The sequence below is a fragment of the Strongylocentrotus purpuratus genome, unplaced genomic scaffold (genome assembly GCF_000002235.5).
Source record: "Strongylocentrotus purpuratus isolate Spur 01 unplaced genomic scaffold, Spur_5.0 spur5_scaffold_1, whole genome shotgun sequence".
NCBI classification, from domain to species: Eukaryota; Metazoa; Echinodermata; class Echinoidea; order Camarodonta; family Strongylocentrotidae; genus Strongylocentrotus; species Strongylocentrotus purpuratus.
Genome location: NW_022145594.1, coordinates 25,382,943 through 25,527,121, shown reverse-complemented (window position 1 = coordinate 25,527,121; position 144,179 = coordinate 25,382,943). Strand labels below are relative to the sequence as shown.

General features: G+C 37.3%; 6 protein-coding genes and 2 long non-coding RNA genes across 24 annotated transcripts; 5 read left to right on the top strand and 3 right to left on the bottom strand.

Moving 5' to 3' along the window:
* The first annotated feature begins 10,707 nt into the window (after positions 1 to 10,707).
* Positions 10,708 to 16,926, top strand: LOC105437457 (CUB and sushi domain-containing protein 2-like). Its single transcript, XM_030978646.1, has 6 exons — positions 10,708 to 10,867; positions 12,156 to 12,431; positions 14,088 to 14,273; positions 15,412 to 15,591; positions 16,197 to 16,310; positions 16,802 to 16,926. The coding sequence occupies exons 1-6, from the start codon at positions 10,708 to 10,710 to the stop codon at positions 16,924 to 16,926; spliced, it is 1,041 nt and encodes a 346-aa protein (XP_030834506.1).
* An 11,967-nt stretch (positions 16,927 to 28,893) lies between these two features.
* Positions 28,894 to 32,151, bottom strand: LOC100887835. Its single transcript, XR_004062667.1, has 3 exons — positions 31,990 to 32,151; positions 30,610 to 30,666; positions 28,894 to 28,975 (listed from the first exon to the last, which is right to left on the bottom strand). It is a non-coding gene; the product is annotated as an uncharacterized LOC100887835 (long non-coding RNA).
* Positions 32,152 to 40,226: 8,075 nt separating this feature from the next.
* On the bottom strand, positions 40,227 to 42,784 carry LOC115921005. Its single transcript, XR_004062666.1, has 3 exons — positions 42,670 to 42,784; positions 41,115 to 41,239; positions 40,227 to 40,596 (listed from the first exon to the last, which is right to left on the bottom strand). It is a non-coding gene; the product is annotated as an uncharacterized LOC115921005 (long non-coding RNA).
* A 6,417-nt stretch (positions 42,785 to 49,201) lies between these two features.
* LOC100893271 (zinc finger protein with KRAB and SCAN domains 3) lies at positions 49,202 to 59,719 on the top strand. Its single transcript, XM_030978645.1, has 9 exons — positions 49,202 to 49,379; positions 50,723 to 50,816; positions 51,542 to 51,751; positions 52,045 to 52,095; positions 54,640 to 54,729; positions 56,335 to 56,409; positions 57,791 to 57,901; positions 58,219 to 58,962; positions 59,655 to 59,719. Exons 2-9 carry the CDS (start codon positions 50,807 to 50,809, stop codon positions 59,717 to 59,719), a joined length of 1,356 nt encoding a protein of 451 aa, XP_030834505.1. The 5' UTR covers positions 49,202 to 49,379; positions 50,723 to 50,806.
* A 5,021-nt stretch (positions 59,720 to 64,740) lies between these two features.
* Positions 64,741 to 104,907, top strand: LOC756989 (glucose-6-phosphate exchanger SLC37A2). Of its 17 annotated transcripts, none has more exons than XM_030977894.1 (18): positions 64,741 to 64,886; positions 71,671 to 71,752; positions 72,710 to 72,833; positions 77,274 to 77,352; positions 78,767 to 78,979; positions 81,335 to 81,501; positions 82,630 to 82,688; positions 83,923 to 84,027; positions 85,194 to 85,284; positions 87,108 to 87,256; positions 88,533 to 88,581; positions 89,294 to 89,367; positions 90,214 to 90,402; positions 91,062 to 91,156; positions 91,865 to 91,899; positions 95,066 to 95,088; positions 97,038 to 97,121; positions 104,494 to 104,907. In XM_030977894.1, the coding sequence occupies exons 1-17, from the start codon at positions 64,819 to 64,821 to the stop codon at positions 97,077 to 97,079; spliced, it is 1,644 nt and encodes a 547-aa protein (XP_030833754.1). In that variant the 5' UTR covers positions 64,741 to 64,818; the 3' UTR covers positions 97,080 to 97,121; positions 104,494 to 104,907. The 17 variants fall into 17 exon arrangements, 14 of the variants coding, with proteins under 14 accessions (XP_030833754.1, XP_030833752.1, XP_030833756.1 ...); XM_030977892.1 differs by having other exon boundaries at positions 96,991 to 97,121; XR_004062662.1 differs by lacking the exon at positions 95,066 to 95,088 and having other exon boundaries at positions 91,873 to 91,899; positions 96,991 to 97,121.
* Positions 104,908 to 111,659: 6,752 nt separating this feature from the next.
* LOC100893042 lies at positions 111,660 to 118,937 on the top strand. Its single transcript, XM_030977891.1, has 3 exons — positions 111,660 to 112,098; positions 113,350 to 113,420; positions 113,865 to 118,937. Exons 2-3 carry the CDS (start codon positions 113,406 to 113,408, stop codon positions 117,624 to 117,626), a joined length of 3,777 nt encoding a protein of 1,258 aa, XP_030833751.1. The 5' UTR covers positions 111,660 to 112,098; positions 113,350 to 113,405; the 3' UTR covers positions 117,627 to 118,937.
* A 690-nt stretch (positions 118,938 to 119,627) lies between these two features.
* LOC115921003 (zinc finger protein 91-like) lies at positions 119,628 to 124,996 on the top strand. Its single transcript, XM_030977890.1, has 2 exons — positions 119,628 to 119,717; positions 121,460 to 124,996. Exon 2 carries the CDS (start codon positions 121,532 to 121,534, stop codon positions 123,902 to 123,904), a length of 2,373 nt encoding a protein of 790 aa, XP_030833750.1. The 5' UTR covers positions 119,628 to 119,717; positions 121,460 to 121,531; the 3' UTR covers positions 123,905 to 124,996.
* A 2,890-nt stretch (positions 124,997 to 127,886) lies between these two features.
* Positions 127,887 to 142,104, bottom strand: LOC590756 (intraflagellar transport protein 46 homolog). The gene is made up of 9 exons (XM_030977889.1): positions 141,993 to 142,104; positions 140,837 to 140,957; positions 139,526 to 139,599; positions 133,673 to 133,833; positions 131,630 to 131,798; positions 130,266 to 130,403; positions 129,513 to 129,622; positions 128,722 to 128,935; positions 127,887 to 128,088 (listed from the first exon to the last, which is right to left on the bottom strand). Exons 1-9 carry the CDS (start codon positions 142,023 to 142,025, stop codon positions 127,996 to 127,998), a joined length of 1,113 nt encoding a protein of 370 aa, XP_030833749.1. The 5' UTR covers positions 142,026 to 142,104; the 3' UTR covers positions 127,887 to 127,995.
* Positions 142,105 to 144,179: the final 2,075 nt, after the last annotated feature.

Sequence of the window (144,179 nt, the reverse complement as noted above, 5' to 3'; positions counted from 1 at the left end):
TGATTCACTTTTGCATATGCCAGTTTGCTGTAAGGAAGAAAGAATTTTCTTGAAAAAGCTGGAGTAAGAATTGCTTATATTTGCATAGGCCTACTTAAATCGTTAAATCTATTTTTGTGACTTAATGAAGGCTCAGTTATCTTCAATAATTTTATGTGGTGGAGACAAAACAGATTTGGAAATGTTATGAAATGTTCGAAATTTAATGGTTGCATTTTTCATTCAATTTCATTAACAGGAAACATTAGTTGGCCGAATACTACAGAACAACTTCCTTTACGACTTAACACGATGGGTAAGCTACAGGGTTTCATAAACCTTCCACCAATCATTTAAATTCAGTAATTTTGGAGGCCAACTACATGTATAAAAACATAGTCCTTATTTTGTACAAATACAAGTAAATCTGATATATGGTTTTAAAAAAAAATCATTTAGATATAATTACAGAAGAGCTACAGATTGTCAGAAAGCAAAAGAGAAACATTGATATACCTTATAGTAACAGATTTGCTTGTCGACTAAAATAAAAGTACAGTATTGTTCTATTAGATGCTCTTCTGCTCAAAGAAATATAAATACTTACATGTGCAGGGATGATTCTATTTTCGTTAACAAATCTTAACCTAAACGTCGTATTACTATTTCCATTAAAAAAACGCCAATATAGAGCTCAAGACCGAGGAATTTGGAGAGACACTTAATATAAAATTTTGTTGGGCCACTGTACCTGTCATAAACTGACAAAGCATTATTGATTGAATATATTATCAGTGAAAACCTAACGACCCAAGAAGGTGTTAAGGGGAGTATTCAATTATATATCGACTCTCATTATCATATCCACTTTCAATACTTAAAGGGATTGGTATCCTAAAATATGAAAAGGACCAAACTTTCATAAAGTAGATAGTTCGGGTACTATAACCATGTCTAGGCTATTTCTTTTTTTTTTAATTGGTTTGATGTCACTGGTTGAATTTCATTAAATGGTCAAAGAAACTAATTTTAATCCCTTTAAAACATGCTCAGATCAGTTACGTGGTGGGGCAGTGGTCTCGTAGACAAGAGGTTCCGGGATCGAAACTCATTTGATGAGCTAGCGCCCTATGCTGTATCATTAACTTAATATTTACCTTAATCAATTGGATTGCTGATTGCAAACTTAGAAACATGTGTTTGCTTCTTTTTAAACTGTCTGGTATAATAATCGATCGGCCTAAGCAAGGACTAATTTAATTAAATTGTCATTTTCTTCTTTTGCAATTTACAGATTTTATGATACCAACTGGATCTATTTTTGCAGTCGTCATTATTGCCATCGCAGTTACCATCTGTATAGTAGTATGGAGGTAAGGAAAATATGCCTTTATATAATTTCATAACCAGAATCACCTACCACACAGTTATACTGTTCCGTATTATACAAATATACACTGTCTTCAGAGGTTCTGGTTAAAACTATGCGCAAGAGGTGACTCCAATAGTGCTATTTGTTGAGGGGCGCAGCCCCGAAGCAAATGGTACTTTTGGAGTCATCGAGGCCCATAGTTTTAACCAGTACCTCGAATAGAGGCATTGTATATTTGTTTTATATCCTGCATCAAAAAAATATTTTATTTAAAAAATATATATATATATATATATATATTTGGGAAGAAAAAATTTAGAACAATAACAATTTAAATTTTTATCTTAAAAGATTAAAAATATTTTGTTTTCATTAAATTTAGATTTTTTAAAAAATCAATTCCAAAAAAAATCACATTATTTTTTTCAACTCCCAAATTGTACTCTCATATAGTACTATCTAAAAATAGTTCAAACATTTCTGGTCATGTGACGAGCTCTCAAACAATCAAAAGCCAACAAATTTTTGATGCAGGGTATAATATAGAATAGTCACAGTTTTAGCTGTACATAGATTATAAACCCTTAGCCAGCTTATGGATATGACACAATTTGAAAAGATGTACATTCCTCATATGAGATGGGGTATACACGCAGCAGCTAAGATCAGTAACATCACATATCACCACAAACCATCACATTTTATTACATCACTACATCATCTTACATAATATAACATCCCAGGTCCAAGCATTGCGCATTTGAGACTAAATTCATAAATTTACATTTGTATTAGTGCTGTAATAATTGTGGAAATTTGTAAGTGACTTGAGCGATAGCATTGTCACTTAAGCTTGCATTCTCTTATATCGGCTTTCAGTTCATTCTTGCTGATGAGTGCAAAAGGGAAAGCAATTGTATATTGGCTACTATTTCTCAAAAGGACGGATATTCATTTTGCTCTTTTCATACGATATCGAAGAGTTTGCCCTTTTTATGCTATGTTTAAGGTAGTTAAGGCATTTGTTATGTTAATTTTGTATCAGTTCTTCGTCGTCGATAGAGAGATACGGAATCATCCATATGTTATTATATATTTGCATTGTTCATTCTGTCAACAGAAGAAGACAATTGAGGAAGTCCCGTGATACATCAACGATTGACACACCAACCTACGACTGCATTGGCAACGATTATAAGATATGCTTTACAAATGACACCAGGGGCACAGTCGGGAACAACAACGATTCCTACATCGGACTCGACCTAGGTAGCATGCAATCCGTTGAAACGGACGAATCACGTTATCTGGCTCTGGGCGAAGGCATAACAGGACGTCCAAGAGCAGCTACAGGATCAAGTAGCCCTAGAGGGCGCTCAAATACAGGCAGCAGTACCGCAGCACTTGTAGCTGTCGACGACGAAGGTTATGCTTCGCTAAGGATTGGGGAAGTTCGGAGTACTCAACAGTTACCTTACACGCCTCTTTCACGCTGGGGGAATTCTGAACAAAGGAGAGGGCAGAATGTTTCAGAAGGAGACGTGGGTGGTAGGGAGGGTGCAGATTTCGATCAGTTTCGATCTGCTTTTGAAGCGCACCATCGGAGTTCGATAGACACGAACAGCAATCTGTATGAAACCTTGGATACCCCGCGGCCATCCATAGACATAGGAGTCCTTCGAAAGCAGGGTAGTCTTGGTGAGAACGATTATGAAGAACTTGAAAACATGAACATCAACCCTAATAATGCTGTTGACCCATTGACAAGCCATGGCGCCACACCTTCCCCTAACACAGCTCTAAGGGACAATAACAAAGATGACTCATCATACAGTAAAGTTGATGACCCTAACATGATATTCAATGACCTCTATCAGCCCTCCGGGAGTGACGTTGTTCATAGGACCGCTTCAAAGTCGCATTCGCTTGATCAAAGTGACGAACGACGAACATCGACATACGATAAGGTAGATGATACCACCTTGATGTTTAACAACCTTTACGAACCTTCAACTATGACAGAAGAACAGATGCATTTGCATCAAGCCAATGGAAATCTCCAGGCGAGAGAGATGGCTATGAAGCATTACAGAGACAACAGAACGAGACACGTCGACGACAACGACGTTCGCGATCTGCAAGCCCATGTCAGAGGAGACGCTAAAGGTCAAGTCAGTTGTAATAGTATTGGACAGTCAGGTATGCCAATGGCGAACCTACGGAATGACGGCACACAAGAGGAAGCCTCATCTGAACCAACAGCAGACTGTCCAATGTCTCCTAATCCGTATTATTTTTGCCTCAACACTTCCGAAAACAAAGATGCAACAGACCTAGACATTACAAATATGACAAACGGTGTCACTCCTGCAGGAACATATCCACAAACTACTTGTGTGGAACCGTGTGCCAAGATAAAAGAAGAAAACGATAAAGAACAAGTCGGTAGAAATGTTGAGGATGTTGAAGGACGACAATACTTTACCCTGGAACCCTCCAGTTAGACATTTTTTAAATTGCTGATACTGAAGGGTAGTTTCGCATTAGGTTCATCAAACAGAATCATACTCGCTAATTGACATTTATTATTTCATTTGCATTTCAGATAATCAAGACACATTAGTATAAGTTCATGATAAAATAACAATAAAAAGCAATATTTATATTTCTAGTATATATCTGGCGCAGCTAGTATACTGATGTACTCTACTGCGTTTGATACTAAGTAGCATGTTATTACCCAGGCTATAGCTGAGCCGCCGTGATGAGGCCCTAAAGTATTAAAGCCCCACTGCACTACGTATAGCTACTTGCGCCCTCTATATAGCAAACAATGCCTAATCGGTGCCTGTTGGTCCCTCATGATCTCCTTTTTCTTATGTTAATTGAGAGCTGATTTAATGGGATAACCGCCTGTCAGTCACCTTGCAAGGAAATCTAACGTCCCCTGGCCAAACTAGTGCAGGCGGGCCTTAAAGGAATTTCCACCTACCGCGCACCCAATTACTTTACTTTACTTTACATTATTGCCCGGTGCGAATCGGACTGCGAGCCATGTTACCTACTGTCCGTTGACGTATCCCCTGAACCACGATATCACTTCCTCTGACTTTATAAATTATACATAGTGACAGGGAAATACACTCTATAATATTATGATATAAACGAAAGAACGAATATGTTAACAATTTACAATTCATGCGCCAAGATCACTTTAACAAATGTGTATCACAAATGAAATTTCATTAGATGACTGCGTTTTCACAACTGTTCATAATATTAAGTAATGGTCATGCAATTTCATTGTGAAAGACACAGTCTAGAATTTGTTCTGAATGTTTCTTTGTGTAAGGAATAGGAAGGTTTTTGAAGTATCTAAAGTATTCAACTACTGACTAAAACATCGCTGTAAGGCACAGCAATGACCGGTATTTAGTTTGGTTTTAAGTTATTGACTAATTTTAGTCATATTTGAAATACAGAACCATTTCAAGACCCATTCGACTATTGGTCATTATTTCTGTAATACCATTTCACAAAGGAATGAAAATGAGAAAGTATACGATTCATATTTTGTCAACTAGAACTCAACCTCGGTTTTAAATTTTCTATACGGTAAAGTTTTATTGGAGAATAAAGTGTCATGCTTGTTTTCTCTTTTATTTTGTACTGCGAAAGATTATAAATCATGTGAATCGTAAATTGTATATTGACGTGTGCCATATTTCTGCAAAGCTGCAATACATTTCCTGGAACCAATTTTAAAATATTCGAGCGTTTCTCTCTGTGAGAACTACAATCAGCTCATTTTTAGTCAACTACTGTTAGTGGTCAAAGGTTTTGTTTGCTTAAGTGACACGAGGTTTCAGATGTTTGTGATTAATGTGTTTAATGATTAAATCTACTAGTGACCAAAACACCGTTTGGTAAACAATCGAAGAGCCTTTTCTGTTTGTCTTCAAATATCTATTCCACATGATACCCTAGTTGATTTCAAATAACAAGAAATCTGCAAACTGAGTTTGAATATTCATATATATATATATACATATATATATATATATAGGTAGTGTGAGTGGGGTGTGTGTGTATGTGTGTGTGCGTGTTTTTTTTATGTGTGAATTAGCGTGCCTATGTGTGTACATGTAGGACCGTGGGTATGGTTGTGTGTCTAAACAAACAAAAAAACCATTTCAAGTGTCATGGTTTCAATTCCCCACTTTTTATTCATCAAGCACACGAATTTTTGGAAGTCGTCTTCCTCAAGTGAAGAAGGAAGAGATCTTATGAGATGTAATTATATTTATATATCGTTTGTGTTTATGACCTACATCATTTCAAATATCAACTATCTTTACAATTATCATAAGAATTTGAACCAGAAAAGATCTCATGTTTACCTACGGCGATAAGGAAATGGTGTTTAGTCCGAGGTGCACAAAAAGACAGAGAAGAATAAATTGCTCAAGTTCCTTCATCTTGTTGCCTAACTGAAGCCAATAACTGTATGCCCAGTTCTTCCTCTTTCGAATTGGGAGAAAATGTCTATAGACACGTGCGACGATATTAGTAAAGATGATCATAGCAATACTTAATCAGTTTAATGGCTCTAAACCCACTTGTCCCATATTCAGAACCCTAACGACAAAAACAAATAACCCCTTTTTGCAATTATGGCGTATTAAGTCACCTACAATAATGATCCTAGGATCTATTGTACGATAATCAGGACCAAGAGCTTTCATCAATATACCACAGCGCTCCCATATATTTAGGATATGGACGTATATTAGCTGCGAGAATGATTAATTCAAGTAGCCATGTATAACATGAACCCAGGGACTCTAGAATAATCCAAACCGAGGGCAAATTCAACACCTATACTTGTAAATGAAAATCCAAGAATTTATATTCAGATTACGAAATGCGTAATTTCAATGTTCACACATTTCAATGGGGATGTAGAGTGATACTAAAATTGTCTCAGGTTCATTTTCGATTGTCTTTGCGATCTTGCTGGTTAAGAAGAGGATTGAGCTTAAAATATAAGTTTGAGGAAAATAACTTGATCAAAATAATTCAATTGATTAAGAAACTTAACAGACAAAAGGATAAAAATATAACTAAACACATGAATTATTTTTAAATGCAATTTTACCGCCCCTCTTCAGCATTTTGTTGAATGTGATTTTCAGAAAGGGATATTTGAAGGAAAAAAAGCTTGGACAGGCTTTGGAAATCCCCTTTTCGTAATGCTTATTTACCCGGACAGTCCAAAGGTTCTGACTTGGTAAATCTGTCAGAGATCGACTCTTACATAATCATGATCGTGGAAGTTGTGGTGGTACTGGTATAGTGGTGGTGGTTGTTGTAATGTGACTGACTGCATTTGAGGAGCCTTTGCATTTTTTAAATGATTTCAAACAGAAAATGGCTCCATGTATTCTAAATGAACAATTCTTCAAATGATATAAACATGTTGATTCAGGTGAAAGTGACGGTGGTGGTTTTGTTGTAATAGTGGAATTGGTGGTGATGGTTGTACTGGTAGTGTACTTTTGTGGTAGTTAGGTAATTGTGACATGGATTCAATTTGTAGGTAAGGTATGGTGGAGCTTTTATAAACAAACAATTTCGGCAGCCCATGTGATATGAAGTTACCGCATCATTGAAATAATTGAACATTTAAGGACGCTCTAATGAGTAAGTAAACATACTCATACTGATCTTAATCAATACAGTCCCTAGCAAACAATATCTAAATCTTGCGTGTTAAGTCAACATGTAAAACAAGAACAGGGCGATTAAACATTGGACTCTTGAATTATTCTTCTCGGTTCCTTCTTGCCGATTAGTAAAAAAATTGGACGCAGTTTGTCCTGCTCATTGAGCGTACACTTTTCAGAAAGAAATGGATTTAGGTTTTCGGTTGCTTACAGGTCTTCCCTGCATGATATTACGATGCTATTGAAATAGATGATGTTTGAATTACATTGAAGCTTTCACGAGGACTAGGTTTGAATGATGGCAATAAGCAATGTCCTCATTTATTAAGGCATAAACGGATTATGCCGAATCATCATTTGAAAGTTTTATTCACCTATAAAACAATTGTGTGATACTTTGAAGAGATCTGAAATGCCTGTCAACTTTTGTATAGACTTATGTTAGTTGCTCTTTCACGAATTCTTCCGGATGATAAAAATATGGACAATTACAAGTGGCTCATCGTTGTGCTCATAACCATCGGACGGAGTTTTGGTAGGTATACATTACTCAGTGGCGGATCCAGGGGGGCCGGGCGCCCCCCCCCCCCCCCCCTGGGAAAAAACCGTGTAAAAACATGTGATTTTTTAGCTACTATTCGGCCGGCGCGATTTTCAAATTTGTGGGAGCAACCCCCCCCCCCCCTGAGAAATCCTGGATCCGCTCCTGACATTACTGTTACTACTACTACTACTACTACTACTACTACTATTTCTGCTTCCAATAATACTAATAAAAATAATCATTGCCATAGTAAAACTATTAATAATGATGATAATTTTAGATTCGTTGTGAAATTATTTAGGTCTTTCAATTTTTTTTTAATCTAGACAACTGGTCTATTTTCTGAACGCATTACTTCATGTTAATAGAACTGAATAGATGTTACAAGTAGAACAATTACAAGAGTAACTATCGAAGACGAATCACGTGCAGCTTAATTCTTTTTGTATGTCTTGTCATACATATTAGTACAAACTATATTTCCAATGTATGTTTAAGTTATTATCATTTATCTAAGTTGCAATAATAACATACCTAGGCTAGTTCATTCTTAACTAAATAGGAGGGTACTTCCCTAGCCTCCAATAAGAATGAATGAACCAACAAGTAATAAACTGTGGAATCCTTCATACCATTTACAGAGCGCGTTGTGTCTTTAATGAAATAGATCATAAAGGATTTTGTTAATCCCTTTGCTATAACACTTAAACTATTGTTTTAAATAACTATTTGTGAAATCATACTATTTACTATGGAGCGAAGAAAGACAAAACAATGTTTGGATATGCATGGCTACATGGGTTGCCATGATGCTTCTCCTTCCTCTAAAAATGCACAAAGATCCTTTTCGCAGTCACTTATTGTTGTATACTTTTCAAATAGATGACGCAAAATCGGACTGCGTTTCCCCGGACCCTACCTGTTCCAACTGTACCACAGACCATCAGCTGGGAAGTGAAGACTCTTTTCCTGTCGGCTCGTACCTAACATGGAAATGCAATGATGGATTCACTATGGAGGGTGATGCTGACGCCGTCGTTTGGGTTTGCGGAATAGATGGAAAGTGGCTGGGTGACAAGCCTAATTGTACAGGTAAAGTTTCGTAAACAATAACTGTTATTCGTAACACCCATGGCGAATTAAAGGAGGCACATTAGACCTGCAGTCTGCCTCCCCCTCCATTTTGTTAACCGTTCGACATACCTATAAAGAACACAACTCCAAAACTGTGCCGCCCTCCCCCTTTCGAGGTGATGCATTTGCTTTTTTCTCTCTCTTGTTCTTGTTAGTCAGTGAATTTTGGAGAAAAAGACAAGAAATACGATTATTTTGTTTTGCTTGTCCAAAAATTTACTCAAATTTGACCTCCATAATTTACTTCTTGATCCGCCCTTTCGCACTCTTTTCAGTCCGGGTTTAGAATTTCGTCTTACTATTATGGAGCGCCAAATGTCGACCTCACAGTTCTGTCCTGAAAAATATTTTAAAAATATATAAACATACTTCTATGTTATAACTGAATGAAAGACAAAATAATATCCGCCTATATGAAATTGGTTTATGTCATTTTACATTATGTCATACATTTGATTCAAATCATATTGTTACGTAATTACAGATTTGTTAGGAATAAAGAGCTCTACAATTTGCAATTCATAAGAAAGTGGACTTAAATGAATTAGCCTAAACTTAGTCCATCTTCATAGAAATACACCAGTGCATATCATTTTCATAATAATCCTAACAGTTCTAAATCTTTCAACCCCTCTAAAGGGAATTTTGTCATGGGACATAGGCACAGAGGCCATGTTTTCCCTGTTTCAAGAAAACTGTATGACAAAGATAATCTGTAATTATATCTTCGAAATGCAGTAATCACGTGTTCCAGTCCTCCTATTCCAGCGAATGGTCTGGTAGAGAATAAAACTCTCGGGAACTGTTACACACCTGGTGATGCCATCCAATATACCTGCGGTGCGGGCTATAACTTAAACAACACAGAGACAATCAGCACTTGTCTGTCAAATGGTACATGGACCTATATGGACCCGTTTTGTAAAAGTAAGCGTTTATATTACTACAATATCTTGCATTTCAATATACATAATACCTTTTATAGAGCTCAGTTATACCCTAGCAGTTTAGTGTTTTGTGGCAGTGATTTTCTAGCCTCTTTACTCTTCAACCCTTTTCCATTTCTTTCCTTTTCTTCGCCTTTCTTCGTATTTCATTCACTTTCGTTCTTATACAATATATTTATAGTGTATTATTTTATCAGGTCTATTAAGAAACAAACGTATACTTTTTAGGATATACGCTTTCGTCCTATTCTTTAAGATGATAGTATGTTTGTACAATTTTTTTTACTAGACAGTAGACTATTTTGTTGATATGACAAATAAACCAAAAATGGAAAAAGAATTAATGACAAACTGTATGTAGTGGTAAAGTCATGATGTTGAATAAGTCATCGGGCTTTTCGTATGACCCTGTTCGAGTCCAGCGTAGGCATTAGAGTCCTCTGGCAAAGCATAGTGCTAATTTTACTATAGGATATAACACACGAAATAGGGCACTGTTGGGATTGGAAATGGAATATTGTAATTTTCTTTTTCATTGCCGTACTTACAAAATATTCAACATTTAAAAGAGAAGGTCAATGTCAATGTATCCTGCGCTGATCAAGGAAATGTTTCATTGGCAATTCTTTTTCATGGGAGTAAGCCTTATAAAATATATCAAAACTTTTAACCAGAGTAACATATCTATACTTTCGGAATCTCTTGGTTTATAGGATAGAAACTGAAACCATTTTCCCCCTTTTCTCTTCTTTCGCTTTCCCAGATATGGGACGAAATATCAACTTCCCCGTACTTTGCTAGTTGATGTGAAATGGTCCTATGGCATAAGTTAAAGATCAGACACAATTTTCATGTACGATGGTAGAACAGAAATGTGATATTTTTATGTTTCTGCTTTGTTTGTTTGTTTGTTTGGTATCCAATTTTACTTCTAAAGTCCAGTGCCTGGATAGTCAAGAATCTTTTCCGGAACAAAATTCATGCTTTGATGTACCTGCCGATAAAATGAAATGGGACGAGGCCAGGGATTCCTGCAAGAACAAAGGAGGCTTTCTAGCTCTTGTAAAAAATGACGAAACCCAACATTTTCTCAGAGACAATTTAGTGATCGGTGAAGGACTCTGGATCGGTGGAAAGGCAGGCAGACATTGGAAGTGGAGTAGTGGTAATAATATATTCCTTACCTTTTATCACAATTGTTACTCTTTATTGTTACTATTCTAAATATCCCATATAAATCAAATCCATAGCATTTATTGTTTTATTGTAATGTTTGCCCATTCCAAAATTAGTCGGAGAGGGCTATTGAATAAATGCTATATGTTGATGATGGTATTAGTCCAAATGTTATGTTCATCAACCGAAAGATGATTCACACACGATTCTATAATTTAGGAATTAGAGAACAAATTGCTTTTACATAATATAAACTTTTCTGTACAGAAAATCTTTAATGGCATTATGAGGGGGAGAATGTTGAAATAATTTATCAAACCCTTATTCAGGTGTTGGACCTTATTATGTATTCCTAACGATTACCTACCATTTACTTTGTTTCATTGGTTTAACACACATTATGACATACCAAAAAAACAAAAAAAAAAGGGAATTTCGTAATGTCTAGATTGCAGTGCGGCTTTTGTCTGTTATTTGTTTGTTTTATCAATTTGTTGTTTTAGACAATAATTTTGTTTATTGTACAGACGGGAGAAACATAACTCGACTGTTTTGGGACGAGGATGAGCCAAACAATGACGATGAAGGCTGCATCGAAATCAGACATACATCCTCACAGAATGATTGGAATGATGAAGACTGTGAAAGCTTAAGGGGATTCATATGCCAATTTGGTGAGTCATACCCAACATAGAAAAAATGTTTTATTTTCGTATTCCAGATAAATGATGTTGATGATTAGGGCAGTACCGACACGAGACACAGGAGCCTCTATCACAAGGGTAACGTTGCGTTTTCAAACGGCACTCAAAAAGAAAGAAGTAAAGTCCTAACTTTTCGAAGGTAACTTGTTGAGAATTCAGTTTGCATTGACTTTTTGAGTTCTGAATACGATACTAATAATAATCTATTTTAATTACTGTTTTGCTGTCGTTTAAAAAAGCCTACCGATATTTTTTTTGATTTTTCTGATAAGGACAATTTCATCTCATTCATCACTTTCCTTTGGATATGCATGTATATGAGATATAAGGCCATTTGTATAACCCCGAGTATCACTTTTGAGATATGTGCGAACATTTCGATGACGTATGACGTAATCCGAACGTGCATTGCATAGCTATTACGAAATGGTATTACAATTACCCCGAGATGACTTTTCGAAAAAAATTGTCACATTATGTTCAGATGGAGAAAACATCTGGAAATATTTTATATGTATCTGTCTTCCCATTGACCCTATCTCATTTGTGTTCTCTCATCGTTTCTATACATAGATAGTTCAGCATGCTCGGGGAAATATTTGAATACACACATCCACCGGGTTCTGTACCGTGGAGACTGTTACCAATTCTTTGATGACAGCTCTAAATGGGATGTTGGGAGGACTTATTGCGAAGACATGGGTGGATACCTGGCTGAAATCCTGGATAGGAGCGCCCAAGATTTCATATCGGACGAGGTGAGGATAGTTTTCGGAGATGGCAAGCAGTGGTGGATAGGCGGACATGAGGATAGTCCGGAAGAGCCACGATCATGGTTCTGGGTAGACAGTGAGTAGAAATTCTGAATTGATTCAAGCACCATTTCATTTTCCATACACAAAAACGATAATTGCATTAAATTGCTCTGATTGAAAACATTCTGTACGAGACTTTGTGTGTGTGTCTGAGTGTGCCTGTTTGTTGTGTTTGTATGTGTGTGTGTGCTCATTTTAAATTCTCACACACTATTTTCTGATAAATAGAATTTGTAGATGTAGAAATAATTTCGGACATACCACCGTAGGTTATTGAGGACCAACCGAGTAAAAACACTTTACTGCTACCCGAACATCTGTACCAATATGACGTTGGAATCACCAGAATTATGGGATGGAAAGTAATAAAGAATTTACTAGCAAACCGTCTGGGAAGCCCCTCTTTTTTGTGACCAATTAAACCATTTGAAAATTGGGAGATTTTGCTTTTATTAGTTATTTAATTTTAGTGGTTTTCCTGGTAGGGCATAATGATCGACTCTGGCTACGGGCTGTATTCTTTTGGCTGAAAAGGAAAACAATATGTGTGGTATAGTTCACTGAACCAAGTAATGCAAGAGATTTTACCATGACCATATTGACTTGAGAGTACAAAGAAGTAAATGAATACAACATTGGAGATAATTGCAGTGACTATCCAAGTAACACATGGTACATTTTTTATCATTTTCTATTTTTCCGCAGACACAAGAATTTTAATCGACCAATGGGCAGATGGTGAACCGAACGACTACTTGGGAAACGAAAATTGCATTGAACTCTCAAACTCTATCAATTTAAAATGGAATGACGAGAAGTGTAACAAAGATAGGCGCCATGTCTGCCAGTTTGGTAAAAAAAAAGTACTTTTTTTTATTTAATACAGAAACCACTTGAAACTGTATCTAAATATTAACAATTTGAACTGTTCAGTGGCGGCACAATCACGACAATGACGATAAGAGTATTTGCTTCACCAAAACTGCCCCCTCTCATTAACAACAATAAAGACTTCATGTTTACTTCCTTCCTCCATTTCAATTCTCAAATGCATTATTAAATTAGATGAAAAAAATAGAACACAATTTCGACGATGAAATGGGATTTTTTTTAAATTCCGACATAAACCGCAATTTAATGCTTTGAATCCCACTCAGTTTGTTAGTGATAATAGACCATATCATATTATCAGAATTGCAAACCATATTCCTATAAATAATAATGTGTTCTTTGAAAAACGATCATGGATTAATTTGATTAGTTTAAATGTCATGACCTTTTACGATAGGGTAACATTTAGCCTATAATCTAGGCGGAGTGCCGAGCTTTTTTCTTTGCTGCTAGACAAACCCTAAGCAGAACGTCTGATACGGCGAGACTACGAACCGTGAGTCGCATAGTGAGAAATCCTATTACCGCAACTTCATTTTTTTTTGGGGGGGGCGATTATAAATCATTGGTTTATGTAATTTCTGTGAGAAAAATTTCGTAAGACTGTTTATTAATACAAAATATGCGTAGGAACTTTTATGCCCACAATTGAGATTTATTACATAGTTTGAAATCAAAACGCAGCAGTCTTTCATGTTTGTTTATTTGTGTGTTTGTTTTTAATTAGTCTACCACGTCAAATCTAAACAAGCTTTAATAAGACCCAAATTTACGTAACGGTATCCACTTACCCTCCTAGGTTTGCCGTCTTGTGGAGATCCCGGTGAGCCGCTTCACGGATCGAGGACCCCTTCTGACACCTCAACCTTTCTAGATGGAGCCACCATAGAGTACCAGTGTTACCTGGGGTACGAGGTCAAAGGTAGCACATCCGCTACGTGCATGCTGAACGGCAGATGGGATACAGAAAGACCCGTATGTAAAGGTAGGCTTTGGGATGAATCATCGTTCTTATTATCGACAAAAATGAAGATAGGACGAGTGAAAATTCGTTCGAAGTATTGAACTTACACAAGTTCAGAAAAGAACAAAAATTGCGTATGGTTCTTAACGAATTTTATTCGGGTGGTTCAAGAAAAAAACTCAGGGCAATATCATTAGGCCTACCCATATTGCCTTGATTTAAATGTGCAACCATGATTTCCAAAGGAAATACAAAATGATACAAGTGCCCTTACTTCTTTAAAGTCTTTGAAATCATGTTCTAGAAGTTTTGTCAAATGTAAAATGAGAAGGCGTGTTGTGAAAGAAAAAACCTATAGCTACGACGGGAACTTCATTTAACTAGCAATACATGCTTCTCAAGTTTATGTTTTGTATTATGACAGGTGAGAATCAATTCTGGTCAATCAAATTGTATAGCCTATGTATTTGATTACTACCTAAACAACTTAACAACTTTCGCCTGCGGTGCACATATTTCTTATGTTACATGTGTTAGAAAAAAAGTTGCGATAAGTTATATTAATAGATTAGTGATACATCACCATCAACAGAGCAGAAGCGAAACAATAATAATAATAATAATACAAATATTCTGCTTTTATAGAGCTTAATACATAATGTCTCTAAGCGCTTAATTGACATATCATTACCTTGGGCCCCGTCTTACAAAGGGATGCTATCAATCGCAACTTATTTGAATCAATCGCAACTATGTACATAAGAGATTGATCTGAGGACTTTCGATCGATTTGGATCAATCGCAACTCTTTGTAAGACGGGGCCCTGGTCATTGGATTCAAGCTTGCCCACACACAATGTAAGCACATTCTGCACTCCCTGGGGAGCATTCCAGCCAGGCGTCATCAGGCGTGATCTCAATGCGATTGGACTATTTGGGACTCTCTGCTTGCAGGGACTGATGATGTGACCAGATAACAAAAACTTTCTGTTGATACCTGACTGGCTATTATTTACAATCGCGCAATACGTTTTTATGTTAATTTATTTTTTCATTCCCTTTTCTTTAAGCCGCCACATGTCGAAAGAATACCTTTGAAGTAGACAATATTGCCAACTATGTGTATTTTTAAAACATTTTTCATCCCTTTTATTTTAAGCCGTCATGTGTCCAAATAACACCTCTGAAGTGGACAATGTTGCCAATGTGACCGTTACATCAGAGGAGTATCGAGGAGTAGCTGTCTATACCTGCTCACCGGGATACCTCCCCGATGCTTCCCCTGTCAGTTACTGCCAGGCCGATGGGACATGGAGCAATCCGAATTTTACATGCATGTGTACGTATCGCCCTGTCCTTTTAGTTCCCAAAATGACCCTTACTCCAAAAGAAGTCATGTACGGCTCATTCAGATATAAAGCGGTAAAGCACGACGTTTTCATTGCAAACATTAGTTGTCGCTAGGTAGGGCAGACATTTAATTGCTGGCCCTACCTAAAAGCATGTCTCACATGTACATATAATTTTCATTCTGACTTTTTAGATACAATAATTCGTAAAAGACGTACGTGTATCCATTACAATTGGTTACATTACGAAAAAGGCCGATTCAAATATTTCCTTTTTATGTCTCTCCGCTTAAATTTCGTTATCATTTTTTTGTATTAAGGACTTCAATAGAGTTGCTTAGCCTTTTACTCTCTCTCTCGCTCTCTCTCTCTCTCTCTCTCTTCTTTCCTGTAATACTCACTCTTCCTTTTTTCTCTTCCTCTTCTTTCTCCTCCTCTTCCTTTCCATAATTATGTTCTTCTACCATTCGACTAGCTCGTCCACTTCATCGAAAAAATGCTCCCTCCCTCTTCCTATAATAAATACGATTAACAAATCATATTTATGCATATAATACCCTTTCTTCTCTATCTCTTTCTTTGAACATTCGACTAGCTCTCCCACCTTGCTACGTGGAACCCTGCTATAATGGAGCGACCTGCTCTAATCATAACAGTACCTTTACATGTGAATGCGCCGGTGGATTCACCGGCTTGCGGTGTGATACGGGTAGGTAGAATATTATCAGTGAGCATCTTATTGTTTTAATCATTAATTCCTATTATCTCTAACGAAAATTTTCAATTATCATATTCATACCACAAAAAAAAGGCCAAATCAATCACCTTTCAGATGCAGCATATAGCCAAATAAATGTAGAAACTGTATGTTTCTGACTAGAAATAAAAAGGTTATGGGTCAATCTCCGACGTGGCGCAAATATCCGTTTGCAATACAGACATATTTGCCCCTCCATACCCAGGATAGGTATGGAGCTCAGAGACGATGTTCCGTATTAAACGGTTTATAAATCCAGATTTATTATCATTAGCATTACACGGGGATGCAGATTACAATACGCTGGTTTAATTTTCAACGTTTCAGTGCAGTTTATTTTAGACAAGATAACACTTATTATGATAGGAGAGAGTCTTTTGAAAATCGTATAACAAAATGGTGTTCATGGACTTCATATGTGCGTCACCTTCAACTTCTTGCAGCTATGACAACACCACCTACAGAGCCAGAGACTAACCCCTTGAGTACGTCTTCTAAACCTGATACTGTGTCTTTTACTTCTCCTTCAACTGCAGCAGGTAAATATCAAATCGGGACCTGTTCCTGAGTATGAATTTTGTCTCACTATGAATATTGAGCAAAATCATTTACGTCGAGCTAAACAACTTTGTGTTTATAGGAGTCATGAGGTCTCACCTATAGAGATGACAGATAAGGACTAGATACACAAATATATTTTTAAAAAGAGACTCCGAGAAAAGCTCGATCGAAAAAGAGTTTCGTAAAGCCCACCCAAGGCGATTTCAATAGCATTGTCCCTCACCTTTATGACATGAGTGAACATTACATTTGACAATTTACATGACATATGACGATCTCCGAACATGATATATTTTGTATATACAGAAGGGTTTTAAACTTATTTTACTCCAGCCTTTTACAATCATGTTGCAAAGTACAGGGCCAATCTGTTCATGGTGCTTGAAATATCTGTTGTGGTTTCGAAATAAATGATGCAAATATTTGTACTGAATATATTTACTGTTAACAATCTTTCACATTTTCTATTATCCTTTTAGTGATCGTAATTTATTGCGTAATATTCCCCTAAGTTTTGTTTTGTTTTCGACTCCTACTTTAATAGCTATTCGGCCGTTAAATCTTATTTTGGCATGACTGTATTTTGGCATGTTTTTGTTTCTTTGTTTGCCTAAATGTGGGAGCATTATTGTACTATATAGGAGCACAGTGGTACGTTAGTGGAACGCTTCACTCTCATATGAAAAGCCACGGGTTCGATCCTTCCTCAGTGCTGACATGCTTGGAAGGTGTTTTACCCACATTCGCCCCCTCCAGACCAAGGTGTATTTGAAGGGCTACCTGGCGGTCCTGGGGTAGTGTAAGGGCCCATACATTTTCTGTACAATCCTAAGAAAGCACTTAATATATTAACAAATTGAAATTCTCTTTACTTAATTTCTTGGGATAGGTGAAACATCTACACAGCCTTCTGGAGGTGAGCCGCAGCCCAAGCCAAATGTTGGTAAGTGTGATGAAAGCATTATCAGGATTATGGTCAGAGTTGGATTATTACATCAGGAGGGGGGGGGGGGGGTGTTTTACAAAGACTAAGATATACTGTAAGTTAGACTTAACTATGGCAGGCTACTGTTTGCTCTCGCCATTTACTGGCATTGGTTGCTCAAGGGACGTACAAATCATGGTCCAAAATCTACAGAATTTTACCTTTTTTGATACATCATTATTGAAGGAAAAAATATTATTTAAAGATCATAGTTGAGAGACCAACGTTGAGAGCGACCAGTGGTATGACAGGCCTCCCATAGTTAAGTCCAACTTGAAGTCGATCTAATGGAGCTCTCACACTCTGCCGTGTAGGCCTACCGTCCACCTGCCGGGCTATTAAAAAAAAAATCAGAGTCCTGAACGTTGGGTTTTGAGCGAACTTGTCCCCGGCCGCAAAAAAAAATTCATAAAATTAATCTTTTCACCGTTTCGTTGCCATCTTCTGACCGTTCTCATCGGGCGCATACCGGGTGTCAAACGTGCTTCTACCGTCTTCACCGCCCAGATTGACTTTTGTTGAAAATTTTGGCCGTTTCCATACCGGGCCCATACCGGGTCTCGAACGTGTGCATCGGGTTTGTAGCAGCCACCTACCAGTCACTTAGCGTCCCCTCACCGCTCGGAGCGTCCTGTGAGCGAGTCCCCGGACTGCTGACGTTCATGACACGTTCACAACCCGCTTGCAACCCGTTGCAGACGGTAGATTTTTTTTTTGCCCGTTCATCACCGTTCTGTAACGGGTTATGAGCGTGTTGGGAACGTGTTCATACAGTGTGACCGTTTTCATAACGTATTCATACCGTCCTCATACCGTTCAACACCGTCCTCTTGCCGCTTACTTGCGGCCGGTGCCAGCCGGCCAAAGTTTTGAACATGCCCAAAACTTTCGCCGGGTCCCACCTGGTGTAAATAAGCGCCAACGCCCTATTAACGTGTTGCCCGCTTTGATAACGAACCACCGTGTGCCCTCGCCGTTCTCCACCGTCCGTAGACATTTTCGCGCACGGTGGCACACGGTAGGCCTACACGGCAGAGTGTGAGAGTCACTTTAGTCTTCGTGAAACACTCCCCAACACAGTTTGTTTAGTTTGCAAGCACAAAAGCCTTGTCAGTCGGTGTGTGTAACAGAGTGTATGCGCTGTGAGACTATACAGAATGTAGGTTCTAGGAGTGCACACCATAGGCTCTGTACTTTACTTGCTCCATGTTTCGTATGTTCGACACGCATAGACATGCATTCATCCTTTTATTTTCAAAAGTCACGTCATAATCTTAAGGACGTAGGTCCCCTAGTTGATAAGCATAGTAGCACACATATGCTTTAGCAGTCACGCAAAACAAACACTCGCAAATTATTATTCAATAAAATCTGAGAATGTATACTATTATTTAGATCTATTTGGAATAAATCATTGTCAAAATCATTCCATAAATTGGGGTAAAAATAATTATTCCACCCGTATGGCCAACAGTGTATAATTGGTCTTCAGACGCTAAATATTATAGGGCCAAGGGCACATATCAATGATGATTTTTCTCTCTTCTATATCCTTTTCTCTCCCTTTCTTCGATTATCAAGCTGCCATTGCTGGAGGTATTTCAGCGACTCTGATTGTCATTATATTGCTCATCTTAGCTGTTGCTCTTGTCAGAAAAAGGTATTAAAATAGCCAAAACTCGAAACACCGTGATTTCTTTTCTATTTCTATTAATTTGCTATTTTTCTTCTCATTCTGAATCGCATCAGACTTTTTTTAATGTACTCTTATCTACTGAGAAAATGACCGCTCTTATGTTGGATTAGTTGGATTGCAATTTGGTAGCCATGTATTATTTTCTTCTTTTGGGGAGAGTGGGTTCATTCCGTTTATACTTAACAACTTATTATCTTAACCACGGAGGAAAACTCGTCTTATCCAAATATCGTTCGACACGTCTTCATCTGAGACAAACATAATGAAAGATCTTCATGATAATATCTTTCGTGGAGAAAAATTCGAATTTCGATAATTTGTTGAAGGATGCTAAGAATTGGGTTTTTTCTTAGATAGGTTGTAAAGGACTTATGTTCTTCATTCTGATTCGGTGTAGCATTATTTCCTATGAGAAATTAGGACTAGCTTACTTGTCAACCCCTTGAGCATTATTCTCATGTAGATGGCGCAAAGACCCCTCACTGTCGACGAAAAAAATACTTCATGTCATTTTTTTTCCACTTAATTTCGATTTTTCTGTATAGATTTGCTTGCACATGAATCTCATTTGATATAGCAATATTTCCAATCTTATTCAATCCCTCTTACTCACAATTTAATCTTTGTTTCGTTAATCTGGATAAAGTTTAATGAATAATTGCCAAATATGCACTAACCTTCTATCTCGATAGCCATTGTAACGAAAGGAACCATGATGGCTTTCTCATTGCTGAACAATATGTCTATGTTTCTCTTTTATTCTTTCGTTAGAAAAAGGCCTAGTTCAAAAAATGGCCAAGAGATGATTTTAGGGAAAGAACGGGATTTAAAGTCAGAGGAAAACAATTATTCCATAGACGACAATAGAAAGCCTGCGATAACAGCAGGAACAGACAACAGGGCCTTTGTAGGAGACACCACAGGGAACGGTCACGTGACTGTGATTGTCCAATCAGGACAAGAATCAAGAACCGCGCCATTTGAAGATGAGACTCAATTTGTTGGTGCAGACATGGTGGAAAACGCTCTCTATGAAGCAAATGACTCGGCGCCAGGGCACGGGTCTCGAGATGGCACGCCGAAGGTGCAGTTGTTTGGGGTTGCTGCAAGGTTTGACCTCACTGATGATGAGCCGATCCCGAATGCACAACTTAAAGGAGTTTTATCCAAGTCCATTCCGACTCATGAGGGTGTCGATAAATCTCAAAGCCAAATGGTGGAGAACGAACTGTACGGAGAAACCGACGAAAGTGAAAGACAACAAGTGTATGAAGTAACTGGCATGGACTTCACAGACTCCCCTACTTTGCAGACTAAAATGAATAGCGCCCCTAACGATGGTATGGTTGATAACGAGTTGTATGCCCTTTCTCCTAACGATGCAACGTACCAAGAGGTCGAGGAAAATGACCAGGAGGTAATCTTTGAGGATGGCAATGACAGCATGGTCGATAATGCTTTGTACTCTGCCTCTGACGTCATGGATCACGTGGACCGTGAAGGCGGAACGGTCTACCAGAACGCCGAATATCATGACGTGCCATGACATCACCTCGCTGATAATGAGTTATATAACATGAAGTAACTTCGCAACCCTCCGTTGCCATGACAATATACATGTATATAAGTGATTTTATAAATACTAATAAAAAAGCTTTTAGTTCAATGAAATTAACTGAGAATTTGGTTAAATACACAAATATATAAATGATTCTGTAATCAAACCAAGTCAGTGTACGTGTCGATTACACACATGGTAATCAAATATATTCGTCACCTACATTTCCAATACATTCATTAAGCGATATAAACGAGATATAGGAATATATTCTTTTGCATGCATCGGACTTAAACATATGTACAGTGTGCCTGAAAAAATACTATACTTATTGAGTACGACCGGTATAGATCAACATATACAGATAACACAGAAATATATAATCTTTACAATCTGTATTTTCAATGTTTAAATGTTATGCCCTGCTTTGGTCAATCCCTTGTCATGGGCCATGTATGCTTTATTGTGATATATGTCTGTATGGTTATGATGTATTTGTACCACTTTCCCTTTGATTTTGGAATAAAGACTTCAGTGTAAATAAAGTGTAAATACGTCTGTCTACTGTCATTGTCAATACATTGATACATGTATAGATTTATACACTCAGCATTGAAAAGGGGGGATTTTCAAATAAATGTTTAATATAAAATTATCTTGCATACATCAAAATAAACATAAATTAATCATTTTAGGATGATACGCATTTATAATCATACGATTTATGCACAATTGAGGATACCCAGTTAACAATAAGCGAGTCTCTGCATAGTTACACAAAATGAGGCATCTGGCCATTCAAATATATGATGAGCATTGCAAGTATCCTATGGCTCGTCCACGATCTTGGGTGGAAATGAGAGGCATCTCGACTGTGCTTGTCAAAACTAAGCAGTCCCGAGACTATAGTTGACCTCCAGAACTAAATCCTTCATTGTCTCTTTGTTTTTATCGTTAAGCACTTTGTTTTACACATGCACACGTTCTTTTAAATTTGAATTGTTACTTGGTCTATTTTTGCAATTTTCTTAATCAGACATTCTAACTGTTTAAATGAATGTGCCCATATAAGCGTGAAAGTTCTAAACTTGATCATACACTGTCGCTCATATAGTTTGAATTTTTTTGTTTTACCCCAATTTATGGAATTATTTTAAAAATAATTTATACCTGTTAGATCTAGATAATAGTATACATTCTCAGATTGTATTGAATAATAATTTGCCAATGTGTGTTTTGCGTGCTGGCTAAAGCATGTGTATGCTACTATGTTTATCAACTAGGGGACCTACGCCCTTAATCATAAATGACAGTAATGAGGACAGTACGCCTCACAAAAGGGCACTAATATAGCACATCGACACGGTTTTGATCCTGGGGCCTCACAGTTAGGAGGCCATTGCTTTGTCACTGAACCATGACTGTACCCAGCGGGGGCTAGAGTAGGGGGCAGTTCCCACAAATATTTTTTTTTTAAATAAGAAAATGCAATAAATTTTCAATAATTCGTTCAATTTTACGTTCATTATGAAAAACTTTATGCAATTAAGAGTGTCCACTTTTTTAATGAGTTCAACTATTTTTTTCATCTAACTAATTAAGTGTGTTTCGTAGTCTCGGAGTCCTGACAAGGATCACGAAAGCGTCCCAAATAAAGGAAAAAACCAAGAAGTACGACCGCGTCATATGTTATCGTTTCTTTCATGATGACGGGGGATAAACGCCTTCCCCCAAACATAAGAATATCTTTAATGTAATAATATTATTCAGGAAAATTCCATTGAATTACCCTGAAATAAGACTAAAAGAGCTAAAATGAGACCCTCAGATTATAGCCCAGTAACTTAAAAAAATAATAAGTTGGACCTATATTCTTATTCAATTTATCCATTAAAGTCGTAGACGGTTATGTGTGTCAAATATTTGTGCATCATTCCCACATAGATGGCCCAAAGCAAATTGATTCATACTCCCCGAAAAAGAAAATGATCATGGTCAGTTTCCCCCTAAATTTCGTATTTTAAGGATTTTGATCGTGAAAAAATGTTTGCTTGAAGTTCAAGTGTGGGTGAGCCACTGTATTGTATTACTAACTTGGGAATAAAAAGACGTTGTTTTTTAAAAATGAACTCCTGCTTTTGTATTCCTTTGTTGCCCCAACCCCTACATCTCTGTGTAAATTTGCATCTATTTGCAAACACTTATCGACATTTTGTCTAGATTATTCAACTATTTTATTCAACCCAAATGTAAATAGTGTTATATAAATGTATTCTTTAGAAATCTAGCCATCTGATTGGTCAAAAACCGGCAGCATGTTCAAATCTGTTTACAACAAGAAAATTACCACGAATCCAAAGGAATGTTTAACATTGGTATTATAAATATAGAATGTAAAAAAAACACATTAAGTATGAACAAAATGAAGAAATTAAAATCTAAAATGTCACAATGCATAAGTGAACATACTTACGTGATATCTAAGTGATAATAGGGACATTTAGATTCGCACGAAGACAATGGGGATTGCTATGATCGACGTCCTTTTAATGCACTGCCTTGAATGTACGTCACACGTATCAGTCCACGCAAATCTAAAAGTCCTTAATGAAGGAGAGATAATCGTAAAGAAAGAGATACCTGAGGCAGGCGATTCAATCCGCGTTCCTAATGTGCAATGTGCATTTTTCCGCTTTTACCTAATCCTTATCTAAATCTTACCTAAAGTGTGTTATGAAGTTTCTCAATACCATTGAGACGTATTTTATAAATATTGCCAATTCGATGTGAATGTCGTATTTATGTTTTCTAATATCGATACATATTTTGAATGTCGGACCCCTTTAAAAATAAATACTCCTTAAAAGCATGTATTATTAGTTTCAGAATATTTTATTAGAATTGTATAGATATTTTGCTCTTTTACAACCATCAATGTACACTTTTTAATGTTTCTAGAATTAGCCAAATTTTGTATTAAAAGTGGTATACCTTAATGATGACGTATATCTAATTACATAACTTTTTCTGCAGCAACCAGGCCTAGTTGCCAATTTGAAGTGCTCATCCAGGAATGAATGGAATTTCTTTTGGGGAGATATTGTTTGAAATTAGTCTAGTCTTCTTAGATATTGTATAATGAGGAAACATAGGATATATTAGAAATAGGAATAGTAGGTCCATCTCACTATTATTACTCGTTCCTGTTAGCCATAATTCGTATATTACCATTCCATTTATTCATTTTGTTCAGTAACAATTTTATTTTCCACCCTTAATCCATACCAACAGGTATCGACGTTCCCAACGCTGTTGCAATAGACTAAGAAACGGACCAAATCTATTTTCCATAAGGTGTGATAATCATCTGATGATTATCATTATTTATGATTAATATATGAGAAAAAAGTAATGCAATTGAAGAGTACAGAGCTAAAAAAAAAAAAAAAAAAAAGAAGACTAAAAAAAAAAGCCTTTTAATTTAGGAATTCTGAAACATTTTGTTTAGTTTTCTTAAATGAATTTACTTTACAGCCCTGGCACCACCTGACCAAATATATATACAGTGCGTCCCATGAAAAACGAAACCGAGAACGATGTTTTATCATAACTTAATCATAATCAAAATTGATAAATGACACATATTTGTAAAGTTTAGATCCTCCCCTTTAGTTTGATGCAACTCATATGATGCATTTTCATATCACGCATGAGTGATGAAAAACAATTTAAAGAGGGGAAGAAAAAAAATGGCGGGTAGTGTCTGAATTTCAGAACAGAAAAAACACATTTCTAAACAGTTCATTTTCTGCCCTTTTATATGACACCTCAATCAGGAAAAATGAGCCAGGAATAACAAAGTTTGCTTTGTTTAAAGTAATGCTTGCATATGCCGTAGCAACAAACAGAGTTGACGCAATCGAATCTTTCGTCTTCTTTGTCTCCTCTTGATTAACTCTTCATAATGCCTGAACTTCAGGGTTAATCCAAATTAATCAGAAGGGACTGTTCCTATTATTATCATAATTATTATAATGCTCTTTATTATTATTATTATATATTCACTATTACTATTTCATAATTCTCATTATACTCTTCGCGTGTCTCATCTGAAACTCCTCATATTTTAGGCCTGCTCATGCAAGTGCTGGATATTTCAATGTTATTTTGTGTGTGTATGTGATTGGGTTTGCAATGAAACATGCACGAGTCTGTTCTTGTAATTTGTATGCATATAATGTGAAGGTGATTCACGTTTTTGTATGCCCTACCAATGTAAGTTTGCTGTAACCTTAGTGACATGGACTGATCAAGTAAATAATGTTTACCCGGTCGTCGTGACAATTTTTTTGCCATGCCCTGCCCGTTTTAAACACACATTAATTTTAGCTAATATAAACTCGATAGCATTTTGTGTATGCACAAGAGAAATAGCAAATGCTAAGTTACATGGAACCGTCTTCTTAAACACTGGCAAATTATTATTCAATAAAATCTGAGAATGTATACTATTATCTAGATCTATTAGTAATAAATCATTGTCAAAATAATTCCATAAATCGGGGTAAAAAAAATATTCCAACTATATGAGCGACAGTGTATATCACATTGATATCATGTTCGGATTACCTAATACGTCTTGGCAAATTTTCGCACATTTCAAAAGGTGAAGGATTTGCCTGAGGTGGATTTTTGTATTGGTACAGTAAAAACAGTTATGTTTTCATTTTGAAATTCACTATTTGCCTGAGGTGGATTTGGAGAAGGAATAACAACAGATTTGACTATTATCATTTTAATGTGTAGGGTTTTCCTTTTTATTCAATAAAATTCGGGGAAAAATTCATACAAAATTAATTAGTATACGATTCAGCCAGTCAAAAGTTTATAGTCATAAAATACGAAAGACAAGTATTTTAAAGACATAATACACTACACTTAGCTACAGTTTTACGGGAATGTCTACTTTACATGACTTGAACATTTGTTTACTGTCACTGCAATTCACACTTTACTCATTTAAGCAATTTATTGCGCGACGTCCAAACATAATATCTTAAGTCCAGATAAGATTCTGTCCTTCATATAGCCGCACATATAAAATCAAATATTTGTGCTTTGTCAAAAGGTCACTCTATAGAATTATGTCCGTGCATGTCAATAATAACTTAAATTTCTCATGGAGAACAATCGTACTGATTTAACACTTACAAATTATTTAACACTTTAACACATTAAGAACATATCGAAACAGTACAAAATCATATAATGAAAATAATAATGATGATCGCATTACTATAGTGCTTATTACTACACTTTCTAACCTCTTTACATGTAATCATTGTTACCCATATGATTGCATCAAGGAGGATATTATCTCTTTAATTGGATTCAATCTCTATTTCCTACACTATATATAGTGCGCGTTCTACACTGTTCTGGCGAATATCCTCCTTTGTTCTGGGGAGCATTACGGCAAGATTTCGGGTTTTATTGATATAAACCATATAGATATAAAAGATAATACATTAATGTTGTCCGAAACCTGATATATCATGTTTAAAATAATGGATAAAATAAAGAAATAAACTTTAACATTTAATATTTTGTTGACTGTAGAAAATAATGAGAAGAATAACGAAACAATTTGGGCAAAGCAAGCATAAAAATAGGCCCCCAAAAAGCATATAACAATAAAATTGGTATAAAATTGGAGTGTTTGGTGATTAAAAGGGGAAACTTTGCAAAAATCATATCAGAAAGCGCTTTAGTGCTTTTGAATAAATTGGGTTTGACAGGAATAAGTCAAATCAAAGTTTCTTTTGCTTAATTGGTAAGATAGTTTGAGGACCAAGCTAGCTTTGGAATGGAAAAAAACTTTAAAAACTTAAAATAAAAAAAACCCTTAAAATTTGTCATAATATTACAGATTTGGGAGTGATATTAGGAACCAAAGGGTGGATGTCCACTCGTCTGCATGAATACAGCGGTGATCGTACTTTATTTAAGCTCATTCAGCCAGAAATCTGATGATTTGGTGGGAGTTTAGATGATTTTAGCGAAGACCGCCATTACAAGAGACACACAGATAACTACAAAGCTCGCCTGAAGGCCCCCTGCACTATTACAGAGCTCATCAGTACAGGTGCAGGCAGCCACGCTGGAATACGTGGGCGTGGTTCCAATGGCCGACTTGAAGGCCAAGTAACTAGCTTCGCTGTAACCTACCACACCAACATCATCCACAATTTCATCGGCTTTGGCGGACTCTTCGGAACATCCATCCATGCTGGAGGTGGCCTCAACGTCCGTACAACCTCGAAGGGTGAACGTAAAGGTCTCAGAACTCAGGTCCCCAGCCAAATTGCCTACATTTAAGGGATTGGGAAGAAGATTGTAATATAATGGTAATGATCATGATATCCGTATAAATAACAATAATAGTAATAATGATAATGATGTCAATAATAATAATTAAAGTAATACAAGTATGAGTAATAGCAGTATTGGTAGTAGTAGTAGTAGTAGTAGTAGTAGTAGAAGTAGTATAAGTAGCAATAGTACTAGTAGTAGTAGTTGAAGTAATAATAGCAGTAGCAATAGCAGTAGTTGTAGTAGTAATAATAACAACATTTATATTACATGTAATATCTTTGTTGATAATACTTTTAGCGATAATAGTAACAGAAATACAAACATTGTGACAATTATATTTTGCAGCAACGTTGATGATATGCAATAACTAATAATGATACAAAAAATAATGGTATTAGTAGTAAAAGTAATAATGATGATAATAATTTTAATGATTATAATAATAACATCAAAATGAATTAAGATAATTACAATGAGGAAAGTAGTTGTAAGAGAAGTAGTGGCTTTACTAATATTTATATGAACATTAAGGATAATACTATTGCTGATAATAAAAATAGTTATTAAAAATGATGACAATTATATTATTGAGGTCATGATACTGATGATTGAAAATGTAAAAAGGATTATAGCGACGGATAATGACGGTATTATGGTATTACGATAATATAAGGTTTTAAACCTTTCCGGCAGGCAAAATCAACAGAAGAAAAACGCTTTCCAGCGTATGATTAACCCCGTCGTTATGGATAATATTGTATTTTAAAAATGTTTAATGCTCCACAGTTTAATATCATACAATTTACAGTTTTAGGGACACGGTTAAAACCATTGCCCAAGGTGGTCTCGAAACATAATATGTACCCCAAGGGGCAAAGTACAGTATCCACATCATCGGATCCCTCAATGACTCTTTACATTGATCAACAAAGTTCTGAGAAGATAAACACTTTTTCTATTAAGAATAAATCATATTTTCACGATTTATAGTGGGAGGTGAGAAAGAGTTAGGAGACCAGGGGGTGTTTCACAAAGATCCTAAGTTGAACTTATCTCTAAGTTGGACTTAAGAATTATGGAAATATTTTGATTCAAATCATTCATGATTTCTATTATCGAGGAGATTTCATGTTCTTGATGTGGAATTTATAAAAAGTCTAAAGTACTTGAATTTGAACATATTTCATTATAAGGCTACAAATGCCTCACTATGATATTTAAGTCCAACTTAGAGCTAAGTGTGTCTTAAAATCTTTGTGAAACACCCCCCAGTGTTTTTCTGTGAAAATTCTTTTACGTCGATTTACCTGCAAACTCTACCTTTGCACATCTGGTTTTATTGGTTTCACAAGTTATTTTCGCAAGGGTATCGGCTCCACAAGTGCCAAGGTCGATAGTTTGGTATTTAAAAGAGCCACAAGAGTAGCACTCGAGGGAATGGCCTGATTGGAAGAAAACATACAACAAGAACAAACAATGAATACTTAAGCAACAAGTATTCGGTATACATTTTGTATAGATGCATAATTTGTCTTCAGATTATATGAAGAGGTAAATCGCGGCGGATTTTTTTTTTTAATAATCATTTGTTCTCCTTCAAATGATGACATAAGTGTCATGCGCTTTACTTTTATGTATCTCATATAACATAGAGCTCTCTAAATAGGAGTTTTGTTTGTACGCAGGTGCCATTCATTTACATGTTCGTTTTTTTAAACGCGGTGGTTTTCTTTTCCTGTTTACCGTGCAAGTCTAAGCAATCCTTAATTCTTAAATTGAATATTACAATGTTGGTTATGCACAAACAATAAAAAAGAAAAGAAAATTGGAATCAAATTATTGATCTATATACTTCCTTTTAATAAATCTAATAAACATCCTGTCAGTAGAATCACAAAAGAGAATACATCATTACGCACGCACACACACTCCCCCCTCCACACATAAGGGACTATATAGGGACTCATTTCTTAATATTTTACGGCTGGGAATTTATTATACATCTAGACTATATAGGCCTACATCTCTTATAATACACCATCTTATACACCATCTTATAATATCAGCTTTATTATGTTACTTCTTTTATTGCAGTAATTCTTACCTGAGAACTACATGTATGAACATCACAGCAATTCTTAAGCTGATATTATTAAAGCGTTTTAGAGGTGTAGATCTATAATTAATTTCTCAATCGTAAAATCTTTAGAAATGAGTCCCTATATATAGCGGCCTTGATGACGATAAGGCCTACATCATTGATTGCCAGAATAGTTTTAACTTAGTGCTAAGTAATAACTTTTCACAGCAAGTGAAGGTCGATGTAATTCATTCGAGCTCCACACAATTATGTTAAGTGGATGGTACTTTTTAAATTACTGTTCTGATGTACACTGAGTACAAAGGAATATGTCGAATTTATCGATCAATTTTATTATTTGCTGTGAAGGATATCCTTTTTCTTTTTTCTACTACCATTGTTAAAAGGATGAAAAGTGATCTTTATCACTGATTGATAAATGTTTTTATAAGCTGGATATAAATAAATGATTCCGTGAAACGTCTGAAACTTCGAATTTTCAACCGCACGGCTTCATCACGATTTCCTTTCTCTTTTTGTAATGATAATCATCCAACATAGTAACTCAATGCAGTGCACTTAGCGCAAAAGCGATACTAACGCAACAACGCATTAGATACACAATAGTGTTTAGTAAAGATCAAAGAAAGAGAGAATACGAAGAGGGGAGACAAATATCGAGTGGAAAAGGGAAAATTGAAAGGATATAAAAAAAAACAAGAGAATGGAGAGGGGGAAAGGGAGACCAATGGAAGGGTAAAAAGAGAAAGAAAGAGAAACTGAATATAACCAAAGAAGCTATAGGGAAAAGGTAACAAGAGAGCGGATGAGGGTAATAGAAAGGGGTAGAGAGAAAGGAAGAGATAAAGAGAAAAATAACCACAACAATTATTATATTTATCATACAGTCATTAAAACCACAGTAGGCCTATATACACATTATATACATACATGTATATATCATATATTATATATTATTAATTTACGATAACTTACCAATTTCAAAAGAAAGGCAGGCGAGAAGACATACTCCGATGATGAAGGACTTCATAGCTGAAAGACAAAAAGGAAAGGATTTAGATTGTAAATATAATATTGCAATGAAGAGAAATTTTTCACATTCCACTTAAAGCTTATCTGCCATAGTTTACAGGAGGGATTAGAGCGCCCTGCAAGGTCACTGGACAGGTGGTTATCTCATCAACTCAGCTCTCAGTTAACATAAGAAAAAGAGGATCATGGGGGACCAATGGTCACCGATTAGGCATTGTTTGTTGTAAGAGGGCGCAAGTAGCTACGATTAGTGCAGTGGGCCTTTAAGCAATAGGTTTCTCGCTACAAGGTAACAAATTACTATTATTAAGGTAACAGTAGGGTTTTTAACAAAAGCAAAGTCAGCTTTTCATATTACTAATAATGATAGCAGGCATTTATAGCGCCGTCTATCTAGAAATTCTATTCCGAGGCGCATTTATTATAACCCCGGCTTTAGCCTAGCTGCCATTACAGCGCTCCATCATTTCAAGGAATTAATTCCTGCCAGGTACCCATTTACATCACCTGGGTTGAGTGTTGCAAACGTAGATCAATGTCTTGCCAAGGCACATGAGTGCCGCGGCGGGACTCGAACCACGGACCTTGTGACCTTATCTGGCGACGTATCCACTCGACCACAACACCTCCACATAATTCTTTAATACCGGAGACGTCGATTATTAAACTTGAGGTGTGTAGATTGAGTATTTTGTATTGTTTATTAAACCTTTGGAATTACGATTTTTGAAACGACAAGGTAATTGTTTACCACAAAAATGTTTGTACTACGGCATTATAACAAATGAAAATGCGTGAGAAACACCCTATATATAAATATATAAATAGTTATAGGTTAACTTGTACACTTCTTTTTTTGTTGTAAACAGAACCTGATTAATCATGAAATAAAAGTGCCAAGTACACGATCTGTCTGTAACAGCTTAAAATAATTTTTAATGAAGTCCGATGAAGGACGAAAGCTTGAACAGAAATACCATGCGTCATCTTTTGCTCGCATACATGCATATATGTATATATAATATAATTAAACATTTATAACAACATGTATATATGTTTATATAATAATAATATACATGTATATCCATCTCTCATTGCATTTAATCTATTTCCCTCTTCCTCCGACTTTATTTCTACATTTTTTTCTCTGTTTCTTTTTTTCGAAAACAAAGTCATTGCCTCATGGCAATGATACTTTCCTCTTTTTTTATTGAGGACAAAGGCTTTTTGAAATACATCATTTCTCAAATTTCACGTAGTTATTCGTGCGTTTACTCTCATCCAGGCTTGCCTATTGTAATACGAAGAAAGTACATTTCTTACCGACAAATTGTTGATATCAAATGACAGTCGTAAGAACGAGAAGACGTGCGGGAACAAATGTAGTTGTTTTAATACGATGCTGCTAACACAAGTGACGCGTCGATCAGTATACTACCGATTTAAATACTTAACGCTGCGCGATGAAAACGCCCTTAACGAAAGCATGAAATTTCAACCAATGGTCTTGCACGTTACATAAATCACGTACCTCGGGAATGCTGACAGTTGTCATCGCTATTTTTAGAATTTATGTAATTTATCTGTGCTAATATAACCAAAATTGTTTTCCTCCTTAATTTTTGAAGAAAAAATCTATTCAGAAAGGTGTTCGTTACCAGACTTACGTACACGTCTCAGATGTTGCTAGGTACCATCTGTATATTCCCAAGGATAATGTTGTCGGATGAAGCTGCTGATTGTTTGTTTATTTTGCTTTTTGTTAATGATAACATGTACGTGCTGTATATTTTGAAACTGTATAGTACTTTGTCGTTTTTATGATGTAATCGTAGATACATGCACAGCCGAAGACAGCAGGAGTGCTCGGAATATGAAATTGAGTTAACTTTCTCTTTATAAGTGAATAAGCGTTCCTATACTTAATTCTCTTCAACGATCTGTTATACAATATGTAATTTTCATAATAATATCTAAAATTTTCTCTCAGTAACTGTGTTAACTTATTATGGGCGTTCCCAACTTAAGCTATACTTTTCGGGTTTTCGCCTCCTTCTGTTATTTGAATTATTTACTGTATACTCAATGAAATGTTGAAATCATTGTTACGTATATATTATATATATATATATATATATATATATATATATATATATATTGTGTTTCATATTGTACCGTTGAGAAGGAAATACATGTTAATAAATACAATACAACATAATACAGATTACCAAATCGAGATAAACATAGTCAACTCTTCATAACTGACAAAATATTGCACTAGTATAGAAGTTTTCATTTTTCACATATAGGGCCTAAAGTTAATATGCCCGAAATTTAAAAAGGAGGAAAAAGACTACGATTTCCGTCGTCGTTTCATGTATTCAGCAAAAGGTGTGCAAATTATGTCAAATTTGTGAATAGGAATCTGAGCGCCATGCAAGTTATAGCTTTGGTTATCCAATGTTTACGCACAATTCTCGTGAGTGGACATCCTCGTTTCACTAATTAACGCAATGCTTAAAAAAAAGTGGTTTGTTTGTCGATTTAAAATCGGCAAACAAACGCTGGCAGTTGGTCATCGCTATCTTTAGAATTTTGGGTGCCATAAATTATATTATCCATTAGTTATAAGTTACTATGAAATTTCGGTAGAAGAGTGTATGTTGTCGTATTTTTAACTCACGTTGCGCGGGTTCAATTATAGGGCGGGGGGGGGGGGGACTTTATCATTGTTTTTCACCCCTTTTGTTTTTACCACGGCGCCCCTATAATAAGCTTCGGTTCACCCCAATCCCAAATTCACCACAGAAGATTCACTTTGCATTACGTACTGTACTACAGGCATATTTGATTCTAAGTTTTGCGAGGGGGCGAAGCAAGTGAGCCAACAAAATTATATTCGTTATTTTGTTCTTATTTCTTTTTTCTTTAATAAAATCATTTATATTCAATATTGCTTTCGACTTTGCAAAACATAACAAAACATATATGATTATACAAACATAATATAACCAATAGAATCAACAATAAGAATATAGCTGATTATACAAGACATGGTGGTACATTTTTAAATATTTTTTGTAAAGCAACACAATGTTTTTTTCCACCTATTATCAAATGATACAAATTTGTTATTTTTAACATAATTGTATTGTTCAAGAGAACGATAATACCTTAACATGCATTTAAAAAGAATTTAGTGAGAGTACGCTATTTTTGCATTTGTTGGAAAATAGTATTTGGCATATAAAATAATAAAATAAAATTGAACTCCAACGTTTCCATAAAACCCAAATAAGAAATTAATTTGTTATTCAAAGTAACTTTATCCTCTAAAAGGAATTGTCGGACATCCGCAATAAACCTTCTAATGATTGGGCACTCCCAAAATAAATGTTCTATAATGAGCTATAACAAAATGAACATAATTACGTCTGACTGCGAAATATTTAATAATTTAAGATATTTATTAACATTCGTTATTATAGTTAAACCTAATTTGTATTACACACACTATGTTACCGATAGTCAAAGTTGTTTGAATCACTGACTGAAATGTTTTTCAGTCAAACCTGGGGTTTAAAGGGTGTGGTCGATATAATACCTGTAGCTTCACTGCGCAGACCAGGCCCCCGTCTTATAAAGAGTTGCGATTGGTCCGATTCAATCGCAAGTCCTCTAATTAATCGTAAGTTTGCAGTCCCCTGTCTCTTATGTACTCAGTTGCGATTGATATCAGTCGCAAATACTTTGCGATTAATCGCAACTGTTTATGAGACGGGGCCATGAAGGGTATCGTAATACAAAAAGTTTACTGTCAGGGTGATATTTTGACACGATCCATTTTTCGAAACACTATCACCCAAAGTCACTTTGAAAACAAAAAGGCCACATTAGAAATAAAATATCGATGCATGTACACAATAAACAAAATAGACCTATAATAATGTTGCTGTTTTTTTAATGAAATTTTTATTAAAAATGATATCATGACGGTATTTACAGTATCTACAGTTTCCATCCATTGATATGAACTTTTCATTTTAACAAGCACAATTTGTTTGAAAGATCGTGAAATTCTGTTTTCCTGACGGTTGAAGTAATTTCGAAATCGAGATGATTTAACAATTCGCTTTTGCTATATAGCCCTCGCAAGTTGGCTTTATAATTTTTTTTTATGACGCATCATGTATAGGTCAGGATTTTAATTAGTCTACGAGTGTTATTTGTCTATGTATTAAATTAATAAATGGTCTAATTATTAAAAGCAAGGAAAACTGTTGCCTAACCCGTCCAACTATATTTGCGCATCACACCCACACTTTAATAGTTGTTTTGTTTAATTTAAATTAAACTCATTTCAAAGAAAAATAACACGGTTTATATACAAACAGCAAACATGTATCATGTATATCGACAAAATGAGCCTCTGCAAAAGGGGAAACATTTCTTCCCTAGGGCACACGCTTCGCATCGTAATCAGACCGCCATCCCCCAAATGAAATTATTGCTACGCAGGTCCCTCCCCTCCCCTTTCTCCAGCTCTGCAAGACTTAATAATAATGAAAGGGATTTTTTTTTCACAGTCAATTTTGCTTATACTGTACTGGTATCAGGGTTGCCAGATGGGGATCTCCGTCACACACAAAAATAATCAAACATAATATATATATATATATATATATTTTGTTTTTTGAAAGTGCCTTCTCCCCAATCCCATTTTTTAATATTTGGTGATTTGTGGGCGATATAAAGGAAGGAAATAAAAATACTATATGAAATAAATGAAAAATTAAGTAATTAACGAGGGAAATCCTAAATTTTTGACTCGCTGTTATCCGATGGGGAGTTCACACGGGCATTTGGCACACAATATATCCTAAAGTAGGCTCCTTCACAGGCGCGGATCCAGGATTTTCCAATAGGGGGGGGGGGGGCCGGAAATTTGAAAATTGCGCAGACAGTTTTTCAAATCAACATACCAATACTGACAAGGTCATATTAGAAGCACCATACCGGTAATTTTTTTGACATTTTCATCGGGGGGGGGGGGGGGGGGGCTGAAGCTTCTTGCCCGAAAAAGTAATTTTCTGGTTTCACAATTCGGCTAGTGAGCGAAGCGAGCGAGCAAAAATTTCAGGATAATATGTATTTTGTGAAAGTGTTATTTATCACCAAAATATACGAGAAAAGATATAACAAACTCATATTCAGGCAGCTCGCTGTCCCCTCCCCCCCCCCCTTTACGCGCGAAGCGCAGAAGCTTTAATGTTCATGAAATTATAAGGGGAAGAAGAGGATTCGTTGTACCGTTCTCGGTTGTTAATCATTGTCTGAATTCAGTTTCCATATCCCCTCCCGCGCGAAGCGCGGAAGCTTTTACATTTCATTAAATTATTAGAGAAAGAAGACGATTCGTTGTACCGTTCTCGGTTGTAAATCATTGTCTGAATTCAGTTTCCATACCCCCTCCCGCGCGAAGCGCGGAAGCTTTGACGATTCAATAAATCATTAGAGAAAGAGTACCGTTCTCGACTCTTAATCCTTGTCTGAATTGAGTCCCCCCCCCCCCCCCTCCAGCGCGACGCGCGGAAGCTTTGACGTTTCATTAAATCATTAAAGAAGAGTACCGTTCTCGACTCTTAATCCTTGTCTGAATTGAGTTCCCCCCTCTCCCGCGTGAAGCGCAAAAGCTTAACGTTTCATTAAATTATTAGAGAAAGAAGACGATTCGTTGTACCGTTCTCGGTTGTAAATCATTGTCTGAATTCAGTTTCCATACCCCCTCCCACGCGAAGCGCGGAAGCTTTGACGTTTCATTAAATCATTAGAGAAACAGTACCGTTCTCGACTCTTAATCCTTGTCTGAATTGAGTCCCCCCCCCCCCCTTCCCTCTCCCGCGCGAAGCACGGAAGCTTTGACGTTTCATTAAATTATTAGAGAAAGAAGACGATTCGTTGTACCGTTCTCGATTCTTAATCATATGTCTGAATTCAGTTTCTATACCCCCTCCTTTTTGTGTTATCGGGCGAGGGCCGGAGCGGAGACACCAAGCGAGATTTTGCAATGTAGAATGCTGAAAATATGCATTCTAGAAAATCCTTTTGTCCAATATGTACGTTCTTTCCGCTACATGTATATTTCTTTCTAGCTATATATCTAAATTTCCGGGGGACGTGTCTCTCTATCGGGCCCAGGATCGCCGCCGCTGTCCATTATCACTACCTACATTAGATCAAATAAAAGCACAAGCGAGTTGGTATGAGCTGAATCCAAATGAAGGGCAAAATAAGAATTGTAAAGCGGCCCTACCGTTAATTTAAAATTTGACTGTTTAGTATATAGCTTCTATTTGAAAGACATCCAAAACATTGTGCCCTTTTCAATTTTTTTCAAAAAGCAGGGGCTGTTTGTAACGTTTAACTTTGAATCCGTGGCTCGAGATTTTATGCGGCCGGCCCGGCCCCCTCTATTCAATAACGTTTCCTAAGCCTTCTGGAAAGACCCCAAATCTCCCGATTACAGTTTTTCCCTTATTCGTCGTTACTGTCACTTAGCGCCTTTTCCTTGTCTTTCCCCCTTTCTCACCCGACTTTTCTCTTCCCCTTCCCACCCCCTCCCCACCCACTCAGTGTTATCTAGGGTATGCGCATGTATGTTCCCTCTCTTAGTTTGAAAGCACCCCTTTATCTTCGGTGTGTAGAGTCATAGTGCGGGCCGGATTTGTGTGTATTACAGGCCGGACTTTAATTGTTGCGTGAAAAGTAACCCTTTATCGGAATTTTTGGGAACACAAAATCGGTCCCTCCGACCCCGGAATGGGAGTGAGGTGGGGGGGGGGGGGATCTTCTTCTTCTTTTCTCTCTCTCTCTCTCTCTCTCTTCTTTCTTTTCTCTTCTTTTCGGCCCCCCCCCCCTGGATCCGCCACTGCCTTCATTTGGCCGGGGGCGGGGACAAAAATCTAAAAGCCGAAAGTCTAAAGTGGAAGAAGGAAAAAATAAAAAAATAATAATAAAAAAAATGTTTCTTATATATACATTTGAAGCGCTTTCCATTAAAGTCTCTAAGCGCTATAACAAACAAAAAATGCAATTTCAATGACAAACGATTATTAACCAAAACAAAAGAAATACAAATACAAAAAAGTACAACTTTTACAAAATAGGCCGACATATGAATTATACATCAATGTGAACAAAATAAATTAATCACCAAAAGCAATTTTGAATAAATGTGTCCTTAGATGTGTCATTGGCATTGATATGGGGCGTTTTTGTGTTCGGTGATTTTGGGGTGTTTTTTGTAAACATTTTTTTTTTTTTTTTTTCCGGGGGGGGGGGGATGATATTTCAAATACCATTCGGTGCCTCGTTTTGCTGGTAGTCCAGCCTCTGTACCGTTTCCGTGTGGCGCGCCCAATCAAGCTGATCAGGGGGGTTCAACTCCGCTTCTGCATCCGTCTAGCCATGGGGAAATTTTGGAGGGTCAAAAGTGCACACTGCTTCCACTTTTCATGTATTAGCCTATGAAGATGACAAATGTTTAGTGCACCAGCGAAATGGGGATTTTGGACTGCGCGCAGCGCGTAAAATATGTAAATTAAAATTTGGAATATTCATGAGCTCATTTCCACTTATTAGCATATTATCGTAATGAAAAAAAGACAATGCGCATGCGTTACTCTTGACAGAATCCTTGGGCCGAATAATGTAGAACAAAGGTCAGAGTTGGGGAGGTGTGTGTGTGTTGGGGGGGGGGGGGGAGGGGTAATAAACTTTTAAATGGTTGACTTAGTTGGGGCCACAAACTTCACTGTCACCAGGATGGAAAGTAAATTTTTTTTAAATTCAGTTCAGTTAAAAGGCAAAAATAATGACCCCATTTCACTGTGGTACCCCAATTCATTGTTTACCTTTTTTGTTTTGTTCGTTTATTAACTTAAATATTTTTTTAATCAGAAAAATTGCACTGATCCTTTAGCCCACTCAACAAGTGATATATTCATATTTTTAGTGTCCAAATAATGAATCATTCTCACCTCGACTTCAATGATCTTCATATTGTGCCCCATCCCAAATGAAATTTCTATTTTGTCTCGTTCTTTTCATTCTTGCATTCGTCGCCACTGATATTTTTTAGATTTGCCCCCCCCCCCATCAGTAACATTTTCAATACAGGGACCCCTTCCAATATTGACATTTCCATAGGCTCTATTACCCTCCCTCCCCCATCCACACCCCAATTACCTATGCTTTCATCATTTTGGCATTGACTTATTCTTTATTTAACCCCCCCCCCCTCATCTTTATTGTAAACCATTTTTTATGTTATATTTATACATTAGTCTTGTCCACTCTCTTGTTACATTTCCGCTTTCTCTCTCATTAGGAAAGATGGTTAAATCTATCTCGCTGATGCCAGATATAAACAAACATCAAATGGTCGAACACCATACTCAATTCTACACAAGACTGCATCAGCCCTCATCTCACCTCAGTCATAGAGCATTATCATTACAGAGAGCCTACATCATCATAATCACCAGCATCATCACATATATTTCACAAAATAAGAAAATGAAAAGAACAGAATAAAGCAGTATTAACTAATTTATTAACATCTATGAACTCATTTATCAACATATTTTGTTTCTATAAAGATCTTTTTAAATCCAACATGACATCAACAAAAGGATGACAAAAGGATGGGGGAGGGGGGGGGTGCTGTCTCTTGAATTCAAATTTTTCAGTTGTTAAAGTTTACTGTAGATTTTGAGAAAAAAAAAAATCAATAATATCAACATGCTATTTTATTACGTAAAGCACAGGTATATACTGAGTTTTATGAGTACTTTATCTTACATTGGACATTATTGTTGTTTTTACTACTACCTGTATTATCATTATTATTACTGCTAGTATTATCATGACGATTGTCATTATTGTTACTATTTGTAATATTGTTATTATTATTTGTATTAATTATATTACTACAGTATTACTATCGAACTACATCATTTTATTCCCCCCCCCTTCAATTTACTATCCAGTTCAGCATCCCTAATATATTTGTCAGAACTTGACTTAAGATTAAATGTAAAAAAACTATGTTTCATGTACACGCATTTAAAAGAACAAACGATTACTTTCATGATCCTCGATATATCTTCTTCTTCTTCTTCTGGTAATCTTCAAAAGGCGTTGTAGCCTATCACGAAGATGAATTAATACTAAAGATTACAAGTGGTGTGAGGAAGATAGATTGTTTCTAAGTGGGATAGGGAGAGTAGATGCCTCAGAAGTAGTCCCTGGCAGTTCTCTGGACTGTCAGCATGCACTATATTTGCTGGAAGTAAGTTCCATTAACTTTGGGACAGAGTGTTGGGCAAATACAAACTTGTCTATGTCGCTTCTGGCTTGGTGCAACTGGAGGGTCATGTCATGGTACTTCCTGCTCGTGATTTGTTAAAGCCCGTCTGTACTAGTTTGGTCTGGGGGATTAGACCACCCTGCAAGGTCACTTACAGGTGGTTATCTCATCAAATCAGCTCTCAATTAATATTAAAAAAAAGGATCAGGGGGGACCAACAGGCACCGATTAGGCATTGTTTGCTATATAGAGGGAGCAAGTAGCTATAAGTAGTGCAGTGGGAAAATTTTCAAGGGAGAGCGGAGAGACCATCGACTATCTTGTGCACCATTCCCAGTCTTCTTGCAGAGTGCCTTGTAGTTGTACATATAGTAGGCAACTAAAGGTGCTGATCATCTCAGTCAAACTGCTGGTTCACTTGTGGTCCCCATTGTGAAGTAGCGTCCTGGACATCTGAGATGTTGTAGGGATCCCAGACACAGGAACAGTTCTCAAGATGAGGGTGGACTAGGGACTCGTACAAAAGAAGCCTGGGTATCAAACCTTCTGCAAGGGACAGCCTGCATAATAAAAACAAAAAGAGAGGAGAAATCAAATAAGATTAAAACTGCTGCATTACATTGGATTTTCAAAAATAGATCTAGTACCTTCCCACTTTGTTTAGGTCTTGCATTTTAATTTTATTAAAAAATGATAAACTTATGTCTATCTGATAGGGCCTTTTTTGAAAAGAAGAGTAAAGGTTTAGATGTATTTCCAATTATTTTAAAAGTAATTTCCAATTTATTTTAAGTTATTATTTGCTAGACTTTTGTGAACAAAAGTTTGTTAGATATAATGTAATATTTAGGAAAAAATGCCTTTGAGTACATCTTTTAATATGCTGAGAGAATAAACTGTAGCAACACCATAGTTTGTCACCTAAATAAAAAGCTAGAGAATAAATGAGAATTACAAGATATAATGCAACACAAGATGACAGTTCCCCAAATCTTTGTATATAGTCCAAGTCAAGTGCGGTGTTCGCATGGGCTTAGATTATACAGCCTGAATATTTTCGAACTTCATACAAACATACCTTGCCAGAGTTTAACTTAGGTGTCCTGTTCTTGATTAGATCTACACCATAACATTTGATGATCAGGTCCTGGTGCTCTTTGCCGCACTTCTGTGATCATTATCTGCTTCTTTATTCCATAGGATCTACAATTTAAAGAAAACATAAACTTAGTAAGGTTCCTGCTAATATCAAATGCATGCATTAGTTATCAGTTTATAACTTTGTTCATGTCCTTTGATAAAGAAAGAAATATCCATATCATATGTAGGGTTGGATCCAGAATTCTCACCAACTTAAAACTAAAAGGGATGGCATAAAATCCTGAAAATAAACTAATTATTTCAAACAAGGCACAATGACATGAGTAAGAGCAAAATCAGGGAAATAGGGGGGGGGGGGGGGAGACACCTTTTTTCTTTTGTTTTTGTTGTTGATGGTAGATCTAGCCTAGTAGTAGATCTAGATCTACATTCAAACTAAGCTGAATCTGGACCTGGATCACAATAATGACACATGTGCACGACTAGTCTAGTCTAGTGGAGCAAAAACGAGACTAGACCCATGGCTAGGGAATTCTTTGCTATGGCATAACACAAGCTATAGATCTAGATCTAATTGCCTATTTTTAGTAGACCTATTATTAGTAGGTGGCTCTAGACCTAGATCTAGACCCGTCCCTATATACCTATGCCACATCTGAAAAGGGGGGCACAGAATGATTGTGCATCCCCCCCCCCTCTCCATAACTTCCACATCATTTATTTAATCCACCTACACCAGGCATTTATTTAGTCTTTCTTTATTAGAATGCATTAGGCCTAGAATCTAGCCCTAGATCTAGGCCTATACTAGATGCGGGGTTAAATGCTGTTTATATTTAAGTGCTAGATCTAGACTAGACCTAACTTAGATCTAGGCCTAGCCCTAGGCTCTGCTTAGGCTTTGCTTAGCCCGAATGTTTCTGTCTCTTTCGTTCGTTAGCCTCTGATTTGGGTAGGGTCGGCTGAAGAGAGGAGCCGACCCTACCCAAATCAAGGGCTAACGAACAAAAGAGACAGAAAATTCAGGCCAGACTATGCTATGAATACTAGCCTCGCCCTAGGCTTTACAGTAACACACTGTAAGTTATAGCCGCGCCAGCTCAGGAAACGCAGTCGCTTCTTGGTGGAGTGTTACAGCCGGCTAGAACCGGCGGATTGAAGATCATAAACCGCTCGACGAGATCTCGTCGGCTTGGACTAGCAATGAGCCATTTGCGCAGTCTCCAACAGGTCCACATCTACGACCGATTACTATCGGAAATCAAGCTATGAACTGAACTTAAAATTATGAGATGTGCTCTAATGAAATAACCTACGGTAAAATCCTGATTGTTTCTGAAAATACTACCGTCGATGACTTAAATTAGAGTTCATTCAATCAGTTAATATTCTTTGGTCAGAAGAAAGAAAAGAGGATGGGGTAGGGGGTTAACCGGGTAATACGTTGTGACAATGCGGAGAGCCGCTCACTGCAATGACGAACACATCACAATCATTTCAGAGACCTTCACACAAAATGGATCTTTACTTACTTTTCTTGATATCATAGGCTATCACTTCGATGCCAATGTTCGCCTGAAGATTTTCTGCTTCACTGAGATGTACTTGACAAACTTCTATTATAATCAAAATTCACTTAAAAGAAAAATGTTTCATTGTTCGTAATTGAATAACTTGAAAGTTGCAGTTCATACAACCGCCATTTTCGTGCTCAAATCGTAGGGAATTCTGGGAATGCAAAAAATGTTTTATGCATAACCTAATACATAAAACATTTTGTCGATGGCCAATCAACAAACAGTAGTTGGCGTATTTTTTACGTCATTGCTCATGAATATTCATTGACCCTCCAAAACCGTCGTTCAAATCGGACAAAACCCCCATAATGCATCCAATGCAAAACCTATGAAATGTCAAAGGTCACGATTTTAGTTGGCCCTCTAGTCCTCCTACGGAGGACATACTGTGTATGATCGAATCTCTTTGAAGCTGATAAAATAACACACCCTCAACGTTGAAAGTAGACCTAGCCTAGTTCCAATCCTCTCATCCTATCACTGAGGTCAGTGCATCCCACCCCGATCGTGTGGACGGAACTTAATTGGGGATCGCATCCAAGACCCGCCCCCCCCCCCCCCAACTCCGGGGTCGGAATGACCGCATGCGTGTTACCAAAATGTCCGGTAAAGGGGTATTTTTCGTGCGACAAAGTCCGGTCCGAGAATTGTAAAAAAAAAAGGGGTGTATTTGACTTTTCACCTGGAGATTTCTTTAAAAAGTGGGTGTTTTTCTTTTTTTTTCTCATCTCTTTGGACTCCTGAGAAATTATTCCGAATTTAGGGGGGGGGGGTACATTGAGCATTTTCCGGTATTTAGGGGGGTCTCCAAGGCAGGGAAAGCCTGCGAAAGGGGGGTTCGGAAATGTTCGCAGTCCTCAGATAGTAGTCCAGGCTAGGCCCCATAGGAAAGGGACTGAACCATGTTTTTTTATATATACAATGTTTTTTGAGTGATTCTTGTCAATTCGAGGGTGCTGAATCCAAATCCGATGAGTGCCAGACGCAAAACCTTGAGCATTTTTCGTAAAACGCAAAAATTCAAAATGGCCGCCAAAATGGCCGCCAAATCATGAAAACGCTTATTATATGGCCATTTAAAAGGTTATTTGATGTTTTCTTGTCAATTCGAGGGTGCTGAATCCGAATCCGATGAGTGCCAGACGCAAAACCTTGAGCATTTCTTGTAATATGCGAAAAAATTCAAAATGGCCGCCAAAATGGCCGCCAAATCATGAAAACGCTTATTATATGGCCATTTAAAAGATTATTTGATGTTTTCTTGTCAATTCCAGGGTGCTGAATCCGAATCCGATGAGTGCCAGACGTGAAACCTTGAGCATTTCTCGTAAAATGCGAAAAAAAATCAAAATGGCCGCCAAAATGGCCGCCAAATCATGAAAAAGCTTATTATGGCCATTTAAAAGATTTTTTGATGTTTTCTTGTCAAATCGAGAGTGCTGAATCCGAATCCGATGAGGGCCAGACGCGAAACCTAGAGCATTTTTTGTAAAACGCGAAAATTCAAAATGGCCGCCAATATGGCCGCCAAAAAAATTTAATTACACATTTAATAAAACCATTAATGAGCACGATTTAAGACCTCAGAGGTTTTTTTCTAAATGTGCAATTATCACCCGCAAACAATTATACAAACACCCACACACACACACTCACCCACACACACACCCACCCCACCCTGGCACACACCCACATCCACACCCACCCCACCCCTCACACACACCCAACCCCTCACACACACACAAACATCTACCACAAACATCACATAAAGTACACTGCCACATTTGTATAATGCATGACCCAAACACAAATTTGAGACTTTTCATTCTAGTTGGAGTCAGGTGACTTGTCACATGACTAGTGCCATGTCCTTCATATTCACCATGGAAACAAGCATCTGAGAGCTAGACCCATGGTTAACTGGCTACCACATCATGTAATTGATATATACAACAGGTAAGATGAAAGTATGCAAGTCTCCAAGAACAGAGCAGCAGCAAAAGATCTTGCTTTCCTACAGGCCGTGACAAGAAACGAGGATTGCCCAGAATTTAGCGGTTTCAATACAAAGCATGCACGGGACAGTGGACAGCAACTGAGGCCCAAGACTACAGTAGTGTACACTCCATTCTTGGATATGACACCAGCAGAACCTGACACAATGATGACGGCAATGGTACAGGCACAGTTCCTGACATCACTTACAGGCCAAGAATGGACAATTCTTACGTGTGATCAGCAACTCTACCAAGTGATGGTAAACATAGTCTGGGCTAACCAAGACAGATTTGCCAAGTTTGTACCCAGACTAGGCGGCATGCACATGATAATTAGTTTTCTAGGAAGTATCGGCTATTTGATGTCAGGAAGTGGGCTCGAAGACATACTGAAGTCACGATTTGCTGGAATTCCAAAACTTCTGTCTGGGGAGAAGTTCCCACAGAATTTCAGGGCGCTTCGACTTGTCATTAAGGAGATATTAAGATCAGTACTGGAAGACCAACAATTCACTGACTTTGACGAGTTGATTGAAGTAGCCAGCAAGCAAAGGAGTCGAACTACAAAGTTGTGGATGAACTGTCTTTTTAAATCCCATGCTCATCTGTATGGCTTTTGTTAGAGCTGAGAGGGAGGGTGACTGGTCTCTCCATCTGCAAGCTGTCGAAGAAATGCTTCCCTATTTCTTTGCTTCAGGGCATACCAATTATGCACGCTATGGGCTGTACTATCTCCGCTCCATGCAACGTCTGCCACCAGCATTACTCAAGCAGTTCTTAGATGGAGAACATGTGATGCACCATCAGGATGGCATTTGGAACGGCATCTGGTCCGATATGTACATTAAAACGACATACATGCGCTATGGAAACGGACCTTCTCCTACATCCACTCTACCCCTCATCCATCCACCTACCCCCCTCCTCCTACCCTACCCCTCCTCAATCCACCCTACCCCTCCTCCTTCCACCCTACCTCTTCTCAAACCACCCTACCCCTCCTCAATCCACCCTACCCCTCCTCAATCCACCCTACTTCTATCACACCTCCATCCACCCTACCTCTCCTCAATCCACCCTTCCTCTTCTCAATTCACCCTACCTCTCCTCCATCTACCCTATCTCTCCTCAATCGACCCTACCTCTCCTCCATCCACCCTACCACTCCTCCATCCACCCTACCCCTCCTCCATCCACCCTACCCCTCCTCCATCCACCCTACCCCTCCTCCTTCCATCCTACCTCTCCTCAATCAACCCTACCTCTCCTCCATCCACCCTACCCCTCCTCCTTCCACGCTACCTCTCCTCCATCCACCCTACCCCTCCTCCTTCCACTCTACCCCTCCTCCTTCCACCCTTCCCCTCCTCCATCCACCCTATCTCTCCTGAATCCACCCTACCCCTCCTCCATCCACCCTACCACTCCTCAATCCACCCTACTTCTATCACACCTCCATCCACCCTACCCCTCCATCCACCCATCCACTTTGAACGAGTCTACCCTTGCTATCTGGGCTTTGTCTCTCAGCCTCTTTGGACAACTGAAGAATGACTTGGAAGCCATGCAAGAAGGGGAAGATCAGAAAGTTGTCACTTGTCACAAAGAAGAGAGTCTCAAAAGAATCAAATAAGATGCGGCTGACAGAAAGGGAATTCGAGAGGCGCTATCGACATGATTGTATAGATGTATTTGACAGTGAGAAGCATCCTCCTTCAAACCTGGTGAACATCTACACTGGACAGGTTGTGGATGATCCAGCAGTAAATGCTGATGATGCAATCAAGATTGGAACTGATCAGATGAACGAGTACGAAAGAAAGTTGCCGAATGGGTTCCATGACACAATAAAGAGGAGAGTCAAAGGAATGGCAAAGGCTTCTGATATGTCATCAAGAGGTGAGGTATCTATAGTTACCAATACAGAGATGATCTACGCCTGGGTAATCGGGATCATGGCATCATCAAGGGAAGCGATTTCAACCAAAACCTTATTCTCTTATGAATTGGCTCCCTATGCACCCGCACTGTTCGACAATAATGGTGATGCACGTTCCACAAGTAAGTCCGTCTTGAAGTCAAGGATCAAGGTTGAGTGTAGTCAACGAAGTGCAGAGGTGCCAGATATTATCATTCTTGATGGATGTGCTCTTCTTTGGACCGTTCCTTGGCCTGCGTCTCCAGCAAAGGTGTGTACCTTTGTAGATGTTGCTGTAGCAACGTTCATGAAATATGTAGACAGTTGTCCAGTTCTGCATGTGGTTTTTGACAGATACTACGAGAGCAGCATCAAGTCCTGTTGCCGAACAGCACGTGCAAAAGGTTGCAGCCTTGTATACAAGCTGAACAGTGAGTCACCACTGCCAAAGCAGAACGTCATCCTAAATGTAACTGCAAACAAGCAACAAGTCATCAAGATGATCATAGATCAGTTGTGTTCCATGCAAGTACCAGAGGGCAAACGATTGATCGTAACTGGACCTGATCCGCATCCAATTGCTGTTGGTGTTGGTGCACTTGATGTTGGTGTTGGTGTTGGTGCTCTTGCACACCATCTACATTTCCAAACCAATGGAATACCACACACAACAAAGGTGGTATTGGAATCAACGTCTCGCACTTGAGAAGTCATAGATGTCAATGAGGTTATCAAGAAACACACGAAGATCATGCCCAATCTACTTGGAGCCCATGCATTGACTGGATGCGATACCGTTCATGCCGTTTCCTGTTTCTATAGAGTAGGAAAGGCATCTGCACTCAAGACTTTGGAGCCCTATCCTGATTCTCTACTCCTTGGTAATACTGAAACGCCTCTCGATGAAGTAATAGAATCCTGCTTGAGATACTGGCATCCCTGTACCAAGAAGAACCAAATGACTCTCTTGACACAATGCGAAGAAACATTTTCACAAGGAAGGCTGGTGGCAAGCGCCTAGTACCTCCCAAATTAATGAGTCTTACACCAACTATGGCCGCTTTTTGGCCACATTGCCAGCGTGCCCATTATCAAGTAGCGTTGTGGGTGGCTGCTGGCAAGCCAGTACCCCCAGCCCTAGACCAAATTAATGAGTCTTACACCAACTATGGCCGCTTTTTGGCCACATTGCCAGCGTGCCCATTATCAAGTAGCGTTGTGGGTGGCTGCTGGCAAGCCAGTACCCCCAGCCCTAGACCCATTGAAGAATGGATGGAGGATGAAGTCTTCTACGATTCAACCCGTCTATCTCGAAAATGATCAGCCAGTCGACCGGAAGAAGTCCTCAATATCATTAAGTGTGGGTGTAAGAGCGACTGCAGAACAGCCCAGTGCAGCTGCACCAAACCGTCATTGGCATGCTTGGAATTCTGCCGCTGTAAGGGCGATGTCCGCTGCCAAAATCCAATGAACAAGACATCAGAAGAGAGTGACAGTGACATGAGCAGTTGTGAAGACTAATAATATTTGACATTGTTCGGCACTGCTATTATGGAGGTGGTAAGACTAGAAAGACTTCAATATTATTATGGTAAATGTTTGTCTATAATGGACAAAAATATGGTTTACAATGAATATCTATATCATCTATATGCTCATTTATTCATTATTTTATTTATACGTGTATATAACTTTCCCATTACACAAAGTAAACTTTGTTAGTTAGCCTGCTGGGTTCACTATATCGGTATCGACTACAAAAATAATAATCATATTTTGCGTAAAATGCTCAAGGTTTCGCGTCTGGCACTCATCGAATTTGGAATCAGCACCCTCGAATTGACAAGAAAACATCAAAGAACCTTTTAAATGGACATAGAATAAGCATTTTCATGATTCGGCGGCCATTTTGGCAGCCATTTTGATTTTTTGTTTCCGCGTTTTACGAAAAATGCTCAAGGTTTCACGTCTGGCACTCATCGGATTCGGATTCAGCACCCTTGATTTGACAAGAAAACATCAAAAAATCTTTTAAATGGCCATAATAAGCTTTTTCATGATTTGGCGGCCATTTTGGCGGCCATTTTGAATTTTTTCGCATATTACAAGAAATGCTCAAGGTTTTGCGTCTGGCACTCATCAGATTCGGATTCAGCACCCTCGAATTGACAAGAAAACATCAAATAACCTTTTAAATGGCCATATAATAAGCGTTTTCATGATTTGGCGGCCATTTTGGCGGCCATTTTGAATTTTCGCGTTTTACGCAAAATGCTCAAGGTTTCGCGTCTGGCACTCATCGGATTTGGAATCAGCACCCTCAAATTGATAAGAAACCATCAAAAAACATTGTATATATAAAAAAACAAGGTTCCTTGCTCTCTAGCCTGGACTATAGGGGGTGCTTTCAAAAAGAGGGAACGAGCATACGCGTACCCTAAATAACACTGAGTTGGGGGGGGGGGGGCGGGGCGGGATCCAAGATCGCATCAGTGGAAAAACCACTGACCGCAGTGTAGTGGGAGAGAACGCGCGCTTGCTGTGCATGTGTGTATACGTGTGGGAACGATGCGTACAATCTAGTGTGATAGAAGAAAAATAAAAACAAAGGACGTAGTGAATCTGGCACCATAAGTTACCAGGCCATCTGCCGATTTTTTTTTTCTTCGAGGGTACACCACCATTACACCGATCCACAGACAGGCATGGTAGAATGTTAAAAATCGGTGAAAATAGGGACAACAATCGAGGTGAGATTACATTTACAACAAAAGACAAGTTCACTTTATTATGGCAGCTGGCAGCGGCAGCGAGCGGTGACCCGGCCCTGGATTTTTCCTTCAGCGGCCTAGAGCTCGGCTGTGCTCGGTGTGCAAGCGCTTCTCTCGAAAGGGTTGCACCTGTCTTCTCGGGCGCAGGCTTGCAACCATGCTCCATAGCTCAACAAAAACACCACTGCAATCGTTTCATTTCCCGTTAGAATGTGTACATGTATGTACATCATGTGTGTAAATATTATCATATGCCCTTACCCTTAATTATCATTAAGATCGATCTTTTTGAGAATATAAAATTATATCGAATTTGTTGTTTTTATGTATTAAATTTATATTTTTGTAATATCTTCATTGTTATTGTTCACGTTTGAATATTTCACAGTTATAATTTTTTTGTTTGTTGGTAAAATGAATTTGTTGATAAATATATAGTTGAACCAGCTAGTGTTTTTACGGAAGCGTTAAAGTGCCATTCTACTTGACGACATGACGAGATATTTCATCTTGTCAAGTCGACTTAATATCCACATAATATCCACATGAACTTTTTGTGAAGTCGACTTGGCAAGATAATTTATTTCGCCATGTCGACATTACTTTTTGGGTAGTCGACTTGGTAAGATAATATATGTCGCCATGACGACATGTATGTTTTAGAAGTCGACTTGGTAAGATAACTTATGTCGCCATGACGACATGAACTTTTTGTGAAGTCGACTTGGCAAGATAATTTATTTCGCCATGTCGACTAATAAAAGTTGATAAGTCGACATGGTAGGTTAAATATCTTTACATGTCGACATGATATGGATATTAAGTCGACTTGACAAGATGAAATATCTCGTCATGTCCTCAAGTAGAATGGCACTTTAACGCTTCCTTATGTTTTCTCCCTGATTGCACGAATCAAACAATCTTAACATGGTAGCAGAAGCGGATCCAGGATTTCTTAGGGGAGGGGGGGCCAAATTTCAAATTTTGGGGTAGTGAGCACTAATTATTTTTTCTTGACCCTTGAAAATTTCAAAAAATCGCACCCCCCCCCCCCCCCATCCCTTGAGCGCCAGGGGGGGGGGCATCTCCAAAAAAAGGTAAAATTAACGCTTGTTTTTACACATTTTTTCCAGGGGGGTGCCTGGATCCGCCACTGCATGGTAGCATCCGTAAATAACAGTTATTTACAATTTTACCATATGACATGTGATAGAAATATAAATTCTTTGAATTAAGCTGCAGGATTGATTGAAAATGTGACTGACCTTTGCAAGCATGCTCATGTCATTTCTAACTATATATTTCTTTTCAATTTTTTTCAGTTGGATTGACGCATTTGACCGAGTGACGTCGATGCTGAGGGCAGGATAATTTATAGAAGAATTTTCACCCATATTTTTATCAGCATGTCTGCAGGTATATCGTGCATGACATTTTCCACTTGAAATAGTTTTCATTTTAGTTTTCATATATATTGATATTTTAATGATGATGATGATGATTCTGAAAGTTAAAGCACCTTCACACAAACTTTATTTATGGAGGTGAAAATACAGAAAACAATCTCGCCATGTAAACCCACATGATGGTGATGATGATTGTTATTATTATTATAGTTATCATCATCATCATCATCATCATCATCATCATCATCATCATTATCAATTCATCATCATCATCATCACGTACCACCACCACCACCATCATCATCATCATCATCATCATCATCATCATCATCATCATCATCACCACCACCACCACACCACCACCACCACCACCATCACCACCACCATCATCATCATCATCATCATCGTCGTCATCATCATCATCATCATCATCGTCATCATCATCATCATCATCATTATCATCATCATCATCATCATCATTTGTATTGCTATTATTATTAATTATCATCATAATTTGTAATTATATTTGTGAAGAACAAGCTATCAAATTTGATGACAAATCGTATTTGCGAAATCTGTTAGTCAGCATGATCTTTGTAAATTGTAGTTGGTTCTTGAAGAATGCCTTTTGTTGCCTTCAGAAAAACCTACCGGTACAGCATATTCATTTAAAGACGAAAGTGAATTGTGCTTTTATTGTAACACACTTTCTGTGATATTCTTTAATCTATGTAGGGAAGAAAAAAGGTCGTCAGAGTTGGACATCAGAAGACTGGGATGCAGAATTCAAAGCAGCAAGCCAGAAACTTGCTCAAGACCTAGGACTCGATCAACCCAAGCAAAAACGCAAAAAGGATTCAGTGTGGGTCTATAATAGACCAGATCCTGAAACTGGGCTTATCAAAAAAAGGTCAAAAGAGAGAAAAAGAAAAGCCCCAAAGAAAAGTAAGTAGTTATTATTATATTTATATTTAGAGCTTTGACATGAATTCACATGCTAAAAGAAACAAATCAAAATTATCCAACCACCTGCCGTTATGAACGTCAAGTGCAGGTGATGTGTTTTTTTTTCGTACACATCTTATGGTGTCTCACAAGTTTTGATTGCAGTATATAACAGAGGAAAACTCCTGATGGTATTTTTTTTCCTTTTTTCCACATTACAATTGGCTCAGTTATTGCGACTCAGTTTGTAACATGCCGTCATAAATCGTAATACTGTCTTACTTTTCCACCAGAAGGGGAATCAAAGGCTCGACTTCAAGTACCACAGAGGGAAACTCTGCATGGTATTTATTTTCCTTTTTTCCCCATGACAATTAATATTCTAGTAATCACCTTCTGTTGGCATTATAGCAATATTGTAGGAGATGATTGATACTCATTTATGTCCTGCAACTCCAGGGACCCGTTTCACAAAGCCCTTTTTTCAATGACAAATGACAAAAATCAGTGCCAAATCTGCAGATAACCAATCAGAAGCAAAGATTTCACTAGCTCATGAAAACAAATCTTACAGTTCATATTAGATCACAAATTTTCGACGTAAATTATGTCTTTATCATGTGGTTTTGTTGTATTTGAAACTTGGAACTTCTCCTCTTGGTATATATATATATATATATTAGGATATGATTTTATTTCATTCTCCATTGATCTCTGTGCTCATCGTTTCCTTAATTTTTTGATAAATTATGCATCTGGAATTGCAGCTTTCATCTCCTTGTTTACAATACACTACTTTGAGGGGTCAGTGACACAAAGACCTAACTCTATTTTGGCCATTTTGAGAAAAAGTGTTTTATGTTGTCGCTGAGCACTTGGGCCCTAAGGAGATAAGTCTATGTTTCACTAGGACATTTTTCAGAACATTTTGATATCAAATACTCATTTTGGCAAAATATGGAGTTACGTCTTTGTGTCACTGAACCCTGGACTTGTATAATTATCTTACCATTCGTGTCTGTATACCTTAACAAGCAAAAATATAAATGTTCATTTTGTTCAGGTCATGTACTGGAGGACGCACCATATTACCACCAGGGGGATGAAGTGTTTCTAGAAAGTTCTTGGCAATCAGGTATGTGTCATGCACCATGAGTGTTCCATTGTTTGTCAGTTTGTCTATTACTTTAGGACTTAGTTATGACTGTCTTGTTGTTGGTTTTCGAGAAACGAGTACAAGGCCTGTACATTAAGCCTCTCGATTTTCTCGCAATGGCTGGCAGCGAGTAAGTAGGGGGAGGTCGCATTGCCTTGTTGTGGTACGGTGGAGATCAAAATTAGATCGGCTAGATTCTGGACTACTACCAAACCAGACACCAGTTGATCAGAAAAACTGATATGTTGCCATATTTTCATGTTTACATTGATTTGTGAATATACTTTTAATATAATATCATACTGAAAACCCTCCTCTTGTTCTCCAACTGATGCAATTATGGGAGAATACTGAAATTCAATGAAAATAAAGACTACAATTGAAGTGAGATTACATTTACAACAAATACAACTTTACAAGTTCACTTTCTCGTGGCAGTGACCCGAGCTTGAATTTTCCTTCAGCGGCCTAATTTAGAGCTCGGCTATCTGTGCTCACCGCACCGCTTCTCTCAAAAGGGTGATGACTTACGCCATGGGCATCGGGGAAATAAAGGGAGCAGCTAGTGCCAATTAAGATTAGAAGTTACATCACCTGTATTCGGCACCTGCCTTCTCAGGCACCTTATTAATACAGTGTCTTGTAATGCCTACCTCCATGTATATGTAAAAAAAACATTAAACATTCAATCGTGATATTTTTAGTATATGATCGTATTTTAGGGCAAAGAAAATATCAGGTAAGCCAATTATCAGACCCGATGTGATAATTTTTTAACCGGAATTGGATATTTTTGGTCCAAAATTTTCAAAATAATCAAAATTGACCACATTTTAGTGTTGCAATTTGGACCTCTGGATGTAACTGACAGGACACTAATGTGTTTGCTGCCATCTATTGGCCTAGTAGTAGGGTCAGGGCATTTGTGTACAGATGGCTGCCTGCATGGAGTCACTCTAGTGCAACTGATCAAACTGGCAATTGCAGGTCAATTTATCCCACTTTGGATCAAATTTATTGTTGGAACCTGTGTTTGAAGTAACAAATATGCCCAGAAACGGAAATCACCACTTTTAAATATTTCCTTTATAATATGCTAATTATCTCTGAATTAGAAATTTGTGACAAAAATTGCTATAACTTGAAAAATATTCATTAGAATTACTTCAAAATTGGCAGTACCGGTAACCGTTAACACTCGTTTTCATACAACAAATGATCCTAATTCCTATGATGTCTTTTGCACATACAGTAAATACCTCACAAGCAAAATTGTTAACAAAAATCATTCTAATTTCTATTTTTCATTTAAATATTATAGTTTGATGTAAATGATGAAAATTATTCAAACAGTGTCATAGGACTGTTGTGCATTCCATGTACTATCAAAATCACATAAAAGTGCCTTGATATTGTAATTACAATTACAGTAGTGGTACAGAGATCAAGCACCACAATATTTTCTGAATATTCATGTCCTTGAAAAATTTGCATATAATTTGCATATTTAATGAGATACATAAATTTCTCCAAAAGATTTAGATTCTCCATTGTCTCACTCTCAGCTTTCCCAAAATATATGCTTAATAAGAGTTTACTTAATAAAATGAATGATTTATTCAGAATTCTTTATCAACTTGCATTTCACTGTATTTTACCAGACTGGCCCCCTTAAAGAGATGTCTAGAGTTCAATTAATACTGTGAATGATTTTCTTTGTTTGTTTTTCCAGATAAAATCAAAGAAGAAAAGATGGACAGTGCAATGGACAATGGTCTCTGTTTCAAGCCTCCCATGGCTGTGAAAATTTGTAAACAAGAAGGTAAGACTGTTTTGTCATGATGTATGAGTTTATTGCTGTTTGGTCTACAACCAGTTGGTCTACTACCCAATTGGTCTATTCCCATATGTTCTACACCTACTTATCATTTGGTCTAATGACCATTTAAAGGTAAAGATCCAGTTATGGTCATGCGATTGCATTGTGAAAGAAACGTTGTGGAATCGATCAGAAAAGGTTGATCATATCTAGCATCTAGCATCTGCAAGGTTCTGGAATCATCAAAATGATAAGAAATTTGGCCCATTCTTCGTAAAGTTACAAGCACTATACACAGAAAGATGTATATGGGACTACCCTATATCTCTCACAGACCATGAGAGAAACAAATTTATCAAATATATGAATTAGTTGGCGGTTTCCCGGCAAATCATTTTATCATCATGTATTAGTCAAAACATATTCTTTCACATGACTGGTAATGAGAGCTTCCATTTCATTTTTTTAAATTGTGGCGTTTCCAATACTGGTCTTTACCTTTAAGCTTAAAGACATTTGGTTTAATCACCATTTGGTCTAATCTCCAATAAGTCTACTACCCATTTTGGTCTATTGTTCATTCAGTCTAATTTCCAGTTATAGCCCAATGCCTATTTTGTATACTATCCATATGGTTAATAATCGTGTAATCATAAATATTGATAATCCTCAATTCGAAGAAGAAGTAGGCCTAGTAGCCTAAAGCCCACCACATACTATACGATCCTCCTTCGATCCGATATTTGAATGAATGGCAATTATATTAGATCTGGGAATCTAAATCAACGTCATCCTTTTGATTTAAGTTCTAAGTAATGATAGGAATACTAACAACTGGAATTTTAGTGCATTTAAGCCTTCAAGTCAGAATAAAAGCTGAATCAGCTTCAAATCCCTAGATCCCCTGGGGGGCGTTTCATGAAACAATTAGTCGGTGGTTTTCAGCCACTAATATCATGTTCACCGACAATTCTTTTGTCACCGACTATTTTCCAGGCCTGTGATTGGTCAAATTTAGTCAGCGCTGACTAAATTGTCGGTGAACATGATATTACCGGTAGTCAGTGAAAACCACCAACTAATTGTTTCATTAAACGACTCCCAGATGTCACTACGATTCTGAGCCGATTTTGTGTTTCCTTCTTTAAGGAAGCTTGATCGAAATCCATTGGATTTCAGAGATTACTAATCATATGATTATCCAGATCCTTGATCATTAAAGTAATCACCCAAAGAAAATTGACGACAACTGACAATTATGGACAAATTATATACAGTTGGAAAGATTTTCTCTTGAAAAACATGAAGAATTTGCTGAAAAATCATATACATGTGGAGATATCATGGAAAGGTGTAATATGCCATTTTGTGGCTAGCTGTTTCTCACATGGGACGTCACAAATTTTGGCGCTCTACAGAGGACCGTTAAAGACAGAAAATATGGATCTCAAAATTAACATTTTTGAGAGTTGATTACTGCGGATTGTAGTCAGATATAGTACATAGGGTGCTGAAAGGGGAGTTTTGCAGATAAGTAGAAATTCGATTCTCAACCGAGATTAAAAGTAATCGTATGTTATTATGTTTAAATTGATTTTTATTTTTCAGTTGTCATCAAAATCGAGAAAGATGACTATGTGGATGGTGACAGCCAGTGTCCAACGCTACAAAGTGGACAAGAAGGTAATCATTGTCCCAAAGTTCTCATCATTTCCTGGTTCCTCACTGACACTATGAACATGACAGACAAAGAAAGAGAACAAAATTTACAGTTCCTCATTCTGTGTTGCTGTGGTAGACAAAGGAACATCCCTTCACTGCTATTATGTAAAAATGTGTAGAACAGGTGTCACATGCATATTCACCTGTTCTACACATTTTTACATAAAAGCAGTGAAGGGATGTTCATTTGTCTACAACAGCAATTGTGGAGGGTAGAATGAGGAACTGTATATTTTGTCCTCTTTCTTTGTCCGTCATGCTCATAGTGTCAGATATGATGCAGTAAACCATGATGGTTTTTGTTTATATATATAATGCCATTAATGTGCAATGGGCTTCATATTTCTGTATCTTCCTACAGAGCCTATGAAAAGAGCTCAAGTTAATTATATTAATTATTTATTTATTTATTTATTATATTAAACATATGTTACAAAACAACAACCATGGTTTATCACTTTATATCTTATCTTATCATAACTAACAGCCCCACTGCACTACTTACAGGGATGCCAGTTTTCAGGCAATAGCTTGAATTCAGGCCCTGGCGAGGTATTTTCAGACCATAGTTTAGGCTTTTTCAGTGTGTACAAAATAGCTCATTCTAGGTGATTTACAGGCCCTCTCATAAATTCTAACTGGCATCCCTGTACTTATACATGTAGCTACTTGCGCCCTCTATATATATAGCAAACAATACCCAAGCGGTACCCATGGTTCCCCCATGATCCCCTTTTGCTTATGTTAATTGAGAGCTGATTTGATGAGATACCACCTGTCAGTGACCATGCAGGGAGGTCTAATCCCTCCTGGCCAGTGTGTGTGTGTATTGGGTTTTTACAGACGTGTATCAATCAGATATGATTATTTACGTCTGGGACCGACCTTTAAACGTCACAATCCAAAAGACGTGTCTCAGTTTCGAACCTGCGTCCTCGGCTGAATCAGTTTGTAACTTCCACTTTATAGCTGGATTACAGGCGCACGCCACAACGCCTAGTTTATCCTGGCCAAACTAGTGCAGATAGGCTTTAAGATGGTGTTCGTAGGTTGGGACCCAGAGAGAATAGACCAGTTTGTAGTTAGTTCGGGGTACCAATGGCCCCAAATACCCATTGATCTGTTACACGTGGAGAAGTCCCACTTTGTGTATTTTAGAATAATCTCTGCCAAAGTAATGGACGTGCTTCATGAATACCATGATGTGAAATATGCCAAGTATGGGATTCTATGAAATACTATTTAGGTTTGTACACAATGCAGTCTTTCTTGATAATATATATTATATATATTTTCCAAATGTTTTAATGCATTTCTTTTTTTTGATGTGCTTTTGCCATAGGAAGCCTTATGATCGACAAAGAAGAGAAGGTGGTGTTCCAGAGAAGTGATGGATTCAAGATTTACTTCATCAAACAAGAACTCAAGGAAGAGGTTTGCCAACAAGAGACTGGTAATAATTAACTACTACTTCGTCTTCTTCTACTTTGAATTATTATTATTATTTTTGTTGTTGTTACAGGCATGATATTCTGATCTTTTGTAAATTTATTTGAGCATTTAAATCCAATAGAAATTTAACATTTAAGTCCATCAGAAGGCAGAAACTTCAGGAGACGTTGTTCTCCTGAACCCCTTTCCGGGGCTCTGCCCCTGGATGCTGGCCAATGATGTTTATTTGGGGGGCCTATGTAAATATCATCCCTGTTACTATTATTTCCCTGTATAAAAAAAATGCCATCTTGTCAACGATTTGTGCATTTTCACCAGGTCCCTGTTCCAAAGGAGACATGGCCTTGGAACAAAGTAGTTTGCAGCAATGGACTTTGGAAGCTCAACCAAAGGAGAAGACTTTTGTTGGAGATACCAAACAAGATTCTGTCGAAGAAGCAGAGGGAGTACAGGCTGCATCTCAAGTCTCTTCAGGGGGCTGCAGAAATGTCATCAAGGAATCGAGGCATGTTCTCTTAGATACCAAACAAGATTCTGTTGAAGAAGAGGGAGTAGGCCTACAGGCAACATCTCGAGTTTCTTCAGGGGGCTGTAGAAATGTCTTCGAGGAATCGAGGCAAAGGAACTCGGAACACGGTAGAAGTAAGCATGCTAAGCTGCCCAGTAATGTTGGGATGGGACATATCAAGGCAGAGGAAATAACTGAGAGTGAAGACGGCAGTGAAGCAAATGTGGCTCTATCTTCAAAAGCTGACAAAGCTATAGTTAAGGTTGAAGCCCCAGTTCCTAGGACATACGCTTGTCCGACGTGCAGTCAAAGGTTTTCTAAGCGATATCACCTGAAAGAACACAAGTATAGGATACATTCAGGAGAGAGCCCTTACGAATGCCCTCAATGTCGGAAAGGTTTCGTAAGACTGAGGGATCTGGAGTACCACTTCAAAATACGCCACAGGAGCATTTACAAAACGACCTGTGAATGCGGAGATATATTAACTGATAAGCAACTCGACGGCCATAAGAGAACATGCAGGGGAAAGAAGTTGAATCAGTGTGCTCAATGTGAGAGCCAAATTCCTGGAGGGATAGATCTGACCCAACTGAAGACGGTACACGATGCAGAAAGGCCGTATTGCTCTGGATATGTGAAGATTTTACCTCTAAATGCTGCTCTATCAATTAAATGTGAGACAAAACAACCCAATGTTAACCCACATGATTGTTTGAATAGCCCAAGGCAGGGACTTAGCAATGCAGAAAATGGCATAAAGAATAGCCTTGAACAAGGGTTGTCTTCAAGTGTTCCTGTAGGAGGAATTGATAGAGAGGAACTGAATGAAAATCGACAGAAGAGTGTACCGGTAAATGACAAAAGACTTAGCAAATCTGAGAATGGTGCAAGTTGTACAGAAAATGCAAAGTTGATCAATGATGATGTACCCGAGTCAAACCTCACTGCAAGAGAATGTGAGGCAGAAGAGGGCAAAGAATCAAGTATTATTCTACCTTCAGGGTCTAACACGATTAGACTTGGGAAAGGAGTTTTTAAACCGTTTGCATGTTCTGAATGTAACCAAGGCTTTTATCATCAAAGTTGGCTTGTTGATCATTTAAGGAGGCATCATGCTGGTATTTACAATCGGCTAGGTTTGTGAATGTGGAGAGGGAGTTTGTTCAGAGGAAGCATTCACCATCCATTAGACATACCTGCCATTTTTATTTTAGTTTTTATTTTTTTGTTGTTGCCAAATTAGGCTTGTTTGATCATGTCCCGCGGTTTGGGAGATCACATATTGATTGCGTTGAAAAAGCTGCATGATCGAGCAGCGAATTGGGATTCGCTTTTTGGTACAGATTTACCGCGTATTTCCAGTTACACTGCCACTGCAAATGGGATTTCTTATTTTCGAAGGCATACCGTGCTAAAAATTCCTAATTCTTTTTTCAAATGTTGGCCCTGAAGACAGAAAGATGTGCTCTAAAATAAATAAGAAGTTTGGATAGTTTGGTCACCTGAAAGATCATATGTACATGTATACACATACTGGTAAAAAAATACTTTTGAATGATCTACAATCTAAAAGCCCCCCGCCCCCCCCCCCCAAAAAAAAAAAAAAAATAATAATCCAATGAAGGCCACTTGTGCACCATTAGGTAAAACATCATAGGGTTGGTTTCGACAAGGTGTTTGAATGTGGAAAGTGGTTTTCTTCCGAATCTGAAGTCATTGCTCACAAGAAAACACATGACACAGGTCACAAGCAAGCACACAGACTTTGTTGTGGCATCAACATCAAGATTTTGAATTGTTATCATACTGGTAATTTCAAAAGTATTTGTTCAAATTCCATGAAACTTGTATTGTACCCAAGGGTTATCAAGTATCACAAATCATATAACACCATGTCAGGGTCACAAAGTCAAGGTCAAAGGCAATTTTAGGTCAGTAGACTTGGATTATGTTTTTACAACTTTATGTGACAATGAATAAATCATTGTTTGTTATTTGCTCATATTTCATTAAAGTTATCAATCTTGGTACAAATAATAGTAAATAATTCTTCTTCTGATTCTTAGTCAATAGTCACTTCAAAATACTAATTATATAATATTCAGAGGATTTTTTTTAATTTTTTTTTTTTTTTTTTTTTTTTTGGGGGGGGAGGGGTAGTGCCCTGCTTATGGGCCACCCTGCCTATAAATAATGTCACAACCTCAATTTTTCATCATATCGAATCGCGTAATGCAGGCGAGACCGCCGAGAGGTTTCCCTTGTTTCATATTTGCAAATTCTCAAATTATACTTGCGTTTGCCTTTCATTTTTGAACTCCAATACAAGCAATTGTACATGTTCATAATTATCTTAGGAAACTAGATGTACAAGATCCCTATACAGTGTGAGTCCAAAAAAAAATTACACCTAGAAGATTTTTGCATTCTCGCAAACAATGCCACCTGTTCATCCAAGCGTGAACACATACCACACAAAAATGGTACCAAATGATTAGGGATCAAACACTCTTTCATAATATGTATAATAATTTACTGTTCATAGATGATTTTAAAAATAATTAGCAATTTTCTAGGTGTAAACTTTTTTTGACTCACACGGTATAGTTGTTTATGAAATTATTTTGACACAGTATTTGACATTTCAGTGACAGTGAGCGCATTTGCACATGAAGCTGGAGTGTGCTGCAAACATGGCTCTTTATATTTGTGTATTACTCTACTGTTCACTTTATTCTAAAAAAAGAATGAAGAATTATCACTCTGTGTATTTTTATCTATACAAGTTCTTTTTTATGTTGGGAAAGAACATAGCAAATGTTTCTATGATCTAGTATGAGTCTGTATCTAGTCTGTATGCAATGTACTTAACCGTGCACTTGACTGCTATTGGCTTAAAACGCGCGGCATACCCCCTGTGCTACAGCATTTTTGTACCGTTCAAAAAGTGTACACTGTACACGAAAAGGCCAGATTTTTTTGAAAGAGCGCCATCTACTGTTCAAGACCTGTATAACATCATTGCAGTACTAATTACACAGTATGTTATCGGTTTATGTGATATGGTGTAATATTGAAGCTCTACAAAAATTGCGCTTCTAAATGATCATGAAGTGCCTCAAAAAAGTAAAAATATTTGAGTGACCGGTTTTATTTATACCATACTCATTTTCCCCAATATACTGTAGTGTTATAAAAACCATAAGGAAAATGAAAAATGAATTTTCGATTTCCAATCCTAAATATCTTGATAGTCAGACAGGCGATCGGCTTGTAAAAGTCATGGGATTCCTGACTGACCTAAAGGTTTATAATTATGATTGCAGCATGGGAAAAATCCAGGATTTTATTACAGAATCCGAGGCAATATTAGCGAGTCATTTTAAGGGTGTTAGGTAAGTTTGCCTCTGATTCTAAACAATATCCTTGATTTAGTTCGTGCTGCAATCATTATTATAAACCTTTATGTCAGAAATAAATCCCATGACTTTTACAAGCCAATCGCATCTTTGATTGTCAAGATATTTATGATTGGAATTTAAAATTTCAGAAACGGTTTTAAACAGTTTTGTTATAACACTACAGTCTATTGGGGAAAATGAGTATGGTAATCGATCGCTCAAAAATTTCTACTTTTTTGAAGCACTTCATGATCATTTTGAAGAGCAATTTTTGTTAGGGCTTCGATATTACAGCGTATCACAGACATCACATGATTTTGACTGATTAAGAAAGATAAAAAAAATATGTAAAAGTACTTTTGAATCGATGTATTACAGTGACAATGAATAGATAAATATATAGATTGCCACCAGCTCACCACTGATATGTCCCGTTTTAAAACAACATTACTCTTAAATGTATCAAATCGAAGACAGAAAATCAGATACAATGTTCTTGTACATGTAAGTTTTTTTTTCTGGATAACGTTGCATTCCTCTTGCCTTTTGTAATGTATTTTTGCCATCGCAGACAACCTTGCCTCAGGAGTGAACTCAATAAAAATTACTTCTTTTTGTTATTGAAATGTGCTGAATGGTCCTGTTAAATATATTTCGTGAAACAATGCCTTTAAAAGCAAATTTGCTCTCAGATTCTGACAAATAATTTATGATTTTGACTGATTAAGGAAGATAACAAAATATTTAAAAGTAGCCTTGAATAAATGTATTACAGTTGCACTGAATAGATATAAAATATCTAGAATGCCACCACTGACTCGATATGTCCCGTTTTAAACCAACATTACATTTAAATGTATTAAATCAAAGTAACACAATTAGATACAATGTTCTCGTACATGTAAGTTTTTTTTTCTGGATAACATTGCATTCCTCTTGCCTTTTTAATGTATTTTTGCCATCGCAGACACCCTTGCCTCAGGAGTGAACTCAATAAAAATTCTTTCTTTGCAATTGAAATTTGCTGAATTGTCTTGTTTAAATATTTTCTGTGCCCAGTGTTTCTTCTTATACAGTCAAACCTCTTTATAAAGAACACAGATGTAAGACACACTTGTAAAAAGAACGTACATTTATCTGCTCCAAATTTGGAGTTGTTTATATATTTCTAGCCCTGAATGCGATTGCAACGTCCTTTTTCCTTTTTTTAAATCGAGCTAAAGCAATTTTAGCAGCATTTTTTGTCACCCATTTAATTGTTTATACATGTACCTGGTAATGACATATTTTGCAATCCAAACATGATTTCTATAGGGCAGTAGGGTATTGAAATTGCGCTTAAAAGCTTATTTTTGAAGTTTTTTGTACCAAGTTCCTGATATACATCAAGGTTCATTGAAACGAGGTAGTTTCATTGGTCCCAAAGAGGTTGTTTCATTGGTCCCAAAGAGGTTGTTATCACGAGGTTGTAGTAATTATAACAAACGGGTGCCCTCTCACTTTTTCAAGTACAATTGTACCCCCAAATTGCCCATTTTCCTTTCTTATTCCCCCTCCTTATAAGTGCCCCTTTCACTTTGATAAGAGCCCCATTTCCTCTCTAATGATTGCCCTATTCCAATCTACTAACGACCCCTTTTTACTTTGACTACCGTAATGCCACTTTGTATAAGTGTCCCTTTTCTCTTTTATAATCTATAAGTGCCCCTTTCCCTTATTATAAGAGCCCCTTTACATCTCTGATAGGTGCCCCTAATACTTAAACAAGTGCATAATTTCTTTCTAATTAATGATTGCCCTTATTCGAATCTTGACGCTTTGCCCCATTTACTCTGACAAGTGCTCCTTTTCCTTGTGCCCTTTAATTCCCCTCCTTATATGGGCCCTCTTTTCCTTCCCAAATTAAAGTGCTGGATTCTCCTTCTTATAATTCAATTCAATTCAATTTTATTCAATGACATGGAAATACAATCTGGGATTTTACATATTGCGTTTACATTAAAATCATGAATAAAAAAAGACATCAAAAGCATGACATTGAAATAGAAAATAATTACATTCAAAATCGGTGAGAAATTGGAAAAACATAACATGACATCGACACGTTAGTACACAATACCCCGATCCCTGCACCCCCCCCCCCCCCCCCCTACCTACACTCTTTGGATTTGATGTACGTAAACGAACGGCGGTTTCGGATACATGTGTGAAATCCGTATCCGATCGACGCGTCGCGACGGCTACTACTGACAAGCTGTTTGTTGGAGCAGATTACGAGAGAGAGAGGCAACTAGCCTCAAGAAAATTCGTCGGAAAATCTGACGAATCTATCTATAATCTATAAGTGCCCCTTTCCCTTATTATAAGAGCCCCTTTACATCTCTGATAGGTGCCCCTAATACTTAAACAAGTGCATAATTTCTTTTCTAATTAATGATTGCCCTTATTCGAATCTTGACGCTTTGCCCCATTTACTCTGACAAGTGCTCCTTTTCCTTGTGCCCTTTAATTCCCCTCCTTATATGGGCCCTCTTTTCCTTCCCAAATTAAAGTGCTGGATTCTCCTTCTTATAATTCAATTCAATTCAATTTTATTTAATGACATGGAAATACAATCTGGGATTTTACATATTGCGTTTACATTAAAATCATGAATAAAAAAAGACATCAAAAGCATGACGTTGAAATAGAAAATAATTACATTCAAAATCGGTGAGAAATTGGAAAAACATAACATGACATCGACACGTTAGTACACAATACCCCGATCCCTGCACCCCCCCCCCCCCCCCCCCCCCCCCCCCCCCCCCCCCCTACACTCTTTGGATTTGATGTACGTAAACGAACGGCGGTTTCGGATACATGTGTGAAATCCGTATCCGATCGACGCGTCGCGACGGCTACTACTACTGACAAGCTGTTTGTTGGAGCAGATTACGAGAGAGAGAGGCAACTAGCCTCAAGAAAATTCGTCGGAAAATCTGACGAATCGCTTCCTGAGGTGAAATGGCTCGTATTCCATTGGGTTATCATCTTGTGAAGCATTTTCCTAAATGTGGGAACAGAGATCTCTGGTAAGAAATTTGTCCGTATGGTTTATTTTCCTGACCCTTTCTACAGCTACATCAGGAACGTTACGTAAACTAACCTGCTCTAATTTTATCCAACCATTGCTCGCTGCACTGACGGCGCGCGGCCGGGTCGGTCAGCTGTGGAGTACTGGGCACTTCATTAGATCGGGAGCCATATCGTTACGTACAGATCTAGGCCTACGTGTCGTGTAGACCCTATGTCTGCGCAACTTGAAGTTGAGATTCGTTTTTTAAATCAAACAAGAATGTCTTTTATACTCCTTATCTTATCCTTAATTAAATGCTTAATTTTGTAATATTCCTGATAGGCTAGATCTAGACTCTAGACCCCTACCAGCCTACTGATTAATTTTTTTCAACTGCTCAAACAAATCGGAGCAAGAATAACATCATTTTCATAATCATAATGTTTAAGTTTTTCCTGTGACTGTCATTCTTTTTGACATGTTTCAAAAGTTAACTTGCCCCTTGTTTGTCTGTTCCCTCTTTAATTTTACATGCAATGTAGTAGACAATGTTAGAATGTAGCTTCTTCTTTTTTAAACAATAATAAAAATATCTGGGAACTTCCAAATATATTTAGTGAAGGCCACGGTCGATGTGTGGCTTTCTCAATATTTTTTACAATTTTGTTCCTTCATGGTTTTGGAATGACTAGACTATGGTATGTAGACCCTGTACAGATATGGGGATGTGATCATAATTCCTGTGTGTAACCTTAATTCACAGACAGTTCCATATCTCTCAAACAAGTTGGTAAGATTTAGAAAAATCTGATATCACCAGTGGATCAAATAAAGAATTTGGTGATTTTCCTCTTTCCCACAAGGAAGAGGAACATAATAAAGTAATACCTAGTGACAGTGTTTGTTTTGACCTTATTGATACTACTTGTTATAGTTTGGTTACGGTCTACACATACAGTACAACAACAACAACAAGAGTGATGATGATAAATTAATAATGATGATAATAAAATATACATTGTAGACTGTAATAATGAATTTATATTGATATGATAATAAGAATGTATGAATAGATCGCTACAATGCAATACATTTACGACATGAAACAACTTCTTGAAGTTTCCCTCTACTTTGACTTCCTTTAGGCTTTACTCTGGCTGCCTTCATGTGACATCCACACCCCCCCCCCCCCCACACACACAATCTCCTGCCCTAATCCCCATCGTAAGGCCAAGGCCAAGCCCCCTATTAATCCTATTACAGACCCCCTGTTATCTGGATGGGCGTGTCAGACTTGAAATGCAGACTCTAGGCGCGTCTTCATCATCTCAAGATTGCCTAATAGCCCGCTATTTCTGATTTGGGAAAAAATCCAGAGGTTACTAATGGCGTCTTCATCAGCTCGAGATTCGACCTTAAAACTTGAAACTCGACCTTGAGAAATTAGCTTGAGATATTTGCTCAGCGTTCGCGCATAGTGCGAGTCTTCGGTCTGGTGAGGACGCACCGGACAAATATATTATGCTAAATAGTGGGATATTTTGCAAACTATCCCAAGATTTCTTGGGAGACAATCATGACCAAATATCCTGCTAATTGCAACATCTCGCTGATGAAGACGCAAATTAGCTGGATAGTTTGCGATCAGGTTAGCAGGATATTTGGCTATCCCGAGCTAGTGAGGACAGGCCTAATGTTACGTTTAGAGCATTGGCTCTTACTGTAAGTAAACAAACAGACATGGATGAGAACTTGAGAAGGCTGCATGATTTTTGAAAGAAACAACCCTTTGCTACAGATTCCAGACCTCATAAACAGAATAGAGTGGTGAAGTGTGACATCATCAAAAATCAATTTTTAGAATTTCTCAATTTTGTCTTCATTTTCCAAAAGAACATACAAAATAATGTCTGATTGTCGAAAACCAATTGAATATATTGGCTGAGAACTATATGTGACCCGGCACCACAAAACCACCAACAAGTTGCAAAAAATTATTTTCCTGATTTCATCTGATTATGAAAGAAGAAGTTCTCCTCATTAAAATGGTATATTACTTGTCCAAATTGAAGCTTCCTAACCCTTTCAATTTAGTGAATGAAAAGAGCAGGTGGGGGAGGTTACTGGTATTAAATTGTGAGAAAGAGAGCTTTAACGACCCGTTAGCAACGACCGACCATTTCCGGACTACGATAATTTCGCTCGGGAAAAGTGATCAAAATTTGGAAGAGACCGAAGGCTGTGCGAAAAAAACTGGTCTAGAAAAACCGTTTAAAACACATCTTCTACTATGTTTTAGACTTCCAAATTTTGATACTAGGTACAGAAAAGACCACTCTTTCAGAAAATGCAAAAAAACAAAAATCTATTTTTTTCACCTAAATTGACATTTTAGCTGATTACGGAGAATCGCTGGTTGCGACTTTTTGTTGGTTTTGTGGTGCCGGGTCACATATGACCATTTGAATAAATAGTCCTACATGTATGTGAACTCGGTGTTATAAGTGCTCTGGTTCCCAGCCTAGGTTATGATCTCAGTGAATATATTGCAATCATTTCATTCCTGAATGTTGTTTGCTTTCCATCTAACTTTCATCTAACTACCAGTACTGCATAAGGCTACATGTACATGTACAAGTGCCATATGAACTTGAAAAAGGAATACAATGTACCATGACCTTTTGTGTTAATGAGGCTTGGCATTGTCTTAGTGTTTGCCACTGGCTTTGGGCCTAATCTCTCATTTCTATTAAACGTACAGTACTTTAGCGTGATAGCTCATTCACTGACGGACAATTTGAAAGGAAGCCAATTTAATGCCATTTCCCTTTTCAATCAATTTGTGAAATGATCATGAAATGATGAAATGAAAATGAATGAATTACTTGTAGGCTTGTACATGTACATTGTACATGTATGTTTTCTTGAGCCCCTTTGGAAATGATCTAATGTCTAAAAACTGTACAGATCATGCCTTTAATAGCCCTCGGCTATATTGTGTAATCTGTTACAATATGTTAATATGTTATATTTTGCATTGATATTTTCTTTAGATACCGGTAGTGTATTGGATTTAATAATTACCGGTAATCATCTTTTTCTTAAGAAACGATACTGATATTGATAACAAGACTACTTTATTCTGTATCACTTTCTGACTTTGATCTAAAGACTATTAAATAACTATTGAAATGACTGATTTGCAAAGACTACTGTACCAGTAATTTCCTGTATACCACTTTCTTCTAATTCCACTTTCGTCCTTAGTCACAAACCCTTAAAGCCATAGACCAGTCTGTTTTTTATCTGGAATTCAGCAGACAATGGTTGAATTGACCCTAGCAAGACAATAGCATTAGTAGTAACCATAGCCACGTCTTTAAGCTCAGAGTCCTCCTCATGATGATCACATGATGATCACATGTCAACACTATCACATGATCATATCTAATACCAAGCTTCCAGAGAAAGTGGGTTTCCCCTGTGGTCAAGGTTTCCGATGACAAAATCTATGCATACATGTACATGTAGACTACCGGTATGAATGTGAAAAATGAATTGGTCCAGCAGTATATAATGTCCATGGTTTGGTCAGCTCTCTATGTATGAACACTAATGTAAAGTATGGAGCATTGCACTGTTCTTTAATACAAACTTGTGACCCACCCAAAGAAATATCACCAAGAGAATGTGGGGAAGTCCCCACAGTAAGTGTAGGTACATTGTTTACAACCAGAACTGTCATATGACGTTGTTGAAATATCCTGAAATATGAACCGTCACATGATAACGTTGACAGATTTCAGGGGTTGAAAGTGCAGAAGCACAATCTCGGAACAATGGCTGATCAAGTGACACTGTCCTTGTTCCATGCCCACAGTATTAATACAATGGCCGGTGTACAGAATACCATTTCTTGTCAGAGGGAGTTTGATTTTTTTTTTCAGCATAAAATTTGTTTTTGTCAATAATTTAATTTCCCCCCCCCCAAAAAAAAAAAAAAAACAACAACAAAAAATCACTCAATTTGGTAGAGTTCTACTTCTTCAAATTTGCCCTTTTTTGTGTTTACCTTTTGTGCATTTTTTCATCTTTCTGTATTTTTTAACTGATACTGGTTGACGAGGGATTCTGGCAGGCTAATTTTCCTAGTTGTAGGATGCGTTATTATTTTGGTACTCTCTACATGTAAAAAAAAAAAAAAATCCTGTATCAATCCGGTATTCAATATGCTTGGGAAATAAGTGAGAGTGGAACACTGAAGAGGAAAAATGCGAACAAATATACATGATTGCAATAGGATGAAATTAGTCTGCACTCTGCAGGCACAGTCTCTGATTTGACACTTAAAGACAATTCTATCAAGTCTTGAGCAGAGCCTAGTTCTGTCAGTTTCTGGCAGTGTCAAATAAAACTGTGCAAAGCCTATGGGGTGCATTTAAAAAGACAGTACAATCGGCATATATTCTCTTAGTTCATACAATCTGTTGCGCAAGGTGGGACCCGTTACACAAAGCCTTTTTTCAATAACAAATAATAAAAAATCAGTGATAAATCTGGTGAGACTGAGAACCAATCAGAAGCAAAGATTTCAGTAGCTGATAACAAAACAAAAATGTTTTGTGAAATGTGGCCCTGGATTCGTGTCTGCAAACTGGGAAAAAGTAGGATTCCATGAAAAGTAGCCAGCTAGGGCTCATCTATCTTCTTAACAGACTTTTTTGGCCCATTGAACATATGCAATCAACTGAATAAAGAGTATTAAAGATAAAGACCAGTTATCGTGAAAGTGAAAGAAACGTTGTGGAATCGATCAGAAAAGGTTGATCATCTACAATGTAGCATATATTAAGTATTTGTGTGTACTGCAAGGTTCTGGTTCTGCAAAGAAATTTGGCCCAGTCTTCGTAAAGTTACAAGCACTGTACACAGAAAGATGTACATGTATATGGGACTACGCACACGTGCACGACACGTGCGTTTATCTCTCACACACCAATAGATAAACTAATTTACCAAATACATCAATTAGTAGGCGGTTTCCCGGCAAATTTTTTATCATCATGTATTAGTCAAAACATACCCTTTCACATGATTGGTAATAAGAGCTTCCATTTCATTTTTTGAAATTGGGGCGTTTCCAATACTGGTCTTTACCTTTAAACATAAGAATTTGTTAAACTGACTCTGGAAGCCCCTTTCATTATATAACACATGAGTGTTTGATTTTTCTTTGGTGTAGTATTGTTATAGGAGGTAAACAGAAGTTCTGATCAGATACTCTCACTTGTTTGATCTACACTGTACATGCAGATCCCACCAAAGTAAATAAATCCTGCTGAAGCCAATCATTATTACTTGCAACTTGTACATGTACTATGTAGATGATACTTGATGATAATAAATTACATTTTAATACATTTTGTGCATTACTAAAAAAGTTTCATGTACATGTAATAATGAAATCTTTTTATACAGTACCTAATACCGGTAAACAGAAAAAACTTCTACAATACTAAATTACTGAATAATGTATACGGTAAGCTTCATTTTGAGAAAACTGATTTAAAGAGTGTTCTGAATTAATTGTGATGGTTTTAATGCTGTCTATAGCTTTAAGGCTACAGTATTCAGTTAAGAAACAATTAAAATAGTGAAAACATGGATAATGTACATGTACATGAACATGAGACAGCGTTAAAGTTAGGTTTATGGTTCGCCAATGAACATTGCCTTGCATTGACAATAGTCCTGAAAATTTAGGGAATGTCTATTTACACACATGTACTCAGCAAATACACATTTTCTTTCAGAATCATTTGGCACTCCTTGCAGATCAATCATTCAAACAAATGAAAGATCTACTATTGACAAGAAAAAAGTGTTTTCAACATTTTCTCTTGACTTAGCCCCATAGTCATTTGAACTGCACGTTATATACTGTACATGTACATGTACCGGTACATGCAATGGTTACAAATAAGCACTAAATATTGTAAAGGGGAATAAACGGTACTTGTAATGTTAGAATACCAAGTTGAATTATGATATTAGTAGTACATGTATATTAAAACAAGTGATGTAAATAATAAAGCTTGAATTACAGTTTCTTTCTATTATTGTTCATTTTGTTATTGTGTTAGATCATTGTGTATGATACTGTTATTATTTATCATAGGGCCTTACAAAAAGAGATGTTGTATTGCCCTTTGCGATCGACTCAAAAATCTTTACATGGTCGGCTTTAAAAAAATAAATAAAAAAATCTTTTTTTTGTCTTCTGTTTTTTAGAGAAAAAAAATATTCACGCCTTCAAAGCTGAGAAATATGGAGAAAAAAACAGAAGAAAAAAACGGAAGAAAAAAGATTTAAAAAAAATTCTGACCGACTGACCTATGTTTTGGCACCTAAAGGGTAATTCAACATGTTTTTTTTTTAGGTCTAGAGGTGTCACAGTCTAGTGGATATCTAACAGGGCTTCGGATCACATTTTTTGTGTGGTTCAAGTCCCAATGCAGCACTTACATGTATGTCCTTTGGCAAGACATTAATCTACATTTGCCACTCTCCACCCGGATAACAGGTACCCGGTAGGAAGAAATTCCTTGAATGCTCTAGGCTCTAGCGCCTTATTATGGCAGCTCAGCTACCGCCAGGGTAATAATTATACTCTGTATTAAGCGCAGTAGAGTATACAGGTACAGTATATACATGTAGTAGCTCTACTTCAGATATTAATGGACCTATTACTATTATTGATCGTTACTAGAACTGAAGATTTTCTGTAATTTCCTTTGCAGGTACAAAGGGTACATCCTGGTTCTGACATTCCTAGCTTACACCACATACCATCTATCAAGAAAACCTATTGGGGTTGTAAAGGTGAGTGTATTAAACAGACATTCTACATGTATGTTTATCTTTATTTCTTATACTAAATACATTGTTGAAGCCTGCAGGATGTTAGGAAACCATCAACATCCTGTAGGTTCGCTTGTCCTGTGCTGTGAGATTGGGAGTTTCATTTCCCTTCATGTACTACATTTAGAAAAATAACATTCTTACCCTGCCTCACTGTAGATGTTATGTTGGATTTTGTTATTTTATTCTCTCTGACTCACTTACATCCTCTCAAGCTGTTTGTCTGTCCGTCTCTCTTTCTCTCCTCATCCCCTCTATCCTCTCTCTCTGTCCCCCACTCCCCTCTTTTTTTATTCTCTCTCTTCCTCTCTCTCTCTCTTCCTCTCTCTCCTCCTGCCCCCTACATTGTACCTCTCTTTCTCTCGCCCATCCCCCTCTTTTTTCACTCTCTCTCCTCCTCTCTCTCTCATCCTTCTCTCTCTCTCTCTCTCTCTCTCAATTGTTTATTGATGCAATATAAGTAACATGCTGACAACATGTTTGTATTGATGGACATAGTAGCAAGTTACTGGTAACCAGTAACATTGGAATTCATCAATCTCAACATAAATACAATTTCATAAGAGGGAGTTAGGAATGCTGATTACTTTATACAGGTCTGATAATTACCTGATTATTTTTTTTATTTTTCCAGATTTTTTTTCCCCTGATTTTTGTTGTTGTTGTTGTTGTTTTCTTCCCTATTTTATCCTGATTTTACTGATTTTCCCTTATTTTTTCTATTTTCCCCCAATTTTCTTACCTACCCAAAAGAGGGGGAATGTTTTTGGATGCCATTCCCCCCCCCCCCCCCCCGAATCCTCCTTCTTCTTTTTTTTACTTAAAAGGGGGGCGTGGTTGAGGGGGAATTTAAAAAAAAAAAATAATTTAGTGCCCACTATCACCCCTGTTTATAACACATTTTCATTCATCTTTCAGGGTGTTCTGCACTCAAACTGCTCCAAGTACGATGACGATGATGCTAGCATCCCATTCTTTCCCGTCTTTGAGAGCAACAGCAGCAATGTTAACGATAGCTGCTGGTGCTGCTGGGCCCCCTTTGGTAAGTGTACACATACTAGGGCCCATTTACACTGACAAACAAAACAATTTAAAGCATTGTTTTCTTTTCTAAACTACCATTTCTTTTAATTTAACCCTTAAATATCAGTATTTGTTTGCCAATTCTTTTTTTGTTTTAGTAGTGCCCGTTCATGGCTCGGCTTTGCTCTGCATGTGAAAGTGCAGAAGTGGTGAGAGTCACATGCTGCAAAATCAGAATAATTCACCTGTGTTTTGAAAGTAAGCATTTACCCTGCAAAAAACTGATGGAGTTTTCAATTTGAAAATGAAAATAAAGTCCCAGAGGTGAGTTTTTCTATTCAGTTGTTTGTGGTTAGTTGCCTAGAAACTTCAGAGAAAGCTGCTGGATGTGAGAAAAGCCCATGGTTTTTGCTTACAGTATGAATGCCCCTACTGTATAGGCTGACAGTATGAATGACCCTACTCTATAGGCTTACACACTAGAACAAGTCTAGAGTGCTGGTACATGTACACTGTATTTCCAGGAAGTCACACCAAAGTCACCGGTATTCAAAACCTTAGTAAACTCATTTGCATGTGATGCAGTAAAAAACTGATTTTTTTTATAATTCACTTCACGTATCTGTATCTTTAAACATGCTTGTAAGGCAAGTTGGAATGGAAAAAAGGAGCTGCATGCAACTAAAGGCCTATTCATATGTACCATATGTTTATTATTAGATCTACAGTATATAGAAACTTGGAGTGTCATCACGCCTAGATGTCATTATATACAAAACAGCTAGAGCACAAAAAAACAAACACAGTTGCTAATATGAACGAGCCTTTCAAAACTATTCTATAGACTGAAAGTCATTTTGACGGGTAGATACAGTACGATACAGATCACCCCCTACTAACTTTGAGCTTTAAAATTCTTTTCAGAGCTCATTCAAGACACAATACTTCATAGCTTTGTAATAATTTCATTAGCATTTCTTATTCTTCCCTTTATTTTGCCCCCCTTTTGAACCTTAACAAAAAACAAAAAAACACCAACAGTCCATTTATGGACTATTAAACTTACGTCTATGTGTTTGCCATACAACTGAAGTGCACTTATGATAGTCCCATCATGAAAACCTACAAAACTCAGCTGAACGTAAACATATTACTATTTTGCTAACAAATTGCTGTGTTCCGGAACATGGCCATTTGAAATTGAATATAGGGGTACTTGAAAAAACGTATTACTAGTGGTCATATCAAGTGATTACTCATCCTTGGAATACAATAAAAGGGCAAATGCTTTTACATGTATATCCTACAGGGCATTGTTTGAAGTATGGGTTTCGATATGGATTTGATATGAAGCTGACAAGAGATTAAGATTTCTTAATTGCTTTTTATTGTAATATATTCTAGAGGCATCTCTCCCCCCCCCCCCCCCCCATGTACAGGTCAAGGTTAAGCCAATTGTTTTCCTGCCGATTTTGCTAGCCAAAGTGGACTGCCACCCAAATTCCTTTTGAAGAGATATTGTCTGTTCAGAGCCATAAGTAAAGGGTGTTAAAGGTACTACAGTATGTCCCATTTGCAGGCCCAAAAAATGAAAAAGTTAAATTCCAACTGCATTTGAAAGATAATACCAATTTAGAACTTCCCTAAAAAAGGTAGGGCTTGAAAATGTCTTCAAGTGGGAAAATAATGACTATTAGTTGTCAAATCGACTTTAGGGCTATAGAGCCCAAAAGTAATAGTCTTGATTTTCAGACAATTGTACCAAATGGTCATACGTTTCATGCTGCGCAAAGATTCAATCAGTTTAATCTTGGCCATCACAAGAAGTGGGTTATTGATGTAGACAAATGCTCATGTACACTTTACAACTCTTTTCATGTGTGTTATTACCAAAGAAGAAAAAAGGCCAGTCAGTCATTCAACAGTGTCTGACAGTGAAGTCTAGCAAGTAAACAGGTTTCCTTGCATAATTTGAATATGAGGACACTGCTAACGTTTAAATTTTCACAGATAGAACATACATGACATATTCATAATTCCTGCGAAGTTCTACAGAATTTGAGGTTGGCTGCAAAAGGGACATAGTACCTTTAAACTCTGTATGAACTACATGTAACATCCTTCTTTCTCCATACAGACACAACATCTTAGGTCTAAGAAATAGTTAGGAGACAAAGTTTCAAAGCTTCAAAGTTTTGTTGCAGACCCACTGTTTCAGGACCTTTTTGAATAGTTCGAAGAAAAAATCTGATTAAATGTGTGTTTGTAAAGTAGCACCGTTATAGGAGTTTTGTTTTCATAACAGCACAGTAGAGTATAGCATGTCCCTGGGTATACTTACAATACACTGTAGTAGCTGCACTATATAAATCAATCTAATTATTAAAAGGCTAGCTTTCTAAAGTTTGCCAACTACGTGTACAATGTAGGACAGTACCTGCATTGTCTACAAACAAAGTCATCACCAAAAGCATTTAGCAAAAGCTTTTATCCTCTGTGCCATATATCTATCATACAAGTAGGCCTACAGTACTGTACAGTACATGTCCTGTAGGCTACCAGTAATTTTAGTACACAGAGGCCAAAACTAGACAGTTCAGGCTCGCATGCAAATTAGGCCAATGTGTCAGCATTAATTCTAAGGCCCATCGTACAGTCGGTCACCGTTTGTACTTGTAAACAAATGTGCAAATTGTACATAAATGTATGCAAATCATTTTTTCACAGGCTAATAGTAATAGCGCCAGGTTTGTGTAAAATCACCATGTAACTTTTTGTCTTGCTTAATTTGTCATAACTGTTGACTACATACCCGAATACTAGAAAATGTGTTTATGTTGTTATATTGTAAACATGAAATAGGCTTGTAGTGATCCATACATGCCAACTGTTCAGATTAAAGAGGAACATTCCTCTTTTTGGGAGAAGATAATTATCATTTTAATGCAGGTGTTCCTCTTCCTGTACAAATTTGTCTGTAGTATTGAATAGGAGAGTTAGGATTGTTCCTCTTTTTTTTTTAAATAGCATAATTTGTACAGATTTCTGATTTTCAAATGTTGGCATGTATGGTGATCTATTGATCGACAACTACACAAAGACTATCCAGTCTAATTAATTTGTACTGTATGTATGTACATGTATGTAACTGCACACAAACTGGTCTACATGTATGACAAGTGGAAAGGGTTTAATGACTGCAGACTAGCGCAACACTTAGCACGATAAAATCTGAATGGCTGTCATAGTTGGCTCATGTGATTAGCATTGACCTTGTTCCAATTATTTTAGGAAACTCTTCTCTCACATTACTCTGTTTTTGACACTAAATTGGGCCTTGCAGGAGATCACACGCACTGCACACTGAAATGTGTACATCTATGTGACTTGAAGCTATATTATGTTTGGTTGCAACTTTTCAGCAATTTCTTATCATTTTGATTATCAAGTCACTCGAAATCCTATATTCAAATCAAAGGACATTTCTGCTATGAAATTCCAAACTAACATATGAGAAATTTTTAAGGCTGTGAAGGGTAGTCGAATGCTCGAGTACCCGCACGGTTGACAACTACTCGGGTACGATTTCTCGTACCCGAATATTCGGCCGCAAAAAAAATGTCCAGGCCGACGCTTACCCGTGCCTGGGTGAGCGGCGGCCGCTGGCATGGTGCCGTCGGTAAAAATGTTTCCCAACACAAGCACTGTCAAACTCACCACTCAGAAACTGGGACCAAATGTCTGGATTTCTGCTTGGACTTGGAGGAAAATGGATTATTCTGCCATCCTTGGTTTTTAAAACAGCATTGTTCACTGTTATTATTATTATTAAATCGGCGCCTTCAACTGCAACTCAAAGTAAAATTGCATGCGTTTTCGGCGACAGAACTGGGATACTGCTCCAGTTGTATGTATGGTGGTGGCAAAAAAAAAAAATAATAATAATAATAATAATAAAAAAAAATTAAAAAAAAATTAAAAAAAATTAAAAAAACAAAAAAAACAAAAAAAAAACATGGCGTCCGAATACTCGAGTATTCGCTTGTAAACATAGGAGTGTACTCGGGTACCTCATTACACTGTTGTGCACAGCCTTAGAAATTTTTCTTTTCTTATTTACCAGAACTCAACTTCCTCTTTTATTAAATGGCCTTTGATAATGGATACATTAAAGGCCATCTGTACTAGTTTGGCTAGGAGAGATTAGACCACACAGGAAGGTCACTGACATGTGGCTATATCTCATCAACTCAGCTCTCAATTAACATACGAAAAAGAGGATCATGGGGAAACAATGGTCACCGATTAGGCATTGTTTCTATATAGAGGGAGCAAGTACACTGTAGCTACAAGTGGTACAGTGGGCCTTTAAATACAATGAATTTCATTTACCATAATACATGTAGTACGTACAGTACATACTGTAAACACCTGTTTGTTATCATTTGTTGTTTTTCAGGTGGTGGAAATGCCAACATACTCTTAGGGAGTCTGGACTATGCCTACCTGTTTGCCTACGCTGTTGGAATGTTTGTAAGGTACACACCTCGTAGATTACGTGTACTTTTAAAAGGTCATTGGAAAGCCAACCCTTTTCGTTCGGTTAGCAGTTAAATGATGTTTTTTTTCTGCATTGTGAAGTTATTTCCCAAATATTATGACCTACATGTATATCGACAATGAAAACAGAGTTAATCCAAAATTTATTTACGTTTTTAATGATAATTCTATGTAAAATGTTTCAATGATGTATATCATTTATTTACTGGTAATAGTTTTCATTTAAATAATATACTTCAAAGAAATTGGCATTATCAATTAAAGGTAAAGGCCAGTATTGGAAACGCCCCAATTTCAAAAATGAAATGCAAGCTCTTATTACCAATCATGTGAAAGAATGTGTTTTGAATAATACATGATAAAAATGTTGACGGGAAACCACCTACTAATTGATATATTTGGTAAATCTCTCACCTGTTGAGAGATACAAATGCATGTGTCGCGCACGTGTGTGTACTGTGTAGTCCCATATACATCTTTCTGTGTACAGTGATTCTAACTTTATGAAGACTTGGGCAAATTTCTTATCATTTGGATGATTCCAGAACCTTGCAGTACATCTATGCTAGATGATCAACCTTTTCTGATCGATTTTACAATGAGGGGGGGGGGGGGGGGGGGGCTTCTATGCCCCCCCCCCCCCCCATGATCTCGGCCGTGAAATGACTTATATTATTTAGATCATTTGGGATAATAATACAGCCAACAAAATTGGAAGAGCCAGGTTATTCCTTATGTTATCTATTGTTTTGATAATTTCTTATGTATTTCTTTGTTTTTGTTGTTTCATTTCCAACTATAATTCAACTATTTTGACCCCAAAATAAACACCTAAACTATAATAGCCAATGTTTTTTATCTCTTTATTTGAAAAATGAGATTTCCATATGTTTTGTACACAAATCACAAAAATGAGCGATTTTCGGGCTGACATGCAAAGACAAAAGGACACGTGACTTTGTAATGGTTGTACAGTAGGTCCGATTTTCAAAAAAAATTCTTTCAAAAGATGCGCATGACTCGAAAGAAAAAAGTCACAAAATTTCAGTACAATAATTTTTTTGTTAAAAAAATTTTCGCGAAAAATGTCGAGGAGGGGGGGCTTTTAAAGGCCCCCCCCCCCCCCCGGGCTAGATAGGGTTAACATGATCAAGGCCCTGTAACATAAAAATTGACCTACAACGATAGTAAGAAAATGTAACGTAACTCCAATCTTGCAGCAAGTAATTGCATCTCTACTTTAAATGGACTTTTTAGTTGCCATTGATGTAAAGTTGCGATTGAATAATGAGATGCTATCAATTTGAGAACATGCAATTAATCACTTTTTTAAAGATGTTACAGGGCCCAGAACTTCTAATGTATCCATCTTTCTCTTGATATTCCATATAGTGGTCACATCGGTGAGCGCGTGGATTTGCGGTACTTCCTGTCGTTCGGGATGATCGCTTCCGGGTTCTGGACGGCGATGGTCGGCATGGCTTACTTCTGGAATATCCATAGCTTCTACTACTTCATCATCATGCAGATCATAGGCGGTCTATTCCAGGCTACCGGATGGCCGAGCGTGGTGGCGATAGTCGCCAACTGGTTTGGAAAAGGAAGGTAAGGTACTTTGTGGATTGTTTGTATCACTATCATCATCATTATTATTATCACTACCATCACCATCATCATTGTCATGCAGATCATAGGTGGTCTATTTCAGGCTACCGGATGGCCGAGCGTGGTGGCGATAGTTGCCAACTGGTTTGGAAAAGGAAGGTAAGTGCTCATGCAGAACGTGACTAGTAATGTATAAGAAAGAATATAATAATGACGATAATGATAATAATAATGATAATGATAATGATTAATGATGATAATAATAATGATAATAATAAGAATAACAATAAGAATAAAAATAATGATGAGGATGATGATGATGATCATAATAACGATAATAATAATAATAATAATGATAATAATAAAATAACAATGACTATCATTATAATTATAATAATAAAGTAATAATAGTAATGATAATAATGATAAATCATATTGGCACAATCATTTTATGAAAAGAGGTGATTGGTTTGCAACAGTGTAGATATCAAATGAAAGGGTTATTGTCAATGGCGGTAATAGCCTTCCTGCAAGCAACCAACAGTATCTACTATTTTTTTGACAGATAAAGTTGATTTGACACAAGCATAGGAGAGCCTGACATGTGAGGCTAGCCAAAAACTGCTCTCCAGATTCAACCTCATTTCTCTACTCTCTCTCTCTCTTATTGTCTTACCAGTCCTTCTAATCTTCTACCACATTTGTCTTATTGCCTTCTGATACTCGTTCTCCTTCTATTATCCTCTAGTCATCCGTTTCAATCTCTTCTCTTGTTTCTCTTTCTTTTCTGTTATCCTATCCTTGATTATTCATTGTGAATTGCCATTTATATTTGTTATGCTTTTGTATGTATCTTTTGTAAATTCAATTTGTTTTAGCCTCTGGCTGCTATTTGAATGTTTTTTATCATAAATCATATCAAATCAAACCTATTAATATTTCATGAGTCATGATAAACTGACAATCGAAAGAAATTGTGATAGAAATTGAAGTGGTTGACGTGTGTATTTTCATTTCTGTGCATGTATAGAAACTGAAAAGTTTTGTTTGTAAGTTTCAGTCTAGAGGACTTTTGTTTCGTACATGTACATGGGTTTTCAGGGGAAGCTTCCCTCTCAAGTACACTATATTTGTTTTTAGTGTGTTGTGTTAAACTAGCATCTGGCCTAAAATGCCCACTTACCTCCTTTTTTGTGAAAAGTAACTATACATTGGGTGAACTGCTTCACCCGGCCTTTTTTAATTTTTTAATGATTTATCATTACTCATAAGATATTAATAGTTAGGATTTCAAGTGCTGTTTCTATCTACAGTAGTCTCACCTTTCAGCCTCTCTGTGCCTTCTGTTACATGTTGTGAGTGAAGAGGGTTTGTGCCTGTAAACTGGGTCTTGATGATGTTCAGGTCCTATTAGAGCTGGGACAATTTTTTTTTTAGCCCTTCTTTTTTTCAACCTGATTGTTTTCAGCCTGCACGAATCGAAATGGTGGCAAGCTTGTTCCCTTTCTATTTTTACCCCTTTACCTTCACAAGCATGAAAGTAGCACTAAACATCAACAAATATGGATAAATATAATGTCATGTGAGATATTCCGATATTAACCAAGGTATGCAAGTATATCTGGGCCCCTTCTTACTAAGAGTTACGATTGATCCAAATCAATCGCAAGTCCTCCAATTAATCACAAATTTGCAGACTCCTATCTCTTTATACATACATGTAGTTGTGATTGATATCAATTGTAAATAAGTTGCAATTGATATTGACTCTTACAAGACAAAGGCCCTGGAGATAATTTGCTGTTACAAATGGTCAAATGTAAGCATGTTTATAGGAACATGTAGATCTAGCAGGTGTTTTTTGTTATATCATTTTGGGGGACCTGGGTGCCCATCCAAAATTTGAGAGGTAACTCAAATAAAAAAGGTACCCCAAATTCCTGCCCTAGATCCCTCGTCACATTTTTAGAGGTGTTGTGGTCGAGTGGATACGTCACCGGACTGTCGATCGCAAGGTCCTCGGTTCAAGTCCCGCCGCGGCACTAATGTCCTTTGGCAAGACATTGATGTACATTTGCCACTATCCACCCAGGTGCTAAATGGGTACCCGGTAGGATGAGAAAGTTAATGTGGTTGGATTAGCAAGTGGCGCTTGTAAAATGGCGACAGGCTGGAATGTTCCCCTGGGAGTGGAAAATGTGCTTGCATTGTGTTGCGGGTAATCCTGAATCCGATGACCAGGGTAAAATTATGTGCTGCGCCTAGAAACAAAGTATTAGGTGCATTATAGATGTCAGCTATTATTATTATTATTATTATTATTATTATTATTATTTGGAATTATCCCCCAAACAGGAGAGGACTGATTTTGGGTGTCTGGAACACCCACACCAGCCTCGGGAACATCTTAGGCTCTCTGGTGGCAGGGATATTCGTGGACAAAGCTTGGGGCTGGTCCTTCGTCGTTCCCGGTTTCATCATCGGGGGGATGGGGGTCATCATCTTCCTCTTCCTCATAGTTTGTAAGTAAACCACTCTAGGGGGCTTTTTCATAAAGATTCTAAGTCAAACTTAAGTTGTAAGTTGGACTTGAAAATTATGGAGAGCCATTTGTAGTCTTATAATGAAATATATTTAAAAGTAAAAATTCAAGTATTTTTGACTTTTCATAAATTCCACGTCAAGAACATGAAATCTCCCATGATAATAGAAAATATGAATGATTTGAATCAACATTTTATGCCTTTTAAAATAAATTATAAAATATTTTCAAAGATGCTATTGGCTTTCTATTAGTCCAACTTAGAGATAAGTTCAACTTAGGATCTTTGTGAAACACCCCCAGGATATGAATGGAATGGTCCAGAGCGTACTGAGACAGATAGTTGTAATATGCACTTACATGTATGCACGTGTGTAACCGCGGTCATAGGTCAAATTACGAAGCTATCTTTTATTGGTTGATTTGTTTGTTTTACCAGACTGCAAAAGAACTAGCATTCTTGTGAGTGAGCAGCCAAGGGACCGACGGCTTTAAGTCCTCTCCGTGGGCCTTGGTAATGTGGATTAATACCTTTATTTGAAAGGGCACTAGCGCATTGACTTGGTTTTTAACCCGGGACCTACCGGTAATGAGACCACTACTCTACACCTGAGCCATCACCCCCCTTTAAAGGTCTTTGAAGCTCTACATGTTTCCTTTGCATGTACGATCTTTATGGGAGTCAACTTTCTGGAGCTCAATAAAATGACTGACCAATCGGGAAAAGACATAACCTTCTCTTAGCTAGCTTTGGAATGGTCAAGTGTTTGTTCAGACATTTAATTTCTATTCCTTCTTGTCTGCATACATGTAAACACTGCTTCCCTTAGAGTCTCCTGGGGGTGTTTCACAAAACTTGTCATCAGTGACAAATGACAGTTTTTGTTATAAGCTACTGAAATCCTTGCTTCTGTTTGGTTATCAGCAGATTTGTCACTGACTTTTGTCATTTGTCATTGAAAAAAGGCTTTGTGAAACACCCCCCTGAGCTGGCAGTCTCATTCTCTTTGGTTGTTGTTGTTGTGTTTATACCAGTAGTAGCTGCGCTATAATGAATTAATCTGATTTTTTTCCCCCCTCTTTTTTCTTTTATTTCTTCTTTATTTAGATCCTTCTGATATTGACTGCAAGCCAACCAATAGTTTACCGGTACCATCCCCTGATCCTGTAAGTATCATTGATATCATTTCTTCATTATCAAAGCAAAAAATTGAAGAATCCACCAGATATATTTAAAGAAGTAAATTAGTACATGCATGAGACATGGGCACATGCTTGTCAACTCTTTTTCACCTGTTCATTGTCAAAATATTATGGTACGGTGATACTGAACTTCTAAATATTTTTCTTGATTGATACTCAAATCCAAAATATTGATTGAGGTGACATCATGGTTGGACAAAAGTAAGTTAATCTCTATAGAGAAAGTCTACCCAAAAAACCCATTATGAAACATCCTGCCAAAAAAACAATCCAATAATAGATTTAATGTAAACTGTACAAATATGTAAACTATGGGTGTGGATGGTAATTCACATTTTGATTACTGCTTCCGAATTGTTATATTATTTGTTATATTATGTCATTGTATACAGTATATTGCTATATCATGCGTACATGTACTTGATTGTGATGACCTTCTTGTGCATGTTGATACATGAAAGTCTGTCGACATTTAGACTAAATTAACAGGCAAATTAAGATGTTAAAATGATGTAGTTTCAGTATAGCCCTGTTCAAATGACACACAGACCTTGTTAGGATGTTGAAGTTGAAAGAGAAACAGTATTTGGCTCCTATGATTGATATAACTGTATACAGTCAAACCTGGTGCCACCTGTCTACAAAGACTCCCGCCCCCCCCCCCCCCCCCCACTCAGTGTTATTTAGGGTACGCATATGCGTGTTCCAAGCGACCCCCCCTTTTCAGCAAAAGTCCGGAGTGTAAAGTCAATACGGGTCAACCTTTTTTCTTTTGTTATACAAGCCTTTTTCAGCACCCCCCCCCCCCCCCCCCCTTTTCAGCAAAAGTCCGGTGTGTAAAGTCAATACGTTTCGACCTTTTTCTTTTGTTACGAAAGGACATTTTGGTAACACGCATGGGGTCCGTCCGTTCTCGGAGTGGGGGGGGCCGGGCAAAGACTACATTTTTTGTTTCCCTTGAAAAGAGTTTCTCATTGAAACATGTACTATTAAAAGGAACGTGTCTGCAAAGACCACTTTTTGTGTTTCCCTTGGGCAGCCATAATAGACAGGTTTGACTGTATTTCCTTTCATTTATATCCTGAAGCGTTTCCAATTATGATAATTTGAATGAATAATCCAAAGATGAAGAAGATTAATCTTACACTTTCTTTTTGTTTATAGTGGTTTTCCCTTCCTTTTTTCTTTTCTTTCTTAGAATGAATATTCAGATGATGGAGAAGCAGTTCATTCGAGGAGAGAGGAACAGGCTAAACCAGAAGATATAAAGGCAATCACATTTTGGGGAGCTCTTCAAATTCCAGTGAGTGGATCCGTATTTCTCAAAGAGAAAAATATGATGAGCCTTGAGAAGCTCCCCGCAAATATTGTAGTTCAGTCTTGTTACAAGCCCTTTAAACTCTGTATATGCCTCACAAGTAATCTTCCTGTGCCACAATGTATCTATCATCACCAAATGCTTTGAGATTATTTAACTGTTTCCGGATATCATGGAATTGCACATGTAAAAAAATAAGTCTGACCAAGCAGAGAGGCACAGGTAAACTTCAATTTTGTGGACTCTCAAATGAAGCAAAAGCTAAGCTTTATTTGTGTGGACTTTCATGTGAACCTGGCTCTAGTAACAAATACACATCAATCTCACTTTGAAAATCAAAAATTTAATTTTGTGGACTCTCATGTGAACCCAGCTCTAGTAAGAATAGCCTATAAAGGAAGTGTTTTGGAGGGTATAACCCACATAGGACTGTATCTGTGTATCCTATTTCTGATAACCAGGGCTCAAGTTAAACATAGTTACCAGAGTACTGATAAGATTGTTTTCTGTTTTACCTGTCACTGTTTGCATATTCTTTATTCTACTTGTTTTCTCCAAACATTTGCCAAAATACCAAAGGGCCTGTGAAGCTAAACTTGAGTTCTGATGAACAGATTTTATTTCATGAGAAATTATCCTAAACTAGTGCGAAACAGTTGACCTATGCTTCTCACTTTGATCCTAAACATCACATTTACCTAACTCTCCAAATGTCTAGGCAAACACTGACTATTTGATTTGTATGTTCTTAAACTATAGTTTGTGTACCTGGATATTATTGTATGTTAGTCGTGACTGGAATAGACTGTATGTATTTTGTTTGGCTGGGATAAAAATTTTATTAATAAATAATTTCTATTTCTATTGCCAATTTTTTTTTGATCCATCGCAACTTCCAAAGTTCATACATTTTGCTCAAGCTTTTACTGACTTGTTCCTCCCATTTTTCTACATCTACATGTATGTAAACCAATTTAATAATCAGGTGGACTTCCCCTTTAAGACTTATTTTGTATATACTTTGTCTTCTCTTGAGTGGACCCATTAGTAATCAGGGATTGTTGTACATGTAAGTAGCAGAGGGCCTTATAATATAAAACATAGAAACTAATTTGCTACTAATATCATTAATGTTTTGTTTCTGTTTTCAGGGTGTGATCGAGTTCTCCCTCTGTCTCTTCTTTGCCAAACTAGTCAGCTACACATTCCTGTATTGGTTACCTGCGTACATTCATTCAACATGTGAGTCACTGTGTATATGTACTATCAAACCTGGGCTCTGTTCCATAAAAATTGATATCAATAACAAGCTTGTTACAGTGACTGTTATGGAGTACCGAAGCTGTGACATCATACAAATCTATTTTTGGAATTTCTCAATTTTGTCTTCATTTTCCGAAAGATCATCAAAAATAATGTCCAAATGTCTAAAACCAATTGAATATGTTAAGTACACACCTGTATTGGCTGAGATATGACCATCTGAATAAATAGATTTCCTATAGCTGTTATAATGCTCTGGCTCATAACCGAAAAATGAAGAAAAAAAATTGAGAAATTGCAAAAATAATTTGTTGATGATGTCACACTTCACCACTCTATATAAAGCTACTGTAATTATGGCATCCGATTGGCTGAGAGCTAATTTGTCAGAGAATATTTAGCTTCTTTTTTTTTTTTTTATTGAAAACAACTTTTATATGAAACATAGTCTAGGATCAAAATGAAATTTAAAGTGTATCAATCACCTATATACACTGTATATCTTGCTCTGTTTGTATGTTTGATAGTGGCTCAAAAATCTATATTTTACCTTCGAAAATTTTTAATCATATGTTTACCCTAAATATAATTATTGCAAAATGCAAATACGTTTTTATACAACTCCTGTATGGAAAAAAATCTATTCCGTCACCAATAACTAAGTTAATGAAAGTTAACAAATTTTCTGTACTGTGCAATTTAGAGAGGAGCATGCGTGATACCTCACAGTGTTGCAAAGTTGTGTTTCTCCGATGACAAATACTACAAATTCATAACTTTCCTATTTTGTATATTTCAATTTGTTTCTCTCTTTTTTCTGCTTTTATAAAAATCAACTTAATATCGAATGTACTTCCCTTTTAAAGGCAGGAATGAAGGTGTACACATTTGAGTACAAATAAAATAGTAGTCTCTCATTGTGGATTATCTTTATAACTGTATTTTTAAAGCTGATTTTGAAAGAAGAGCAATTTCAAGCAGAAGCTATTGCAGCTTTACTATACAATTTGGTATTCATGTTGCATACCAACAAACTTGCATTAAGTGATTCAGTGATTTGTGTATATATGGTAGGTTATAAGTACTTATCAGATTTAACTTGGGAGATATTTTGCTGTGAGTAATTTGCATACAATAGGCCTACTGGTACTACTGATAATGTGTGGGAAAAGAAACTTTTGTAGCCTTACTATGTATACTTTCTAAATGAGATTTGTAGTTGGGGTCAAGTTCGATTTACAAAGTAAACAATTGTCTCATGTAAATTACTCTCTATCTCTCTCTCTCTCTCTCCATCCCTTTCCTTGCCTCTCTTTATATCTATATCTCTCTCTCTCCCTCTCTCTATTTCTGTCTCTGATGATCTCTCTAATTCCTCTGTCTCTTTCTACCTACTGATCTCTCTATGTCTTACTGTCCCTTTCCTCTATATATTACTCTACACATTCTCCTTTATTTACTTATTTATCCCTCTCTTTCTCTCTCTCTCTCTCTCTCTCCTTTTCTCCCACTTCCTCCCACTTCCTCTCTCTCCCTCCATCTTCCCTCTCTCTCCCTCCATCTCTCTCTCTCTCTCTCTCTCTCTCTTTCTCCCTCCACTCTCCCTCCATCTCTCTCTCTCTCTCTTTCTCTCTCTCTCTCTTTCTCTCTCTCTCTCTCTCTCTTTCCTTCTCTCTCTCTCTTTCTCTCCCTCTCTCTTTCTCTCTTTCTCTCTCTCTCCCTCTCTCTCCCTCTCCCTCCCTCTCTCTCTCCCTCTTCCCCCCTCCCCCTCTCTCCCTCTCTTTCACCCTCTCACTCTACAGCCCATGTGACTGACGAGAGAGCCGCCGACCTTTCAACTCTGTTTGACGTTGGTGGAATCCTAGGGGGAATCTTTGCTGGTTTCCTATCAGACATGGCAGACTGCAGCGCCACCGTTTCTTTCATCAGTTTAATTATAGCTGCACCTTTAGTAAGTCATCAAAATAAGGACGACAGTTTTACTCTCACCAGGGTGGCGTTTCACAAAACTTGTCATCAGTGACAAATGGCAGATTTTGTTATAAGCTACTGAAATCCTTCCTTCTGATTGGTTATCACCAGATTTGTCACTGATTTTTGTCATTTGTCATTGAAAGAAGGCTTTGTGAAACAGGTCCCAGGTGACCCTGAACTGTCTCTTATTCAAAGTTACAATCAAACCTGTCTATTTAGACCATGAGGGAGACAGAAAAAGTGACCACTGTAGTCAGGTGGCCTTTCTAGACAGGTTCTACAATACACTTTCCTCTCTCGGAGATAAAATTCTGTCTATTAAGACCACCCAAGGGAAAAAAAGGAAAAGTGGCCACTGTAGACAGGTTCTACAACACACATTCCTCTCTAGTGGGAGATAAAACCTGTCTTCAGTAAGTCATCTTCAAATAAGGATGACAGTTTTACATGTAATTTCACCAGCTGACCATGAACTGTCTCATATTCAAAATCAAAGTCAAATCTGTTAAATGGCCACTGTAGACAGGTGGCCTTTTTAGACAGGTTTTACAATACTCATTCCTCTCTCATGGAAGATAAAAAACCTGTCTATTAAGGCCATTGGAGGGAAACGGAAAAAGTGGTCCCTGTAGACAGGTGGACTTTCTAGGCAGGTTCTACAACACACATTTCCTACCTGTGGGAGATGAAAATGCATGGTCATTAAAGTCGGGTGGCCACTAACACAGGCTTGACTGTATTTATTATTTTTATTAATCAGTACTGAACTAAGCCTCTCCAATGGGTTAAGAAATATTGTGAGTAAATATATTTCTCATCTTTTGGGACTGCATCATGGATCATACATGTATATCAATTTCCATGCACATGTTGATTATGCTTCCTGTGCTATCTTTGTAGTATTATCTAGTACATGTATGATGAACATCAATGGTTTGACCATTGATGAGGCCATGTTGGTAATCATAGCTTACAACATGTAATTAATGCTACGGTCACAAAGGTTCGTATGAACGATAATTTCGTACAAATCTCCCTGTTTTTCCATTGTCTTCCCGAATTTCCATTGTGTGAAAATCATTCGTACGGCGTTCGTAGCAGTTCGTAATGGCATTTGTGACCGAGGCTTAAAGAACAACAAAAATGATGTTGTTTTCAAGTGCAATTACCAACACCGCCAAAGAAATGATCTAAAATTGTCAATATGTGACTAAACTTGATATAATTATAGTTCCTTTCTGTTTTTCTTCCAGGTTTACGTCTATAATGCATATGGATATATTAGTTTTACAGTCAGTATAAGTAAGTATATACCCTTTTGTTTAATTGATTTTATACATGTATATGTATTATAAACTACTGAATTATTCATACTCCTGGTAAATTTCATGTCTTTAGTGTTTTGTTTAGTTTTGTTTTGTTTAGTGAAACTCCAGAATAAAAGGTGGACTGGTTGAATTAGGGGCTTCATTGAATACTTTTAGATGTACATGTAGGCTTTAATATGTCACATTTTCAAGAAACTTAAATCAGGACAAATCAATTTTCACATGCTTATTAAAAGAAATTCCAAACCTTGTTTCGTGGCCACTACATACTGGTGGCTTTGCTAGAGAGGTGGCCACTAAAGACAGGTCTGACTGTTTTTAGACCCGATATTACCTAGCTATTCTCAATCCTTCAGATCAAATTGCGCAGCAGAAAAACAAAGGTTATAGCCTGTCTGCACTAGTTTGGCCAGGAGGGATTAGACCTCCGTGCATCATCACTGACGGTTGGATATCTCATCAAATCAGCTCTCAATTAACATAAGAAAAAGGGGATCATTGGGGACCAATGGGTACCGCTTTATAGGCGTTGTTTGATATATAGAGGGCGCACATAGCTACAAGTAGTGCAGACAGGCTTTAAATAGTACTGGTAATCTTGTTACGTTTCGTCAAACTATTTGTTAGAGTGTTATGTAACCAAGAGTATACGCTGTAGTCTTAATCTTCATACTTTTTATTTTCAGCACTGATGGCTATAACAGGGTTCTTTGTAAATGGACCATATGCTCTGATAACAACAGCAGTATCTGCAGATCTGGTGAGTGTGATGTTATCAAGTAGCTTTCTTCTCAATAGGCCATTTTCATAATGTAACCACATTTTTTCTTAAAGTGACTCAGTAACATTGCCTAAGATTCTGAAACAAAATCCTGGATTTAGCTCATGCTGCAATCATAATAAAAATCCTTTAGGTCAGTCAGGAATTCCATGACTATTACAAGTCGATCGCCTGTCTGATTATCAAAATATTTATGATTGGGAATAAAAATTTCATTTTGCGTTTACCTAACGGTTTTTATAACATTACAGTATATTGGGAAAAATGAGTATGGTAAAACCGGTCTCTCCAAGATTTTTACTTTGTTAAAGCACTTCATGATCATTTTGAAGCGCAATTTTTTCAGGGCTACAATATTAACGCCATATCACAGACACTGATCACACGTTGGGCCATGCATTTAAGATTCAACATTGCTAAACGATGCCTTTAAGTGCCTTGATACAAATTGTTGCATTCACCTGTTACGAATAATTGTATTTCAATATTCAGAATGCGAATCGCATATATTACTTGGTGTTAGGTGGGACAAACCATTATGTTTGTCCTACCTAGCAACAACTAATGTATGCAATCTGAATTCTGACTACTTGTATTCAATTGCTATTATTTGTAACAGCTGAATGAAATAATTTGTATCTGACACTTAGAATAGATTTGTGTATTAAATTTGATTACATTACATAAATGGCCTATTTCAAGGGGTGGCTGTACATGTACATGTAGATACTAGGATAATAGGGGCAGCTTGGGCTCACTTCTTGCTGTTTAATATAACGGATTTGATAATGTGTTATTGCAATTTTTTCTTTTCATTGTGAATAGGGTACACATCCATCTTTAAAAGGCAATGCAAAAGCATTGGCAACAGTCTCAGCAATCATAGATGGTACTGGGACGATAGGGGCAGCTGTAGGCCCCCTTCTCACTGGTGTTTTAAACCCTAACAACGATGCAGAAGGCTGGTATAAGGTCTTTCTCATGTTGGCTGCTGCAGAAATAGTTGGAGCTTTGGTAAGTTGATTTATGAATTTGATAATTATTATCATACTATGTTCATGTTAGATCATATAGTTACTATAATGATGAATATAATATTGTTTCTTATTTATGCATGGTAACCTGGGCCTTTCTTATAAAGAGTTGATATTAAGCACATCTTATATCGCAGCTATTCAATTCATATTTATTTCATTTCCAACAGAAAGATATATACGTAAGAGATCTGAGCCTGTTCAGGTTCATACAAGGCCTGATATATTTGTTAATTTCTTTTGGATAAATAAATATTAATTTAGGCCACCATCCTTTTCAAGCATCACTCATGATTGCGGTCTCCTTCACTCTTTCAACAAATAGTTCGGATAATACTTTAAATTTATGATAATATCTTATGGAAATATTAAGTTTTGTTATTATAAGTACATATATGATGTAAAAAAAAGACATTTTGACATGCAGAAATTATTGTTTGTATAGTATTATACCTTACATTTATATGTTCTTTATTATTCAGTTACTGGTATATTATATTTGGAAAAATGCAGAAATCAAATCAAATAAAAAAAATGTTGCAAATGAGCATCACCAAACATGAAAGGCAGGTGTCTTGTTTGAAGGGCTTGTTTGAAGGGCTAGTGATGAATTCACTAAAAATTTGTCTTCTTTTACAGCTGATGGTTCGGCAGGTCATAAAAGAAGTCCGCAATTTTTGCAGAAAATCAACCGTGTACCAACCTCTAAACTCCGCCCCCAATGATTTTGACGGGTAAGTAGCTAAGAAAGCAATATAATAAACAGATTCCTTTCAAAGATTGAGGCATGAAATGAAAGTTGTGTGAATGAAGGACATTGATGTGAGTACGTCATACCTGGTAATTACCCAATTGAAATCGGTTTCCTGATTTGTTTTCTTTTTCCCTGATTTTTAAAAAAATTTTCCATCAATTTTTTTCTCTTTCTTTTAAATTCCCGATTTTACCCCTGTTTTTCTGATTTTTCCAGATTTTTCTACTATTTTCTTACTCAAAAGGGGGGAATATTGTTAGATGCCATTTTATTTCTTCCCCAAATCCTCTTCTTATTATTTTTTTACTCAAGGGGGTGGTTGAGGGGAAAAAAAAGTGCTCACTATCACCCCTGTTCATATGTACCGTAGTTACTTGAGAGAGATAGTTACATCACCGGAACTTGCTTCTGATTGGTCAGGCATTTCATGAAGCTCCAAAACAGTTCCCTCCCATAGAGACTGTACACAGGAGGGAAATATTTGGAGCTCCATGATTTAACCTATGACCCATGTCGTGTACGCCTAGATGCGCTTGTCACAACTATCTCTCTCAATTCACTATGGTATGTAGTATACGTACATGTACTAGATAATCTACATAACATTTTTGTGAATATATCCTCTAAAATCCATAATTTCTTCTTCTTTTTTTCCACTCCTTTCCCTTGTATTTCGCATTTTGTTAAGGTTATTAGACCTTCAACGCTACTCCAAGAAACAGGGTAAAATTTAGTGAAATATGATTTAACTTTGCAAAGTAAAGACTTTGCAAATTTTGCACAAACGTTTATTTGGAAGGAAGATGGTTTTACTTTGTCTTTTAATATTTCATTTATAACATGTTCATGTGTAACGTGGGTATCTGGGTACATTTTTCCTTTGGGACTGGTGCCTTATGCATGCATGAATATCAGTTTTAAAGTTTCTCAATTTTGCAAGCAAGTGAAATAATGTCACTTTATTATGGCAAAAATGTCATTTCATCATCAAAGAACATTAGATAGGATATAAAAATCACATAGTTAGGCTCTAGCTGCCCAAACCTGATCATATTTACTCATCTGGGCCCCGTTTCACAAAACTTGTCAACAGTGACAAATGACAGTTTTTGTTATAAGCTACTGAAATCCTTGCTTCTAATTGGTTATAAGCTGATTCGTCACTGTTTTTTGTCATTTGTCATTGAAAAAAGGCTTTGTGAAATGGGTCCCTGGTGCGCGAATATGAGCTTATTCAAGCACCTCACTACCAAAATAATGGTATTTTTTTAAAAACTCTCTGTGGAAGGCAGGCTGCAGCCTTTCCATCCCACACACCTCGTAAACACCTCGTACACGCCTGTGATGGCCTACAAAATATTGGTGTCATGGTGTCATAATTTGTCATTGATGAACATGGTGTTTAGCCCTAATAGGTGTATTTGCAATTGTAATTGATGTCATTCTTCTTAATTTTGTCACGGTTTGACTAATTTGTATATGTCTTCCCAAACTTATTCTGGTGTATAAGCAGTGGCATGCTTTGAAATGCTTATATTTGTTTATTTTCTGTCTTTTTTTTTCTCCTATGGATTTAAAAAAAAGTCTTTCTCTCCCCTAGGCTACATGCAGGCAGCCATTTTATTTTTTTGTTCCCATTCCCCATTCATTTAGTACACACAAAAAAATCTACTACGGAATACTGTAGGGCTTTACCTTGGCACATGTGAACAAGCTTTTAAAACTGAAGAAATTTCCCTAAATATATATTTGATTTCTATAATCCCCCTGTTATTTCTTATATTTACATTGTAGTCTCTTATGTATACCAAGCATACATTGCCTCATATTCAACGACACAGTGCACTTTCTTTTCTTAATGTTTTAAGGTAGTCTTTCAAAAAGTTAGAATTTAACAAGCTTTTAGATGATTTCCCTAAATTGTTCAATTGATCAAATCCCCTTTTTCTTACCTATAAGTGCATTTTAATAATTTTCTTTATTGTTTACGAAGAATGCATTGCCTCATATTCAAATACACTGTGCAGCTTTTTTTCTCTCAAAGTTTTACCATAGTTTTTCTGTTAATTTGATAGTAGCTCTAGATTGTTATTCTGTTCATGATTTTGTGTATGATTTCAAACTTGCCCATTAGTTAGACAATGCAATGTGTTGCTTCAATGTGGAAGATATGAGACCTGGGGGGTGTTTCACAAAGATCCAAAGTCAAACTTTACTCTAAGTTGGACCTAAAAATTATCGAGAGCCATTTGTAGCATTAAAATAAAATATATTCAAAAGTGAGAATTCAAGTATTTTAGAATTTTTATAAATTCCACATCAAGAACATGAAATCTCCTTGATAATAGAAAATATGAATGATTTGAATCACCATTTCATGCCTTTTTAAATAGCTTACCGGTATACAAAATATTTTCATAGATGCTAACGGCTTTCCATAATTGTTAAGTCCAACCTAGAGATAACTTTAACTTTTGATCTTTGTGAAACACCCCCCCCCCCCACCCCCTGCCAAATTTAGTATGCTCCTATGGAAGTGGAGAGTATTCATTGTAAAGTGCAGGATCGTAACAGAATCCAGTGACCAGGGCAATAGTATAGTATTGTATAACGTTTTGGTCAGTTACACTGTACTTGGTAAAGTGATTGATAAGAAACAGTTATGGTTATTATTCAGTGAAAAAAATACACGAGGGCTCGGGGCGAATCAACCCCCGAAATACTCAAAAGAGCCCCTGAAAGTCATAAAAGAACCCCAACAAATTGGCATAGAGTTCAATGCAAAACAAATTAAAGAGTGTTATTTTCATGCAAGCAAGCTTGAAAAGTAGCCCCTGAAAGTTTTATATATTTTTTCCCCCTGTTATTATTGGGTTTTCTATTGGGTTTTCAGTAAACTAATTTTGTGAGTTTCTCATTCTATATCATTACAACAAGCTAGAAGATGCATGAACACAGACTTGTGTAATTGAAAATTTTATATAAACTTCAACATCATTAATTTTCAGAGCTTTTTTTAAAAAAATTGTTTTACAGTAATTTGCTGTACTAGTTACATGTATTCTGTGGCTGTTATGCTTTTTACTTTATGTGTACAGGGAAACCTCATTATCACAAATTCCATCTACCCGGTAGCCAAGTAATCTACCTTGTTGTAATGAGAACTTTAAAAATTGATTGTTTGTTTTAACTGACTGCTAAAAAGCATGTTTGTTTGTAAGTAAGCAACCAGGGGACTGATGGCTTTACCTGTAAGTCCTCTCTGAGGGACTTAGTAATGACGATTAATGCTTTACCAAAGGGCAATAGCATATTGACTTTGGTTTAGAACCTGGGACTTCCCAGTTAAGAGACCGCTGCTCTACCACTGAGCCATTGCGCCTTCTGCTCAGTATACAAGGTCTGAAAAACAAGAGAAAAGCAGGAAAAAAATTGTTACAACGGTTTCTTTGGAATCAAGGGAATCATATTGTGATAACAGTTGCATACATGCCAACTGTTCAGATTAAAGAGGAACATTCCTCTTTTTGGGAGAAGATAATTATCATTTTAATGCAGGTGTTCCTCTTCCTGTACAAATTTGTCTATAGTATTGAATAGGAGAGTTAGGATTGTTCCTCTTTTTTTTTTAAATAGCATAATTTGTACAGATTTCTGATTTTCAAATGTTGGCATGTATGCAGTTGTGATAACAAAACCTTGTCACATCATGGCAACAAAAAAAGAGAAAGAAAAGAAAAAAAGGAAATGTAGGATACAAGCAGCACATGTATGTACCAGCATATAGGCGCTACAAGTACCCGCATTATATGTACCAGCATTATACCCAGTACACAATTTATGTAATTGTCTTTATGTTTTTCTCCCCACATACTTTCTGGGATAAAAGATATTTGTAAACATGTACTCCAGGTAATATGTTTCTGCAGTTTAAACTTGTTTGGATTCATGTTTTCTTCTGCATGTATTGTATGTCAACAAAAGTTGAGCAAAATATGATTATTATTAATATTAATATAATTATTATTATTATTATTATTTTCATTATCATTATTAAATATTTGTACGCAGTCTCCAAATGAACGTGAATGGAAGGAAGTAGATTTCACCAAAAAAAACATTCTGAAAGTTTCCTGCGAAAACCAAATAAAAACCAGTATTTTCTCGATCACAATCTTGGTGAATCATTTAAAATCATTTTCTTTGAACAATGACAGGCTTGATGTCAGCTAATAATTTTGAGCGAATAAAAGAGCATTTTGCACCTAGCAGGCAAATGAGTGACTCCATAAATTATAAACGACCCCAAAAATATCAAAATCAATACAGTGAGGTTTAAAGGGGCCTGTCCATTATTTGCCTTTTTTTATTTTATACATGACCCCACTTTATAAAAAGTGCAAAGCCATGCCTCTAGAAATGAGATATATAAATAATTACTACATTATGATTGAATTTTTTACTCTAATTTTTGTACTCAAGAACTACAGGTTGTTGTAGTTTGCATGTCTGTTCTGTTTTGTTCTGTTTGTTTTTGTTGTGTTTTTGTTTGTTGTTGTAGCTTTTGTTGTACATATATGATTTCTTTCTAATGAGTTTATCAGATCATCAAAATTATAGAAGAACTGATTAAAATCTTGATCAAAATCACATGCAGTGAATAGCACTGTGTACAAAAATGGGTGAGTGGGACTCTACACATGTATGTTTCTAATTTATTTATTTATTTCCTTTCAGGAAAACCTTTTCTTTTTATTTCACAGGTTTTTTCTATTGTATTCAATTTTTTAATTTGTGTGCGCATCTTGGATTTTGTTTGTACATGTTTTGCTTTTAGTTGGAACTAGTATTTTAAAGCTAGAACCATAGAAAGCATAGAAATGAGAGAAGCTTGCAATGCATCCCTTAGACATGGGACTACCTCAGGGGCCACAGAACCAATTTTTTTTTTCGGGGGGGAGGCTGATTTTTTTTGATTTTTTTTTTTACTAGACATGTATAATGCCACTGCATTGCACATGCTCTGTCACAGACTGGTACCCAGCCCCCTACCTAAGCAGATGCTTGTGGTTCCTTACTGCCAGTGCAAGCCCAGCTTCTGTGGACTCGCCCACGTGTCAATTTAACTCCATTGGTCGTACAATTATTTATAAAATGTTCCAAGTTTAATTTGTTTGTTGTCATGAATGTGATTTGGACCTGGTTGGTATTTGGCTTCTGTAACTCATCTATATTTTCTCTTTGATACTGATACCCCTTTCACATTTCAATCTTAATCCTCCTTATTTCTCCAGGATAAGGTTGACTATTAGTATCTCTTAGTTCAGTTATACAATTTGGCAAAACCGCTGCATTTCTTTAATGATGATGTTAAATAGTGCAAAAAAAACCTTCTCATTTCCGGTTCTTATAGCACAAAGCATAGTGAATACGTGTGGGACCTTTGTTGAGCGCGGTTGCTATCCGTTTACATGTTTAAAAAAACATCACAGCTTTTTTGCAGCAGTTTATTGCATCACATCTAAACATGCCTTTAATCTTAATGCCCTCACCAAAACACAGTCACAAACACTTTCAGAAAATTGACTCTCACAGTGTTGAACTTGACTGTGAATCAAGTACTTTTAGGCCAATATTGAAAGATTTAATATGCTCTTGTTCCTTGTGTTTTGCCGATTATCAAGAGATGTTTGCGACTGTGCTCCCCTAACCAACTCTCTCTCCTTTATGATTTTAAATTTAGTTAAATAGCTCCTATTTTGTTTCTCTCTTTTCTCACCCATCTGTTCTATCCTATCCTTCTCTAACCCATAGACGGAAGACTCCGCCCCTCTCATACTCCACCTTTCCTTCTCAAACAGGAATACCGCCCTCTACGCAGAGACCAGTTTAGCGGGCCCTGATTTTTAGGCCCGTGGGAGACTCTTTAATAGTGAGCTTCACTTGTAAGTCATTGTGACCAATAATAAGTTTGGTTACTTTAATATCCACCTAGATGTCAACTTAATTGTACTAATAAATGAAATGTTATATGTACATACACTCTATCTATAGTGCACCATATTGTGAATAACAATACCAGTCTACAGAGAGTATGTGGAGAAACTCGGCAAGAAAATGTACCTTGTTTTATGTTTATACATTTGCATTACGTGTATGTTTTAACTTCATCTTTTTTCGTCATGTTTAATATCCAATAACCGTATTTCTTCCAGATGATATACATTCACTTGTATTTTGCTTTGCCAGTGTTGTTGCTTAACATTCATAATCAAGCTGTATTATTATATGATAAAGGTTTAATGTTTTGACTTCTTTAATTTTCATTAAGATGATCCACTTATTTGTTTGTTTGTTTGTTTTATTTATTCACCATGTAAAATAACTGTTTACAGATAATAGAATACAGTGGGTTACATTGATATATAATACATAGTAGGAACAATGCATAAACAAAAAATGTTTGAAGCGCAACGTCCCTAAGTAACATAGTTGATAATTATTAGGTAAAAATAGAACATGGCTTAAAATAAGACATTCGTTACAAAAATAAAACAAAATACAAAAATCATGCCCCTTAACATATTTGAATAACAAGCAAAAACAATGAAATACACATTACCTCTTCTTGACATATTCAGCACTATACAACATGAATCTCAAAAGTTAACGATTATATTTTAAGAGAAATGATTCCTTCATTTTCTTTTTAAATAACATAATGGTATTACAAGCTCGTATTTCAGGTGGCAAAGCGTTCCAAATGTCAGGACCTACATATCTAATTGATCTTTGGGCTAAGGCGCTCCATGGTGTAAACAAATGGAAATCGGAAGAATGTCTGGTTGGGTAGTTGTGAATGTCTCTATTTAGAGTGAAATCGTTACAAAATGATAAAGGCAGTTCTTTTTTATTAAGTCGGTACATGAACACTGCAATTTGCATATTATGAATATCAGTAACCTTCAGAGTTCTCAATTTGAAAAATAATGGGTCAGTATGATCAAAGTACCCAGAGCCACAACAAAGTCTCATGACTCTCTTTTGCAATCTAAAGATACCATCAGTATTTAATCTATTAATAGCCCATACAATGTTACAGTAAGAAATACGTGAATGAATGAAAGAATTGTAAATAATGAACAAAATACTAAGTGGAACAAAAGGCTTTAACTTGTACATAACACCAATATAACGAGACAAAACTCGAGAAAGATCACGTACGTGTTCATGCCAAGACAGGCACTCATCAATATAAATGCCTAGGAATTTGGTGTTTTTCTTTTGTTGAATGGAGATGCTATCTATCTTTAATGACACATTAGTTTCTTCAGTATGAGCACGAGTTTTAAAGTGGATGAAGTTAGTTTTACCCAAATTCAACGATAATTTATTGCATTTAAACCAGTTAGATAATTTTGGCAATTCAGTATTTAGTGTTTGAACAAGACTCTCTAGGTTGGAATTAGAGCAAAAAATATTAGCGTCATCAGCAAATAATATATATTGTAGTAAGGAAGAGACATTAGAAATATCATTAACATAAATCAAAAAAAGAAGCGGACCTAAAATAGAGCCCTGGGGCACACCATACCCAACTGATGACATGGTCGATTTGGCATTATTAAATATTGTATATTGACTTCTACAAGTAAGGTAACTACGAAACCAATTTAAAGGTATACCACGAATCCCGTAATGGTAGAGCTTGTGTAGAAGTATGTCATGATCTAGGGTATCAAATGCCTTACTTAAATCCATGAAAACCCCTATAACATGCTCGTGTTTGGCTAAGGCAGATGATACCCTATCATATAATTTAATAATAGCAAATTCTGTTGAATGAAATTTCCTGAATCCATACTGATCATTATTAAGTAAACTGTTGTCAGTCAAAAATGTATATAGTCTATCATAAACGAGTCGTTCTAATATTTTAGAAAAACATGAAAGTATTGAGATAGGCCGATAATTACTGAATGAACTGGCATCGTCCTTCTTATAGATGGGTATTACTTTCGAAATTTTCATCAATGAGGGAAAACTACCAGAGAACAATGACAGGTTGATTATGTAAACTAGGGGCTTAATTATACTTCCAATTATATTTTTTAGCAAATGTGTATTCATCTCATCTTGTCCAGTTGAATGACTGGACTTGAGTGATGCAACAATCCTCATTACCTCAACTGGATTTGTAGGGTTGAAGAAAATACTATTTACAGAAGAATAAAAAAGAGAATCACGAAAACTATTGCTACACCCTTTGATTTTCGAAGCCTGTTCAGCACCTATGTTTGAAAAATAATTATTAAAACAATTTGCAATTTCATGTGGGTCCGTTACAGTAATACCATCATGTCTAAACACAGTTGAATGAGAAACATTCCCCCTTTTCAGAATACCATTTATTATCTTCCACTTGGAGGAAGAATCATTTGCCTGTTCAAACTGTTTGGTGTAATACATTCTTTTTGATATACGAATAATATGTGTTAGCTTATTTCTATATTGTCTATATTCCTGCTTCTTTCTATCTGTAGGGTTACAAAGGCTTTTTTTATATAACTTATTTCTTTGTTTGATAGATCTCAGAATTCCTCTGGTAATCCAAGGATGTTTGGGTAAATTTCTGCGAGGTTTAATTTGGACTTTTGGTATATTTATATTCAAATAGTTTGTTAATGTTTCTAAAAACCTCTGATATGCAATATCAATTTCATTGCAATTTAAGACATCATTCCACGTTTCCGACATCAAATCAGTTTTAAACTTGCCAATATTATCCTCTGTAAATTTACGAACCTCAACCATTTTCATTTTAGTTTTAGTTTTAGTACAATTGGAAAGGAGCAAAAAAATGGGTAGGTGATCTGAAACTTCAGAATAAATGAGCCCTGCTTCAATGTTATTATCAGAAACATTGGTAAATATATTATCAATTAGAGTACTAGTATTCATATCTATTCTTGTTGGTTTTGTAATAGTAGAAAACATAGCATGAACATTTAACAGTGTATTTAAATCAGCAGTAATATCGTTGTCACAGAGCAAGTCAATGTTGAAGTCCCCCATCAAATATATATTTTTATTTTCTAGATTTAGTTTGTGAAGGAGGTTATCGAAATCATCCAAAAAGACTTTCTTGTCATTATTTGGAGGTCTATATACGATACAGATTACATTATTTTTTCCAGGAAGACGGGAAATTGTTTCAATAGAGAGCAACTCAGCACTCCTATGATGGAAAGAGAGATCAGAGCGAAGTTTAAAAGACAAAGCATTGTTGATATAGAAAGCAACCCCTCCTCCTCTATCCTCTAATCTATCAGAGCGTATCAGGGAATAATTTGGAATGTCGTACAAAGGAGGTGAATTACTATGTAACCACGTTTCACTGATACCTACAACAGAAAAGAAACATTCCAGAGAATCCAAGAGCAGCTGTACTTTGTCGAAATTCTTTGCAAGACTGCGAGCATTCATATGCAAATAAATGTGCGATTGACCTTTGTTCGGAAATTTTGTCTTGAAATCAGCTGGTAGATAATATTCACATCTAACATTTGGACATGTAATGGGACTAATATCATCCGCCATCGATAAATCCACACATCTCTGAATAACACTTATTGAGGTACAAATGTTGTTGAATAAATACAGTCAATTGAGGTACATTAAAACAGAAAAATGCTACGGGGCAACTTAATAAAATAAAAATACAAAAAATTGTTTCTGCCCAAATGTCTTGGGCATACATGTATAGAGGCATTCGAACAGAACATGAGGTATCTGCCATACCCCAACATATTAGAGTTGAACTTATAAACATTTGAGTATAATGAAATACTATCTCTTAAATGTTATCAGTAATATATCCATGTAAAAGGATTGACTTTAAACAAAAAAGTGCATGATGGTCAGCTCCCTACCTTGAACATGCATGTATAAGTAGAGAGAAAAAAAAAATCAGCTGAGGCATTATCTCAGGCATACATGTACAAATATCTAGGATGTACACTGAACCATATCATTTAAACTCTACAGTATAAGAAAGTAAGACTGTTTTTACATTTCTCTCAAAGACATGAAAGAATCGTTTCACCAACTTGCACTATTAAGTAGCCTAATATGAGAAAGTATAACCGTTTCAACATTTCCTTCTGAAAAAAAAAAAAAAACTCCAATGAAATCACATCATCAAAATAAACTTTTAGCTCAATATAATATGAGAAGGTAAGACTGCTTCACAATTTCTTCAGATGGCTGAGAGAATCACATCATCAACTTTGCATTGTTAAATAGCATAATATAATATGAGAAGGTACAACCATCTATCCACTTCTTCTGGAGAAAAAAAAAAGAAAAAAAAAAGACAACCCCAAAAGATTAAGAGATTAAAGAGATCACATCATCAAATTTGTAGCACAATACGATATGAAAAATCACAACTTTTCCTATACTTCAACATTTCTTCTTAGAAGACAAGGAGATTGCATCATTGAACTTGCAGCACAATATAATATGAGTAGGTAAGACTGCTTCTCATTCTCAAAATCTCACCATCAAATTTGCATTGTTAAATAGCATAATATAATATGAGAAAGTATAACTGTTTATCCATTTCTTCTGGAAAAAAAACAAAAGATAGGAGATTAAAGAGATCACATCACTTGTAGGATAATACGATATGAGAAGTCAAAACTGTTTCTCTAATCTCTGTTTCAACATTTCCTCTGAAAAAATAAAGAGATCATATCATTACAAAAAACAAATTTATGGTACTGTATAATACAAGAAGGTAAGACTGTTTCTTAATTTCTTCAGAATACCAAAATAATCACAGCATCAACTTTGCATTATTATTAGTAGCATATGAGAAAGTAAAACTATTTTTTATCCATAACTTCTGGAAAAAACAAAAAAAAATAAGAGATTAAAGAGATCATATTTTACCTGTGACACAATATGACATGAGGAAACAAAACTGTTTCTCTTTCTCTCTAGAAAAGATTAAGAGATCACAACATCAACCTTTGAAGTCATTATAGTGTACTGTATAGCGTACGAGCGATATGATATGAAAAAGTAATGCTATTACAGTTTCTCCACTCTGTCATGAAGATAAAGAAACAAAAAAACAAAAAACAAATCACACCAGATCACATCATCAATCTTTTGCATTAGTTATGGTATACAATAGCAAAATACAATGTGATAAATTAACTGCTTCTCCATTTCCTTTGGTCAAATATTTAACAACTATGTCAAATCAATTCACATCATCAAACTTTGTAGTAGTTACAGGATATGGAAGCAAAGATATGAGAAAGTTTATAGATTGAGAGATCACACTACTAATCACACCATCAAATCTGCAGTAGATAGGTGGCACATTAAACAAAATATTTAAAGAGTATGAAAGTCAGTAGTACCTCATTGACTGGTGATAGACATTACTAGTCCTTGTAATCAATCCACTTGGATGTGCCTTTTTCCTTTGACTGTAAACAGACTTCCGTACCTCTAACGAAGATTTTCGTCGAAAGTCCTTGTTCTTTGCGCATCTTGTAGGCTTCTGTGGCTAGGAGAGCTCGACGAATCTTCAAGGAAGGCGGGAGATCCGTTCTAACTGTAAGCCGCGATTGGGGTTGGGCCCTGGCTGGAGAGGCGGTTGCCTTCGCGCGGTTCCTCTGCTGGTTGTCGAATGCAGCTAGTATGGCGTTCCTGTTTTCCATGTAGCAGAACCGCGCAATGATGGGGACGGGTCCACGCTGGCTGGTCTGGTCTGCCGCTCCTCTTCGAGGTAGCCGATGAGCGTTGGCAATAGCAATCGTCGGGGCATTATCAACGCCTAGGGTAGCAAATGCATCCTTCAAGACTTTATACACATCCTTCAAGACTTTATACTTACCATTTGTATTCCTCCAATTATTGCTTTGCAGGCTTTGTCATCTTTGCTATATACAAATAGGGCTTTGTGATAATCTTTGTCAATTTTTTTCTGGCATATCAAATACTAATGCACTATTGTGTATCTATCAAAAATATCCTACTGTCCATAAACTGTGAAGGGCTAGACTAAAGCTTGTTCATCCAATGTTTCTTCTACTACTACTACTACTACTACTACTTCTTCTTCTTCTTCTTCTTCTTCTTCTTCTTCTTCTTCTTCTTCTTCTTCTCCTTCTCCTTCTCCTTCTCCTTCTCCTTCTCCTTCTCCTTCTCCTTCTCCTTCTCCTTCTCCTTCTCCTTCTCCTTTTCCTTCTCCTTCTCCTTCTCCTTCTCCTTCTCCTTCTCCTTCTCCTTCTCCTTCTCCTTCTCCTCCTTTTCCTTCTCCTTCTCCTCCTTCTCCTTCTTCTCCTCCTCCTCCTTCTCCTTCTCCTTCTCCTTCTCCTCCTTCTCCTCCTCCTTCTCCTTCTCCTTCTTCTTCTCCTTCTCCTCCTCCTCCTCCTTCTCCTTCCCCCTCTCCTTCTCCTCCTCCTTCTCCTCCTCCTCCTCCTCCTCCTCCTCCTCCTCCTCCTCCTCCTCCTCATTCTTCTTCTGTAAACTGCAATATCACCCAGCTGGCCTTCACCATAGCACGTATCATGTTCACTTAGTCGATGTGGTCACGTAGTCATATCATCTTGCCTTTTTACTGAATCTCTTTGACACTATTGTGCTGCATGTATTTGTCGATATAAAGTGAAATCCACTATGTTTTCTGTAGTAAGATTTAAAACAGTTTTACACATCTGCTATAATTGCCTATGAATGTCTTGTAACTGTGAAAGGGATTCATATATTGAATAAGCTACAAATCCTTGCACCTAAGCATCATTCATTATGCATTAACAATCATTTTGGAAAAATTGGCACCCCATCTAAAGCAGTTCAGCATGCAAAGGTTCCATTATTTAATCTTTAAAACAAAATCTGAAGAAACAGTCACTTTTATGCAAGAATGAATAGAAAATTTACCCAAATTTTGGTTTGTGACACCAACTTTTAAGTAAGACATACATGTATAAGATATTTATTTTGGAATTTTCATAATTATTTGATTATAAACATGGATGAGTTAATAGAAATATATTGAATTAAAATTTAATGATCAGCTAGAAATGAAAGAAACGTATGGAGCAAAGTAAGTATACTGCAAGTATAATTGTACATCTGTATGTACATGTATGCATATAGTTGGCTATCTTTGTATCTTCATGACCACTTTAGTTTTACCCATATATTCATCCTGGGTCATTCCACTGCTTCCATGCTTTCTCTCTTCCATGGTCATTCAGTTGTCATTTCTCTCCCTCTCACTGTCTCCCATAGAGAGTCTTCCGGATTAATGGATGATCACTGACACCACGGAACATACACGCTAGATGGGATGACAAGTACTGCCATGGTTGCTGCCATTTTTTAAATCTCGCACTCACACATGATTTGTAAACCTGTTTTTTAGTTTGACTTCATACATCGGGGTGGGGAGGGGGAGGGGGTGTCACATTGAGCACCATACATCATCCGCGTACATCACTTTTTGAAATGTTCCCTAAATGAGGGTCGAATCCTAGAGTAGTTTTGATCCTATACTGTACATGTTAAAGATGTTCATGCATGGGTATATAGTTGTTCGTGAAGTAGGCAACTTGGCGATCACTACATAACACTGAGCCAACGGATATTACGCTCCTGTGCATATGTCCCTGTGCTGCCCTCTATAAACCCACGCATGAGCAACTTTTAGTGGTTTACTCAACAAGACGTTTTATAGTTCCCTGGGAGTGTATTTAAATTGCAATATCTCTGTGTAGAAGAAATGTTTAAAGCTCATAGTTTTACAACAATATAGCAACATAGAAATGTGTACTACATGTAATATGTCACGCTGCAATAAATCCGTTCTAAATGTTATTCTATTCTTATTTTTAGTTCAGGTTAGGGATTTTATTGGACCAATGGGATATAAATGTAAGCAGGGCTACATTACCTGCCAACGTATGTTCCGATTTAATCAGAATATTCAGATTTTTCAAAATTTTGAATGACCAAATATTTTTTATTTATTTCTTTATTTATGGCTTGTTTTATGGTTACCACGTGCCACGATTTGAGGGTTTGTATATGTACACCTATCGACCTATTGAGCCCTAGCTGTCCACACATCTGTAATAGTCAGTTAATAGTAAAAATAATATGTACTAATAACTGTCAAAGTTTGGTTAACCAGAGCCCATATCATTTTGTTTTGCCCGAAATGCTTCAGCTTCAGGCCGCAGAGCCCCACTAAGGGTACAGATTTCTTATGGGCGAGCCAAAAGTAGGGTTGTGCTATATTAATATTTTGACTGTTTACAATAATTTGATATTGCAATTATATACAGTTTTATCATTTTTTGAATTGGTTTGTGCAATGTGACTAATGAAGCCAGCTTTTACCAGAGGCACTGTTTTGATTTTTATTGTTCTAATCTAAATATTTAGTAATACACCCTTTACTAATACTAATACAATATTTATAAAGCGCATGATAAACAAAAGTTTCTCTATGCGCTATATTATTACAGGTGTAAAAAAAGAAAAGAGGGAAGACCCAGTCCTACTAATACTTTACAATGTTTGATGTTGTGTAAATGGTCTTTCTCATTTGACATGTTATTTATTCCAAATTTACCTTGTCATGTTATAGAGAATGAAAATGCATTTTAAATTGTACCCATGGGAATAAATTTATTAAATTTCAAACAGGGCAAGGGCTGTTATAGTAGCCCTCCAGACAATATGTCAATATTGAGCAATGTGAGTTCATGGCTGTGCGGTGCAGCAAATTCTCTTTATAAACGTATATTGCTTCATGTCATTTTCTTTATCATTTTACAAATTTCTTTTTTACCATTGTAACATGTGAAAGATTTTTAAAAGTGAATATTGCTCTTTTTTTAAGAGCAAGTCTGTGGTATTTGGTCATTGTCTTGCCCCATACATTACCAAGTGGCATGTATAGCGTTTACACACACAGTTCTCATAGGTTTTACACCTGTCAGTGTTGTGCTGTTTGCCATCATTAGAATTTACTTTTCGAGATGGAATCTAAATTATTTCCTACCCCTCATTTGGTTAATATTTCACTTTAAGAGGGAAAAATAGTACAACAGCTTCAGATTGCTTGTATCTTCCTATTTTTCATCTAAAACCAAAGAAATCTGACGAAGTCTTTTTAGGGCTTACCAATTAAAACTAAACATGAGCTTTTACATACAATTCATGAGATACAGCAGCACGTATACTAACACTTTTGATATTATTGGTAATGTATGGGACAAAATAGCCTGGACTTGTTCTTTATCCAAAATGTGGCGTATATAAATGATGTGTATGTTATTGTAACCTTGATTTTGATGGATATATTATGAGAAAAAGAGAACTATTGCAAGAATGACTAATTATTTTGCTACTCAACTGTAAATAGTACTTATTATTGAGCAAATAAAACTGAAGTTGAATTATATTAAAAGTCTCAGTTGTTCAAGTGTACATCCATGCCTAATTCTGTTTTCTGTTCTTTGAAAACTGATGTATGGTAGCGAAGCATGGACTTTAGCCTCTCTCTGATACTAAAAAGTGTTTGGAAAGTTGTGAAATGTGGTTTTTAAGAAGAATGATGAAAATCCCCTGGACTGACAAAGTTAGTAATGAGGAAGTTCTTACACGAGCTGGAGTGCAAAGGAAAATGATACGTGAGATGTTGATTAGGCAGTTGAAGTTCATTGGTCACATTACAGTAAAGAAGGTCTAGAGAATCTTGCTTTGGCAGGGAAAATTGTGGGAAGAAGGAGGATACTTTGGATGGACAGTCTGCAGAAATTGTTGGAAGAGAGAGGAGTGAAAGAACTGGGAGTGGTACTAATACAGAAGGCTAGGAGCCGAGGGTTGTGGAACAGTATGATCGCCAAAGTCAAACGATATGGCACTTGGAGAGAGAGAGTTCTTTGAAAAATGCTATGTGAGAGAATTATTTAGATTAATGGTATAAATTAATGTATGCCCAAATAAACCTATGGAAAATTAGTGACCCCACCCCCTTCTTTCTCTCTTTCTATCTCTGTCTTATATTCTATCTCTAATGTTTTCACCTTTCTTAAAGTTATCTCTTTCTCTCTCTCTCTCTGTCTCTCTCTCTATTTCTCTCCTCTCAAGCTTTCTCTCTTTCCGATTTTCTCTCTCTCTCGATCTCGATCTCTATGCCTCTCCCTCTCATTTCGTTCATGTTCATGTACCAAAAGCTGTAGCTCTATAATATTGATCATCAAACTTAGAAACACTGTTTACTTTTATTTTCGGGGGGTAAAATAACCATTTCTGGTCTTCTTTATTTCCTCATGATAATATAATAATTTTCACATTTTCAGCATTTGCCTCGATTTCTGGAGGGATATACATGGTTTTCTATAATCTGTAAACGATAATTCAATACGTAAAACAAAATATAAATAAGTCTCTGTTTTGTTCTGTTACGGCCCTCCATCCTAGAACGGGTCCTGGATGCTGGAGGGCTGGCCTGTCCCTTGCCTCTATTACCGTCATCTGACGAAGAATTTGCCATCCTGAATAATGCGAGCGGTTTCTATTTGGCTTGTAGTTTAGAGGCCCTGACGTGGCTCCGTTTTCCCAAAGTATATGAGTGTGGAGATGAGAGGTGTTTTGGATAGCTGGACGTGTATTCTCTATGAGAGGATTATATTACATCAGTCTATGGAGACTCAACTAATTACACGTTATGAAACGATGGATTGTTTAACTGTATACTTTATTAATACAAACATAAGTCAACTTCTCCAACACGTTATCATAGTTAACACCGACACCAATTATCTGTATTAATCTCAACAAGTAGTAAACGCAGGGATTGCCTTTTGTAGGAACTCTATTTCTCGCTTCCAGTCCTTTTCCTTACTTTAGCTCAGCTGGAGCGAAGCGGAGAGTTCGCTATCTGACCAAGACGAGAGCCAGCGTCGAAGTGACGAAATATTAGCTGGTTACTGCAATTTATAGCATCTGAGACGCTCTGAGAGCTGCTTTACGCATGGTGCGTCCGTAATCGCGCTCTGAGCCCTTACGCCCCAAAAGCTTACTGCCCTCTACGTTTTCTGCAAGATAACTACCTGTAACGGGTACTTGGATTTCGATGGGGCTGGTCCGTTACAGTTCTTTTATTTTTTAATTCTTTTCCAACAAAGCTTTTGTAAATAGTGGAAAGTGCATTATAGGCCTATGCAAAATAATATCAACATCTTCTTTGAATTAAAATCAATACCAAACAATAGATGACGTGGTTTGAAAATTAAAATTAGACACAAAATATTTCTTTATATTCTTTTCTACTTCGATCTTTCCAAAACTTAATGACTTCGTTACAAGAAAAGAACATATGCATACAATCACCTGGTTCATTACAATAATAACATTGCTCAGGGGCATTTACTTTCCATATTTTAAACTAATTATTTGGTATTGCCAAAATATTGTACATGAACTTGAAAGTAAAATTGATCAGTAAACTGTCTTTTATACCTTTTAGTTTAAAGGGAACCAAAACCTTCATACTATTACTTTTATTGTAAAGTTTAAGATATTTGAAAAATATCAGTGAAAATTTGAATAAAATATCGGGCAAGGAATAAGGAAATTAGAGCTTTTTGAAATGACTAGTCACTAGAGTGCGGTATTCAATTTGATGACATGCATCTGTGGACAACTCTCCATGCCTTTTGTACATCAAATTTCATGTTTTTCCTTCTTTCTTGTGATTGAGATAATCTACTCCCCTGAAAGCAAGATATGGAATGCAAAATGATATATTCTACTTCACTTGTTATCAAGTCGCATCAAGAACACAAATAAATACGAAGAAAACGAAAAAATTGTGAAATTTTATGTACAAAAGGCATGGAGAGTTGTCCACAGATGATGTCATCAAATTGAATACCGCCCTCTAGTGACTAGTCATCTCAAAAAGCTCTAAAAAAAGAAAATACAATTCAAAATGGCAACATGTCCTAAATGATATACGTCCATGCATCTAGGCGTTGTGGCGTGCGCCTGTAATCCAGCTAAAAAGTGGAAGTTACAAACTGATTCAGCCGAGGACGCAGGTTCGAAACTGAGTCACGTCTTTCGGATGGTGACGTTTAAAGGTCGGTCCCAGACGTAAATAGTCATATCTGATTGATACACGTCTGTAAAAACCCAATACACACACACACACACACTCTAACTTCCTTATTCCTTGCCCGATTTTGTTCAAATTTTCACTGATTTTATTCAAATCTTTTAAACTTTACAATAAAAGTAACTTAGTATGAAGGTTGGGTTCCCTTTAAATATACAATAATCTGATCATGCAGGGGGGTGTTTCACAAAGATTCTAGGTTGAACTTATCTCTAAGTTGGACTTAAAAATTATGGAAAGCCGTTAGCATCTCATTTTGTAAAAGTTGTTTTGAAAGGCATAAAATGTTGATTCAAATCATTCATATTTTCTTTCATCAAGGAGATTTCATGTTCTGGATTTGGAATTTATAAAAAAAAGTATAAAATACTTGAATTTCTGCTTTTGAATATATTTCATTTTAAGACTCCAATGGCTGTCCATAATTTTTAAGTCCAACTTAGATCTAAGTTCTACTTAGGATCTTTGTGAAACACCCCCCCCCCCCCCCCTGGTGTATACATTCAATATTATTTTCTCCACCTCTATTCAAATCTGATTTTCCTTTTTTAAAGAATAATAACAGATTATACTAGTTCCAAAACTGTTTTTTAAATAATATCAAATGTGAATGGAAACACAAATTCCAAAGCGCATGCTTTAATTTACAATGAACAAACAAATGACATGTTCAACAATAATGTCCTATTTGCTACTCATTGTGTGATCCTAGCTAGCCCTTTTATCTATCTCTTCGTACAATGAGGTTTATGGCTATAGGCTACGAATTTGTTCTCCTTTTCGATTGTACGATTTATAAAGACACTGTTGGTGGCTCAATGGAAAAAATCTAGAAGAAGATCGAAGAAATCTATTTGTTGACAAGTATTTGTTTTACTTATCAAATAAAGACAGCCACTATATCCAACTTAACAATTATTGAACCATATATTTTGAGCAACTTCACTGGAAACCATGTCAAGGTCCTTTTATCAAAAGAGCATATGTAGAACTGATTTTAAAGTTGAGCAACTGAGTAAAAGAATGTTAATCGAACCTTTCTGGTGTTATTCAAGGCCCAATATCACACAATTATTAATAAGAAACACAAATCTGTTACAGATGAAGAACTGTGTATTAGAAAGTATGCCTATATACATGCAAGATGGAAAGGTTATTTAAAAATATACACTGATGGATCTAAACTATAGAGGACAAACGCGCTGGATCTGCTTTTTATATACCAGAATTGGGCATAACAATAAGTTATGTTTTCATTCAAACATAATATAGTTGCATATGACCCTGGAGTGGCTGGCTTGAAGATTGTAAGAATATCAGTTGTTTTTTAACAGATTCATTAATTGTCAGCAGTTCAAAATACATACCCTTAATGTTGCATGATATTTGGTACAAAATTTCTAAAAATAGATAAATAATTGGATCATCCCATTGCGGTGTTCGAGGAAACGAAATAGCAGACAATCTCGCCAAAAAAGGAGCGCTGAAAGAATACATAAAAAATTAGAACTGGACATTATACATAAAGGAAAAGTTGACAAACCACATGATCTTCATTTTTTAAAGAAATCTGGCAATTTGGGAGTCCTCATTAAAATGGAAGACAATTATGGCGAATTTAGCCAAATGTCTGCACACAAAAAAAACGAAAATATTCAAGGAATTAATAGAAAAAGGAGTAATAATACATCAGTTGAGACTAGGGAAATGAAAATTAAATTATTATCAGCACATATCAACATGAATTAGGACTATATTGATTGTAATTAGGTTTCAGCGGAAACTATTTAGGAATGCAAGAAATGATGAAAGAGAAAAAGGGATTGAATGCAAAGACGATTAAGATTTAGTAAAATTATTAGGGAATTTAACCGATTTTAGAGTCCTCTTAGATTATATTAAAGCTATAACAGATTTGACATGTTCCTATAGATAGTGCGTTTTCCTTTGTAAGTATATTATGATTATGATTGAAATGTTTGAATATCATTGAGGATGCATCTTTAAAATGCACGACTATAAAGGTGAAGGGAAATCAAATATAATTAATATTGCACAGTAGCACTTCGCTAAGTCAGGTGAGCCAACTCTTAACTCGAAAACATGAGTCTGGAAAGGCAGACCCCCCACCCCCCCCCCCCCCCCCCCCACACCACCAGTAAAAATGCGCCTTGAGATCAAGTTCGAAAAGATAAAAGCACCAAAGGCTCCAAAGAAGGAACGCAGTGGCGCAGATAATCTGTCAAGATTGAAGAGCGCCATCTAGACCCCAACAACAACTATGGGACTGTTGATTAATTTTGTCGACATGTTGATGACATGTGTTGCGCGATATATCCTAGCTAGAGTACATCGTAGACTGAGCTGAGCTGAGAGCCGATTATGTCCCCATTTTTATCATTATAATCTGTCAGAGCTAGAGTGAAGTACTACAACGGACAAGACACGTACAGCACGTTGATTAATTCCTTTTTCCTTCCCCGGCCGGCCGGCAGTGCAGCGACAAGGCTCCCCGCTCACTTGTGATCAGTCTCCAGTCTGTGGGATCGATGCTGCCCGTAGCTCCGGGGCGGGCGGGCCTAGGCTCGCGGCTACGAGCTACCCACTAGTAGAAACTAGAACCTGAGCTGAGAACCGTACTCAAGTCAGGGCACATCTCTCTCGCAGCTCTGCTCTGCACTGGCTGTGGTAAAGTTGCTGCCCTGGTGAGTTTACTTTTAAACGTTATCGGAAGTGTTTTTCTGCAAGTCTGAAGAAGAATTGAGTTATAACTTAGAGTAGAGTGTTTCTGGGGGCCATAACCCATGAATTGTGTGAATTAGGTCCACAAACTTCGGCCGGTTTCAAGAAACTGACCCCATCTTGGGGGGGGGGGGGGGGGGGAGACAGCTGGAAAAAATTGAACAAAAAAGACTGGCCCCACACCCCTGGGGACATTTTTTTTTTTACTAAAAGATGTCAATGTTGGAAGGGGAGGGGGGCAGTGGCGGATCCAGGGGTGGGGGACCCTGGCCCCCACCCCTGGGGAAAAAATCATGTATAATCCTGTGATTTTTTAAGCTTTTTTTTTGGGGGGGGGGTGAAAATTTTCAAATTTTCGAGGGCAAAAAAAAAAAAAATGTGCTCACTACCCCCCCCCCCCCCCAAGCCCCACTGAGCGACTTTTCAGCCAGCGCAATTTTCAAATTTTCGGGAGCAAAAAAAAGAGTGCACACAACCCCCCCCCCCCCCCCCCCCCCCCCCCCCCCACTGTATTGGAAGCATATGCGATCCTACAATATTCAGTGATCGTTGTCACGGTTGAAATCGAGTCTAAAGATATGAAATGGTAAATAATAAACTCTTTATGTTGTATAGCGCCCTCTCAAGGTCAAGATATTAATTAAGCTAAAAAACAACGTTTCTTGACTAAATGGACCGATTTGCTATTCCTGATTGGAAATTATATATCACAACTACATATTCTGAGATTTTCATGGTCGCAGCTACCATCGTACGACCGTAGGCGCTATATGATATTTATCAAAATTTACTGGGAGCACAGGTAAATTTTCATATTCAATTTTTCTCGAAAGATAAAGTGTTTTAGGGGCTAAAATTTCTAGTGCTTATAATACATCCACAGAGGCATCCAAATATATCAAAATTGTAGAGAATTACTATCCACCCAATTTTCAAAGTTTCCCAAAACTTTGTAATACCTTAGAGGTGCCAAAACATGGGTTGGTCGGTTTGAATTTCTTTTTGATGACTTTTTTTTTCTCCCTCTTTGGGCTGATATTTCTAAGTTTTGAATGCTTTAAACTTTTTTAAATGCAGACCGTAGATTTCAAGATTTTTTGGTCGGTCGCAAAGGGCAATACAACATCTTTTTTTAAAGCCTGAGGGTGGACCGGAACTTTTCCTTTAAATCCTTTGTACCTCATGTCATTTGTAATTTGGTCTCGTTGACACAGGCTAACCACGATCTCTATTGGTCTTCCTGAAGAAGGACAGATGTGAGCAAAACGACATGTCTAGCATGGATGTAAGTATTGAGCAACTTTTCATTTTATATTTCCACAAAGATTCACATTTACCTTGAGAATAATCACTTGATTAACAGATGTGTTGTGGTCGAGTGGGTAAGTCTCCGGACTGTGAACCACAAGGTATGGGTTCAAATTCATGCCACAACACTAAAGTCCTTTTGCAAGATGTTAATCTGCATTTGACACACTCCACCCAGGTGAGGTGAATATTAAATGAGTACCTGGTACCCGGTACTAAGATTATTCCTTGAAATGCACCGTGTGCTGCATGATAATGGCTACTGAGCTACATGTATATTAGCCGGAATGATAATTCCAAAGCTCTTTCGAAGTGCATTGGGAAGTTGTATCATATATATATATATATACAGGGCAAAAAATTATGGACTAGATACAAGCAAGATCCTTATAATTATTTCATTTCATTTCATTTCTTGCAGATTGAAGTAACCATGGCTACCGACGAAGGCTCAAATTATACTCTTCTTATGAACTCTGATCTTGCATCTGAAGAATGGGAGCTGTATGAAGCATGTGGACTATCAGAAACAACGCAACTTCCTATTGAGTCCTGTGCTGTCATTGAGGATCCCTTGGACTGCATCCCGTCAATAACTAACCCCAATTCTGAAACTCAGGTCGTAGACGCAATAGGGCTTGACCATGTCTATCAAAGAAACAGCAGCGATGCCGCCCCAACCGTGACTGAATGTCAACCAGGACTGGAAAGTCCTACATGTCTTTCCTTACCGGAGCTGCCGAAAGTAAGTAATCCAAAACCTGCTCTAGATGACCCTATCAACAGACCTGTGGGCAGTATGTCCTCAACAAAGTCCTCAAGCTTCTTGCTCGATCACACATATTCAGCACAACCTTCACAGAAACCACCTTCAAAGCAACAACCTTCAAAGAAACTTCCCACGTGCGAGTTGTGTAGGCCTAGGACTTTTTTTTCAAATCGCCTTGTACTTACGGAACATTACAAATGGCATCTTTTTGAAGATGCCAATGTTGGTGTCCAAAAGCCATCTATCCGGGGCATGAAGCAGACTAGCGAGGTTGATTCTCAGCTACATACCATGGCGAATGTTCCTAAAGAAACCTGCATTAGTCGTCCAGTGAAGCCATCTACCCTGTGCATGCAGAAGGTACGGAAAGCTACTCAAGATACAGATGGAATCTTGCAGAGTAGCAAGAAAAGCGTTTTTGATCAGTTGCAGCAGTCCCAATCTACAGAGAACATCAAGCAGACTGGCGAGAAGACTGATTCTCAGCTTCTTACCACGGCAAATGTATTTGATGAAACCACATGCCTACTAAAGCAACTAACAGAGAGCATTGGGAAGACTACCGAGGGTACTTCTCAGTCACTTCTTTTATGTGATCTGTTAGGGCCGGATAAAAAGCATCCCGTTACATGCGTTTATCACACTTCTATAAACAAGACAGGTCTTAGAGATGATGACGAAACTCACATGCTTGGAAATATTTTCCGTTGCATTTGGTGCAAGAAATTTTTCAGCCAGTTTGAGAGCTTTAAACAGCACAAGTGCAAGAAGAAATCTGGCAAGGCCAACCCTTGTGCACTGATAAATACATATTTGTGTGAGTTTTGTGGAGTTTCTTTTGCACGGCATGGCAACTTCATGAAGCACATAGTCCTGCATAATAATGTGCAAGCCGGTAATGAGTTAAAACAGACACAATCTATAGTGAACATTAAGCAGACTAGCAAGAACACTGATTCTCTGCCACATGCCATAGAGAGTGTGCTTCGGGACCCCGATGTTAGTCCTCAGAAGCAATCCGCCCTGTCTCTACTGAAGCAGTCAAAAGAGATCATTAAGCAGACTAGCATGAGGAGTGATCCTCGACCACATGCCATAGAGAGTGTGCTTCAAGAACCCAATGTTAGTCCTCCAGTGAAGCCATCTATCCTGTGCCTGCAGAAGGTAAGGAGAGCTGCTCAGAAGCAATCCTTCCTGTCTCTGCTTCAGCAGTCAAAAGAGATCATTAAGCGGACTAGCATGAGGAGTGATCCTCGACCACATGCCATAGAGAGTGTGCCTCAAGAACCCGATGTTAGTCCTTCAGTGAAGCCATCTATCCTGTGCCTGCAGAAGGTAAGGAGAGCTGCTCAAGACACAGATGGAATCTTGCAGATTAGCCAGAAAAACGTTTTTGATCAGTTGCAGCAGACCCAATCTATAGTGAACATCAAGCAGACTAGCAAGAACAATAATGTGCAAGCCGGTAATGAGTTACATCAGACACAATCTATAGTGAACATTAAGCAGACTAGCAAGAACACTGATTCTCTGCCACATGCCATAGAGAGTGTGCTTCAGGAACCCGATGTTAGTCCTCAGAAGCAATCCGCCCCGTCTCTACTGAAGCAGTCAAAAGAGATCATTAAGCAGACTAGCATGAGGAGTGATCCTCGACCACATGCCATAGAGAGTGTGCTTCAAGAACCTGATGTTAGTCCTCAGAAGCAATCCGCCCTGTCTCTACTGAAGCAATCAAAAGAGATCATTAGGCAGACTAGCTTGAGGAGTGATTCTCGACCACATGCCATAGAGAGTGTACTTCAAGAAATGCAACTCGACAGATGTAGCCCTGTACTGGATTCCGCAGCCACATCTGATGCTATTCCTAAGACCAGTAATTCCTGCAGAAGAATAACACCCTTTCAGTGTTTAACATGCAGTAAAGCTTTTGCATTTGAGAGTCAGCTCCTGCAGCACAAAAAGTTGCACCGTCGTCATAGATATTTGTGTGAATATTGTGGGTTATTTATTAAACTTTCTAACAACTACACCAAGCAGTTGGCCTTGCATAGGTGTATGAAACTCGACAGATGTAGCCCTGTACTGGATTCCGCAGCCACATCTGATGCTAATCCTGAGACCAGTAGTTCCTGTAACAGAACAACCCCCTTTCAGTGTTCAACATGCAGTAAAGCTTTTGCATTTGGGAGTCAACTCCTGAGGCACGAAAATTTGCACCGTCTTGAAAGTCGGCGTCCTGTTCCAAAGCGAGAACGATCAGATTCGGAGAGCGGTGATGAGAGTTTTGGAAAGGTAGAGAGTGGAAAGAAAGACAGCGGAGGAGAGGAAAGATTTGGATGGAAGTTCAGGATAAAAGAACCTGATGGTGAAACAGGCAGTGGTACTAGGAAAAGAGGAACTTGTGGGAAAGGAAATCAACAAGAGGGTCCCAAATCAGCCCCTAGGTGGGGCGGGAAGGCTCGTTCAAAGGGACTAAAGGTCAAGCACTTTTTTTGTAGAGCTTGTGATAAAGGGTTCTATCATCCATGGCAGCTGAGGAAACATAAGGCTTTACATACAGAGTTAAGCTGTAATAAGTGCAATGGGTTGGTGTTCTCATCGAGTTCAAAATTAAATAATCATTTGTTTATCGGTAAACATAATGATCAGGTACAGTCTGCAAGACAAGAGAAGCATGGTTCCGAGGCATCATCACCTCAAGGGAACACTGAACCTTCAACACCTCTGGAGTCTTTACAAAGTGGACATCCTAAAGGAAGAATGATTTCCTCAGTGGCCACTGGGCTGAAGTCTGTCCAGAGTGGGAAATCTAGAACAAGCTCAATGTCCAAAAAAGTTGACCTTGCCTCAAGTGGACAATCAAAAGGAAGAACAAAGACACTGTCGGACAAAAAAATGAAGTCTGTTCAAAATGGGTATCGTAATGGAAGCAACAAGTCCTCTAAAGACAAGAAAATTAAGTCTGTACAACATGGACATTCAGCAACAAAAAAAGAATTCTCCTCAAGGACCAAATATTCAGAGTGCTCACAAAGTGGGCAACCAAATGTTAGTACTGCAGAACCTATGGTTAGCGCTGTAGGAACAAAACCTATTCATTGTAATCAATGTGGTAAAGGGTTCTTGCAACTCTGCAAACTGAATTTTCACAAGCTGAAATGTAGGGAGTTCAACTGCGACAAGTGCGATGGCTTAACCTTTTCATCCAATGCAGAATTGAAGAGCCATGTGCTTGGACACACGAACAAATTCAAATGTCCCAAGTGTGGTGCCCAGTTTGCCTCTCAGAGGCTTTTGACAAATCACACTGCAAGACATTCTGATCTGGTCCCAAACATATGTGATGTATGCGAGCTTGCCTTTAACTCCTTGAAAGCCTTAAAGATGCACAAAATTATGTACCATTTTTGACAACTTCGAGATGAAAGTGCAACTTGAAAGACAGAAAGGTGCACAGAATTCCAAAGGAAAGAGATAGCATGTAAACAATTAGAAATAAAGAAGAAAGAGCAATAGAAAGAGATCTTTTAAGAGGTAACAACCAAGATGTCCGTCTAACTCACAAAGTGGCACCCACAACCTCTTTCTGTGTTTAAGGTTGGAGGTAATGGTTTTACAGGGCGTCTCAGAGAAAAAAAGGTTTCAAAGTTTACAGGTTTAGAAAAGTCTCCCCACATAATTATGGATAGTTATGGTCCCTTCTGTCAAATGACATCAATAATAAAGAGAGCCTAATCTATCCAGAGCTTTTGATAATTTCCTGAAAAGGTTTTGAAATGTATGTTATGATATACTTGTTCCATTTGTAAACTTTGCTGAGACACACTGTATAAACATTTGGGACCTCTCTAAGTTTGTTCAGTGAAAGAATGTATTTCTTGGTAACGCGGACGTGTTATTGGATTCTTTCCAGACGAGGGAATTAAAGAAATCATACACTTTTAAAAACTCAAAATATTTTTAGGTCTGACTATGATTAAAGATAATTTATATCTTGCACATGTACGACACTTTCTCCTGCCTCAATTGCTCCACACTAATTTCCTACATACTAAGTTAATTCCTAACTTCAACTTTTGACCCAATACCCTAACCCTATACCCTTAACCAAACCTGAAACCCAAATTCTACCCTAACACTAATCTACTTCTTTTGACAATCCATAGCTCGGATCTGTTTTTTCAAGAGCAAATGTTGGAACACCTATCGATAAACCTTCATCCACATAATATATCTACTGATAAATGACATGGGCACTGTTTCATTAAAAAACTTGGTATCGGCAACAAGTTGCAATAATTGCGATGAGGTACTGAAATCATTGCATTCCATTGGCTGTGAGCAATTAATTAGAGAAAGGCAATAGATAACACTGATAGGAAGTTTAATGAAACGGTGCCCTAGTACTTTATTGATTTATGTATTTAAAAAGGTCTATCCTTGGGCTAATGCATTTTGACCCAAAAAATTATGGAGAGATTTGACAGTTTTTTCATAATATGAAGATGATCGCTATCTAACAAAAATAAATTTGTAACTTTGTCACAAATTATTGATGTCAATTCCTCACTTCTTTCCAAAAGTTCTGTATAAATGTTGGTACTTCACAGATTCACAGTGAGTTCTTCCCCAGCAAATCTTAAAGTAAAATACATGTACATTATCTACTGGAATGTATATGCATGTACTATTGAGCAAATTAATAAACCTTATACAAATCAATAAGATGCAAATGATCATGAATTTATTTTACAGAGAGAGAGAGAGAGAGAGATGGGGGCAAAAATGACTGTCATATTTTACCAAGAGAAGGAGAGAGTTGGAAAAGAAAATCACATTTGTTTTACCAACAGAGAAAAGGGTTGGAGCAGGAAGATCAAATGACAGAAAGAGAGTGAGCTGAGATAAAGCTAGTAGTGTCGCTTCATACTCTGAAAGTCTTACCCCCTCCCCAATCACGTACTACTCATGTAGCAGGGAGCAGGGGCAGATCTGGGGGGGGGGGGTTTAACTACCCCCCCCCCCCCCCCACTTGGGCGGCCAAGTGAAAAAAGGAAAACGGCGCAATGTTTGGGAAATCCTGGATCCACCACTGGGTCAAACCCCCCCCCCCCCCCCCCCCCCCTGGTCAAAAATCTATAGATCCGCGCCCCTGGAGAGTAATAGAAAATAGAGGCGCCTGCAGATGGGAATAAGAAATAGACTCGGGGGAGGGGAGGGAGAAACGGTAGAGTGGACGGTTCCCGAGACTGATAGTATATACATTTTTATGTCGAAATGCAATAACTCAATTATTAAAAGCAATTATACAAAATCTAAAAATAAATTTTCTTTATCTGAATTATTGGGCAAATGGCGCGCCATAGCGTGCTTGTCGTCGTGCGTGACGCGTACGTAGATTGATCGAGGGCGCCACCTACATTATGAGAAAGGAGGTGCAAAGTCGGCAGAAGTCTTGCTAGAATTACCGGAAACTCGAGTAAAATTTCATAAACGAAACTGGTAAATTTGATTTCATTGTTATTTTTCATCAATATTGAGTTGTTAATATGTATGATAACAGTTTAGTACGGTAGCTGCAGCAGGTTTTACAAAATATTACGTGAATGTACTGCAGTAGCTAGGCTCGATCACACATAGCTGCATTACTATCCTCGCTGTGTATTAAAAGCTGTGCTATTGATTCTCAACATTTCAAACACCACTGTACAAAACTGAACTGATTTCACTCAAAATTGGTACTTTAGTGACAATTGATGACACCTAAATAGCAGTAAAATACAAATTTTTCAACTTTCTGATGTTAGAAAGAATAATTAAAAAATTTAAATTGTGAGTCTAATGTCAAGCTTACCGATCAGCCAGATCGGCATGATTATGTGCATTTGTGTGTTGTGAGTCTATTGACTATTCATGTACCGAATGCTGCCTATTATTACACGTAGTGCAGTGCTAGAGGTCAATACGCATTATCATTGGCTCTATGCTTTGCTGGAGTACATGTATCTAGTGTCAAATTTGCCGATCAGCCACATCGGTTCTATTGTGTGTGTGGTGCCTCTACATGTAGCTCTCATGAAGTATGCAGTGCTAGAGGTCAATAAAAATATAATATTATTAGCATCGACTCTATGCTTTGCTGGAGTGTGTGTTTAACAGGCACTCCAGTCATTGCTAACGCGTATTGACCTCTAGCGTTGTATACTTGCTGAGAGGCAGCAATTCACCCTATCGGCAAGTACATGTATAACAGACTCACGATATAAATATTCTTTCTAACATCGGCAAGTTGAAAATATTGTATTTTACTGGTATTTAGACTAGACTAGTCGTCATCAATTGTCACCAAAGTACCGATTTTAAGTGAAATCGGTTGAGTTTTGTACAGTGGAATTTGAAATGTTGAGAATCAATAGAACAGTTGTTCAGATGAGAGATAGTGGTGCTAAGGTAGTGACTTCAATGCTAGATGTACAATTAAAGATAATCTGAAAATTTGAGCGAAAACAGCAGGCGCGGATCTACGGGGGGGGGGGGGGGGGGGGGGTTTAGGCAGTTTAAACCCCCCCCCCAAAAAAAAAAAAAGAAAGAACGCACGCTGGAGAGAAACCCTTTCAAGTGCAAATATTGTGAGAAGATATTCAACTCATCTGGTAACTTAACCAAACACATGATAACTCAGGATATAACTGTATTAAACTGTTACTTGATTTAAAAAGACGTTATCACGCACTGCTTTTTATGGTCTCCATTGTGTTAATAGATGCCAGGAAAACATCACTTACGGGGTTCAAATAAACACCCCCAAAAAAATCTTTCCATTTTTTAATTTTCCATCCTTTTCCATCTTTTAATAAGATTGAGCGCCGTTTTCCTCTAGATAACGTAAATTCTTTTGTTACCACATATTGTGTACTTTTGCTTACCCATGCAGTATGTGTACCTAAATGAATTCATGTGCATCGCCATCGTCATGATGGCATAGATGATGTATGATCTTGAGGAAGAGCTAAGATAATGGCTGTGATGATTATTCTGATGTAAATAAAAATAATAATGATGATGATAATGATAATTATAATAATGCTACTACCGTAATAATAATGAAAATGATAATCAAAAGAAGAAGAAGTTCTAAGAGGATGGGTAAGAGTTAGGTAAGAGTGAACTTAGTAGTAATGCTAGGAAAAGGAAAAAGTACATTTTTCAAACTTTGTTTATATTTTTTTCTTCATTTGATCCAGGAATCAGTGGAGCACACAAACAAGACCCAAGCAGATATAGTCCAACCAAGGATAATTAAAATCTTAAAGAAAATGGACCCCTTACAACCATCTCAATCCCAAAAGGAATTCCTCTCTGTTGCTGGTTTAATTGGTTGTTCAAACATTGTTGAAATTCAGACAGTGCCTGAGATAGAAGTCCTTGGGAGCAGTAAGAATGTCGGAACTCCTAGCCATGAAAGTAGATTCCAGTGCAGTGCATGCGCAAAGGCTTTTAGGTTCGAGAGTCAACTCCTACGACACAAGAATGCACATCGTGGCGACAGTCGCAGACCCGTCGTAGAGTTGCTACCACCATACATGTATACCTCCTTAATCGATGAGATTTCTGAAAATTCAGAGAGGCCAAGAAAGAAAGCTAAGAAGGAAGGGAGCGATAATGAGAAAACTGTGGGTTGGAGATTCAAAATACTCGGAAGTAGAAGAGACGGGAGAGGAGTAACTGGTGTGAGAGGAAATCATCAAGAGGGTCCCAAATCGGCACCTGGATGGGGCAGGGAGTCTAACAGTTCAACCGAGGATCTGACAGCTGGACATACGGAACGGGACCCAGAAACATCAGCACCGAAGAGAAAGGTCAAGTCAACCTTAAGGGCCGAAGATGTCAATTTGGTTCAAAGTGGGCAACCGAGTAGCGATGTGTCAGCACCTGAGATCAGCGCTGCGAAGGACAGCCACTTTCCTTGTGGTCTCTGCCATGAAAGGTTCTCAAGCAGTGCTAAGCTGAAAAAGCACATGGTCGTACATTTGGGCTTCAGTTGTGATGAATGTGGCGGGTTGGCATTTGCATCCAATGCTGCACTGAGGAGACATTTGCTCGTTCATTCTGATAAGCCAAAGAAGAGTCGAAATGCCAAATCATCAGCAACAAAAAAGAGTACCAAGTCTCCTTCATTCCAGAAGCCAAAGAAAGGTCGAGATGCCAAATCATCAGCAACAAAAAAGAGTACCAAGTCTTATTCATGCCAGAAGCCAAAGAAGGGTCGAGATGCCACATCATCAGCAACAAAAAAGAGTACCAAGTCCCGTTCAAAATCCAAGGATTCAAAATCTCGACAAAAAGGGCAACCGAGCGCTGTAGCTCCTAAACGTGCAATAGGTGCGGGAGTGCAATGGGGTGTTTTTCCGTGTAATCACTGTGATAAGGTGTTTTCACGCCCTAATCAGCTCAAATTTCATATGATCGTACATTCAAACGTCAGCTGTGTATTATGTGATGGGTTGACATTCACATCAAATGAAGAATTTAGAAGGCATTTGATTACACACTCTGGCCAGCGGTGGTCCTTGAAACGAGAAAAGGATGATTCTAAATCATCGACATCTAATGGAAACACAGAGTCCCCCAAAAAGTCAGTCAAAAAGCGTGTTCATTGTAGTGTGTGTAAAAAGTCTTTTGCCCGTCCCTGTTACCTTAGGAAGCACATGGTTGTGAGTGATTGTGCATCCAAGAAGGCTCTGAAGGCTGCCAGACGTAAGAAATACAGTCGTAAATCGTCAGGGGCAGAAGGAAAGCACGATTCCCCCCAAAAGAAAGTCGAAGAGCGTATTTATTGTAGTTTGTGTGATAAAGGGTTCTCTCGTCCACGGCGCCTTTGGAAACATATGGTTGTACATGGCTATGTATCAGATGAGCCTGCAAAGACTCTGAGCGGTATGGAAATGGGCCCTAGGTCAGAAAGCGTTAATTCCCCAACATCTAAAGAACACAAGTCTGTGAAAAGTGGGCAAGCTAAAAGAAGCAACAAGCCCTCAACATCCAACAAACCACTGCCTGTACCAAGTAGACAACCTCAAGGAAGAACTAAGTCCTCAACATCCAAAGAACTGATGCCTGCGCGAAGTTGGCAAGCTAAGAAGAGCAACAAGCCCTCGGGTGCCAAAGGACGAATGCCTGTACGAAGTGGGCAAATCAATATCAGTGCTTCAGGACCTGCGGGAAGGGCCGTTGAGGACAAGCCCTTCCCTTGTCTCATGTGTCATAAGAAGTTCTCAAAGCTATCACAGCTCAGGATCCACAAGGCCTCTGTGCATTCAGACTACAACTGTGACCGATGCGACGGGTTGTCATTCCCTTCCAGAGAGCAGTTGAGTAGCCATTTGCTTACACATGCCATGCAGTTGAAATGCCCCCTGTGCGACGCCATGTATGCCTCTGAAAACAGCTTGTTGGAGCACATTGCAACTCACTCCGATCCCGTCCTAATCATATGTGAGATATGTTCATCTACCTTTCACTCGCTCAAGTCCTTGAAAATGCACCAAATTATGGATCACTCTCAATCGATATTGACAAATAACATTGAAACTCAGGAAAAGGAGAAGAGAGAAGTTGTTAAAAAGAAAAGGAAGAAGCAAAGGAAAAAGGAAAACCGAACTGTACTTGAAAAAATACCAGGTTATTAGGTTCACATCAGGGATTGGGTGAGGCAAAGTCTCACTGCAAGCGTTTCCTTTTTTTTTAAATTTCTTCCCCTTGGGCCTAACAACATGGTCAGGGGTCTTTTACCAGGTCCGCCCTTTAAAGCTCTTTGGAATATGATCGAAGTGATAAACTGCAGCATGATTTTTTCTTTCTTTTCAAAACTTGTCAGTGAATAGTAAATGTGCACAACAAAGAGTCAGAGGTCTGAAGTATATTCACTTAACTCTGTGTTATAAGATACAGAAATGTGAAGTCTTATATTCAATTTAATATGCAATTTATTTTTTAACTGCAGCAGTTTACCATGCTATAATCCATAAAAGCTACCTCTAAAAACTGGAATCTGCTTTCTATGGGCTAACGAATAAAGATTATGAAGAAATTAAAGAATTGAATAAAACTGCTGAAGTGGAACCCAAGTCTGACTTGAGTTTTGCATGTGCCCTTTTTTATGCGCACAGCCGCACACATACTTCATACCTGCCAACATTTGAAAATAAAAATTAGGAATTTTTAGCACGGTATGCCTCCAAAAATAAGAATAAGAATGGCAATACGTGGTAAATCTGTACCAAAAAGCGAATACAAATTTTCTGCTTATTCATCCAGCCATTCAACGAACGCAATACGCTCACTCTCACATCGCGGCAGATGATAAAACAAATATTGAAAAATTGAAATATTCTGAATTTTCAGGTCTTAAAAATCCATTAATTAAAATATTCTGGATTTTTCGTAAGGGTTGGCAGGAATGATACGTGTGTGTTGAGTAGTCTACCATTACTTACAAGTCACTTTTATGTTAGTTTTGAAAGTACATGTATATCAAAAATTGCAAAATCTCTTTACAGATCAAATATTTGAAGCCCATATTTTGAATAAACATGTACATGTAGTGGACATACAAAACAATATTTTCATGGCTATTGGTTTCCTAAACTGAATTTTTGTTTGTAAATATTTTAGTATATATATATTGCTTATGTTCTACTCATATGGACGAGTGCTGTTTACAGTTGAAACCCCAATAATTATAATTTATAAATTAAAGAATCTACCTTTCATTTTGAAAAGAATCGTTGCACAGTATTGATTTGTACAGAGATGATAAGCTTGAGAGATAATAGCGAGTGGGGTGATGCAACGTTTGACAAATTCTCCAGGCTTTTTTTTTGTCACGGATGCAGGGTTAAGGTTGCAGTTGGGTATTGGCTTACTAGGCTTAGGGTTTGAAGTGGGGCATTGCCATAGTGTAGGACATTGATGGAAGAGCAATTGTAGGTTAAGCTTGTTTCATATAATCAGGGAGTACGATGGCATGGAATGAGAACGAGACGGAAGAAGAACGGAAGAACAGAATAGTAGTTTACAAGGGAAAAGACAGAGAAAACGAGTTGCGCGATACCTGAAGGAGAAAGAGAGAGGAAGGTGGAGGATAGATGAATATGAAAGGGAAAAGCGACTGATTAAGATGAAAGTAAAAGAGTGGAAAGTAAGATGGTTTTGAATGATAAGAGATGCAGGGAGATGAAAGAAAGATGAGATAAATGATGAGATGGAGAAAGATAAAAGAAAATCAACATCAAAAGAAAAGAAGATGGAGGGGGATGTGAAGATAGGGAGATGGAGGAAGAAAGACAAAACTATCTACATTTGTACATTTTCAGATCTCTATTGTTTCCAAGTCATTTACATTAACTTTTGATAATGAAAGACACAAGTACTAGGAGTAAATGAGATGAATCGAGACTCGTCTACCTTTTATTATAGCAAAGAGACCATTCATGAAACAAATTATCATTACACAAGACTGTAATATACATGTGGCAGCTTATGAAAGATTACCGAGATCAAAATTTACAGACAGGATTAAATTGAATGTTGCTGTTTTTTTATACGGACATGTGCTACAAAAAAGCCTCAGAATAATTTATGTACACAACTACAATTAAATAATATAATGTCAGATCTACAACTTACTTGATGAATATCTTAATTTTTAATTCATTTAATCTCGGTGCCGGTGTAAACTTGATGATCCAAAGACATGCCATGATTAGTATTTGTTTATGAACTAATTAACAAACTTACAGGTGTACTATTAACTTGTAAAGTTGCTAAAGAAGAGCTACGAGTGTCAAGAAACTCTGGTTTATTATTTGATGAGAATGCAGATATGATTTTTATTTGAGTGTGATGATCATAACAGTTTCAACAATAGTGGAGTCTTAAATAGTGCTCATGTTTTGCACATTGTCACTCCTGGGCCCCGTATTACAAAGGGTTGATATTAATCGCAACTCTTTGTAAGACAGGGCCCATTTACCTTGCCTGGGTGGAGTGTGGCAAATGTGGACCACAACACCTATAAAACACCTTGTAAGACAAGACTCTGATATCACAGTAATTAAGCCCTTGTTCATGTTGATAAACCGAGGATAAATGTAACCTTAACACAAGTGCCTGAAGAAAGTCCAGATATCATCACATAAAACATTTTAACTTAACACTATCATAATTATAATTATTCTTTGTACATAAATACAGATATCTGCTTTGGGCCTCTCGCATAAACTTTACAGCAGGGAATTGAAAACCCCCAGAGAATGTGAAGCTCAAATTGGCATTTGATTCAGATTTCACTGCAATGAAAAGTTACATCTGGGGGCGTTTCACAAAACTTGTCATCAGTGACAAATGACAGTTTTTGTTATAGCTACAGAAATCCTTGCTTCTGATTGGTTATCAGCAGATTCGTTATTGAAAAAAGGCTTTGTGAAACGGGTTTGCAACTTGTATGTACTTTTCCTGTAGGGAAAACATCTTCATGCAAAACTGCAGTTGATAATCAATCACTTCATAATATATGAAATGCACAACACGCGTTCAAGCTGAGTCGTATCAATAAATATCTTGATAAGATTTTCACATTCAGATATTTTCATGGATGACAAGGATAGACATTTTCGTAAGGTATTTTTTTTCTTTTAAAATAAATAACAAAGGTTACTTACAATAAATGCACTGCCAACTATTATTTCACATGTTGTTAATTGCAACCCTACAACGATTTACAAATAATATAACCCTTGTATAAATAAAAGTTGATACCCCTTTCACACCGGATTTATCCATCAAATTCCAGATAGTTTGTCAGGAAAAAAAATTGACACACAAACGTAAATAGATCTCGATTAATTTCTAGGCCTGTCTGTCAGACCGAAGGGTCTATGAACACCAATTAAATAGTGGCCAGACTTTTTATCCGTGTTTCATTTCGACACGCGATAGATAGATTTTGTTTCAAAGAAATTTAACAGGTGCATTCGTTGAATTATGTCCTGTCTGGAAGGGGGGTTTATACATTACCTTCTACTGGGCATTTATGCAAGAGGTCCATGGGGCCATATTCTTAAACGATGTTATATTTTATGTGAATGAAAAACATATTAATTGTCATAAGAAATTGAAAATGCTTGGATCTAACACTAACTATTAGTGCTTGCGGATGTCTCTTTCAACTTTATGCAAACATTAACCAATGATTTGTCCAAATTTTGACTTGTTATGACAATAAATAATGTTATATAAAAGATGACATCTTTTTAAAAATACCACCCCTAGGCCCCCATAACACAATATCCTATCAATTGCAAATTGGAAATAACGATTCAGGTTGCTGATTGGCCATAGCCATTTTGCAAATTATTGTAGACGTCTGTGTTATGGGCCCCTGGGGCATGTTTCACAAAGATCCTAAGTCGAACTTGACTATAAGTTGGACTTAAACATTATGGAGAGCCAATTGAAGCCTTAAAATTAAATATTTCCAAAAGCAAAAATTGAAGTATTTTAGACTTTTCATACATTCCACATCGAGAACATGAAATCTCCTTGATAACGGAAAATATGAAAGATTTGAATCAAAGTGTTATGCCTTTTGAAATAACTTTTACAAAATATTTTCAAGGATGCTAACGGCTTTCCATAATTGTTAAGTCCAAATTAGAGATAAGTTCAACTTAGGATCTTTGTGAAACACCCCCTTGGTTTAGATGGTGGATGGAATGTATCAAAGAACTAATCTATCCCCTTCGTCCCCTTCTTCAGCCCCTCCCTTCAGTGCGTTGTCAAGCTTGTTCTCTTCCGCAAGACTCTGGAAATGCTGTAGAGGCGGAAAAACAAGAAACAAACATTCTTATCATTATTATTATTATCATTATCATTATTATTAGGCATTTAGTTAAGATTTTCATAGTACACAGCGATTACAATAATATGCAATAAAACAATATAACAAGAATTCATGTATAGCAACATATCATTCTTATCATATTTGTACGTATGTCTGTACATCATAATAATAATAGTGTAAACTTATAGAGCACACACACTGTCCAGGGATGCTCATGGCGCTAGCTCGGCAGCAATTCTTGATTTGTCATATTCATTGTCATACAGTGGAACCTGTCTGATTATCAAGATATTTTTGATTGGAAATCAACAAAAAAAATTGGGTTTTCCGAACGGTTTTCTCAACACTACAGTCTATTGGGGAAAACGAGTATGGTAAAACCGGTCACTCAAGATATATACTTTTTAGAGGCACTTCTTCATTATTTTGAAACGCAATTATTTTAGGACTTTACTAGTACACCATATCACAGACACTGATAACACGTAGAGCTGTGCATCTCAGATTTAAAATTGTTAAACAATGCCTTTAAAATGAATGCAAAATACTGTAAAAAATTGTATTTAGCTGGATGTAAAGTTGTGCATTTTTCTCTAGACTTACCTGTGAGTTCTTGAATTCTGAGAAGAGCGTAAAGAGCACATGCAGGGCCTGGATCTTGCTCTGGTATACTGGGATGTCCAGGATCGAACAGATCATGTCCACGTACTGACTCAGATCGCAGTCAATGTCCGCTGTAGGTAAACCCACGGTCTTCAAGAGTTCCTCAAACTCAGCAGGCCACTCCTGCATCAGGTCATCAATCTCTGGCATTGTCCTAGAGAAAGAAAAGAACAAATTCTGCTGTATTAAAGCCACACTGTCCTACTTGCTCCCTCTATATAGAATACAGTGCCTAATCAGTGACCATTGGTCCCCCATGATCTTCTTTTTCTTATTTTAATTGAGAGCTGAGTTGATGAGATAGCCACCTGTCATTGACCACGCTGTGTGGTCTAATCCCTCCTGGCCAGTCTTGATCAACAATACTCCTAACCAAAAGCAAATTCTAAGGTATTTTCAATTCCTAGTCATGAGTACCAAACAGTCAAAATCCACCCTTTCCCCCACCTTCACCAATTAAAATTCTCTCTCTCTCTCTCTCTCTCTCTCTCTCTCTCTCTCTCTTTCTCCCTCCCTCTCTCTACCTCCCTATCTCTCCCTCTCATGAATATGTATGTATCAAACCATTCCTGTTTAATGAGGGTGAAGTAGATTTAGTCTGTCACATCACACCATAGTAATACATATGTACATGACTTTTCTTTCAGAAAATGGGAAAAGAATATCATATTTTCATTAGAGTAATAAAAACCTCTGGAAAAATATATCAATTCTACAAGTGAGAAACTTACTTAGTATAATGCACTGTAGGTGGTGGTTTGGACCTGTGTAGATCACTGATGCTTTCTATCCAGTTGTTGATTAGCTTGGGGTTCTTGCTTGCTTCCTGGATGCTCCGAACCTGAATGGGACACATGATGGAAAAGCAGGATTAAATTTACTGTGCCGACAGTCCTCTTCATTATTCTTTCTCTTTCTCTTGCTCTCAGTCACTCTCTCTTTGTCTCTCCGTCTGATATGTATGTTATAATTGAGACCCTTGCTAGATGCTGCTATATGTTCTCTTTTCTGTGTCTTCCTTCCTTCTAATTCTCTCTCGCTCTCTCTCTCTCTCTCTCTCTCTCTCTCTCTCTCTCTCTCTCCTCCTCCTCCTCCTCCTCCTCTTCGACTCTACCTCTACCTCTCCCTCCCTCTTCTCTTTTCTGTCTTCCTTCCTTCTAATTCTATCTCTGTCTCTCTTCCTCTCCCTCACTCTTCTCTTTTTGTGTCTTCCTTCTAATTTGTCTCTCTCTCTTCCTCTTTACCTCTCCCTCCCTCTTCTCTTTTCTGTGTCTTCCTACCTCCTAATTCTCTCTCCTTCTTCCTCTCCCTCTCTCTTACTCTCTACCTCTTCCTCTCTCTTCTCTTGTCCGTGTATTCCAACCTCCTAATTCTCTCTCTCTCTCTCTTCCTCTCCCTCCCTCTTCTCTTTTCTATGTCTTCCTACCTCCTTCCCTCTCTCTCTCTCCCCATATCGTCTTTAATGTAAGGCAATCAATACATACCGTCATAGCCTTGCTCGTAGTTTGTTTAGAGATGGCCCTCAGCTGCAGGTCTAGTACTGTAGGATCAGACTGCTTGGCACAGGGCTCGTCCAAGACAGTAAGACCAAGAGATTCTTCCTCACCATCGGGTCTAGGGATCTGTCATCGAACAAAACAGTGAAACCATAAGCTACAATGACAAGATAACAAGCATGATATATATATCGAAAATAATATCGCTAGTGATATTCGTTTGTCTCGCAATGTATGGTCAACAAGGGATCTAAAAGATCACAATGTTTCGTGCGCCGCTGCAACACTTTGTCATGTGATAAAATATATTTCGCTAGCGATATTATTTTTGATACTACATCCGCAATGAGTAATATATATCGCATGATAATTGAATAATAATAATAATAATATTCTGTGTTTATATAGTGCTCAATACATCGATCCAACGATGTGCCTAAGCGCTTTACAGATGTTAATGTTCATAGCCAAGGAATTTTGCAAATTTAGTGGACGATTGAAATGCAGATGTCTATTCCTAACCATCAAGATTTTGTTCTTCCTCCATATACAAGTATCAAAAACCTAAAAATTTAAAGAACCTACTTTAATCAGCCCATATTGTTATACAGTATATAATACTTTGTTGACAAAAAAAAGCCAGTTATTTTGTTTTTTGGTTCAAAATGGTTTAATGGAGATCAAGATATTATGAGGAGAAAATTGGTATCAATAATTTAGGAAACTTGTCTCATAAAATAATATTTTATAAAAAGTTTGTGAATTTGTCCCCCCCCCCCCCCCTCCACCTCCCCCTTGAGGACCTTGCGATCATATTACTACCCACAATTTATCCAAGCCATTATAGTATGGTGCTTAAGCACCAGGGGGGTGTTTCACAAAGACTAAGATCGACTTAGTTTTGACTTGAACTATGGCAGGCTGTTTATGCCACCGTTTGCTCTCCATTCCTGGCATTGGTCTCTCAAGGGACGTACAACTTGTGGTCTCAAATCTACAGAATCCACATTTTTTGACAGTTCGTTATTGAAGGAAAAAATCTACAGATCATAATTGAGAGAGCAATAGTGAGAGCAACCAGTACCATGAATGGCCTCCATAGTTTCAAGTCCTAAAGTCAATCTTAAGCCTCGGTCACAAATGCCATTACAAACTACTACAAACGTCGTACGGACAATTTTCAGACAATGGAAATTCGGGACAATGGAAAAACAGGGAGATTCGTACGAACGCATGGTTCGTACCAACCTTTGTGACCGTAGCTTTAGTCTTTGTGAAACACCCCCCAGGTTCCCATTTCCTTCACCCGGGTGGAGAGTGTCACATTGCATTCACAAGAAGTTTGACATTACCTTGATAAAGGCATCAATATCGCCGACAGCAGGGATGTAGTCTGGGATGAAAGGCTTGAGTTTGTGATCTAGTTCAATGGTCTGCGGTGTGTATCGGGTAATATACTGGAACAGTTCCTTGATCTCTGATGTGACGGCCAGGTTCTCGTATTCAGCAGGATCGTACGCTCTGTATTAATTGAAGGATAAAACCATGGATCAACATCCGGTGAATTATCGTTTGGGGTAGGACCAGTGCGTCTACTACCCACTTATTAGTAGTCTATTCCCATTCGGTCTACAACCAGCCCATATACCCACATGGTCTATTCTCCAATTAGTCTACTACCCATTTGGTATATCGATCATTTAGTTTAAAGATGAAGTTGAGTTCTGGTCATGCGATTGCATTGTGAAAGAAACGGTGTGGAATCGATCAGAAAAGGTTGGTCATCTAGCATATAAGAATTTATGTGTATTGCAAGGTTCTGGAATCATCAAAATGATAAGAAATTTGGCCAAGTCTTGGTTAAGTTACAAACACTGTACACAGAAAGATGTATACGGGACTACACGAACACGTGGCGTAAAAATCCTACCACCCGAGTTTTACGATGTTACATGACATATTTAGAATATAATGGCATTTGAAGAGCCATGCATTTCAGGGAACTGATGTTCTTCCACACTTGCATAATAAGAAGGATAACGCTCACAAATAATTGTTCACCTCTTCCCAGAACTCAACTTTCTCTTTAATTCCTAGTTTGTCTAATGCCCATTTCGTCTACCATCCATAAGGTCTAACAATCATTACATGGCAATAAACCAAAACATCTAGATGGAAATGATAAGAAATGATAAGATTTAACACACATGTCCTTATTCTGCCATATGTCACTTGCAACCCATGTTTCAAGTGACAAGAAATTTGGGGGATTGTGTTAAACTGGCCAATTGTAATCTTCGTAATATCCGTGCAATTAGGCAATATCTCTCACCTCAATCCACCCAACAGTTAGTACATGCTCTTGTTACTTCGCACCTTGATAGTTGCAATTCATTACTCCTTCGGCTACCCGCCAAACCAAATTAACCGATTGCAAAAAGTTCAGAATGCTGCTGCTCGCCTTGTAACTAACACCAGAAGATCATCACATATCACTCCTATCTTGAAATCTCTGCACTGGCTCCCTGTTCAACAGCGTGTGATCTATAAAATTCTACTCTTAACCTATCGTGCACTAAATGATCTAGCTCCAGAATATATTTCATCCCTTTTATTACCACACTCCGCAGGTTGTTCTGGTTTACGTTCATCACATAATATTAGACTTAAAGAAATACGTACCAAAAGAAATTGGGGGGATAGAGCATTTGCATCAGCAGCTCCTTCTTTGTGGAATAAGTTACCTTTCTCTATTCAGACGGCCAACACTCTCTCTACTTTCAAAACTGGGCTTAAAACTCACCTGATGCTCAATGCATATTGTTAAATTTCAATGTTCTTTTTATACTATGCATGCAAAACAAACAATAACACTGTGCCACATTGTATGTACCTTGGCACCATGAACTTGTATGATCTAATGCAAGTTAACATTTAATATTTTTTTAATCTTAAGTATGTTGAATATTAATTTAAATTATTTGTATGAGCCTTAAGCATCTCTAGAGATGGATATGTTGCGCTTTATAAATATTGTTATTATTATTATTATTATTATCAAATTCTTCCAAAATCCTTCCAAAATCGCATCGTATAGAGTGCAGTGGACAATCAGACCCCTGTTGACATTGACCCCTGTCTCTAGTCTTCATTATCCAGACTTACCCTGGGTTTTATGCAATCCTTTTTTCTTCTTCATACTCCTTAACCATTTCCCTACAGAATGCCAGGTAACGTTTTATGAGGTTAATCTTACACGTTCTACCCATACACAATTTTGTTTTCAGGAGACTTATACACTTTAATGAAAATATGTGGAGAACTTTCGTTTCAGACGGTCAATTTCCTTTGACCCCTGTTGAAATGGAACACTAGTCTACATCAACCAGACTTACCCTTCTAACCTAGACCCTGCATTGTCCTCTTCATCCTCCTCATCGTCACTGGATCCAGAGTCATCATCGTCATCATCATCATCGTCGTCATCGTCGTCATCATCTTCATCGGAAGCCTCCGGTCTTTGCAGAGCGAGAGGCTGCTGGGCTTGGGAAATGGGCTGCAAGAAGCGATTTCAAATCAAGATTAATGCTTTTCATTTTCTATTTCAATCAATCTGAAACATTTCTTTCCTTTCTGGCCTTTATTGGCGGCGAAACATTGAACTGCAGGGACTCATTTCACAAAGCCTTTTTCCAATGACAAATGACAATAATCATTGACATACTGTATCTGCCGATAACCAATCAGAAGCAAAGAATTTTCTGACTAGCTTATAACAAAAACTGTCATTTGATGACAAGTTTTGTGAAATACTCCAGTGGCAATTGCTCCAAGGTGAGGATTGCATTTGGGCTTTTGGATAGCTTTAGTATGTTTTGGGGTCGCTCAGCGCGAAAAATTAATCACACAAAAATAACAGCGTTTATATCATTCTTATATATCCCATGACAGGGAAAAAATTAATATTTATTTTTGGGGGGTTACGCCTGCATGAAAATAACATTCTAAAATTTGTTTTACATTGAACTCTATGCAAATTTACGGGGGCTCTATTCTGATCTTTGGGGCATTTTGGGGGCTATTTTGCCCGAGCCCCCATATATTTTTTCACTGTCCCATGATGTGATGTGCACACATTTAAAGTACATGTGCATTCCAAGCTCTAAAGCCTTGGTTTCTACATTTCTACAGAAGGTCAAGAAATGTTAGTATGGGAGAACAATAAAAGAAATCCTTCAAGCAGAAAGAACTTCTCTCGAGGCTAAATAAGATGAACAAACTTGTCAGTTATTTGAGGAGCAAAACACAACACAGCAAATTGAATTAAGTTCACCAAGGAACATCCTTGAAATGTTCATAAACGTTCATGCAGTTAATTTTGAGATAGACATCTTTAAAGACCCTATCTAATGAAAATTTAACTTGATACCAATGGATAGCTGAATGATCGTAGAACACAAGTTTAAAGGAATACAAATCATTTTCCTTCCGGCATTGCACAAAAGCAAATTAGAATCTTATTTTAGAACCTCTCAAGACAGTGTATATTTGTATAGTATTGTAATCTATTGTTTACAAGCTTTCTATTGATATACAATAATTAATCAATTTAATTTTTCACTTCTGACAGGGTCTTTAAATTCACAGCCTGTCAGGCTCCAGTGATAACTTGTAATGTAATTACAGACCGAACACAATTAGTGATGATATACTATGTGTACATGTACATGTATGTTCCAGTAATTACTGCTTTACTATAACACAACTCTAGTTCAAGGGTTAATATAAAATCTGAACAAAATACAATAACCTATTAAAGATTGCTATTCTGCTACAACACACTTTTTAAACATCCTTCAATTTTTGTTTCGAAAATGTGAATACATGTAGAAATGATAACTAGAAATGCAATCGTGTCACAACGATGTGCGTGCAATGACGCCATGTTTCTACGTGTCAAACGAAGGAGCTACTCTCGGACTATCCAGAGCAATATGTAAGAAGTCTGTAGCTTCTGTGATAGTGGAGATAGTTAGGGCGAAAGAAAGGTCACCAAAACGGCCCGAAACGGAAAAAATGGTGCCTGGACGGTCACGCATGAGGGTTTCCGGAGAATGAAGAATTTAGTGACCTTGAAGGAATGCTAGAGACTACGCCTACGAATTTTGAAGGGAATTGGAGTAGAGTAAGGCATATAGAAAGGGCTCGTAAGCACTGCGTACAAAACCAATAGGACTGGGTGCATGATGAACATGTTGCGACGCGTGCTTTGGCACGAACGGCCGCCCATACTAACACAACCGAATAACAGTCTTAAAAAATGACTTCATGGCCGAAACGTGTTATAATAGGGCGGAAACTCGGCGTACCCTTGTTCAAATGCGATTTACTCACAATTTTCTGCGTGAACATATACCATACTTGGTATCATTCGAAAGGGCACTTCAGTGCGGTCAGTTTGAAACCATTGTCATCTGCGCAAAACGTACTGCACGCATCAAACGCGCTATTACGTAAAGCATAGTAAATTCATCATTTTTGGCGATAACTTGGCGAAGAGGGCATTACAATTTACTAAACTTAACAGACAGTTGTCACGTATATGGATACATGTGTGTGCCAAGTTTCATTGATGTAGGTATAAAGATCGCCGGTTTAGAGCAAGTTGAAGTTTTTTCTCAATTTTCTTGAAAATGGCGAGTTTGGAGGGCAATTTTCTCAAATTTGGTCAGTGATAGGGTATATGATTTTGTATATGGCTGGAAAGGGCATATCTTCAAGTATCTAAATCCAAAAAAGGGTACGGGTTTGCCAAGCCATTATGGAGATACGGCCACAGAGAGAAAGCCAATTCCCAGAACTTTAGAGGGCGCTATTTATGTTTTGCAAAGCAATTGGAGCGTGATTATTTGGCATGGCTATGTGCAATTATGAGATAAAGATACTGTGAGATTTAAATACAAAACGAAATTTATATGAGAAAGTTATGGCAGTTTTAGATTATTAAGGGGTCAATTTTTCAAGAATTTGAGAGACTTTTGACGGAGTCGGTTTCAGATTTGAATTTTGGGTACGAAGATGGCATTTTGAAGGGCAGGTTATACATCGCAGATGAAAGAACATCTCTTAGACTATTTAGAGGAATTTGTTAGAAGTTTGTAGGATCTAGGATAGTGGAGATAGGAAGGAAGAAAGAAAGGCCTTAAAATGGACCAGAAACGGACAAAATGGCGCCTGGACGGTTATGCATGAGTGATTTCGAAAATCGAAGAATGTAGTGACCTTGATGAGATGTTAAAGACTATGCCTATGAAATTTGAAAGGAAAAGGACATGAGGAAAGCATCTAACTAGGAATAACAAGCAGTATGTGCAAAACGAATGGGATTTTTGGACGATAAGGAAAACAAGGAAAAGGAGGAGAATATTAATGGGGCAGAATGTGAACGAAAACAAGGCAATGACGAAGGTCGTCATTGCAATTATCATGTTAACTTTAATAATAACATGTGTACACTGTATCTCTATTTAGACTCTAATAGCAATTTGCTTTTTTTACAAATGGAGAAGTTAGCTTCTAAATTCTAATTACTGTAGTGATTTCAATCAAAAAAAGCAACAGGCATGCAAAGCTTGAAAACCTAATGATGTAGAAAAAAAAATCTATTCCAATCTGCCTCAAAATTGCAATATTAATAAATTAAGATTTAATGTAGTGACTAAACTAAAGAACATGGCATTTCCACAATAACAGGTTCGACACCAACAGGCGGTCAGGATGTATGGGTGCCCAAAATCTATATCCGGACCCCAAAGATTTTGAAGTTTTACATATTAGGGCTCATGCATACAGATTGGCAAAAGTTCAATCCAGGGGCCGTATTCTGAACTCTGTGTTATCTCTAATATTGTTGTATCTTTGGAGATAAGATAAAGTTGGTATTCTGAACATTGTTGTAACTCTTGTTGTATCTTTTGTTGTATCTGTTTGGTTGCGCCTGCGTTCAAACTTTGGTGTAATTGTGCTTATTAGTAATAAAATGCCGCTTAATCCTCATTTGCATGTGCGCACAAGAGACAATATGAACAAATAATTGGTATTCTGAAAATTGTAGTATCGTTTATCTTATATTATCTTGCATGGTATTTACAACAATTTTTACAACAGGTTGGGGTTGTTTTATCTTTCATGGTGATATAATGGCGGCAATAGTTCTTGCGCAGAACCAACTTCGTGCCAATAGACGAGTTACAAGAAGATTGTGTGTTGACCAGAAACATCACAGATGAGAACTTTCTAAGAAATTACATGCTAGGATATGACGATTTTAATGCTCTCATCTTAACTAATATAGTGAAAGCGTGATTTGCGTAATAAGCGCTCAAATAACTAATTACGCCCAAGATTAGTATGCGCTAGGTATTCCTATTGGTGGACCTACTTATCATGCTTATATAAAACAGATTTTGATTGGTAGGGTCCATACAAATGGGCGTGTCAACAGTGGTCAAAGATAAGATAGAGGCGGTCCTTCAAGAGATAACACAGGGATAAAATGATGTTCAGAAAACCAACTTACAACAATATTAGCGCTGTGTTATCTCTGGAAGATACAACAAAAGATAACACAAAACTTACAACAATGCTCAGAATACCACCCCAGGTCCCCATTCCTAAAAAGTTAGTGAGAAGTCCTGCTTTGTGTTGAAAGAATGAACTGTGAAAAGGAACACAATTGCTTGCTTCTTGAATGATGTTAGGAGCAACACAACTATTAATTGATTTATATATCCCCAAATACCTCCAGATGTGCATTCTCTTCGAGGTTAACATCAGGCGACTAGACAAAACAAAAACATACAGATACATAAAGAACATCTCACATGATACACTACACAGTACATGACGTACATATTTCGATATTGTACCAAGCTTCTCCCCCCCCCCCCCCCCCCTCCTAAATGATTATGTCATACAGACTCATACCAATACCCAATAATTAAGACAAAATGCCCAAGGGAAACGAATTAATCAGGTGTCATTTATACCCTTTGTTACGTATTTCAATGAAAAGTATCATTTTAAAGGACACCAAAATACAGTATTTCTAGATTGGTAGTCTTTTTAAACAGATGGTTGCTAAAGCATGCTTTTTATCAAGTATGTGGAACTTAAGAAAGTGAAAAAAAGATGTTCAATCTCCCTACAAAAAATGTATCAGCAACTGAGCATGGATAATAATATACAGTCAAACCTGCTTTAGTGACCACATGTCTAAGACCACAATTTTTGTTTCCATGGAAAACGATTTCACATTGAAACATGGACTAAAGGAACCTGTCTAGAAAGACCAGTTTTTGTTTCCCTTGGGCAGTGGCTATAGCAGGGGTGATAGTGAGCACTAAAAAAAAAAAAGGTTTTTTGTTTCCCCCTCAACCACGCCCCCCTTGAGTAAAAAAATAAAAAGAGGATTCGCGGGGGGAAAATGGCATCTAACAACATTCCCCCCTTTCGAGAAAGAAAATTTGGAAAAAAATTTGGAAAAAAATAGGGTAAAATAGGGAAGAATAGAGAACATAAGGGGGAAATTGGAATAAAACAGGGAAGAGGAAAAAAATCTGGATTTTTTTTTTTTTTTTTTTTTTTTTTAATCGGGAAGAAAAAAAAAAATTGGGAAAAATATTAAAAAATCAGGAAACCGATTTAAATTGGGGTTTTATCAGACCTGGGCTATAGACAAGTTTGACTGTATATGGATACCAATGCCTACTTTCATCCAGCACGAATAATTTGGTCCATTTAGACCATTTCCCCTGAAAAGAAACGAGCTCAAATCAGCTTAGCATTGGACAGCTTTGAAAGATGTTTGAAAATTTCAGATTTTTTTGTTCAAAGTAAAAATCTGCTTGAAAAGTAAAATAGTTCCAGAAAAAAAGTAGAAAAAAAGTAGAAAATATGAAACTGCCTAAAGAAGGAAGTCACACTTAGGAAATCAACCAAACAAATTTGGTAAACCTCAGGGGAAAAAATATTTACACAACTTTGGGGGCTACTTTTCAAGCTTGCTTGCATGAAAACAACACTATTTATTAATTTGTTTTGTATTGAACTCTATGCGAATTTCAGGGGCTCTTTTATGACTTTCGGGGGCTCTTTTTGGCATTTTGGGGGCGAATTTGCCCCAAGCCCAAGTGTATTTTTTCCCCTGGTAAACATTGAATAATTTTGGAGTGAATTTGGGTAATTACCTTGTTCTCCATGGGCCCTGTCTCAAAGTCATCACTTTGTTCCGTCATGGCTGGTGAGATGCCTCTGTTCTGACCTGGATAACCCAAATAAACAGAATATCAAAATAGACAAGTGCCTCTTGAAGACATCAGGGGAGTATTTCACAAATAAGATTGACTTTATGTTTTTGACTAATATGTGATGATACAAATTTTGCTGGGAAACCGCCTACTAATTGATATATTTGGTAAATTATCATATCGATACGGCCTGGATAGATATCCTGTAGTCCCATATACATCTTTTTGTGTACAGTACGTGTATCTTTACCAAATTTCTTATCATTTTGCTGATTCCAGAACCTTGCAGTACACACCAATACTTATAATTAAGCTAGATGATCAACCTTTTCTGATCGATTCCACAACGTTTCTTTCACTATACAATCGCTTAATCAGGGGGGCATTTCACAAAACTTGTGATCAGTGACAAATGACAGTTTTTATTATAAACTCTGAAATCCTTGCTTCTGATTGGTTATCAGCAGATTTGTCACAGATTTTATGTAATTTGTCATTGAAAAAAAAGGCTTTGTGAAACAGGTCCCAGAGAAGTGTTTCACAAAGACTAAGATCGACTTTAAGTTGGACTTAACAATGAAAGGCTGATGATGCCACTGTCTGCTCTCACCATTATGATCTTCAGATAATACTTTTTCCTTCAATAATGAATATCAGAAAGTGTAAATTCTGCAGATTTGTGACCATGATTTGTACGTCCTTTGAGAGATCAATGCCAGTATTAATGGTGAGAGCAAACAGTGGCATGAACGGTCTGCCATAGTTAAGCCCAACCTAAAAGTCAATCTTAGTCTTTGTAAAACACTCCCCAGTAATGATACAACAATTTCTGATATTTGTGGTGCCCCACAGGTATTTGATAATTTGAACCAGCCATTGAACAACGTGATAGCGCCTTTAGTTTTATTCCAGCCATTGCCGATGTTGGCTATTTCGTGTTGGTTATAATACGCTCAACCAGCCGGCACATGTATTGTTATTAATAATTAATTAATCATTTTAAAAGTGGAGCTGAATTGGTATGATCCTTTTGGCTGAATTTCACACATTTTGGGTCTAAAATTACCTTCCCAACAATTGTAGGTCCTAAAAGAGCACTAGAATATTAGAAATGTCATTAATAAGAATAAGAGCAAAAACCGTGCACTTTGAAGGTATTTGCGGTCTGAAACAAGAACTCAACTTTCCCTTTAACACTCTTTTGGCTCTGAACAGACCATGTGACATGCAATAAGAGTTTAATAGCATTACCTAGCAGTCCACCTGGCAGTGCACCTGGCTGCCGAGGGCTGGGGGAGTAGAGTGAGGCGACTTCTTCTGCGTCAGGAACTTCTAGCGATTCATCATAAGGTTGGTTACTCACAATTCTAGTCTGTAATATCAAAGACACAAAAAGGAATATCATCTATCACAACAGATCAAGACAACTTTCAACTACTTTTAAACAAATCCTGAGGCTGCCCAGGGCTACACGGGTAATAGAGTGATGCAACTGTTTCTGTCAAAGGAACTTGGTATAGCGATTCATCCGAAAGTAGGTTATATCTACTCACAATTCTAGTCTGAAATGTAAAAAATATTACAGGTAATTTTTTTTGTACTCCTTCCCTGCAAATTACAGTTCATTGATTGAAAATGCAAATAGTCTAGATCTAGAGGTTATCCTTCAATCCTTGTTTTTGCAGAACACCCTTATTCTCAGACCAGCGCCCCTACTGTTTTACTGATCAGTTTGATTACTATTTGACTCTCTATCATAAAAATATTGCAGAAGCAAGCAGACTAGCTCTAGAAATCTTGTTGCTTGTCTTTTATTTTTTAAATTAAACATCATGTATGAATGTGCACACAAAATGAGGCACACAGAATGAGGCACAATGCTGTCAACACATTCATTTGTCAATCCCATGGCCTGGACACTGGACATGTCAGTCAGAATCATGACATTTATTCTTGACAAATGACAATGTGATTAATGCCATGGCATGATGAATGAATGAAAATGACTATAATTTCTGAATCAATAAACATGTTTGATTTGGTCAACAGGAATAGCGATTCAGTATTATTGGATCTTTCCGGATTTTTAAATGAACTAACTTTGACAATAATATTGAATTTAAAAGCTCATCAATTGCAATCCATTTAATCTCTGCTCAACTCAACTCAACTCAGTCCGACGAGTGACATCGCGTTGTTTAGCAACGCAACGCTCGTGCGAAATGGAGCCACAGCTTACCGCCGCCACAACGGAGCAAGTCTCTGTCTGCCCCACGCCAAGTTAAATTTGAATTTTTACGAATCTAATGAAATTCAACACAATTTCATGAATTCAGTACGTACATAGAATAAAGATGATCATAATACGACAATGACATTGGTGATAAAACAAAAGAATTGTACATACTCCTTGCTTTTCGTCGTCAGAGTCATCCGCCATCAGAGCAAGATCGCTCTTCGCTTGCAGGAATTTATCTCTCGCGAGAAATATGTAGTCTCGTAAATTACGAGATTATGGTTTGTCGACTCTCACTGGACGACTCTCTGCGCCGGGGGGCGTCATTTTTTGTTTGCGGCATAGATTGGGGCTCTTTTTTAAAAAGAGGTCTTGATTTAACCCTAACCCTAACCCTAACCTTTCCCATAGGCTCAACACGCACCTAACCCCAATCTGTGCCGCCGAAAAAAATAACGCCGCCGGGGGAGGGGCCGGGTGGTATTATTATTATGATTAAAACCATTTCTACCTTTTCAGCGATAACAAGAATAAATATAAAAAGGGAAGTGTATCAAAGTTAACGTGCTTTTTACACTCAAAATCGTACGAGATGGCAAGTTAAGGAGGAAAACGAAAGCTATCAAATTAAAAACGATTTTTGTTCAACAAAGGATTACACTATGCATGCCTCTTCGGCATAATACAGAGATGATAACAAAATTATAACACTTTTTACAATCATTTTACAATTTTGAGTAACAAAATAAAATTTAAAAAAACGATAATAATCGATATTTAATATAGCTAAAGGTGTAACAACAGAAATAATAATGTATGAACTTATCCTGCGCAAGATCTATGCCCTTCAATTCCACCACCCCGACCCCCCCCCCTAAAAAAAAGTATTCAAATTCAATTTCAATTGATTGCTTGATATCCAAACATGCAGGGTCTTGAATTCTCGATATTTTGTTGACGTGACAATTGATTATTTCTTAATATATCCTACATTCTCTATACAAAAAAATAACAAATTGTCGGAGGGGCAACAGCAATTTTTTTGTGGGGCCTTAGTTCATTTTGTTTTTTCAGTTCCAGTTGATTTTTTCATATTTCATATCTTAACATTTGTCAATATTTATACACACACAAAAATGGTACTAACAGACATGATTTCTATTACATGCAAGCACAGAAAATGTGGTCAGGGGCCCTTTCCATTGCATCCCTGGTGACTTCGGACCTGTATAACACGTACATGTAACATGTATTTAATTTATGCCTCTCTGCTACACCCCCTAATTGCCCCATTTTCACAGTTTTTTTCTTCAAATTTTCAACAACAACAAAGAGAATAGAAAAAGAGTACCTCATATCAACAGCCTTCAGGCAATGTAATTGAAATGAAACTAAAAGCCCCCCCCCCCCCCCCCCCCACTCATTGTTATTTAGGGTATAAGCTGATGCTTGTTCCCTCCGGCTTTGAAAGCACCTCCTATCCCAGGACTGCCAACATGTCTGAACCCCCCCCCCCTTTGGCGGGCTTTTTACTGCCTTGGGACCCCCCCCCCCCACCTCCCAGCCCCCTAAATCCGAAACACTGCTCAATTCCCCTATCTATATAATATTCACGAGATTTTATAACCCTCTTTATTAATTTCTCAATAATCGAGAGAGAGAAAAGAAAAAAACACTCCTTTTTAGATATTTTATAACCCTCTTTTTTAATTTCTCAATAATCGAGAGAGAGAGAGAGAGAGAGAGAGAGAGAGAGAGAGAGAGAAGAAAAAAACACTCCTTTTTAGATATTTTATTCCCCTCTTTTTAAATTTTTCAGGAGTCCAAAGAGAGACGACAAAATGGGTTAACAAGAAATATTTGTAATTAAAAAGTAGTAGGAGTGTCAAAAGGAGTGTTTTGTTCAACTGCTTGATAGAAAATATTGTCACTGACACACAGGCTAGGAATTTTTTTTTACAGGGGCTACTTTTCCCCATCCTAAAGTAAAAAAAAGCCAAAGGGGCTACTTTAAGAAAAGTGGGGGGGGGGGGTAATTCATTGTAAGCTGTAACAATAAGTTGTGTTTTTCCTTAGCCATCATACTACTAGCAACCGAATTGGTAGGTAATATGTCATTTTATCTTTTTTTTTCTGTCCCGAATTCAAATTGTTATCATGGACAATGCGATCTTTTTGGCGGAGCATGAGTGTGCTGGAACTCATCCGGCGCCTCGCCAATCTCACCAAGATAGGATACTTTATTATTGGCGATACCATACGGAGATCTGAAAATAATAATTATTGGCGAGACATCGTAGCCGATGCGGAGACCCGAAAATAATAATTAGTGGCGAAATTGTACCTTTTTTTTAAATT

Bases quoted from the DNA above. Each gene is read 5' to 3' on its own strand.
- LOC105437457 (XM_030978646.1), top strand. From the start codon at position 10,708: ATGAAATGGGACGAGGCCAGGGATTCCTGCAAGAACAAAGGAGGCTTT. The intron at 10,868-12,155 runs GTAATAATATAT...TTCTATACATAG, and splicing joins ACATTGGAAGTGGAGTAGTG to ATAGTTCAGCATGCTCGGGG. The intron at 16,311-16,801 runs GTAGGTAGAATA...AACTTCTTGCAG, and splicing joins CGGCTTGCGGTGTGATACGG to CTATGACAACACCACCTACA.
- LOC100893271 (XM_030978645.1), top strand. The intron at 52,096-54,639 runs GTATTTATTTTC...TTGTTTTTCCAG, and splicing joins ACAGAGGGAAACTCTGCATG to ATAAAATCAAAGAAGAAAAG. The intron at 58,963-59,654 runs GTGAGAGCCAAA...TTGCCAAATTAG, and splicing joins GTTGAATCAGTGTGCTCAAT to GCTTGTTTGATCATGTCCCG.
- LOC756989 (XM_030977892.1), top strand. From the start codon at position 64,819: ATGGCTCGTATTCCATTGGGTTATCATCTTGTGAAGCATTTTCCTAAA. The intron at 71,753-72,709 runs GTGAGTGTATTA...TTCATCTTTCAG, and splicing joins AACCTATTGGGGTTGTAAAG to GGTGTTCTGCACTCAAACTG. The intron at 95,089-96,990 runs GTAATATGTTTC...TCTAACCCATAG, and splicing joins TTTGTAAACATGTACTCCAG to ACGGAAGACTCCGCCCCTCT.
- LOC115921003 (XM_030977890.1), top strand. From the start codon at position 121,532: ATGGACCCCTTACAACCATCTCAATCCCAAAAGGAATTCCTCTCTGTT.
- LOC590756 (XM_030977889.1), bottom strand. From the start codon at position 142,025: ATGGCGGATGACTCTGACGACGAAAAGCAAGGA. The intron at 131,799-133,672 runs GTAAGTCTGGTT...CAATTAATACAG, and splicing joins GCAGGGTCTAGGTTAGAAGG to AGCGTACGATCCTGCTGAAT. The intron at 128,936-129,512 runs GTAAGTTTCTCA...TTCTTTCTCTAG, and splicing joins CCTACAGTGCATTATACTAA to GACAATGCCAGAGATTGATG.